General features: G+C 45.4%; 1 protein-coding gene across 1 annotated transcript; it reads right to left on the bottom strand.

Moving 5' to 3' along the window:
• Nucleotides 1-23,480: 23,480 nt before the first annotated feature.
• ADGRL1 (adhesion G protein-coupled receptor L1) lies at nt 23,481-110,953 on the bottom strand. The gene is made up of 23 exons (XM_030194713.1): nt 110,914-110,953; nt 105,904-106,117; nt 97,677-97,786; nt 79,866-79,880; nt 59,481-60,281; nt 58,182-58,523; nt 57,466-57,569; nt 50,714-50,899; nt 49,929-49,967; nt 46,918-47,101; nt 45,906-46,028; nt 44,740-44,945; nt 43,595-43,765; nt 37,105-37,314; nt 36,450-36,670; nt 36,015-36,081; nt 34,619-34,710; nt 31,286-31,454; nt 28,604-28,732; nt 28,274-28,370; nt 27,608-27,736; nt 26,328-26,345; nt 23,481-24,253 (listed from the first exon to the last, which is right to left on the bottom strand). Exons 1-23 carry the CDS (start codon nt 110,951-110,953, stop codon nt 23,481-23,483), a joined length of 4,440 nt encoding a protein of 1,479 aa, XP_030050573.1.
• Nucleotides 110,954-115,072: the final 4,119 nt, after the last annotated feature.

Below are 115,072 nucleotides of genomic sequence, written 5' to 3'. Positions count from 1 at the left end.
ATCTGCCTTGGGAAGCCTGATGTTATAAAGATTGGAAATCAATAAACTCTCATTGGGACACATGGAGGGGCATTTTCGACCGGGGACACCCATTTCTAAGGGCACCCATCTCCGAGGACGGAGTTGCAAAGGGGCGGGGCCGACCGTATTATCAAACGAGATGGGCATCCATCTTTCGTTTCGATAATACGGTTGGGGGTGCCCAAATCTCAACATTTAGGTCAACATTAAAGATGGTCGACCTAAATGCTGAGATTGCCGGATTTAGAGATGGGCGCCCTCGGTTTTCACCGATAATGGAAACCGATGGCGCCCATCTCAAAAACAAACAAATTCAAGGCATTTGGCCGTGGGAGGGGCCAGGATTCATAGTGCACTGGTCCCCCTCACATGCCAGGGCACCAACCGGGCACCCTAGGGGGCACTACAGTGGACTTTGCAAATTGGTCCCAGGTGCATAGCTCCCTTACTTTGGGTGCTGAGCCCCCCAACCCCCCCAAAACCCACTCCCCACAACTATACACCACTACCATAGCCCTAAGGGGTGAAGGGGGGGCACCTACATGTGGGTACGGTGGGTTTTGAAGGGCTCCCATTTCCACCACAAGTGTAACAGGTAGGGGAGGGATGGGCCTGGGTCCGCCTGCCTGAAGTCCACTGCACCCACTAAAACTGCTCCAGGGACCTGTATACTGCTGTGATGGACCTGAGTATGACATTTGAGGCTGGCATAGAGGCTGGCAAAAAAAGTTTTTAAAGTTGTTTTTTGGAGGGTGGGAGGGGGTTAGTGACCACTTGGGGGAGTCAGGGGAGGTGATCCCCGATTCCCTCCGGTGGTCATCTGGTCAGTTCGGGCACTTTTTTGGGACTTGGACCTGAAAAAAAAGGGACCAAATTCTCGCCAGGGATGCCCTTCCTTTTTCTATTATCGGCCAAGGGCGCCCATCTCTTAAGCACGCCCCGGCACGCTCCTGTCCCGCCTTCGCTACCCTTCCGACACGCCCCCGGGAACTTTGGTCATCCCCGTGACGGAAAGCAGTTGGCACCGGCCAAAATCGGCTTTCGATTATACTGATTTGGCTGGTTTCAGGAGATCGCTGGCCATCTCCCGATTTGTGTCGGAAAATGGCCGGCGATCTCTTTCGAAAATAAACTGGATGGAATCACATCTTCACCTCATCTCTTTTGTACAAATGGATTATTCTGTTTTAAGGACAAGTGGTTTTAATAAGTCAAAATAATAAAAATAAATATTTTCTTTAATCAGATCTCTTGTTTGTTTAAACATAACTAAATGGGCTATAAGCCCCTAATGCAGTCCATTGGTTTTCTTATATTTTTTTCCTTGTGATGACTTATCCTGTGCCAAAACTGGAAATACAGCGAGACAGAACAATAGAATTCAGTAACATTCAAAACTTATTAATTAACATTATAATTGTGTTCGCATTTGGGTAATAACTGAGAAAATGCTGTTGAAAATGACATGAAGAAGAAATAAATATATATCACAGAATTAGAAAATGGCACATTTAGACTGACTCTGGATTTCTACGTGAAGGTAGCTTTGCCCTTCTTATTGAATATTTCTCTTTTAAATAGTAATAATGAACAATATTAAGTGCATTTTTATAATACAGTGCAATCCGCTTAAGTGCAAGGGTCTGGGACCAAAGAAATACATGTAGTTAACTGGAGCGTGCACTTAACCGTTGTGACTCAAAGAAGCTTGACATTTGATAAACATATGTACAGTACTGTTTATTATACGTACAGTATACAGTCTGCGTTAACTGACGTTAGGCTTACTTGAAATAATCAGTCATAGTCCTCTGTACACTCTTGTGTCTGTGAGTTCCATAGACTACGTCTGCCAGATGGTAAAAACTGTCATAGCACTGACATCCAGTGGTCTCCAGATAGGCTCGCATGGTGTTGAGATTCTCCAGTGCTCTTGCAAAAGTGACAGGAGGTTGTTGAATTTCATCAGCATGTGCCTCGCTGCTCATTTCATCATCAGTTTCATCATCAGCCGTTGCCTGCATATAGGCGCATATCTCGACATCAGTGCTGTCGTCAGCTGTTTGTAGATCGTAATCAACAGCTACATAGTGATGAAACTCCTCTTTAGTAACACCGGCTGGGATGTCAATAACCTGTTCATCTGGCGCGTTTGCAACAGCTGCATCTGTTTCGTCCCTCTCCACATCCCTAACAAAGCTTGCCCTCTTGTAGCAGTTCACAGTGGTTGCCTGTGTAACATGATTCCAGACTTCTTTCTGCATATGTAGGGAATCCAACAGTGATAGATTATGAGCCAGGTCAACAGCACGTTTATCCTTGCCAGTCTGGTCATCCATAATGCTCATCAGACGACATAGCACAAGAGCCCGATAATGTTGTTTGAAATTGGCTATTATGCCCTGATCCATAGGTTGGATCAGAGAGGTAGTGTTTGGTGGCAGGAAGACTACCTTGACGTTATGCCAGCCTGACATCATCACTGTGTGCAGCACAATTATCACAAAGCAGCAAAATCTGACGCTTTTGTGCCCGCATTCTAGTGTCTAACTTCTTTAGCCACTGTCCCCAGTCATCCATGAATTTGCATTAGCCTCATATGACACAGGAAGTCGCTTAACATTCTTGAAGCAATGGGGCTGTTTGCTCTTTCCAATGACGAGTGGTTCCAACTTCTCACTCCCAGCCATATTGCAGCAAAGGAGGATTGTCAGTCGGTCCTTTGACGTTTTATTTCCTGTAGTTTCAGCTTGTTTGAATGCAAGTGTTCCATCAGGAATTGCTCGCCAGTAGAGGCTGTTTTCGTCAGCATTGAAAATGTCACGAGGTGCAAACTCGTTCAAGATGGTAGGAAAAACTGAAACAACCCAATTTTCAGCACCAAAGTCATCAGCGTCTTGTTTTTCACCATGCTGTTTCTTGAACTTTATGTTGTTCCTCTCTTTCCAACTGTCTAACAGTGGCTTTGAATTCAGTTAGTCCAAGACTTTCAGCTAGCTGATTAGCTTTCTCCATAAGCAGTAGACCACTGACAGGAAACTGTCTGCTCCTGACTTGAGAAAACCACTGAAGAAGAGCATCTTCTACATCCTTAGCTTTTCCCACCTGTTTACGTTTCCGGTGTGGATTTGTATTGTTTTGTCAGTCTTCCAGAAGCTGGTTTTGATTGGGATTGACACCATATTCTTTAGCAATAGATGCTTGACTTTGTTTATTTTCTAATTTTTTAAGAACTTCTATTCTTTCAGCCAGTGTTAAAGTCTTACAGTTGCGCGACGATGACTCCAGTGTACACTCTAACAACATTCTTTCGCTTATTCTGCCTGTGGCAGTTAACCAACGAGATTTCAAATTTACCGCCTCTTTGTCACGCGCCAATCAGCTTCCATATTCCGTGTGTGCGCTTATGCGAAGTCTTTCCTGCAGAGGAGCGGTCTTAAACCATGCATATAAGCGAATCTTGCACTTATCAGTGGTGCGCTAAACCGAAGTTTGTCCCCATAGAAATTGATGGTGCCAAAAACGGGACTGAAGTACGGCATGCAGTTAAACAGAGCATGCGCTTATCCGACGTGCACTTAAATGGAGTGCACTGTATACCACTACATTCCACAAAACAAAAGGAGCAAGTTCCCACAAACCATCTTTCTGTTTTGGTTTTGGCACATTAAAAAAAAAAAGATTTTAAATTCTCCCAGGTTTCAACCTAATTCATGTCTAATGTGGGAAACAAATGTCATAAGTCAAAAAAATAGAAACTCTGAATGTTGAGCATCTGATTTTCATTACATGATGTCTGTTTTAGTGCCCTTTACCAGGAAAAAAAATCTCTGCACGAATATAACACATGTTAGAGTGTCCCTATAACCAGCCCCTCCAAATGACACACTGATTATGATTTACAGCAAATTACTGATCTACCTATGAAAAGTTATTCCATTATTATACTTCCTCTGTGTACATCTGTATACTGTACAAGCTGGCATGTTTGAAAATATAAGTGAGATTAAATAAAAATGCTACCAACAATAAAGAACTACAATGTAGATGCAGCAGCTCATAGGTTTGTTTGCTTTGTTTTGAGTATTTGCAGAATGACGGCTGCGCAGGGAAGGGGAAACACAGTATCCTCTGCCACAGGTAGAGGACAGGGTTAAAAGATAATAAAATTTATAATTAAATGAAAGACAAAACAAAGCTAAAAGAAATGCAAATTAGGTTCTTTCAATAAAAAAAAGGGTAACACCTTCTTTTTGTTTTACTTCTAGGTATTTCCTTCCTTAAAGTGAACTAACAGGGTAACCACACTACTTTATCCTGGACAGGATTAAGGCACAGGCAAAGTGCCTAGAGAGCCAGGCCTTTCCACATCTGCCTGGTGCAGCTGCAGCTAATACAAGTCAAGAGGCACTCACTGCAGTTGTCCTGCTCAGCCCTTGGATGGAAGCACATCTGCTTGCATGCAAATGGAATTAAAAAAAAAAATCAGGACTGAATCAGCCTTTCCTTTCAGGAGGAAAGGTGAAAAGCTCAGATTTGGAATCCTGACTGCAGAAATGTGGCCACCAGGTAGCGCCAAACCTCCATGCATTCAAGGGCAGCACCTTTAAAAAAAAAAAAATTCCAACAAGAAATTATACAGGTGGGGTTGAAAATATCTTTCCGGGGGAGGGGGGGGGAATAATTCTCTGAAAACTTAACAGGGACAAGACTGAATTTAACATGGGTGGAGAACTGGGAGGGAAAAAAGACCACAAAGACATCAGGCAATACTTTTTCATGGAAAGGGTGATGAATGCCTCTAATTCATCCCCCTCCCCCAATGGTTGGGACACATATAGTAACAGAATTAAAAAAAAAAAGCGTGGGATAAAACACAAAGTATCCCTATGTAACAAGAGGATGGAATCAATGGAAAAGTTAAATGGCCATCACACTGTAAACAAGGTACAGATCATATGCATGCAGATTTATCTCAGGCATATTCATTGTGGGTATCCTGAAAATCTGACTGGCCAGGTGTAGCCCAAGGACTGAGTTAAGAACACCTGGTATAGAGGGATGCAACTTGCTCAGACTGGCAGATACAACCCAAAATAGAGTACAGAAGGATGCCGTAGCGTAGCCAGACCTCAGTTTTTGGGTGGGCCTGGGGGTGAACTGAGTGGGCACGACCCACACATTTCCTTTCTGTCTACTACTCCCTTCCCAGCAAAAAAAATGAATAGCTTGGCTGGCGGATATCCCTAGGCCCTACCCAATGAAGAATCCTCTCTGAATTACCCCTCTCCCCAAGCAGTCTCATCATTGCGGCAAGTCAGCAGTGCACTTCCAGCTGCCGACACTAGCACAGCCCCCTCTCCCCCCTCGCATGCTCAGTTCAACCAGCATCCCTCATGCACGCATGTGCGGGGTGCCAATTGAACTAAGCATGTGTGGGAAGGAAAAGTGCCAGAATCAGCAGCTGTAAATGTGGTGCTGACTGCTCCGGGGATGAGACTGCTGGAGGGGGAACACTCCAGAGAGGGCTCTTCAGCTGGGGGGCGTGGGGATCCCCACCAGCAACACTAATGATGTGTGCCGCCACTGGGTGGACCAGAAGCGAAACTGGGTGGGCCATCTAGCCCAGTATCCTGTTTTCCAAACAGTGGCCAAGCCAGGTCACAAGTACCTGGCAGAAACCCAAATCGTGGCAACATTCCAGAACCCTATTACACACAGACTCCAGTCTACTTTAAATATCAAAAAACTTTTATTGCACTATTGTGTCACTTGAAAACAATTGACACCACTACCAAACCACAACTCCAAACCAGAACCCCAAAGAGTAACAAGATTCTGGAATCCCCAAGAATAGCAAGATTCCATGTAGAACCCCAAAGAGTAGCAACATTCCATGCTACCAATCCCAGGGCGAGCAGTGGCTTCCCCCATGTCTATCTCAATAGTGGACTATGGACTTTTCCTCCAAGAATTTGTCCAAACCTTTTTTAAACCCAGATACACTAACTGCTGTTACCACATCTCCAGCAAAGAGTTCCAGTGCTTAACTATTCGTTGAGTGAAAAAATATTTCCTCCTACTTGTTTTAAAAGTATTTCCATGTAACTTCCTCAAGTGACCCCTAATCTTTGTACTTTTGGAATGAGTAAAAAATTGATTTACTTATACTCATTCTACACCACTCAGGATTTTGTAGACTTCAATCATCCGTCTCTTTTCCAAGCTGAAGAGCCCTAACCTCTTTAGCCTTTCCTCATACGAGAGGAGTTCCATCCCCTTTACCATTTTGGTTGCTCTTTTTTGAACCTTTTTCTAATTCCGCTATATATTTTTTGAGATACAGCAACGAGAATTGAACGAGGTCTGTGGTTTCATTTTATTATTCTGTACAAACCAGCAGAATGTGTGGGCACCGTCCATTGAATCCCCCCCCCCCCCCCTGCCCAGGCCACAAACACAAAAGCATTCATACCTCAAGGTGGAAAGAAAGCCAGGAGCCATGGTCTGCATGCTTTCCCACTTGTCTCTTTCCCTATGATTCTATCATCCTTTTCTCCCTTTTCCACCTTATACCTGTTCTCAGGAGCCAGAGCAGGTCAGAGAGGGCGTAAAGAAGAGCTCGAGAACACATGTTTTCCTGGATGTTATACAGTCCGTATACATTGCAATTTCCATTCTGTCCATCTCCTCCCAAAAGCAGTTAGAATAGAAGAATCATATGCTTGCTTTGGCAAAGCTTTAAAAACATATTTTTTTCAGAGTGTATTTGAAAACATCACATGATAAGGGGAAAGAAACTCAAACAGATATAAAGGATGTTCAATTTTTATAACACAGCATTATAATTTTTTGTTTCTGTATAAATGGCATCATATTTGTTTAGTTATTTCTTCAGTGTGGATGTTTCTGTTTTGTGTGTTCCTAATAAAAACTGGATTTCTTAGTTTTTTTTTTATTTTTTGTGTTTTAAATGTATATTTTTATAATGTAAAACATTTTGATTTGCTGATACAATAAGTGATGGTATAGTAAATAAATAAACGATTGGCGCCTCTCTCCATCTTTCCCTCATTCTCTCAACTTCCTCACCACCAGCGAAGGCTCCACACATGCCAAGATGGTGGAGAGTGAGAGACAGGGCAAGCACAGGGAAAATGATCTGAGGGATGAAGATATTACTGTTTTACTATCCCAAACCTCCGACTGTGTTCAAATTTTTGTCAGGGAGGGATGGAAATTTTTAGAAAACCCCTGTATTACCATGGTAACCCCAGAACATCTCTTCATCTCTGTCCTCAGACCTGTCTGACAAAATATTAAATGACTTTTTCACTCTGTCTGTACCTCCCTTTCCCCACCCCTTGTTCTCTGTGCAAGCTGCAGAATCATTTGTTAAAGCTTCCATCATTTAGCTGAAGAGTTGGAGTGGAGGCGGTGGGGGGGGGGGGGGGGGAGAGAATCCATGAATGTAGTTTGCTCAAAGACTGGTTGGGCCTGCATTACCCTCCGAACGATTTTCTGTCAGGCCAAGAATGGAGAAGTTGGGCAGTGGTGGAGACGGAAAACCACAACACAAAAACCGAGCTAGACAAGGCAGGCCAGATGGAGCCTCGAGGCGAACAGCACCCAGGGTTTCTTTTCCAAAATAGACAATTTCCCCTAAGGAAAAGGGGGATAGTGGTGCATTTCGGTCTGCTGGGATCCAGGAGGGTCTTGTAGTTCAATACTGCAGAAACAATATGGCAGAAAGAAGCACTTTGGGGTGAAGGGTCTGGCACTTTTGCATCTGCACACAATAAAGACAAAAAATGTAATGATTCAGAAGAAGGGAAGGATTACAAAACAGAAGAAATCGCTTTGGATAATATGATTATTGTTAATACTATTGGGTAAACAGAAGCTCAGGGAGATAGACTGACTCACCCTGGGAATTAGAGCTGAGGTACTGGGAAATAAAATGACCCACCCTAGGCTCACAGAGGGCCAGTGACAGAGCCGGGGATTAGATCTGAAGCACAGAGAGATAAGGCAACTCACCCCAAGGTCGCACACAGAGAGTTGGTGACAAAGCTGGGGATTAGAACTGAGGCAGAGAAAGACACTGACTCACCCCAAGATCATACAGAGTTGACGACAGAGCCAGGGATTAGAACTGAGGCACAGGGAGATAAACAGGCTTATTCTCAAAAGAGAAGGGCACCCATCTTTCGACACAAATCGGAAGACGGGCGTCCTTCTCCCAGGGTCGCCCAAATCAACATAATCGAAAGCCAATTTTGGGCGTCTTCAACTGCTTTCCATCGCAGGGACGACCAAAGTTCACAGGGGTGTGTCAGAAGCATAGCAAAGGCGGGACTGGGGCGTGCTTAACACATGGGTGTCCTCGGTCAGTAATGGAAAAAAGAAGGGCGTCCCTGATGAACACTTGGTCCTTTTTTTCTTGCGACCAAGCCTCAAAAGGTGCCCGAACTGACCAGATGACCACCGTAGGGAATCGGGGATGACCTCCCCTTACTCCCCCAGTGGTCACTAACCCCCTCCCACCCAAAAAAAAAACTTTAAAAATATTTTTTGCCAGCCTCAAATGTCATACCCAGCTCCCTGACAGCAGTATGCAGGTCCCTGGAGCAGTTTTAGTGGGTGCAGTGCACTTCAGACAGGCGGACCCAGGCCCATTCCCCCCCCCCCCCTGTTACACTTGTGGTGGTAAATGTGAGCCCTCCAAAACCCACCAGAAACCCACTGTACCCACATGTAGGTGCTCCCCTTCACCCATAAGGGCTATGGTAGTGTTGTACAGTTGGGGGGAGTGGGTTTTGGGGGGCTCAGCACCCAAGGTAAGGGAGCTATGCACCTGGGAGCAATTTCTGAAGTCCACTGCAGTGCCCCCTAGGGTGCCCGGTTGGTGTCCTGGCATTTGAGGGGGACCAGTGCACTACAAATGCTGGCTTCTTCCACAACCAAATGGCTTGCATTTGGTCGTTCCTGAGATGGGCGTCCTCGGTTTCCATTATCGGCGAAAACCGGGGACGACCATCTCTAAGGTCGACCTAAATGTTCAGATTTGGGCATCCCCGACCGTATTATCGAAACGAATGATGGACCCCCATCTTGTTTCGATAATACTGGTTTTCCTGCCCCTTCGCGAGGATGTCCTGCAAGGACGCCCTCAGGAAAACGTGGGTGCCCCGTTCGATTATGCCCCTCAAAGTGACTCACCCCAAGGTCACACACAGAGAGTCGGTGACAAAGATGGGGATTAGAACTGAGGCAGAGAAAGTACATAAGTATTGCCACACTGGGACAGACCAAAAGTCTGTCAAGCCCAGCATCTTGTTTCCAATCCAGGTCACAAATACCTGGCAAGATCCCAAAAAAGTACAAAACATTTTATGCTGCTTATCCCAGAAATAAGCAGTGGATTTTCCCCAAGTCCATTTTAATAATGGTCTATGGACTTTTCCTTTAGGAAGCCGCCCAAACCTTTTTAAAATCCCGCTAAGCTAACCGCCTTTACCACATTTTCTGGCAACGAATTCTAGAGTTTAATTACTCTTTGAGTGAAGAAACATTTTCTCTAAGTTGTTTTAAATTTACTACTTTGTAGCTTCATTGCATGCCCCCTAGTCTTAGTATTTTTGGAAAGAGTAAACAGACGCTTCACGTCTACCCTTTCCAGTCCACTCATTATTTTATAGACCTCTATCATATCTCCCCTCAGCCATCTTTTCTCCAAGCTGAAGATCCCCAGCCGCTTTAGCCTTTCCTCATAGAGAAGTCAACCCATTCCCTTTATCATTTTCGTCACCCTTCTCTGCACCTTTTCTAATTCCAGTATCCAGCTTATTTTCGAAAGAGAAAGACGCCCATATTTCGACCCAAATCAGGAGATGGGCGTCTTTCTCCCGTGGGCGAACAAATCGGTATAATCGAAAACCGATTTTGGTTGTCTTCAACTGCACTCTGTCGCAGGAACGAACAAAGTGGACAGGGGCGTGTCGGAGGCATGGTGAAGGCGGGACTGGAGCGTGGTTATCGGCCAAGGAGAGATGGGCGTCTTTATCTGATAATCGAAACAAGAAGGGCATTTTTTACGAGAATTTGGTCCGCTTTATTTGGACCCTTTTTTTCAGGTCCAAGTCCCAAAAAAGTGCCCCAGATGACCACCGGAGGGAATTGGGGATCACCTCCCCTGACTCCCCCAGTGGTCACTAACCCCCTCCCACCAAAAAAAACCCCACTTTACAAACTTTTTTTCCCAGCCTGTATGCCAGCCTCAAATGCCGTACCCACCTCCATGACAGCAGAATGTGTTCTATCCTCTGACAGCCTTTCCCTGGTTCTGATGTGGCTCTCTTGGGTGAGTGTGACACCTTTTCTGTTAAGGGCACTGCAGAGTCACATCAGCAATGCATTGTGGTGGGTGTAGGGTATTGGGCTCCGTGATTCCACTAGCTTGTGTTAAATGCTCACGATGTTGGTAGTTGGTAGGCTCTACTCCCATGGTGCTTTTCCCTCTGCTTACTGGGTGAGAGTGTGCCCTGTTTTGTTTCCGGTAGTCCATGAGGTAGTGGCCATTTTTGTAAGCCAGTTTTAGCTCCCTTTCATGTGTTACCCACGCTAGTGAAAGTGGGCATTGTACAGTATTCTGCCAGCTCTGACCTACTGCTAATCTCAGTACCAGGGAGACTCTTTGCCAGTGGGGCACAACCTCTGATCTGCAGTTAACTGTGAGTAAACAGGCTTATTCCAATAAAGGATGTTTTCGGAGACATTAGCCTTCAGGTGTCAACTGGTGTGCCAAGGTTCTACAGCAGCAACAAGTCCTAGAGGCCTGCGTGTATGCAGGTCCCTGGAGCACTTTTAGTGGGTACCGCAGTGCACTTCAGGCAGGCGGACCCAGGCCCATCCCCCCTACCTGTAACACTTGTGCTGGTAATTGGGAGGCCTCCAAAACCCACTGTATCCACATGTAGGTGCCCCCTTCACCCCTAAGAGCTATGGTAGTGTTGTACATTTGTGGGTAGTGGGTTTTGGGGGAGGGGGTTGGGGGCTCAGCACCCGTGGTAAGGGAGCTATGCATGTGGGAGCTGTTTCTGAAGTCCACCGCACTGACCTCTAGGGTGCCCAGTTGGTGTCCTGGCATGTCAGGGGGGCCAGTGTACTACGAATCCTGGACCCTCCCACGACCAAATGGCTCGGATTAGGACGTTTTTGAGCTGGCCGGTTTTAGTTTCCATTATCACTAAAAAAAAACAAACTGCCCAGCTCAGAAACGAACAAATCCATGGCATTTGGTCCATACAAACCGTATTTTTGAAACAAAAAAAGACGTCCTTTTTTTTCGAAAATACGGTCTGTCCCTCCTCTTCACGTACCCGTTTTCGGACATAGACGCCTATGGAGATAGGCGTTCGCGTTCGATTATGCTCCTCCATATCTTTTTTGAGATGCAGTGTCTAGAATTGAACACAATATTCGAGGTGACTCACCCCAAGGTCATACAGAGTTGACGCCAGAGCAAGGGATTAGAACTAAGGCACAGGGAGACGGTGACTCACCCTAAGGTCACACACAGAAAGTCAATGGCAGAACTGGGGATTGGAACTGAGGTACTGGGAAATAAAACAACCCACCCTGAGCTCACACATAGTCAGTGACAGAACCAGGGAATAGAACTGACACACAAGCAGATAGGGTGACTCATGAGAGGTCACACACAAGAGAGTCAGTGACAGTGCTGGTGATTAGGACTAATGGTTGCTCAGCTTTTGAGGTAGTTTGGAAAATGCCAGTTTGACAATCTTCCTGCTCCAAAAGCTGTAATGGGCTAAGTCTGAATCTAGCAGGCTCTTGCTCCCAGTGAGGAATACACCTCCTCCCCACTGAGCCTCACCTGAGCAACTCTCCACCAGTACCCATTAAGGATTTATCAGGAGCTGGAAGAACTTTGATGGGGCAAATGTCAGGACATTAAGAGAAAACAGAAAGCAGTCATCAGCCATGAAATATTAATTCAGCTCCCTCCCTCCTTCCCGTAAATGGAATCTTTCCACGTTAATGTTTAATGAGCAGGCGCAGGAGTGGCTGAACTACCGAGTGCACAGCTGGGGGTGTTTACAGCACACCAGAAATCCCGCCAAGAGCAGGCATTTTTAACAATTTCCATTTTTCAAATGCTTTGCCTGGTTTTTCCTTCCAGGCTTATCCCAGTCTCTTCATTTCCTCTCTTAAATTAATGCAGTTTTTTTAAATGATCTGGCCATGCTTTCGTATTCATGGATCACTGGTTATTTAACCCCTCTCCCCCCCCTCCCCCCCCCCCAGTTCCTGTACCTCTGGGTTATTTCTAGGGTTGGACTCCAGACATTTTCACTTTGTTTTTTGTCTGCTTTTTTCTTTTTTGGAAATGAATATCACTGATAGTCTATACAATGGGGGGAATTCTCTACAGATCAGCCAAAATTAGGAGTTGAGATTCTGCGTGCTAAGTGCGAATTTTATATCAGCATTCATCCACATTTACACTTCTCAGTTTAGGTGTGAGCGCTTAATGCTAGCTGAGTGACAAGTACAAATGCTTGAGTCTAACTGTTTTCTGTTAGGCATGTAACTGACAGCATTCAGTTATTTGTGTGTGTAAGCGGAAGCCGTGCCCCTGACCTGCCTCTACCCCTCTCAGGTCCACATCTCCTAGCAGTTGCTCATCAAAGGAAGGTTATAGAACAGCAAGTGCAATTATGCATATAAATGCAAATTAATGAGAAAAGCAACCAGGTCTTCGTTATTGCCAGCATCAATGATATGATCCCAACACAACTGTGTTTCAGGATAAACATAGGCCTTCATCAAGGGTCTCAAGAAAAATCTTCATAAAAGATGCCAGAAAATCCTAACGAACCACTGGTTCAAAATTCTTAGCACTCTAGTCTTCTGTTCCGATCAAATGCACTGCCAGCAATTTGCAATTTTCTGGCACCTTTTATGAAGGTTGAGACCCCTGATGCAGGCGTATCTTTATGCCGAAACACAGCTGTGTCGGGTCATATCACTGATGCTGGCAATACAGAAGACTTGGTTCCTTTTTCATTGTGGTCTCCACGTTTTGTTTCTTTTTTTTCTGGATTTGTTCCATTCGTGAAGGCTTTCCCTTCTTTGTGAACTGCAAATTAATGCCAATTAACATCAATTAGAAACAATTAGTGGTTATTAGTGCCAATTAGCTAATTTAACAATTAAGTGAGGTGCATACCTGGCAGTATTCTGTACCATACAACTCTGAGCACTTACCCTCAAACTCTATAAATGGTGTTCAAAATTGCATATGAAGATTTGAGCCTGTGCTCAATTTACATAAGTACATAAGTATTGCCATACTGGGACAAACCAAAGGTCCATTAAGCCCAGCATCCTGTTTCCAACAGTGACCAATCCAGGTCACAAGTACCTGGCAAGATCCCAAAACAGTGCAATACATTTTATGCTATTTATTCTAGAAATAACCAGTGGATTTTCCTCAAGTCCATTTTAATAACGGTCTATGGACTTTTCCTTTAGGAAGCCATTCAAACCTTTTTTAAACCCTGCTAATCTAACCACTTTTACTACATTCTCTGGCAATGAATTCCAAAGTTTAATTACACATTGAGTGAAGGAATATTTTCTATGATTCATTTTAAATTTACAACTTTGTAGCTTGATAGTATTTTTGGAAAAAGTAAACAAGCGATTCACGTCTACCTGTTCACTCATTATTTTATAGACATGCACAATGAGTAATAAGCCAATTAGCATTGATAATTGGTTGCTAACAATCCATTATTGGCAACAATTTGGACTTACACATGCATCTTACTGAGCGCTATTCAATAAAGATGTACGCTTAGATTTTTTAGCATGCAACTGAAAAGGGGGTATGGACTAGTGCGCCTAACTTACTCACCAGAATTTACACCTGGTTTCAGTTGCTTTAAATCCTCACACCTAGAAGTTGGGCTCAGATTACAATGCTGAACATGGTTCTATAAACTGTGCCCAACTCGGAGCACCGTTTCTCGAATACTCCTCAGTGCACATTTTTATTCAGTGCTCAAATTTAGTCCTGAACATAAACTTAGGTGTGCATGATTATAGAATTGGAGGGTTGTGTGTATAGACTCCCTCATTCCATAACAGGTCACCTAAATGAAGGTGCCAGTTGCACATGTAAGTTATTGACTAGTAGTTACCCATGAGAATTGCTGTCATTATCCACATAACTGCTAGTTGGGTGCTGGAAGACTGCAACCTAAGGAACTTCCTTTGGGCTTTGCCTGCTATCTCTAGAAGTTTTGTATATAGTTCATGAAGGATTTGTAGCTTCATGTTATATGCTGCAGTGGTCTCAAAGATGGTTGGTGGTTATATAGACTTGGTTCTCTCATTTGGCAGTAACAATACTGAAGAATTTCAGGCTGCATCAGTCCATATAATGGTTATGTCACTGGACTAGTTCAGTATCTCTACCTCCATCTGCTAGTAGGAGGACTCAACCCGTTGGTCTGGACTGGTGTAGCAGGACGCAAGGAAAGAAAAATAACAGGTATGAATACATTTCACTGTGTTTTTAAGACTGATTTCTTGCTATTATTGCATACAGCCTTTGGTCCTGGCTGCTGGAGGTTCTCCCTGTTCCACAGCCTGAATTTTACATCATTACCTGTTCTCACCTCTTATAAAATCAAGAAACATTCCAGGATATTTTCCTATAATCTCCAAAGCATCTCTTTGTGAGCTGGCACCTCTGATTGTGGCAGTGAGTCTCCAGTGGCCAGATATGCCCTCACACCTGCAGCACACCTGTCATATTTCATGGACAGCAAGTTTGCTGCCAGGTGGAGCCACAACAACATTCATTAGTCCCAGGTCCCCAAGGCACAGGGCAGATGAGATGGGAAATGAGTAGATGTCCCCGGTCACATCACTACATGGTCCAAGCTGTACCCCTACGCTGGCACTCTCAGCTGAGACAGGAAGAAGTAATTCTACAAGGAGGGTGAACACCTGCTGTACCCAGGGCTGGCTTAAGAAGCAAATTACGCAGTCACCTAGGGTGGCAGCTTCTGGGGAGGTTAGGAATGAGTAACTGTAAGCAAACAATAGATTCTGACAGCTAGAAAAATGCAAAAAAACAAAACAAAACCCATCAGCAAGCTTCAGGGAGGGTGAGAAGTTTGCACATAGTCTGTTCACCCAGGTAAATAGGGATGGGCAGCCAGAACATTTTTGTTTCCTGTGCTGTTTCTGAGAATGTACGTTTTATTCGTTTTTATTTGGCCATTTTCTCATCACAGGAGCAATGTTGTTGAGTTCTCACTCTTTTGAAAGAGGGCGCACGTGTTCCGAAAGACAGCGCATGCGCAGTGGTTCATGCATACGTGATAGTTCATGCATGCACAATGGGCGACTTCTTTGCAGAGAATGCACACAATTATTGGCAAATTATAAAGCTTGAAGTTTTGTGGGCTTTTTCCATTTGATATCGGCATGCAATCAAGGAGGAGGTGATGCAATGACATGGGATTTCCCATATCGAAACAAATGAATGCCCATCCGTACGAGTAAATAAATGTTGCAGTTTTGTCTGAGAGTTACCTGGGAGTGGGCACAAGGCTTGCCTGGGGCATCTTTTACCTTTGCACTGGCCCTTGCTTTATCCAGCCCTCAGGCTCTCAAGAAAAATGAGACCCTCACTGAACACAGCAGAGTGTGTTGTTCTTACAAAGCCATACAACCATGTTCCCCTCAGCTGCATCTCCTGTAGCCCCTGGGGGTGAGGGAAGAGTCCAAGGTCCCCAGCTGCTGTCTTCCATTGGTAACTCCTGTAGGATTTATCACCCACCCACCCCCGATCCCCTTCCCCCACCCACATAACATCCACAGTCCATGCCATGTGCCCATCCAGAAATCTAATTCCTCCCTTTAAAATCTGTGTTTAATTTCACTCCTATAACTTCAAGCCCACTCTCCTTTAAAATAAAAGAAACCCACATTTTAAAAGTCATTTGCAGGTTTTTCATTTTTTTTTTTCAAACTTGTATAGTTTATTTCATCTTTTAAGTTTAATCTTTGTAATGCACTCGACCCAGAATTGGTTTGGCATATCGAAAAGAATGAGAAAAAGAAAAAAAACATAACTTAGAAACATAAATTGTACAGCAGATCATTTGACAAAGACAATCAGTTAGTATGTATTTGTGCCTTTGTACATAGATAGATATATTCCTATTTATTCATATAGAAATATAGCTCTCTATATACAGTCACTTGTGTAGGACTTAGTGAAGTCAATTTCCCTTGTTCCCTTGCCCAAATTGGCTCTGAGGGTGGAGGGGCTAAGGGCAGGCATGGCATCTTCGTAAGGCACGGGATGTGTAACAGATGCCTTGTAGGCCTCAGTCTGTGGGTAGGATGTGACGAGGGAGTGAGGGAGGGAAGACAGGCTGCAGAGGGGTATGATGTCATTCTAGTATCTATCAAATGGGAAGGGTAGGGAGACCCTCACCATTTACACACTCACCCCCCTGCCCCCTCCCCCTATGGACCCACTCCTGATCCAACAGGCACCATGGTTACTCCAAAGCCAGTCTGTGCTTATGCCTCAAAACTACAGGTACACAGCCTTGTTTGGCATGGCTGGCTCTGAACACTCTTAGGCTGTAGAATTAGTGTGGGTAAAATGTGCACCTTTAATTCTGTGAGAGTTTGGGAAAGGGGTAGATATTCTCCCTTCTTTGAGGAGAGTCATGTTTTAGAAAAGGTAGGGACAGCCCCAGCATAGAAAGTTTGGAAGGTAGAGCTTCTTGTAGAGAAGATGATGGAAGACTGGGAAGTTTGAGATGGTCTGTTTTTGTGTCTCCTGCGGGTGCTCTGTGGACGATCGAAAGCCCAGCTGAATAGGTTCTGTAAGTGGTGTAGGGATCAGGGTGGGGGAAGGCACATCAAAGGGAACTGGGTCTTCACCTAGATAAAAAACAATATCTTTCCTGTCACTCAGCTCTGCTTCCTGGGGTCTGTGTAGCTCACCGAGTCAGGAACACTCCATAACAACCTTGTCCTGGTTAAATTGGGAGGTGTGGGTCTGGCGGCTTCTGGATATATTTAGGTTAGGGTGAAAGAGATACTCAGACACAAGAGGCGGTCATTTTATGACAGGCGCCCCTGGCAGGGAAGGCGCAAACATTGTGTCTTTTCTTATAAAATGACTTCACCGGAGAGTAGCTGTACATAGGCTCCAAGGCAGGAATAACTATCTGAGCTGGTAGCAATCGGCAGATATTCATGCATTGTATAAAATATGCATGCCTTAAGTGCTGATTCCTGGAAACACCAATTCTCCATCCCCGGGAATGTCTGTTTTTTTCCAAGCACAGGCACAGCAAACAGGAAGGACCTCTACGTAGACAGTATGATCAAGCTGAAGTAGAGGTTGGCCAACAGACACTCCAACACAGGAAGTAGTGTTTAAAAGACACTTTAGTTGCTGCTTGGACAAAGAGACCCGACGTGGTCCGTCTTTCGGCGCAATCAAATGCCTGCCTCAGGGGTCACAATAATTCTCACGAGGAAATCAAGCTACCCAAAAGGCTCAGTGCACCTTTAGGTAACGCTGGGTGTTTTTGCATTTCTCCTGCACTGGAGCCTTTTGGGTTGCTTGATTTCCTCGTGAGAATTATTGTGACCCCTGAGGCCAGTGTTTGATTGTGCTGAAACCGTTTCGGGTCCCTTTGTCCAAGCAGCAAATAAAGTGTCTTTTAAGCACTACTTCCTGTGTTGGAGTGTCTGTTGGCCAACCTCTATTTCAGTTTGATAGTATTTCCAAGCACCCATTTTTATGCACGGACGCCCCTTGGACAGTTTTGCTACAGCCCTATTTCACTTATAAAATTATCCCCTATATGGAAACCACAAATCTCATGGCAGAAGGGTCTATTGGGCCTGACTAGCCTCTGCCCATTTTAGTTCCGAGGCATTTGAGATAGACCCAGCTGGTCACTGTCTTCCCCTTCACTCCAGGCCTACCCCAGGCTTTTGTGATTTCTGTTACACTGTTTCCTCTCCATCCATTCCCTTGCTTGGAAGGCAGCTGTATGAAGCTATCGATGAAGAAATATTTTTGGATGTTTTCCCTCCCTCTCCCCTCTCAGACCCTCATATCTTGACCCTCTTGGTTCTAGAGCATTCTTTCTTCTAAACCAAGTTTTCTTCCCGTGTGGTGTTTCTATCTTTGAGAAATTTCAATGGCTCTCTGTTATTTTCTGCCCTTGCTCTACTTTGAGGGTATCAATATTTAGAGCTTTAAAACTCAGTAGTGGGCTTTTGGTCCAGACCCCCTCTACCTTTTCCAATACATAAATCTTCCCTAAGAAGGGAGAATATCTATATGAATTCCAGAGCTCTAATGTCAAAGTACTTCCTGTTCAGTGGTGGTGGAAGGAAATTGAAGGGGAAATGTTTAAGGTCACGAACATAATGACAGGAAATGGAATATATATTACACAAAATTTGTAAGTAGAGTTGAATAAATACCACTAGCAAGCATATGGTGATACATGCATATCCTTTATTGGAGATGAAGCCAATCACTGGTTATTAAAATCGTCCATGTTTCAGCTTACGCCCGCATCAGAAGTATGAATTCTCGTGCAGAAGAACATTCAACTCCTTTCTTCAAACGATTTGAAAGTGTAACAGAAGAACAGATACTCAGAAGAATTCATGTCCCTGATGCAGACATAAGCCGAAACATGACCTTGTTGGGCCATTCTAATATGTAGGGATTGACTTCCTTTCTGATAAAGGATACATCAGCGTACTCCTGCTAGTTGAGGTCTTCATCCAGCTCTGCTTTTGTGCACTTGAAGTTAATCCACCTTCCTTGGAGCACGCGTAACTTTGTGGGGAAGCTTTTGGGTTGGCTGCTTGATAATGGCAAATAGGCGCTGATGTTGCTTTTTGAACACAACCCTATATGCTTTTGTGCCTTCTCTGCTTAAAGTCCTGTTCAAAAATTACCCTCGTTTTTTATTGGTTTGGTGAAGGTTTGGGGGGGGGGGGGGGGGGAACCAGGGTCTGACGCCTGGCCCTTAGAAGAATACACCCATAAGAAGTTTTGTTTCAGTGTTATCAGCAAAACCCCAGGATCAGCATGCGGTTCTCACCCTGCCTTATTTTTTCAACCCCTGCTGGTCTCGCTCTGTCATGAGAAACATACCCTTCAATACTGAAAAAGAGGATCCTGTGGGTGCCAGAAATATTCAGTGTTGGTCAGGTGCAGCCTGACAATTAGGCCACCTGAGGTGAGGAGGCCTCAGGCGGCACTCTTCCAGGAGCAGCATAGCCCCCTTCCTTCCTCCACCCCATTCCCCAAGCTTACCTTCTTTTAAAATTGTTTTAAAAGGTGGCGGCGGCAGCGATTCCCTAATGCTGCTCTGCCGCCAGCACCCGCCTCTTCTCTTTACTGTGGCCCGCCTCTCTGATGTAACTTCCTGTTTCCTCAGAGGCGGCCGCAGTAGAGAAGAGGCCGGTGCCGGCAGCAGGGCAGTGTATGCAAATTGCTGCTGCCACCGGCTATTGGAAAATGGAGAAATGAGGTAAACTTGGGGAAGGGGTGGAAGAAGGAAGGGGGGAGATGCCAGAACTTGGCCCAGGTGGTATTGTGCACCTGCATAGCTGAGGGGGTGAATTTAGAACAACTCAAAAGCTGTCCTAACTCGGGCCACTTAGCTATGCTAGTGCGAGCACTAAACATTCTCAGCACCCGCATAACTTTTGTTTTCAGTTCCCGTAATCCTCTTCTGGCCCCTAAAAAAGCTTTCTCTTTCCCTCCCCCTCCCCCAACACCATGTAGAACACCCAGACCCCCACCTCCTACCCCCCTGTGGTCTAAGTAGGGCCCCTAGGCTTACCTTTGCTCCCTGGTGGTCCTGTGGGGCATTAGGGGGCAGGAGCGAAACCCCCTTGCTCTTGCCCCTTGCAGCTGGCTCTGCAAAATGGCTATCCTATACAGTGCAATTGACTTTTTGTGAACCAGAGCATGACAAGATAAGAAGAAAAGGTCAGGATGGGCGAGAATCCCAACCTGGCACAGAATTAAGTATTGGGAGAAATGGAGAAGGAGTAGCCTGAAGTGGGCTGAGACCTTGGTAAGCTGGGTTCAATTCACACTGCAGCTCCCTTGAGACCTTGGGCAAGTCACTTAACTCTCCATTGTCTCAGTTACAAAACTTAGATTGTGAGCCCACTAGGGACAGAGAAAGTACCTGTATACAATGTGTACAGCGCTGCATATGTCTAGTAGTGCTACAGAAGTGATTAGTAGTAGAACCTGTATTCTGAGACTTTGTGTCACCTATCAGCCTATGGATTGTCTATTCCAGTAGACTGTACCCAGCCTATATGGCATTTGGCCCTAAAATAGCCAATGGAGCAAGGGAGTTGGGCTATGACCGTATCTCTGTACACCCTCGATCCACTTCCTTCCAAGCCTTCAAACGCAGGTCATCCACTGCCACCAATTCCATCTGCATAGGATGCCCAGTGCACAAGTTCCATCATCGCTGTAGATTCAAATCCCTTTCACAGGGTAGGGGTGGGGGTGAGGGTGGGGTGGGGGGGGGAGCGGTGAGGGTTGTGTTTATTGGTGACCACAACAATCGAAAAACATGTCAACAGAACATGAATCAGACTATAACAACATAAGTCATCTCCCTCCTTTCCTGTCAATGACCCCCCCCCCCCCCCCCAACATTCTGAACACGTACAAACTATGCAACCAAGGTACAAATGGAAAGAGTATGTCTGTAGTGAAAAGTATCTTTGGGTCTTGCAGTAGTAATACCCACGATTCCACAGTGGCAGTGAGCATGAGAACGTGACCGCCTTTTGCTCTAATGTCAAAGTACTTCCTGTTCGGTGCTGGCGGAAGGAAGTTGAAGAGGAAATGTCAAAAGGTCACGGAAATGATGACAGGAAATGGAATATATTTTACACAAAAATTGTGCCAAAAATGAAGGGTTTTTTTTTGTTTGTTTGTTCATTTGTTGATTGTAAAAATCTGTTCCTACCTTTCCTCCTTTTTTTTCTGTAACATTATCTGCGTCCTGCTTGAACAATCTGGGGTGGGAGGGGGACAGACCATCCTAGATTTCTCTCACCTCCCCCCTTTTTAAATAGAGTGCTTATTTTTCTCTTTCTTGTATTTACAGTAGTCAAAATATCATTTTCAGCTCTTCCCTCCACCCAAGAAATGAAGTCCAGCTGTGGATCCCCTCTCACTCTTTTTCCAAGGGTAAGGAGGGGGGAAAACAGTAAAAGATGAACCTCCTTCCCCACAGTTGTGCTTGACAAAGGGATTTTTGTCTTTCTGAGAAAAAAGTGCAAATAAAAAACATCCATCTGGCCTTCTTGAAAACTTTGAACTTCACCCCTTTTCACCTTTGATCCGGAAAGGGTTTGGGCTGTGTCTGTCCTTCCCACCACCATCCCCGCTCTCTTTCTGAAAGCAGGTGGCTAACTATCTTGCATCTGGAGGGACAGGTCCACTTTTTTTTTTGGTTAAACAAAAGACCTTGTTTGTATGCTGTTCCCATCTTGTCACCCACTCCCCCCAAGCCCTCTAAATTAATAAAACGTACATCTGCTCCAGTCCGATGCATTTCATGGGAATTTAACAACATGACCCTGCTGGCACAAAATGGCTGATAAAATAGCCTGCTAGAAAAGTTGATCAGTTTCAAGAGTTTTGTCCCTGTCTTTTGTAAATGCAAAAGTGTTGTGGACGGTGGGGTAGGGTGGGAGAGACAAACACAGGCAGAGAACCCAGAGTCCACATTTTAAGCATAACACCTCCCTTTCTCCATTCAAAAAAATAGGAAAGGCATTCCCTTACATTCATTTCAGGAAGCATTGTAGGATGGAGGGAAGGCACCTGGTGTTTCACTCTCACATCTCTCCCTCATCTCCCATCCCCCACCATCTTCTTGTGGAGCAAAAGGGAAGTGTGAAGGTGGGACAGGCTGCCAGATAAGAGAGTCCTGGAAAAGTACTATATGGAAACTCCTTCCTCAAAAAAACAAAACAAAACAAAAAATCCTGCAAAACAAGATGGCCGCCATCTGCTGACAAGACTGGTTGATTCCGTAGACGCCACTTCTTCTTAGATGTTACTGTACAGATTATTTCTCCCCACATCTGCACAGGAAAGACTGTACCATTTTCTCACAGCAGGGGATATGATGCCCATGGACCTCCTCCCCATATGCCTCTCTCAGAATTAAGATGTTAAAAATCCTGCTCTTTCTCTCCATGAATTCTCACTGCTCTTTCTTGTCTTCCTGTTTCTGGTTTCCCAAACGCTACAAAGAATTCTTCTTTCTCTTTTAAATTTTTTTACTGTCACCACTTCCCTAACTGCTTCCTCCATTCTTATGGGTTTCTCCACTGGCCACCATCTCCTTTTGCTGCTCTCCCAGGTATCCTACTGGCTGCAGTTTCCCTCGATCGTTATCTGTAATCTGATATTCCATTGGATAATTTGTCATTTGTAATCTGATTTCCAGTTGGCCCCATTTGTTATTTGTAAACCAGATCTCCATTGACTGCTGTCTCCCTGTTTGTAATCTAATCTCCCATTGGCCATTGTTTCCATTTTCAGTTCTTTTCATCATTCCTTTTGGAATCCAATCTCCCATTGGCTATGGACAAATACTGGAAGGTGAATGCTTGGCCTGAATTTGACCGGCACAGACTTGTTCAAACATATATAATATTTTATATATATATATAATTTTTTTTTTTTTTGGCAACAATCATGGTGATGGAGCCATGCAAACTGCTTCCATCTTGCTCATTGAAGGCCCTGTCCTTCCGGAGTTTGACAGAACCATTCATGGCTTATATAATTGTATGGACTTTATATATATATATATATCATTCTGTTTCTGTTGAATTTCACTATTTTTGTGTTTTTTTATAGTATTTTTTTTTGTAAAAGAGGCTTGGTAAATCTCTCCTCCTTTTCCCCATTTCTGATGAGCAAAGCCTCTCACACACACTCTCCCACCATCTCTTTTCTCCCAACCTTTACTTTGATATTTCAGTTCATGTTCATTGTTAGTTTTAACTGTTCTTCACTGAAATCATAAGTTTCATGTGAGAGGCAGAGGCAGCAGATGGGAGGAGGTTGAATTGGAGAAAAGAAGGTAGACTCTCCTCCCTTCCCCCTACCATGCAGCACCTCTTACTCACCTCTCTTCTTCTCTCCACTTTCCTTCCTCTCCTGTCTCCCACCCTGCTTCTTGCCCTCTTCCCCTGCCCAAGCAACTCCACTCACCACAAAATTGAGGGAGAAGGTTGTGGAAGTGGATGGGGTAGGGGTAGGAAAGGGGTCCTCGAAGGCCCGCCATAGTGTTTCGGCTTCAAAGGCTGGTAACCAGTTGCATCTGACCTTCTCCCTCTGGCACAGTCCCTTCTGCTCCAGCTTGTACCATGTAGCCATCGTGACTTGGTCTCTGGTAGTAGGCCTGCAATTGGCCACGGGGAACTAGGCTGGGCCGGTTAGTATAGTAGATGTCTCCAAGAGCCGGTGGGCGAGGCAGCACCTCCCCCACCACCACCATGGCCTCGGGGCTGCTGTCAGGGTAGGGCGAGTCCCTCAGGTTAGACATGCTAGTGTACAAAGAGTCCCTGTTGGGGGAGGGGGCTTGGCCCTCTTCGCCCACCTCTCCCAGTTCTGCTGTGCAGCTCTCCGATTCCTCCATGTCACTCTGGTACAGGATGGACTGGGCCCTCTGCAGAAGCAGTGGCTCCTCCAGGGCTTTATACATGAGCTCAATCTCCAGGTTCTCCTCATGGGTCAGGGAAGGAGCATCAGGTACAATGGCGTCATCTTCACTGCTGCCGCCCCCTCCTGCTCCATTGGCACTAGCCGCCATGCTGGTCTCACCCCCATGACCTTTTGTGCCAGCGGCAGAGGTACTGCTGCCTGCGCCGCGAAGGTTGTTATGAACCAGTTCCGAGATGATCATCTTCTCGAAAGCGGCGGCATCAGTAAGATTGCGACGGCAGTCAGTCATCTTGGGCCCCTCGGCCGAGAAGTCACCACTGCGGAGGGAGTAGCTGTTGTTGAAGTTCCCGTTGAGGGGGAGGGTGTCCATGCCACAAGTGTCCCGGGCATTGTTCAGGGTGTGCTCTGGAAGACAACGAGGAGGTAAGAAAGAGAAAGAGAGAGAGACAGAGAAAGGAGAATTTAATCAAATGGCACAGTTGCCACACCTGCTAGTGTGACTCCCAGCTATCAGTGAGATGCAGGGTCATCAGGAAAAGTACCCAGTTATTCATGAACGGGGGCCTAAGGGCAGGATGCACACAACCTAGGACTCTGAAATCCTACTTCTGACACCAACTCTCTCCATGACTTGGAACGAGCCAATAAATACAATTCCTAGAGATTCCTTTTCTAAGCTTTTGAGGCAGGGCACCATAAACCCTACGACAATTATCTTGCAGAGAGCTATGCTCATTGCTGGCATTCCAGAAATATTAATAAGTGGATCATCAAACATGTTTCCCATAGCCAACCTCAGTCCCAAAGATCAGAACCTTACAATGATAGGACACTAGAATATTCTATAAGAAAACACCTTAACCTGTTGGAGCTGGGGGAGGTTTGTTTTAGATCAGAACCATGCCCAGAGGGATTAGGGAGCCACTGTGTCAGAACTTGATATAATTCAGGCTGTAAGGAGAGAGGAGGGAAGGCTGGTACCAGATCTGAACTGGTTTGGTAGGAATAGTTGGCTCTCAGTATTGCTAGGGATTAATTTATGCTCCAGCTTTCTCCACTCTGTCCTTCAGTTGTCTTTTCCCAGTCCTGGCATGGCTATTAAGCACTCCTGGCTTCTTTCATTTCCCCCTCTCCCCATCCTGGAGCCAGAAGTCCATTCTGCAGAGGTGTAAAAGGATTTGTTTATTTCCTGGTCAGGACTAGAGAATGACAGGGTGTGGGGGGCGGGGGGGGGGGGGGATTCACAATAATCATGGGGATTGGGATGGGGACAGAGCCCATGGGGATGGGGTGGGGATGGGGACAGAACCCACGGGGACGGGGCGGTGATGGGGACAAACTTTGTCCCCGTGTCACTTTCTACTTTGAAGCCTGTTAATGAACTGCACTGTTATTTATGTTTGAATGATGCAGACAACGATATTTTGATTTTATGGAAAAACAAGCAAACATGCTGGCCACAACTAGCAACATTTGCATGGGGATCCTGTACATCCTGCTACCAGCATATCTTCTGAGAAGACATCTTCTATTGCAGGAAGGACTGTGGAAGACAGCAGAGCTAGACTCAATCCTGAGATTGTTGATGACTTATTCATCCACAGATTTAAAAACCATAACAGTGCTTCATTGGGCTTATTTCTCCCCTCTAGGGCATACAGAGCAGGTTGTATTTTGTACACCTGGTGGATTAGGATTCCTTGGGGTAGTAGAAGTCAGCTATTGTTGGGGTTGGAAGGGTAAAGGGTGGTGGTGGTGGAGGGTTATTATAGGTTGCTCGTTGTTATAATAAAAAGATTTAAATATAAAATCATAATTGTTTGAGGCTTCTGCAGATGAGGATAGAGCCCATGGGGATGGGAACGGGGACAGAACCTACGGGGAGGGGACAGGGCAGGGATGGAAACAGAACCTGTGGGGATGGGGCGGGGACGGAGACAGAGCCCATGGGAACGGGGCAGGGACAAACTTTGTCCACATGTCATTCTTTAGCCAGGACCCACTGACCTTGGCCCCTCCAGAACCTGGTACATGTGCAACTCCAAAAGTGACCACCAGATGTCACCATTCTGTAAGGGCTCAAAGTTTGCAGCATTTCCAGCTCTGCTGGGCCCAGGAGTCAAACTCTGATAATCTGCTGTGGTAGCACTCATCACCACCAAGACAACAGGATGGGCTATCTTAGTTTATTAAAAGGGTCCCAGTCACTGTCATAGGGAAGATTCCTGCTCCCTAGACTGGCTGGTAAGGTTGTTGCTGTTGTTGTTGGTGGTGGGTTACAGTTAAAGCCCTAGGCCTGTTCTAGTCCCACATTAATACCTAGTGGCCATTCCAGTGGCCTCCATAGGAGCCTATCTGTCCTTCCACCCATTCCCTTCCCATTCTCTTCCCTCATCAACCCTTTCCCACCCCCCAGCCTAGTCAACCAGCAACAAAAGAAACATTTACTGCGAAAGCGAACTGGAAAGGAGTGACGTACTGGACTCTGGGAAGGTCCCTGCTGCAGGCGTGCAAGGAAGAAGAAAAAGAGGTGGGGGAGGGGAGAGAGAGAGAGAGAGAGAGAGAGAAGTTACGTTGTGTTGGAGAACAAAGAGAATACAGCTCGAACAGGCCAAACGCAGCCCCACTTCACCCGTGAAAAATCAAAGCCCTCCCCTCCCTCCCCCCCCCCCCACTTTTACCACAGCATCCACCCATGCATGCAACAACCACAATATCAGGTGTATGTCTATCTGCTCTGGGCATACATAGTTCTGAACAGGCAGATAGCAATTACATCTACCTGCAAATACTCACTGCATGGGGGGTAGGGGTGAAGGACTCTATAGTAGGGAGGATGAATTCCTTGTTAGAAAAAAGTGGGCAAGGAGAAAGCCTAAGGCTTGCTCAGAAGGAGGAGGGAATTTGTAAAGGGGTGTAAGTTGGGAGGAAGAAATCATGGGGCAAGATAACCAGCATGTAGTGGGAAATATGGTTGGTCTGCAATGGGGAGAAAGGTGAGCTTCAGGAGTAAGGATTATGCACCTGTGATGAGAGCAAGGGAGGTGGCATGAATATGGTGGAGGGAGACAGGGACTGCATGCAAAGGGGGGGGGGGGTGGAGGGGTAAAGGGATTTGGATTTAGCTCACGCCTGTCCCAGCAGTTCAAGGCCAGTTACCTGGCCTGTTCCCTCAAAGCTGAGTGGGAGTTCTCCACCTATAGTCCTGCCAGTGGGGGGGGGGGGGGGGGGGTGCTGTTTCACTATCACATTTTCAATAGCGAGGGACAGCCAAGCTCTCCAGGACTCCAGTGAACCTGCCTGACCCTAGCAATTGTAAACACAATATTGAAGCACTGCCACCCACTGGCAGCAATGCACTTGGAGGACTTCATCACAGCTTACTACTACTACTACTACTACTACTACTACTACTACTTATCATTTCTAAAGCGCAACTAGAGGGACCAGTAGACTGCAATCTAAGTTTGAGGCAAAGGAGGGTTAAGTGGTTTACCCAAAATCACAAGAAGAGGCAGTGGGATATGAATCCTGCTTTCCATGTTTCTCAACCTGCTTCTCTAACCAATTGTCTACTCCTAATGTTTAGAGGGTTAGAATGGAGGGAGAGGTGTTGAAAGAGATGGAGTTGAAGGAAGAGGGTGAGAGTGAGAGAATGGATGTGTGATTACAGAGGAGAGAAGGAAGAGGAGACAGAGTCAGAATGGAGGGGGAGGCATATAAACGAGGCACAGTGGAGGGAGAGGATGGATTTCTTACCTGGAGAGTTGAAGACTGGAGGTGAAGAGGGACTGAATCCCACAGACTCTGCAATCAGGGTGTTATAGGGACTGCTCCCACTTCGAGTCTGTAATACGGGGTTTGTTAGAAGGTGATTACCCATAGTTCCTAGAAAGGGTCATAAAGGGCAGATGACTACAGTGAGGCCTTCAGTGTAGTGAGAGTTGGGTGATGGTTGGTGAGGGATTGATGAATGTTACTGAGAGGCGGGTGTGATGGTCAGTGAAAAACTAATGGAGGTTAGTAAGAGGTAGATGATAGTCAATAAGAGATTGTTTGAGGTTATTGAGAGGCATATGATGGTCAGTGAAGGACTGATGGTCTTTTCTGAGAGGTTAGTGATGATTGCTGGAGGACTGATGAAGGTTAGTGAGGTGGGTGATGGTCAGCAAGGGATTGATAGAGGTTAGTGAGAGATAGATGATAGTCACTGACAATCTATTAGGATTATAGAGAGAGGCTTGTCAGTGGAGAATTTATGAAAGCTACTGAGAGGTGACGTTGGTCATTGAGGGCTTGATGGAAGTAGGATCAGTGAAATGATACTGTTATTGAGAGACGAATGGTGATTGTTGGAGAATTAATGCAGTATCCAGAAAAGGTGCCAAATGGAGATTTTTGGAGGTTAGAGAATGGTTTCCTCACCTCGGTTCAAAGTGGGAGTGCTGTTGATATCACCAGCCATGAAGGAAGACTCTGTTTGTTTTCGGACTGTGTCATTCCACATCCTTCTGATCCGACTCTTTAGGATCAAGAGAAGAGAACAGTGAGAGAAGAGAGGAATTAGAAATAAGAGAGGAGACACAGATCACATGACAGCTTTCTCACCTCTTCTGACAAGTACTCACAATGAAACCACAACATTCCTCATCTCATCCAGTCAAAACCAAGCATCAACCACCAGTCAAGATGCTCTGTTTTCATCTTCACAAGACTTTCTGATGGATGAAACATTCAATACACCCCACACCCTACCTGTGTCCCCGTGTAATAGCGGTTGTTACTTCTCATGGCAGATGTCTTCAGGGACCCATGTGCCCCTCCAGGTGGGCTTCGAACACAACAGTGGGAATGGCGCAAGCACTTGCTATACTCCTTGTGGACCTGGTGGAAACGGATGGGGAAGGAGAAGGAAGGGTTTGTAAAACTGGCCATAAGATGGTCAACCCTACCCCAGCCCTCAGGAGACTTAGTGTTGGAAAGCACCATGTTGAGATATTATTATAGGTTTATTACTTATAGCTCACTTTTACCCAAGGAAATGGTCCATTCAGTGCAAATAACCCCAAAATAAGGTCCTTACAAGTGTAGCCCCATATGCTGCCTTCAACACATGACATTTTAAAGTTTTCTTAAATGCCTAAGTGTCTTTCAAGAGTCTTATAGTCATTCCACTCTCTTGGTGTAACAATCGAAAATTCTACATCGAGTTTCTTCAAAGAAAAATGACTGCAGAACAGGAACAGAGAACATGATCGATGATACACCTGTACCAGCAATTTCAAATGATGTGAAGAAGAACGATACAGTGCTTGAAGAGCTAAGAGACATGACGGAAAGAGCAACAAATAGGGAGCTCTCACTCTTCTGCTTTCCACTATGTTGTGACGACCAAAAGGTCTGGCTATTCATAATTGTTTCTGATATCTAATGGGGCCTTCAGTGAGTAGATGTGTATCAGAACTAGGGACAATCTCATTGGCCTATCGCCAAAGACCCAAAGACAGGAGGCCCAATTTAGACAGCGGCAATCAGAATTTTGCTAACTGCTGCCAGCATTAAACCTGGAAATTTAATGCCAGGCCATGTCCAGGCACTGGAACTGAATTTCTGGAGCCAGCTAACACATAGCGGAAGTTTTGCAAGGCTGTTACTTGAGCTCTTGGCAGCCATTTTGAAGCGGCGCCAGGAGCAAGACAGTCTGCAGACACGCCAGGCAGGAAAGAGGGGGCTCTTTCATGCACCGAAGAGGTCACTAGACCACCAGGGCACCACACTAAGGTAAAGGAGGGGAGGGGAGGATAGAACGCCCGGCTGGCAAAACCTGCCTGGATGCCTGGCCATGTCCTCAAAAAGAGAACATGTCCAGGTAAAACCAGACGTATGGTAACCCTACCCTAACCGAGCCAGTTAGAGCCATTATTCAGCTTCTTTACCCAGTTAAGCACTACTAAATTTCAGCAGCCAGCCAGCTCAGCAGGGTTTAACAAGGCATAAGCCTCTCCTGTCCAGTTCAACCCCTTTAAATACTGACCCTCAAATGTTTTAAGGCAAAATAAATGGAAGCTTATTTGCTCAGTTGGGTAGAGGTGACTGGACAGGGAACATAAAATGTTTTACCTATAAGCTTCCCCTTGTGAGATCCTACTTTGAACGTTAGGCAAGGGATCCTCCTGCTGCTGGGAGCAGCCATTTTGTGCAAGTGGTGGCTGCCCTAGTGATACTAAGTTTGCTGTGTCACAAAATGGCTGCTCCCAGCAGCAGCAAGAGCCACAAATTTGAAATGAGTGCCAGAGAAGAGTATCTCTGAAACTTACCAGCCTTCCAGACATCTATATAGGGCAGTAAACCTTTTTTTTCCCGATTTGCCCTAAGAAGTGTCCTTTGAAAGCAAATTGTACCATGTGATGTGAAGCCATCTGTTAATTCTGGTTTTCTAATTTGCTGATATCAAGCCCTGGTTTTAATATGACACTCCAATCAAGAGGTATGCATTAATTTTGCAGATGGCATCCCTCTGCACACTTCAGGCCGACTGTTGGACTTTGGGGTGAGAAGACTTGCAGTTCTGTAAAAAGTTCTCCAGAGCATCTCTTCGTGGCGTGGAGAGGACCCTGCCGTATGCGGTGCTGCTGGGTTTCCATGGCAACCCCAATCTCCAGACCAGGCTGCCTGAAACCACTTTGAAATTTTGTTTTCTTTTCTTTCTTAACAGGCCTGTTTCAGAGAGAGGGGGAGATTATTGCAGCTTGTTAATTAGGCCACACCTGCCACTTGTTCAGGCTCTGGGATGTCCAGGCAACACCTGCAGGTGTTAATAATCGCTTTAGGGGAAAAGAAATCTGTTTTATCATATTCCTGCCAAGATTAAAGGGGCACTGGGGGGAACAACAGGAAGGGGAAGGTGTGAACAGGCACTGTGCCAGACCAGACGAGTGAACCCCCCCTCCTCATTTCTACACTCAATTAAAGTTTATACTGTAGAAGAACTGAAGTGTGTGTACATATAGAACTGCCTTTACCTCAGTTTGGCATCAAGGTAAAGAGTAGTAATAAAAAGTGAGAAAGCAGGGAGACATGGTGAATGGGCTGTGGAAAGAACATTGTGTTGAGGGAGAGGATAGAAGACTGCTGGGGTTGAGTTAGAGAAAGATTATGTTCAATTGATGATAGGGGAAAATTTGTTGAGGTGAGGATAGAGGGAGATGTGTTGGGGGGGGAGGATAGAGGGAGATGTGTTGGGGTGAGAATAAGGGAAGATGTGTTGGGGTGAGGATAGGGGAAGATGTGTTGGGGGCTGAAGTTGTTGGATGAGGTGAGCATAAGGATAAGGGAAGATGTGTTTGGGGGTTGAGGATAGGGGAAGATGTGTCGGGGGTTGAAGATAAGGGAAGACCTGTTGGAGTGAGGATAGAGTAGAAGAGGCTGAGCTCTTACCTTCTTCTGCAGGGCGCAGTGGAAGATGAATATGAACATCCCTTGGAAGGCGTTGAAGGTGGTGAACAAGTAGGCCATGACAATAGACTCCTTGTTGATGAAAAGGAGGCCAAAGGCCCAGGTAAGTCCAAGGAGGAAGAGAAGGGCAATAGCACCAAGGGCCCAGGACCTGTAACCCAAACACAGGAGAAATAACGTGCAAAGCCAGTGACGGAGAGGAAATCGGACTAACGATGAAGAGGGAGGTGGGGAAGACGAGAGGGACAAAAAGGGATATAAAAGTGACAGGGCAGAAAGAAGGTGAGAAAAGAGAAGGTTAGGGATGGAGTGTGTGGGAGAGAGAAGTGACAGGAGAAAGGGTGACAGTATGAGAGAAGGTAAGGAAAGGAAGAAAGGAGAAGGAGAGAATACAGGGGGAATGGAGGGAAACAGGAAAGGATTGGAAGGAGGGTGAGAGAATACAAGCCAGGCACAGCCAGGGACTGGCTGATGGAGAGATAGAGAATGCTGGGTGGGGGGGAATGAAGTTAGAAGAGATAGAATGCGGTGGGGGGGGGGGGGGGGACAGAAAAAGGAATTGGAGAGGGTGGATAAAGCAGGAGGCATGGTAGAAGGATGCCATGTTCTGACCTGGTTAATGAACAGCAAGGAAAAGTAAATTCTGTTCATAGCATGCAGACATGGCTGAGCTTCAGCACTTGAAGCATGAGGGAGCCAGGGACGGAAACACTTCACCAAACAGTGTCTAATCCCCTTTCCTTCCTCTTTAGTCCCATTCTAGGTTTTTCACCTTCATAACTGGCACCCAGTTCTCTCACGCCAACCATTCAGGATTCCTAGGAAATAACTCATTTCCCCTCCCCCCCACCATCTGCATCCTTCTCTCAACCTCTGTACACAGCGCAGCAGAGGCAGTGTAAGGCCCAGACATCCATCCACCAACATGCATACACATACACTTCCACACAGATATCCACACACACAGACATGCTCTAATCCGCATATGCATGTACACACATACATATACAAACATTTACATATATGAACATAAGAATAGCCATTGTCCATCTGGCCCAGTATTCTGTGTCCAACAGTGGCCGATCCAGGTCACAAGTACCTGGCAGAATCCCAATTAATAGAAACATTTCATGCTACCAATCCCAGGGACAAACAGTTGTTTCCCCATGTCTATCTCAATAGCAGACTATGGACTTTTCCTCCAGGAACTTGTCCAAACCTTTTTTAAACCCAGATACACTAACCGCTGTTACCTCATTCTCCGGCAATGAGTTCCAGAGCTTAACTATTTGTTGAGTGAAAAAAATATTTCCTCCTATTTGTTTTAAAAGTATTTCCATGTAACTTCATTGAATGTCCCCTGCTCTTTGTACTTTTTGAGAGTGAAAAATCGATTTACTTCTACTTGTTCTACATCACTCAGGATTTTCTAGACCTCACTCATATCTGCCCTCAGCCATCTCTTTTCCAAGCTGAACAGCCCTAACCTCTTTAGGCTTTCCTCATACAAGAGGAGTTCCAGCTCCTTTATCATTTTGGTGGCTCTTTGAACCTAATCTAATTCCGCTATATCTTTTTTGAGATACTTTGTCCCATTAAACCATTTTTGTCTCTGTGTTCCATAATTTTATTCTTTATAATAGTTTCCACTATTTTGCCTAGCATTGAAGTCAGGTTTACCAATCTGTAATTTCCCAGATCAACCCGGAACCCTTTTCACAAATTGGCATTACATTTGCCATCTCCTAATCTTCAGGTACTACAGACGATTTTAACGACAAGTTACAGATCACTAATAGCAGATCAGCAATTTTATGTTTGAGTTCTTTCAGTACGCTAGGGTGCATGTCATCCGATCCAGGTGACCTACTACTCTTTCTTGTCCACTTGGCTCAGTATGTCTTCCAGGTTCACTGAGATTCCTTTCAGTTCCTCCGTAGCGTCATCCTTAAAAACAGCTTTCGTTATGTGCACAGACTAAATGATTCTCTGCTGGATGTTTCCTGTTTTTATTCTGAAGAACACTTTTTAGATCTTGTCTGCAAAAAGACCCCTGAGGCAGGCTTTTTCAAGCCGAAACATGGTCCTGTGTCTGGTCTACTTTACCCTTCAATAAACTACATTCTTGAGAACTCACCTACTGTATGTTTGATTAAGTGTTGGGAAGACTTATCCATTTGCCTTACTGTTTCTATGGACTCTGTAAGGTTTCCTCTGCTCCAACATGTTGATGGTTTTCTCCTTTGTATGTTTTTACAGGCAGATCTCTTACATCTTCTTCCATAAAGATTGAAGCAAAGAATTCATTCAGTCTCCCCACTATGGCCGTGTCCTCCGAGTGCCCCTTTTGCTCCTTCATGATCCAACAGTCCCACAGATTCCCTCACAGACTTTAACAACTTTTTCAGGTTCATCAAAAGCAGACTGTGAGGTTTTACCTCTGTGGCAAGTTTCTCTTCATATTCTCTTTTAGCTTTGTTTATCAATACCTTGCATCTAACTTGCCAGTGCTTAGATTGCTTCTTATTTTCTTCATTCAGGTCCTCTTTCCGTTCTTTGAAGGGTGTTCTTTTAGCTCTAATAACCTCTTTCACTTCACCTTTTAACGATGCTGGCTGCCATTTGCTCTTCTTTCCACTTTTGTAAATATGTGGAATACATCTGGTCTGAGCTTCCAAGATGCTATTTTTAAATAACATCCATGCCTGATTTAAAGACTTTAACCTTTGCAGCCGATCCTTTTATTTTCTTTTTTAACCATTTTCCTCATTTTATTGTAGTCACCCTTTCAAAAATTAAATGCTGCTACAATAGATTTTGATTGTGACTTCACTCTAGATATTAGCTCATGCATACATACACAAACATAAACACACATATACAAGGCATATAAACACACACACATTCAGACATATGTACACACATGCACACACATATGTAAACACATACATGCACACAGACATATATACAAATGCATACATACTGTATACATCAACACAAACACACATATACACAGGCATACAGACACACAGAGGCATATACACACACGTAAAACCACACATAAATACATACAATAAATACATAAATGTATACATACATACTGTATACATCAACACAAACACACATATGCACAGGCATATAGACACATACACACTCCCACAGAGACATAACCCCACCACAGGACAGATACAGCACAGGATGCTGGGACTTGTAGTTTCCTGCTTTTATCAGAGAAACTGGAATTACGAGTTCCACAGACACTCTGCAGGTAAAAGCAAGACTGGACTCAGGCCAGTTGAAATGATTTGAACTCACTTGATGTTATCGAGACGGCTGGAGTCCGGCTTCAGCACCGACGTGTTCCGGATCATCTTGTGCAGAGTGATCATCAGAAATACCAAGTTAATCTGAAAAAAGGCAGGAAGTACAACTTCTGGCACAGAAGCAACTCATCTGTCAGAGCAGCCTTAGCTGCTGATGTTTCCTTCTCACCACCAAACTCCTGCTGTCCTTCTCTGGGAAGGGGCCATCTCCCTCCCTCTCACCACCCAGAGCTTCCACTATCCCATACTGGAAAGGAGCCATCTCCCTCTTTCTCTCTCCCCACCTCTTCAGCTATCGCACACTGGAAAGGGGCCATATCCTTCCCTCTCACCTCAAAAGCTGCTACTGACCTGCATTGGAAGGAGCTATCTCTCTCCGTCTTACCCCCAGGTGTCACACACTGAAAAGGGACCACCTCCCTCCCTCTCAGCCCCAGAAGTCCTAGTGTTCTGCACTTTGGAAAGGGGCCATTTCCCTCCTTCTCTCCCCCAGAACTGTGACTGTCCTGCACTGGAAAGGAGATGTTGCCCTCCCTCTCACCCCTAGAGCCCTCACTGTCCCATGCTGGGGAGACTCTGCCTCTTTAGCTTCTTTGCAGCTTTCTTTCTGGTAGTGGAGAGAGAATGAAAGCCACCGAATGGAGAGCCCCTGGCGCTGTGCATAATCACTGTCTCCCCGCTCAGTGGATGCAGTCAGAGAGAATCTCCCAGCACTTTGCACTCCATCGACCTGGCTAAGACTGCTCCTTATTTCAGTCCTACTTTCCGTAACAGATATACTGATTAAATCAGCCATTGATTTCTCATCGGGAGATGGAAGACAGCAGACAGGCTGGAGGAGCAGGCTTGGATAATGACTTCTGTGACACAAGCTGGCAAGATCATCAAGGGACTGCAGAGATTAGAAACACCAGTGCCAGCCACTCAAGGCTGGTTTGAAGGGAAAAGTGTCACTGGGGTATTGTGGGAGGGCTTGTGAACTGCCTCACAAAATCTAATTCACTCAGAGTCAAGGGGGATGAACAGAGCTGAGTGTGTGTGGGGGGTGTTCGGTAGTGGAATGCAGGACTGAGATGCACTGGCAGAGCTCTGTGGGAGGGGGGAGGGAAGAGGTCTCAGTAGTAGAATATATGACTGAGGTGCATCAGCAGAGCTGTATGTGTTTGTGTGCATGTGTGTGTGTGGGGGGGTCCCTCTGTAGTGAAATGTAGGACAGAGGTGTATCCACAGAGCTCCATCTATGTGTGTGAGGGTGTGTGTGTGTGTATCTCTGTACTAGAATACAAGAGCAAGTATCAGTTGAGCAGTGTGTGTGTCTGAAAGAAAGATGGGTCATTCTCAGTACCGAGCACCATGAGCCGTGATCTTCCAATTCACCCCACACTTACCAGGATGACAAGGGAAACTGGGCCGATGAAGCTCCAGATAAAGTAGTTATCCACCCGGAGCCAGCATCTGCCAAAGGGAAGGACAAGAGGGGGGGTCACTGGAAGTGTTACCAGTTCTTTCTTTGTTTAAGAAATCACTTTAGGAAGTGGTTTTGAGGGACAGCAGCAGAACAAACAGCAGGAGATTGAAAACAGAGGGCAACCCTTAATTTCATTATGGAGATTTCTAGGGATCTCTGGGAGTTCCTGCAGGATCTCACAGCACAGGAGACAATGTCCTCCACTATATCTAATGCAGATCTCTGAGACTTTCTACTGGATCTCATGGCACAAGAGATAGTGGCCTCAGACTGATGAAAACATAGTACATGTTGAATATTGGAGACCTGGAAGCTCCAACACTAGCAGAGTGGCCCAGCTGGAGCCCGTACTTACGCTTTTTCTGTGCCATAACCACGGTAGTCAATGGCAGCTGCAATCCCAACCACCAGCGCTGGGAAAAAATAGCCCCAGAGGTAATAGTATATCTTGCGGGAGTATTCGCTTTCAAAGACCTCCACCAGCATCAGGTAGAGGTGGACTCCCTCCAGACACATCCAGGAGAAGGCCGCCAGGAAGAAATAGTGCAATAAGCCAGCAAAGATAGGACAGGCGATCTGGGGAAGGCAGAGAGAGAGAGAGAGAGAGAGAGAGAGAGAGAGAGAGAGAGAGAGAGAAACAGAGAGAGAAAGAGAGAGAGAAAGAGAGAGGGAGAGGAAGACCAAGGGTTCAATCAAGGTCATGTTTGCCTGCAAATTACAGTTCATCAATAGGAACTAGCTGAACTGGTCTTGGTATTATTTTGTCCACCAATTTCTCTAGGAAAAGCAGAAAGACTGAGTTCCAGCATGCATTTGGGAGGGAAGGGTGACATCAGGATTGGCTGAACCCATCCCTGAGGCACGAGCTGCCAAGAGACCCCCATCCCAAGGACTTAAGATGTTTGTCATGCAGGTCAGATCAAAAGTCTATTAAATTGTCTATTGGAAGTGCTCTGCAAATCCAAAATGGGGAGCTCCCTTCCCTGCTGCTTGACTTCACCACTACTCACCTCATACTGTGTTTTATCGATTCCAACCAGGAAGAGGAGCTCAGCCACAAAGAGGTTGATACACAGGTTCTTATGGATGGTGTTGCGGTCTGTCTGGAGACCTCGCAGGAAGCAGAAGGTGGAGATGCAGATGGCCAAACAAACCAAGGATATCACAATGCCCACCCAGGTGATGACAGATAGAAGGAGTTCATTTATCCGACCCTGGTACTGGCGGAAGAGAGAGGGACCTAGTGTTAGAAAACCAGCACTATGCCAGCCTGCTCTAGGGTTTCCAATTCACCCTCCCTCACTGACCCACAGGGCAACAGGCTCCAGTCTGCAGTTTCTAATGGGGCTAAAATTAAGGACTGGGTTAGTCTCATGTTGATGTGAATTCTACAACTGTGCAACGCAAAGGAAAGGTTTTTTCTCCAATCCAGACAGGTACATCTGGTTCTGATTTAATTCCCATCACATGCAGTGGCATGTAAATGTGATCTACCTGGGGGAAACCACAAGATCTACCGAAAATCCAAACTACCTACAGAAACAGACTATGTATAAACACACGCAAACACAAATAGACACATACAGAAACACAGAAGCACGCTGCACAATTAGAGACCAATCTCATGTTTGCCTACATTGACAAAGTTTATTGAAAAAATCATCTTATGACAGTTAACTGAATTTTTGGAGAAAGTGAATGTTTTGGATTCTTTTCAGTATGATTATATGCGAAACCATAGTACTGAACCTGCCTTGCTGTCGACTATGGATGTGATGCAGACAGGGATTGGATCAGCGTTGTAATTATTTTTTAGTTTTGTTGGATGTTGCGACAGTGTTTGTTACGGTGAACTATGCGGTTTTACGGACTAGATTACAAGCTTGCGGAACGTGTTGGGAGGAGCCAAGTTCATTCATGGGGTGAGAAGGCCTTTGGCCCCTTTCTTGTATACTATTCATTTTCACATATCATTGTGCCATCGCTAATCTTTTTAAAGACTCGTGCCTGGTTTTACCACCTTCCTCTGCCAGATTTTACTATTCAACCTTGAATCATAACTACAAAGTCATTAAGACTCCTGAGGTACGCAATATTGCCGAAACACAGTGCCGTGTCAAGTCAACTTCAATAAAGGACCCATTTTTTACATTTCCTTCTCGTCTCCTTTGGACTTTGGAAGAGTCTTGTTGATCATGCTACTCCCTTGCTCCTGCATTTAAATCTTTAAGTGACAGATTGCGAGAATTTTGTGTTGGCGATCAATTTTCCAGTCTTAGGAAATTGCTAACTGGTGTACGGTGGGACTCTTCTTTATCAGCAGGTGTTGTTCAACATCTATTTGAGCCCATCATCTCAGAAATAGTGCAGTTCAAATGTGCGTTACTGTATCTATGTGGATGATGTTCAATTTTTTAATGAATTTGATACAAATTTAGGATCAGCGTTTACAAAATGCTTTTAGCGAGGCCGCAATTGGCTTTGGGATTATAAACTGGTGCTAAATGTTCAAAAGAAGTGGTGTTGATAGAAGAGTTTTCGGATGAGATGATGCCAGTGACAGTTCATCTAAAAGATCAGATGAATCGCATGTCCTGACAAGTTAGGTTGGATTCACCATTGATCTTAGCACCATATACCTACATTGATTGAGAGTTCTTTCTTTAAACTTAGAATGCAGAGTAAATGGAAATCTTCTTTACCAGCATCAGGCTTTCGTTCGATGGTTCAAAGCCTTGTTTTGAATGGTCTCAATTACTGTAACTCTTTGTATTTAGGGTTGTCTACCTCAAAAATACATGTGTGTTGCAGATGGTTCAGAATGTTGCAGCCCACTTGGTCACAGGTTGTTCACATTTTAAGCATGTTACACCTTGTCACGTATACACAGCAGGTAACTAGGTTTGTGAGCCCTTGGACCACTGCCGAGGAGCGGCAGCGGCAGGAGAATCATCCAAACACCAGACAAGGCAGACCGGAACTGGAACACAGTGGATCGGGGCGAGGCTTCACCTACACTTAGCTACCCTTCACCCAGAGTTAAGCTCCGGGCTGCAGGCAGCCGGCAGGACTTACCGGACAGGACAGGAAGGCCGGACTGCAGGACACAGCAGCAGGCAGACAGACAGCAAGAAACACTAGAAACACGCTGGGTTCCAGGGATACAGCAGGCAAACGAATAGTCCAGAAATAAGCCGGGTCAGGCAGGTGGCAAGCAGAAGAATAGTCCAGTAACAATCCGGGTCTAGGCAGGCGGCAAGCAGGAGAATAGTCCAGTAACAATCTGGGTCTAGGCAGGTGGCAAGCAGAAGAAAAGTCCAGTAGCCAAGCAGAGACAAAGTCACCAAAGAGTAAAAGCACAAAGGCACTGCAACAACTCACACCAAAGGAACACCTCTGAAGAACACTGTTGCAAGGCAACTAGGAACCTTACCAGGTGGTTAATAAAGGCAGGTCACAAGGGAGTTCACCAGGTATGGTTGCTGCTTGGTTCCAAAAAACTCCCAAAACAATCTGGAGAGCTGGAAGATCCGGACCAAACCAGCATACCTTCTGGAACACGGGAACCGGTAAACCATCAATTTGCAGCATTCCCCAGGTCTAAACCCTGGGGACCGAGGTGACTGCAAGCCAGGGACCTGGGCACAACCGTGACACACCTATTTTGCGTAACTTTCATTGACTTCCAGCTGAGGAGCAGATTTGTTTAAGGTCTTATAATTAATACACAAGGCATTAGAAAATCCTACTACTTTTTATCTGTCCTCTGTTCTGAATGTTTATATGCTGAATCGGCTACTCGGATCAGAGGGATCTTTTCATTTATACCAGAGTTGCAGAAGATACGGCTTGAGAAAACTCATGAGTGTTTTTTCTGCGGCAGGTCCAATGATGTGGAACTCATTGCTGATGTGTATTAAAATGACTACAGATATTATACAGTTCAAGAAACTTTTAAAGTACCATCTGCTTGTTCGAGCTTATCATATAATATAAATTTAAAGCCGTGGGTGTGGGTTTGGGTTACTGTTGTAGTGAGAAATGAGAGAAATTGGAGGAAAATGAGGCAGAAGGAATTATTGGATCTGTATTTTAATGTTTGCTTTGATTGGTTTTGATTATGTATTTTATTGATTATGAATGCTTATTGTACTCCACTTAGGTATAGACTGAATATAAGTTAATAAACTAAACACACGCATACACACGCATACACATATATACATACAAATATACATGCACACACACACACAAATATATACAAACATACTCAAACATACAGGCACATATACACACACACAAATATTCACATACACAAATGCACACATATACACACACAAATATACATATATATATACACACAAAAATGCACACATACACATACATACTCACATACAAACACACATGAACGTATAAATATACACACACATGCAAACACATACATACAAAAATACACACATACATTTGTGCACACAAATTCATGCACAAACACATGAACACACACATATGAACATGCATATGCACACACATAAACATGCATATACACACATACATGAACACACACATACAAACATGCATATGCACACACATGAACATGCATATACACACATACATGAACACACACACACATACATGAACACACGCACACACACACACACATACACACATACATGAACACACACACACACACACACTTAATCTACTGTTGGTTAACCAGGATAGGAAAAGCAGGCAGGTTTCCATGGGCTCTGCCCACTGATAGCAGATGACCTGACCATTCTCCTTTAGTATTTTACACTGCAGAGAACAAGTCAGGTCTCCTTTAACACTGCCCACTGCTAGCAAATGACCTGTAAGGTTTCTTCTAGTGTTTTGCACTCTGCAAGGATGACGACAGGTCTCCTTTAGCACTGCACACACTCAGCAGAGTCATGGGACTCCACAGACCATGCAGGGCAAGGGGCTGCAATTAGCAAGGTCAGTAATTATTTTGTCTTTTAGCAGAGAGCTTTAAATCTGCTCATTGACTGTCTGCCCTGCTGAGTCCTGAATTGGACAGAAACTGAAACCTCAGAAGTAAGCAGAGAATGGACACCCCTAATAAGAGCTCCTCTCACAGCCCCAAAACTGCCTCCCCCTGTCAGAAACTCAGCCCTCAGCCCCTGCATCCGAAATGACTGTGGAGTATCACACAGTGCAGGCAAAAAAGTTCATCCTAAGGTGTTTTTCTCTTTCTTCTATCTACCTCACTGTATCACACATTGTGAGGAACAACGATCATCCCCTGGCATTTCTCTCCCTTGTGTCTCACTGTATCACACACTGGAAGGTATAAAGACCATCCCCAGGCATTTCTATCCCTTCTGCCTCAATGTATCACAAAAGCATGTGGCAGTGAATAAAAACCCCCTTCCCAAGGGGGTTTCTGTCCCTTTGGATTGTGACTAATCCTAGACAGGGCCATTTATTTTCAACTGCTTCCACGAGCCACAGAGCTGTGATGAATTCTCTTGCTTAGAATGCCACAAGCTGCCCATAAATGATAGTATTCTATAATTTTTGTGGTTAACTGGACATCCCACCCACGTTCTGCCCATCATGTTTGATCATCTTCAAATTCCTCGCCATCATATGGAATAGCGTGTAGACAGGATTTTGCCATTGATCTGTGTGTGTGTCCTTGGTGCCTATTTGTTGGTATCCTCCTCAGAGGATCATCCCCGAATGGCGCCACGCCATGGAGATTACAGAACTTCAGATCCCAGCAATACTGCACAGTCGGCCACATCGTGCATTCCTTCTGGTCACTGGGTTAACCTGTTACACCCAGTTAATTATGCGATTATGCATGGGCATAATTTTCCATATAATTAATGAGAGCATGCATAATAGTGTGATTCTGCATAATATACCCCAGAAAAGTTTCCTGGTGGTCCAAGGGACCCCCAGACTTCCCACTGGACCCTCCCACTGGACACCTCCCTAACCTCCCCCCCTCGGGGCTTCTGCATAAGGATATTTCTGGCTTGGAGATCCTGGACTAGGGAGCAGGGTCAGCATTAGGGGGATGGAAACAGGGCAGTTGCTCTGGAATCCCATGCCAAAGGTGTCCCCAAACCTTCTTAGAGACACAGCTCATTAGATGTGCTTTGGGGCCCCTTCCAAATTTCTCTCATAGAACCCAGCATGTTTAACACCAGCACTGCCTAGAGAGCCTCCAATAATGGCAGAAGCCCCCTCCCCCACCTACAGTGGACCTGAATTATACCTGTCCTTGAAGGGGTCCAGGTGATATCCTTTTTTACTACTGCCATCTTTCAAAATGGTGGTGCCTGGCAGGGCCGCTGAGAGACTGGGCCGGGCCCGGGGCAAGGCCGTCCCCAGGGTCCCGCCCCCGCCACCGCTCCCCCCTCCACCCCCCCTGAGGTCGTCGCCGCTCCCCCCTCCCCCCGCCACCGGGCCCCCTGCATTGAAATCACAGAGCCTCTCACCTCTGTGTGAAAGCGCTGCAGGCAGCAGCAGATTGCCTCCCTTCGGGCCTCCTTCCCTCCGTGTCCCGCCCTCATCTGATGTAACTTCCGTGAGGGCGGGACAGGGAGGGAAGGAGGCCCGAAGAGAGGCGATCTGTTGCTGTCTGCAGCGCTTTCACACGCAGGTGAGAGGCGCTGTGATTTCAATGCAGGGGGCCCGGCCCAGTGGCAGACGGTCGACGACGGAGGGCGGGTGGGACTGTGGTGCTGGGCCCCCCTTGGAGGCCCGGGCCAGGGGAATTTTGTCCCCCCTGTCCCCCTCTTGGCGGCTATGGTGCCTGGCTCCTAGTGTGCATTGGAATGCACCACTATAGAATCAGGTGCCACCATTTTGAAAGGCAGTGGTGTTAGAGGCAGGAATGAAGATGTGAGTGGGTGGGGGCAGGAAGTCCAGGGGAGGTCCAGAAAGGAATTTGGGAGGGGGGATCAGGAGGCAGTGCAAAGGGCTACTTGGACCACTAATGTTTTTGTGGGGGAGGAGGAGGGGGCAGGAGAGGAGGTATGGAAGGCGTAAGGGAGCCACTGAACCACCATGGCTTTTTTGGGAGGGTCAAGGGTGGGGAGATGCAAAGGGGCCATTGTGGCTTTTTTTCAGGGGTTGAGTGAGGCAAAAAACTCAGCACACTTGTCCCAGGAATAGTGGCACCCCTGCTTCACACCATTACTATTATCTATACCCAAGGGAATTATACCTAATTTTGAAATTTTTGGCACATAATTTTAAAATATTTGGTGCGTAATTCCCTGGGGTGCACCCAGTAATCTCATCAATACGTGACACAACATTTTGTGGTTAGCAGCAGTTCCTCTGATTCACTTTGAAAAGTTATTATACCTTCTTCTACGAGACTTTATGGAAGGTAAACTGCTATAAAAGTGCCCCCTCCCCCACCTTGTGCCAACTGTCCCTGTATAAAGCCCCAGAGGCCAATCAGAAGCAAGATCCTGTCTCCCAAGGGGTTTTACTCACCATCTCTCGGTGAGTCATTAGCAGCGCAAAGTTCGTCAGGTGACTACAGGAGCAGGTCGTGTGGGTCTTATTGGTGTCCAAGAGTCGGCAGCCCTGGGTTGACCAGTAGCCCATCATGGTCCGCTCTGAGTAATTCCAAAAGGAACAGTTTGCATTGAAGTGGTTCTTGGTCTGGAGGGAAAAGGGGGGAAGAGAAGAAGACATGAAGAGATGAGAGGTAAGTTCAGATCCCACCTTTTCCACCAACCTTCTGCCTATGACATTAAGGCTCTCTTTGTGTGTGACCCCGGGGGGTGAGTCATTTTATCTCCCTGTGGCCCAGTTCTAATCCCCGACTCTGTCACTGACTCTCTGTGGGTGAACACTATCTCCTTGTGCCTCTGTTCTAATCCCCAGCTCTGCCACTGTGTGTGTGTGTGATCTCAGGAAGAGTCATATTATCTTCCTGTGCTTTCATTCGAATCCCTGATGTGACCTTATCACCAGTTGCTTTATCCCAATGCATCAGTTCTAATCCCCAGATCTGTCAGTGATTTGCTGTGCATGATCTGGTGGTTCTAGAAGGTGGAGAATTTTCTATGTATGAAATCCAGGGCCCCTAGCAGCAAGGTACTCCCATACACCATGTTGGAGTGAGTGGAGATGGAGTGGGATATCGCTAGCTTCTAAGGCGGTGCAACAGAAAAGGATAAGGTCCTCATGAAGAAGACTGAAAGAAAGCAAGTCAATAGAGTGGGAAGACACACTTGAGGAACCATAAGGCCTTTATTACAACCAGCATCTATAGCACACATCAAAAGGACCTGAAACGGACGTGTTTTGGCAAACAACGCCTGAGTCATGAGTCATTCACATCTACTCTGTAGAGAGTAAACGTGAATGACTCCTGACACACACATTGTTTGCAATAAGGTTGGTTGCAATAAAGGCCTTTTGGTTCCTCAAGGGAATCTCCAGCTTCTAAGCATTCATTATAAGTAAATAAGGTGTACCTAGCATCCTGTCATTCCCCTTCCAAACTCAGAAAAGGGGTGTTATTATCCCTAAGAAGATTAGTTAACTAGAGTTGACCCAATCTTATCTCTTAGTTAACTAGAGTTGACCCAATCTTACCTCTTAGTTAACTAGAGTTGACCCAATCTTACCTCTAGGTGAGGGAGGGTGAAGATGACAGGGTCCATGAGAAAGACACGGCTGGACTCTTTGTTGATGGAGGCTGCAATGACCTGGGAGTTGACCACGAGAGCTGGGCTGGGGGAGCCAGATTCCCCACCACTCTTCACCGTAGCATTCTCAGTGGACAGGAAGAGACCCAGATTGTTATAAAGAATAAAGACCACCTTCACTACACCTGTGGAAGAGAGTGAGGAGACCATGAGCAGTGTGACAATCCTAGTATGGATGGCTATGTAGATCTGTGAGCATGAAGCTAACACCAAAATGGAGGGACAAAAACATTCTGTGGGGGGGGGGGGGGGTGTAATTTTCATCAAGTACATGAGTATTTTTATATCTCTGTAAATTTGTTAAAATGTATGTGCAGTTTGCATTTACTATATCTGCTGTTGGAGTGAAGAGGGGGAACATAGACGCATACTACTGAAATATTCAAAATATGCATGGAGTTGTCTCCCCCACTCGGAACATTTAAACAGTGGCAATTTTTATATAGAAGATCTAGCCACCTAATTCAGTGTTTAAGAAGCTAAATCTCTTTTAAAATACATCCTCTGTATGAGCCCCAAGATGGAGAGATACAGAGATTTCGGAGCACAAAGCCAACCCAGAGTTTTGTGTCCACAAAGCCAACCTAAAGATGGAGGGACACAGATGGATGGGAGCACAAAGCCAATCCCAAGATGGACCGACCCAGAAGCACAGAAACTCATAGCCAACCCTAAGAAGGAGGAACATAGAGGTATAGAAGCAAAAAGCCAACCCTAAGCTGGAGGACATTACTACTACTACTACTACTATTTAGCATTTCTATAGCGCTACAAGGCGTACGCAGCGCTGCACAAACATAGAAGAAATACAGTCCCTGCTCAAAGAGCTTACAATCTAATAGACAAAAAATAAATAAAGTAAGCAAATCAAATCAATTAATGTGAACGGGAAGGAAGAGAGGAGGGTAGGTGGAGGCGAGTGGTTACAAGTGGTTACGAGTCAAAAGCAATGTTAAAGAGGTGGACACAAAAGCATAGTAGCATATAAGCACATAGGAAACCCTAAGAAGGAGGGATATAGAGGCATAGAAGCCAACCCCAGGATGAAAGGACACAAAAGCTTGGGAACAGTTTCGGAGACTTACCATTGCGACTGTTCTGTTTGATGGTGCTGGCAGATAATTGGATGGAGCTCTCGCTCAGGTTTTCCTGTGGGAACACCAGCTCCTGTACCTGTCCCTCAGTGTTTAGTACAGTCACCTCCAGCACTGTGGGCAACAGAACAGAGGGGAAACTCTTGAGGCAGAGCATGGATATGAAGTTACCCCTTCTCTACACAGTGAATCCCTCCCCCCTGCACCCCCCCACACAAGATTATTAACTAGCTTTAAGACAGACTAAGCCATTCTTGATGATCTTTCACTGCATGCACGGAGATGTAGTTCCTGCATTGGGCTCTGATGAAGATTCACTCTTTCTGTTTTTTTGTTGTTACATTTGTACTCCGTGCTTTCCCACTCAGGGCAGGCTCAATGCGGCTTACATGGGGCAATGGAGGGTTAAGTGACTTGCCCAGAGTCACAAGGAGCTGCCTGTGCCTGAAGTGGGAATCGAACTCACTTCCTCAGTTCCCCAGGACCAAAGTCCACCACCCTAACCACTAGGCCACTCCTCCACTCTTTAGTTGTCTGTGCTGTATTCATGCATTAATTGTATCACTATGATGGCAGCATGGGATTCTAATGAAGATCTGCTCTTCAGCTGTCTGTGCTGTCTTCATACTTTAGTTGTATCAATATGATGGTTGCAAGGAGCTCTGATGAAGATCCATCCTTCAGCTGTTGTGTTGTATTCACAGTTATGTATACCTGTGCAATGTTTCCACAGTGGAGAACACAAACATAACTCACCCCCTTACCAGTTTACCTATATTCACAACATAGAGGCAGGAGAAGGAGATGTTTTAACCTTTAACCCTAAGTATGGGATCATCACATTCAGATTTAACATGTTCCTGCTTAAAGGCGAAAGGTCAGATTTGCACCTGAAACGATGCCTGTACTTTTGGCTGATGGGTGGATATAATGCACAGGGGCTATGGGTCCTGACTTGATTGGGAAACCCTCCGTACCTGAAGGCATGTGGCTAGTCACTTACCTACGTTAGGTTTTGCAGTGATGAAGCGGGCTGGCTCCTTCACGTTGTCGGCCAATAGGAAGGCACCCTCTTCCAAAATATCTAGCAGCATGGTGGCTGTGTGCACCTGCTCTGTGGCATTCATGTCCTTCCAGGACTCCAGTGCTTCTGGCCTCAGGAGGTTATCCACCGTTTCCACCACGGCCTGGGAGGGCACAAGGGAGCAGTCAGGGGACACCACAATAGAGAGATTCCCCCAATCCTTCCCAATCATCATCTTACACATTTCTTCCAATGTACCTCAATCCCACCGTGCGGCCCCCTCCCTGCTATTTCAGCAGAGACCCACACCCCCAGTTTGGCCAATGAACTCTGCGATAACAACTCAGCAGCCCTCCCAAAAATGCTGAATATTTCTCCATGAGTTACCACAAACATTTTTCACCTAACTCTCCCTTAACCTTTGCAGTTAACATACATTTAGGTGCAAAACCTTAACGCACTTCAGTAAAAAGTAGTGGTGTGTTGTGAGAAATTCTAGGAAATTCTTTTTCAACTTTCTTAATGTGTGATTTTGCTTAAACTTATATCTGTACACATATACATGGGTGTGATGTAGGGATGATTCAGTCCTGACCTAAATAGACTTCAAAGTCTATTAAATCAGCAGGAGCCAGGCTGCTCGGGATCAGGGAGTGTGGCAAGATTCTAAGGTCAGGAGCAGGGCTGACTCTGCTACTAAGTAGACTAAGTGTTCACCTAGGGCAATCACAGTTAGGGGGTGGCAGCGGGACAGGAGTGCATTATTGCATCTTCCCCCTTTTGTCTTCCTCCTGCCACTGCTGCCACTGCCTCTGTTGAAGCTGAAGAGGATTCAGCACTGGCACGGGGCCTTGAAACACAGGACCGTGGCTCAAGTGCTGTTGCATCCTGCTCCATCCCTTCTGAGAGTAAATAAAGGGAGATGGGAAATGCTGGACTATTGGGGGTAGGTGAGGGGAGATGGGAGATTCTGGACAATTGGGGGTTTGGGAAGCATAGATGCAAGATGCTGAACTCTTGGAGGGCTAGGGAAGGGGAGTTGAGAGATTCTGGACAGTTGGGGGATTGGGAAGGAAAGATGTGAGATGCTGGAATGTTTGAAGTAGGGAAGGGGAGATGGTAGATGCTGGAATATTGGGGGTAGAGAAGGAGAAATGGGATATTCTGGACTACGGTGGGTAGGGAAGGTGAGATGGGATATGCTGGACTATGAGGGGTAGGGAAGGTGAGATGAGAGATGCTGGACTATGGGGAAGTAGGGAAGGGGAGATGGGAGATGTTTGACTGTTGGGAGGTAGGGAACAGGAGATGAGGCAACAGGGACGTGTGGTATAAGACCATGAGCTGCACCTGGGGTAGTGGGGGCAGAGACACACGAATGAAGGTTCACCTAGAGTGTTTGATACCCTTAGGCCAGCCCTGGTCAGGAGAGTTTAACAGAGGAATTCACAGTCTGAACCAAGAATATTGTATGCATGTAACTAATCCATAGAAATAGCTGGTGAATGGAAGGGAAGAGGCTCTGCAGCCCCAAGGAGCCCCTGTTTGATTGACAGGAATTCATTTGTACAGCTGCAGATATGCTTTACTGTATAAATGTCTGTATAGCAGCAAATAGTGCCCACAGTTAGATGCCAGAAAGAACTTTGCTAGACTAGGATTCCATAGAGGGTGCTCCTGCAGAGAATTCTTTATAGAATACTTGTTTGGAGTGGATTTCATGCCCAGCTTTAGCCATCAGCATTTATGCCTGCTGAAACCTGGTGTAAGTGCTGGTGCCTGATTTTCGGCAGTTGGGCGCACAAGTGACATTACTCTAGAACATTGAGTCTAACTTCCAGGAATGCCCCTCCCATGGCCATGCCCCTATTGACTTATGCACTAGAAAAGTTAGGCACAGGTGTTATAGAATAGTGACTAGGGCAGATGTGTGCACAAATGCAAAGTGTTGCCAATTAACTCCAATTATTGATCGTTAATGTCTTGTTAACTTATTGATTTGCTCAACGGTGGGTGACCTATATAGGAGGGTCTGTTCTTATAGGTTGAAGAACTGGGGGGGAGGGAGAAGGTTTCAGTGTTTGTCAATGCCATTTTATATCATGTTTTCTGGTGTTATGCAGAATTTTTAAGACAAGCATTACATAACATGTAATTCTAGAAATTCTAGAGACTTCCTAGTTCTCCACTTTCCAAAGTGTAACAAGATACGATACAAACAAATCCACAATGCTGGTTTCTCCTACCAATGTACTAAAAGATGGAATTCCCTTCCCAAACGATTAAGTCATATAAATGACTGTCTTACATTTCGTAAACTATTAAAAGCATACTTGGTAGGTTTATCTCTCAATGCCGAAGATAATTAATTCACTGGATAATCTTAAGATTTTTCATTCTTGTTAGTTCTACTATGCTATTCTCATTAATTGCATTGTACTATCACGAGCTTTGAATGTATATTTAATGTAATGTATTCTGAACTTGATGTCAATTAGTTTAATGTTTTATGCCAGCCACATTGAACCTGATCTTGCTCGGGACAATGTGGGATGCAAATGTCCTAAATAAATAAATAATGTGATAAATTAATGGCCCGATATTAATGGTCTGATGTTTCAATGAATATCTTTACAAACGGCCTCTCTGGGGTGGTACGGAAGTGGAGTGAGAGTGGAACCCAGGGATTTCCAGTTAGCGATGGTTTAGTCTACTAACTGTCTAGATAACTGTCTAGATGAAGTTAGGACAGCAGAAAGATTGCCTTAAGTTTAACTGGTTAATATCGCCGGATTACTTTAACTATTGTAGTTGGCGCTTAAAGAAAAATGCTGACCACCGTGGCTGAGTATCAACTTGTAAAATAAGTATACATCAGGACTGTTTTTCTTTGCACGGTGCCGTGTACACATGGAGATGTAGGCATGGATGATGTATGTACCAGTTCCAGTGGATTCACTGTTCTCGCCTTCACCCAACTCTTTCCTTACCTTGACAAAGTCCTTACAGGTTCTCTCTCGCTTGTGCATCTAAGGATGGGAAAAAGGAGAGAGAAGATGAGACACAAGGGAGCTACAGTCACCTATACCAACAGTTCTCCTCTTCTCCCTCATCACTGGAGGTGCCCCAGACCCCTCAACCCTCCTAAATCAGCCCATGGACCTTCAGCTTCTGAAGATCAAATTTCACAGAACATACCGGACCGACTTCACGGTCAGTTTCCTATGCTCCAGTCTGTGTCTCCTGAAGGGGGAGCTGGTGTTCCACCATCAATGGTGGATCAGCCCCTCTTCTAGGGTGACCAGATGGCACCTGATTCCTGTACACAGGATGGAGGAGCTGGTTCTGACATATTTATTTATTTATTGGGATTTAACAACCACCTTTATGAAGAGATTCACCCAAGGCGGTGTTCAGCAGGTATAGTTTAACATAAAACTTACAATTTTGTTAACAGCATAACAATATTAAAATAACCAAGAGTAAACTAAATACAGTAAATGAGGTACACATGAAAACAATTTACCTCCCCCCTCCCCATTTCCTTCCTCTGATGAGCTCAATTTCTCACCCAGGGAGGAGCAAAGCCCTAGAAGGTATAACGTGGAAGGAAGAGCTATAGAGACAGAATCGGAGGGCAGTCAAAGACCACAAGATCCATCCAATTTCTTTTCTGTTACACTGCTAGAGAACCCAGCTGTTTTCCTCTGTGCCCATCCCCCAGTTTCCACAACTCTGTTGCTGTCCATACCTTTCCCTTGGAGCAAAGACTTGCCTTGTTGTAGTTCTTCCCAGCAGACTCCCGCTCAATGGGCCGTAGGGTCTGCAGTTGGGCATCTAGGATGTCCAGTAGTTGTTCCATCAACTTCACAGAGGAGCTAACATCCCCAGCATAGATGGGGTTGCGAGTGTGCCGAGCAAGCTCACTGGCGATGTTTGCCGCATTCTCACCACTCTTGATCTGAGAGCCAATGAAGAACATGAGATAAGAAGCCAGTTCATTTCTGATATACATAATGTCCAGAAAAAAAACGGGACCCCTTACATTATTTCAAAACATTTAGTATGACCTTTGAAATTCATAATTTGTGTTCAAAGTGTCCTCCTTCAATCTTGACACATTCACAAAGTCTTTGATGCCACTGAGCTGTTGGCTCGAAACTGCACCGTGTTTCGGCAGTGAGCCTGCTTCAGGAGTCTTCATATGGTAAATGTAAAGCCATGAAAAGGTAAATATGCACTGATGAGAGGAACTATGGTCTTGAGAAAGACCTTTGTGGAAAATAGAAAGTGCGCGTCAAAGAGCAGTCTCGAATTTTAGGCAGACGGTTTTGCTGCAGTAGAACTTTTTGGGTTATCTGTGAAAATGTCGGGGGGGGGGGGGGGGGTCCTGTTTTTTCCAGACACTATGTAGTAGGCATATACACATACACATGCAAAGACGCACACATGGATTTGGGAGGAGAAATTATGTTGTGGTAACAGAACTGGAGATGTTACGGGGCTTGAGGTCATCACAACTCTGTCAACTCATATTATCTCCCTGTGCCTCAGTCCTAAACCCCGGTTCTGCCAATGGTTGTGTGTAAGTGACTCGCATTGGGGTAAATTTCTCTACAGTTTGTCCATGATGCTGTGTGTAAGCGCAAATTTTATATTAGCAATCAAGCACTTAATTGCCGCTACAGAATACTAGGGTGAGTCAGCATTTACATGCCAAAATTTAGGAGCGGCCACTTATGCCAGGTTAACGGCTGCTAAATGTCTGTGATTAAATATTGCAGTTGTGCACGTAACCGACATGATTCTAGAAGCTTAGCGCATAAATGTTTGGCGCACCCTTGACCCACCCAGGCCCCTCCCACATGCGTGCCCACTTGCAGTTACACAATGTCGATTTTGAGCACTCAGAGATTGATATTCAAAGTGATTTAATCAGTCAGAAATGGCCAGTTTGGGGCCATCTGCTCATTTTCAGCGGCACTTAACTGGTTAGCGCCAAACTGAGAACAGGCTATTTTGAGGGTGTTCTGGGGCGGAGTCAGCACTTGGCTGGTTAAGTGCTGATATTTAGAACTTAACCGGCCAGGTTAACCACATAAAAGTCAGTCTTATCTCTTTAGCCACTTAAGTGCTGAAAATCGCAGTTAACTGGCCATGCGTTAGCCGGCTCCAGAAACCCAGAAATTCAATACCAGAGCCCGAACGTGACGTGTGGCATTAAATTTCTGGGTTGATCGCCTCTGACTGAATATCAGGCCCTACGTTTCTAGAATAGCGACGAAGAGCAGTTACAAACATTACTGCAAATTAGTGCCAATTAGTATCAATTAAGTCCAATTGCTTCCAATGAGCCACCCAATTAGCACCTAATTAACAAGTGAGCTAAGCACACAACTCCCAGTATTCTGTAATCTATGTACAATTTTGCATGGTTAGCTCTGAAATGTGCATGCAAGATGATAGGATTAGGGCTGATTGGGGGTAATTTTCAAAGTCTGCACTGGGCACTTTTTACTTCAAAGAGATATGCTAGCTACTATTTCTCTTTTTCAGGGAGAGTAAGGTTGTTGCATGCTGGTGACAAATCAATTTTACATTTTCCATCAGCAAGAGGTATTAAATATAGTCGATTTGCTAGAGCACAACTATCTTATCAAGCCGCCCTGATGCGGAATTCTTTGACCTTGGATATTAGAGCACAGAAGCATTATATAAGTTTTCGTAAGAAATTGAAGACATATTTGTTTGGCAAATTTCTTCCAGATTATGAGGTTGCATAGGTATTTTATGTATCTGTTTTGAATTCTATTTCCAACCAGTTTTGGCATTCTGTGGAATATAAGAATAAATATCGCATTATATTGCACAGTAAATTACTTTTGTATTTTCACTTTGAACATTCAAATAACCATCGATAAACAGGATGAATCAGCCACACCAGTGGGTTATGTGATCTGATGGTGCAGTGATGGAACTTGTTGGAGGATGTGGTGAAAGAAGTTAGCATAGCTGAGTTGAAAAAAGTTTGGGAGAAGTTCCTGGAGAACAAGTCAATAGACTGTTATTCACGTAAACCTCAGAAAGCCACTACTTATCCCTGAGATCAGCTGCATGGAATCTTGCTGCTCTTTGGTATTCTAGATTCTTGCTGCTCTTTGGGTTTCTAGAATCTCGGTACTCTTTGGGATTCTAGAATCTTACTGCTCTTTTGGATTCTGGAATCTTTCCACTCTTTGGGTTCCTGGAATCTTGCCGCTCTTTGGGATCTTGGAATCGTGCTGCTCTTTGGGTTTCTAGAATCTTGCTGCTCTTTGGGATTCTGGAATCTTGCCGTCTTTGGGATTCTAGAATCTTGGGAGAATTCTATATATGGCGCCAAATGCTGGGTGCTACTTCTGCACTAAATGTTTGGTGCAGAAAAGCATTCTAACAGCTGCAAGGCACCAAAACAGAGCAGAAATGGTAGATCTGTGCAAGAATACACTTATGCGCCCATTATAGAATAGTGTCTAAGTATTTCAACATGGATCTGCAAAGGAGGTGTGGCCACAGAAGGGGTATGGGTAGGTCAGAGGTGTTCCTTTAAAATGTTATAATATGATGTGCATCTGCGCCCAACTTGCATGCTGGGATTTACACCCAAAGTTGAGCACAGATCCCAGCGTTAAAAACTATTCTATAAAGGGTGCCAATCCCAGAATGCCCTTTATAAAACACTGTTCAGTGCTGATTTTTTTTTTTGCACCAAATTTTGAGCGTGAAGGTCAGCCACCAAGATGGAGGAACAGAAAACACTATGGACATAGCAGGGAACAGTCAAAGGAGTAGTGCAGGAAAATGACTCTTCCAAAGCCATGAGAGAGCTGAAATAGTCATACGCAGGATTTAATTGGATATTTTTATTGCGATATGTTCAATTGGATATTTTTATTACTATATTTTGCTCCATGCATATTTTAATGTACATTGTATTTTTTAACGAACCCTTAGGCTCCTGAGGCACAACCAGCACCCCAACATGGCTCCATAGTAACATAGTAGATGATGGCAGAAAAAGACCTGCACGGTCCATCTAGTCTGCCCAACAAGATAACTCATATGTGCTACTTTTTGCGTATACCCTACTTTGATTTGTACCTGTGCTCTTCAGGGCACAGACCGTATAAGTCTGCCCAGCACTATCCCCGCCTCCCAACCACCAGCCCCGCCTCCCAACCACCGTCTCTGGCACAGACCGTATAAGTCTGCCCAGCACTATCCCTGCCTCCCAACCACCAGTCCTGCCTCCCACCACCGGCTCTGGCACAGACCGTATAAGTCTGCCCAGCACTATCCCCGCCTCCCAACCACCAGCCCCACCTCCCGATCTCAACTAAGCTCCTGAGGATCCATTCCTTCTGCACAGGATTCCTTTATGCTTATCCCCGCTTTAGCTCCAGCCTTAAGAATCTGTTGACAGTGATAGCAGTCAAACTTCCAAAATTATTGAGAGTGTTAAACCCAAAATAAAGGGCTTCTCTCTGGACACAGTCAAGGAGTTAGTCAAGCATCCACAGAGCTGGCTCCTACGATGTCGAGTCTATGAGTTGAATAAATCCTGTGTATGAGTATTTCGGCTCCCTTGTGTCTTTGGAAGAGTCATTTTCCTGCCCAACTCCTTTGACTATTCACCAAATTTTGAGTGTCTTTTACTGAATCCAGCTCTAACTGTTGGGGATGTCCTTAACAATTTCCCATTCAGTGAACACAGGGAAAAATGTTTAACATACATTAACTGCATGGCAGATAAAGTGATGCAGTGAGCTGCAACTCTTGAAGAGGTGTAAACCGATCTCCGTTGTCTGTTGCCTTGCGGTTCTGTATGATGGTCTCACAATTACATGCGTAACTTAACGTTCTCAAGACAAATCCCTCCTGTCAGTACCCTTCTCCACCACCGCCAACTCCAGGCTCCGCCCTTTCTGCCTCGCCTCACCCCATGCCTGGAATAAACTCCCTGAGCCCATACGCCAGGCCCCCTCACTGCCCATCTTCAAAGCCTTGCTCAAAGCCCACCTCTTCAATGTCGCCTTCGGCACCTAACCATCATACCTCTATTCAGGAAACCTGGACTGCCCCTACTTGACATTTTGCCCTTTAGATTTAAGCTCCTTGGAGCAGGGACTGTCCTTTATGTCAATTTATGTTAATCTGTACAGCGCTGCATAACCCTAGTAGCGCTTTAGAAATGTTAAGTAGTAGTAGTAGTAGTAACTTAGATGTCAGTTCAAATTAAATTTGAGCTCTTGAGCTTGCACGGATATCACCACAAATAGTTGCCCTCCTGCTAGTATCTCAATTTCTGTTCACTGAACAGACCAGACATGAAAGCAACTCTCTTATCCCTGCATGATTTTTTTTTTTTTTGCAACATCATTTGTGCTTTTCACCTCCCTGACTCCTCACAAGTCTCATTAACACATTTCCTTAATGAGATGGACAAAAACAATAGTCCTACTGGAGGAGACAATATCAACAGTTTCCCAGACAAAAGAAGCAAATGTCTAAACAACGGTTCAACAAGCTGTAACAAAAGGAACAGCAGACAACAGCTTTCAGCACTGGGCCTAGCCAAACAATTGGCATCTATTTTTACTTCAGAACTCAAGCATAGGCAATCCTATAACCCAGCAGCAGCTTGTCCTGCCTGTGGGTGGGCGTTGAACATCTTTCTACAAGGAATGAACACAGATTGCTATGGACAACCGGGTCTTGAGAACAAAAGCATGGTCAACATTTGAAGTTCCCGGCTGTTCCACACAATCACCCTTTACTGTAATCCCAAACTCAGGACTGGCAAAGTGGCCTACTTCATTGTTTTCTCAACAAATGGACAGTGGACATAGTCTCTGCGTCCTACTTAAATAGAGGAGTTTAGTTGAGGTATTTCCTTATCTAGAAGAGATCAGGAGGCCTGAAGTCCATTCGGGATTTGACCAAAAAATTCAGAATACCCTCTAGTGATCATTCTTCCCTCATTGGACCTGCAGGATGGTAACGCATATACTCATTCGGTCAAGCCACTGAAAATTCTTGTGCTTCAGGATAAATGCCACTCACTAGAAGTCCAAAGTGGAGGCAATCAGATTTCGCCAATACCTGAAGAGCCAAGCAACAGTGACAGCACATCTCCAGGGGAATATGGAATACAAATATTCCCTGATCTTAATGACTGTTTGCTGGTTGCCAAGCAATGAAGCACACTTAAAGCTCTGGAAATTCAATAGGGATGAACATTTCCTCTGTCATTTCCTGTCATTGGCAAACAAAAATGGGCAGGGTTTTGTTTTGATAACCGTTTTGGCAACAATAGTTCCCCACTCACGCAATCCTATTACCGCAAGACCAGGATGCTATATTGGATATGACTGCAGCCGTGGACAGGAGCCAATGGGCATCACTGCTGCCCCAATGGATCCTCACTAGACAATCAAGGATTCAGGTGGGGGGGGGGGGGGGCACAAAGAAAGTTGGGGGAAGCTGTCTGCTCTTGGTGCAGATGGGAGCCCAGAAAAGTTTTCGTGTTGTCGTCAGTGATGACAAAAAGGAGGGAGAACCCCCAAACAAACCGAACATAACATGAAATTAATATTTTCTGGTTGCCTATTCCTCATACACACTAGAGAGATTATCGTTTCTCTGAAATTACCCCAAGTCCAGCCTCATGCCAACCACATTCTTATCCTTCATGGGAGAACAACTGGAACTGAGAAGGAAAAATCATTGCTGCTGCAGGACAGGATACAAGATCTCCATTGTCCAACTTTCATTACTGAAAATTATATTTGGATTTAATTTTTTTCAATAAAGTTTCTTGGACAAAAACAAAAACAAAAAACAACCCAACATCAGCTTGACTAAAAGTGAGAGAGGTAGGAGATATCTGCAAAGCTGCACCATGGTCTTCTCCACATCTTGCTATTGTCTTGACAATACATTTAGGATAGACAGTATTTGCATCAAAAAGCGTTAAAGAACCTGTTTGCAGAATTACTTAAATTCTCTAAAAATAAAAAACAACAATATCCGAAAAGTTGATTTCCTTAGAACTACTAATTGTCGAGGATCAATATCAAAATTATTTTCTTGCAAGGCAGTTTAAAGTCTCCAAAGTATCTGCATGTGATCCATGACAATCATCAGTGGGGGGAGAGGGAGGGGGTCTCCACCTGTGTGGCTGATTAATCTTGCTTGTTGATGAAGAAAGGAAAGTGTATACCTGTAAAGGGGGAGGGGGGGTCCATAGAAGGCAGACACACAGTTCTGCCCACCTACTGAGATACTACTGCAGGGTACAGTTAAATTCAGCAATCCCTGTGCATGCTCAGAAACTTTAAAGCTAAATCTGATTTCTGAGAGAGCTATGACGTCAAGTGACATCACCTCTACTTGTGTGTCTGATTTATCCTGCTGTCGCCCGAGAACCCCCATTACAGATCATGAACCTCTGCTGATAAGACAGGGATGGAGGTGGAGGGGAAATACCTTCTGAGCTACCTGGTTCACCCAGGGTGAAGTACAATTACTGAGGTCCGGTCCTCTCGGGTTCCATACACCCAGCACAGGAAGACACTGGAAAGATGCGATGCCTACAGGAAGGAAGAGATGCAAGGGAGTGTGGGGAAAGGTGGTAGTGCAGAGAGTGAGAGAGGAGGAAAGGAGGAGTGGATATAGGAGGGAAGGATGAAGGAGAAGGAAAAACATCCAAAGGGTAAAGAATGAGGTAAAGGGGAAAGGACACAAGATTTCAATCAGATTACTGAATCTCTGAACATGGCCATCCTACATTCACCAGTGCTACGAGAATATTTCAGAATTTGGAATCTGAGTGGCTCTCAGTTTGGAGGAAAATTCTGTAGGCCCTGCAAGAATAAACATCCCTTTAGTCAAGACTTGAGTATAGAGTTTCCCCCAGGGTTTGCTTCCTCAGGCCCACCTGCACCATTTTCAGGTTGGAGGTATGTTGGTGTAGGATGCCTGCAGGTTGAATCTGAAACACTAGGCTATGCCCACCTCTTCCCCTTCCCCTCCCTACATTCTTATCTTATCAATGAAACTGAATCAAACTCAAAACAGTATTCAGATATGAAAGCCTCTTGTTTAATTAAAAGGTTTCATAGATAAGTCAGACCCTGTATGGATTGGTTTCTCCACAAGTATACCCTGCTTTGTTGTGTGATTATTCAACTTCAATCCCTTACCTCTGGTTCCCTTGGGGCATGGTCTCTCCACTAGCATGCCTTGCTGGGTAGCTGGCCATTGCACCTTTCTCTCCTCCTTTGCTTCACAGAAGAGCTCGGGGGATATGTGCTGATTGGAGGAGGGGGGCTTCCGAGTGCTAGGGAGGGAGGCAGTGATGGGGTGGATGTCAGGTCCCATCTGGTTAATGGCACCGATGGGGTGAGTGGTGAGGGGGGCTCTGCGGACAGTGGTGGAGGCAGTTGGAGATGTGGTGCTGGTGGTAGTGGTGGTAGTGGTGGTGGTGGTGGCTGCTGTGGGCTTTGCCGTGGAGGTTGTGCTGAGAGGTGTGGAAGTGGCTGGACCTGAAGGAAAACAAAAGTATACAAATCAATCAGACTTTAGAAACATGTATCAGTGGCTTGTAAAGAAAGATGTTGGCATGTTAAGGTTTCATTTGCATGAGAGGGGCACTGTATCTTGGCAAAATGCTTTGATATATGGCTTGTATGAAGGGCTCTATGTAGAGATCCCTAGAAATGTTCCTGTGTCATAGAAATTTAGATATGATTATTTTCTTGACCAGTGTTCCCTGTCTAGTGGAATTTTGCTAATGCAGGGCACCAGGAGTGTCCAGCTGAATTACAGCAACATCTCAAGGCTTCCAAGGGAGCCCTGCCTTAACTAGAAATCCCATAAAAAAAAGCAGATCAAGTCTCATAGACCCAGGGATGGTTTTATTCCAATAGCTGTACTGTCTTTTCAGACTCATCCTGTGGTTACCAGCTCGTGATATTGAAAGGGCAGGACTGCTTTATGGTCACTGCTAGGACACCAGCCCCACACAATCATGCAGTTGTATATGTGTGTGCTGTGCATGTGCATGCGCATGCGCGCGCGCGTGCGTGTGTGTGTGTGTGTGTGTATGTGTGTGTGGAGTGGAGCTGTCTCAGGGGACATGGAATCATTTGGATGACCCTTGGCATGAACCAGAGGTGGACAGATGGTGGAGGGTCTATGGATCCTCTGGAGGAGGTCATTAAAAGGCAGCTCTCACCAATGACTGAAGCTCAGAATATTGCATTACTGACCTCTGGACATTAGGGACTGGGCATATCCAGTAGGAGCTACCTCACCTTTTTAGGTGTCATTCTTACCTCTAGACACTAAGGACACTGAATGGCCAATACAAGTCACATCACTTCCAAGTACAGTTCTGAGATTTGAATGAAAGGGTAGATCATTGAATGTTGATGCTCCCCAAAATCCCCCCCCCCCCCCCATAACTGGCACATTAAAAACAAAGGAAGATTACACAATACCTGTGCTGGGGTCTGGAGGACCAAACTCCAGAGCATAACGCACAACAAACAAATTGTTCCAGACATAGAGCTGGTTGTCTCGGGGGTTGTAGTCCACAGATGAAACGTACTGGTAGGGGTTAGGAAAGACCAAAGACACTGGTTCCTCCCTGTTGACATTTGTGTTAAAGGCATAGTCCACTCGGTTGCCCGCTGCTTCACTGTCATCATCCACATAGACAGAGCGTACCACATACAGCACACCACAGGCCATGAAGGCATTAGATGCTGTACGCTTGTCATAGCCAGTCTCCCAGGTGCCCTCAAAGCGTAGCGTGTAGGGGTTGAGCTGGCTCACCACCAGGCGCCCATTGTTAGCCTCTGTGGCATAGATCACCCAGAGTCCATTCTCATCTACTGCCAGGTCAATGTCTGTCTTGCCGCCCCAGCGGTAGGGTGAAGTGTCATGGTAGTTGGCAGTGGAGATGATGGCCTCACCACTCTTAATCCGTGTGCGTAGGTCATATTTGACAATGTTGCGTGTCCGTTCCTTGTTGTAGAAGACTGCCCCATCATAGACAACAAAGCCTGTCCCATCTACTCGGTTAGGTAGACGGTAGGTGGTGGTATGGCGCCCACCTACATAGTCCTCCCAGGAGGCATACTCTGTCAAAGTATCTGTCCGATATGGAATCCAGGGCATGACGTAGATGCGGTCCCCTGCTTGCAAGGGGTCCTTGCACCAGGCCCCTGACTGATGGTCTGACTCGTGTGTAGATGTGGCTTCCAGGACTTTCTGCAGTGTGCCTGGGCAAACAAATACTGGCGGTAGGCACCCCCAAAGGAAAAGAAAAATAAATTAAAAGGAAAAATAAGAAAAAAATGTAAAAAAAAAAAAAATAGAGAGAAAAAAGAAAGAATACTTTGTGATAATATAGGGTTAGTGTAGAATGTCCATCATCTGCAAGCTGCTACCATGATACCTTGCACACTCCCAATACTGTTATTGGCAAAAGAAGGTCTGTGAGGGAAGATGTAGGGGGTAGAGTTTGGAGGAGGGACATGGGAGAATGGTTGAAAATGAAGATTAAGTGCCAAACTCTTAGGATTTGCTCTCCCTTTCCAACCTCTCCCTCAAACCAGCACACCCATTCTATGCTGCCTCTCTTCACCTCTCAAGGAAGAACTGATAAGAGAAGGCACAACCCAACCTGCAGCCATCATGCTCCATCAAGGCCGCCTCTGACCAAAAGGTTCTGTCTCTTCCTGCCTAGCAACACATTTACTTCAGGAGTTTAAGATGGGAGATGGGAGGAGGTTCAGAAGACAGGCAGGACATGGCAGGAAGGTGATTTGCAGGACTGATGATCTTAGAGAAATGCTTTTTTCCCCTTCTCCCCATGCAACCCTCTTGGTCAGCCACTTTCACATTTCTCCTCATAGTCTTAGAGGTGAAGGGTGGGGAGGGGGCAAGGTAAGGGCATCCTAATTCAACAGGAATGTGCATGTCACTGAATGTATAATACATCCATTAAATTCACTGGGCCACAACTTGCAAGAAAGATGTCTACAGGAGAGCTGCTGAGAAGCTACTGAAAAATTTGTAACTCTTTCCTCCTCATCTCTCTGTGTTTTCCTTTATAACAGGGGCAGTTAGCAGGAGATCTGCAAGCTGTCTTGGTTTTGACAGTAAGCACAGCCTAGGGAAATTCACTGACCTCTTGAGCTGGAACTATGAAAGTCTACCATGGCGGCTCAGAAAACCAAATCCAGCCATGCCCTGGATGGAGGAGGTGGGTTGTCTCACAATGCAAAGGAGGCTTTTATGTAATCATTTTCTTGTTTTCCCAACTGGTCCCAGAGAATCAACTAATTGGGGCTGCGAGATGTAACTATGTTGTAAACCTATCATGTGTTCTTCTTGCTCTAAACCCTGGAAATCCACGATTGGTTGAGAAATGATGGACAGGCCTTGAACCTTCCTCAGAAAACCCAGGAGTTCTACGGCTGTCCTACTTCTTGGGCTATGTTTTTAAGATGAGGCAGTTAGGTATCCAAGATCATTTTAACAGCACATTTTGGATCTCTGGATTCAAGGCCCAAGCATCAGAGTGTGCATGGACAGTTTGGTGAGAAGTAGAGACCTTTTAGCTAGAAGCAATGATCTTCAAGATGTCTAAAACTGCCCACATAGTAACATAGAAGATGATGGCAGATAAAGAACAGCAAAACCACCGAGGTGGAAAAGAACAACGATATCCCACGGGTAATCTTAAGAGCATAGGAGGAGTGGGAACAGAACCAGGCTCTTCAAAGAACAGCCAATGTCTCCAGAGTCTCTGGTGGATGGCGTTCTGGTCTTGAAAAAGACCCTTGGTGCACAGAGACACTGGCATCTAGCAGCCACATTTTCCACTGTGCACCAAGGGTCTTTTTCAAGACCAGAACATCATCCACCAGAGACTCTATCCCAAAAAGTTTTGTTTACTAACTCTTGGAAATAAAGTACCGAGACTCCTGAAGAAGGAACTTCTTGTGCCGAAACTGGGTAACTTGTAGAGTCTTCCTTTAACAAACTTGAACTTCAAACATTGGACGTCTTCGGTCTATTCTTTCAAGAGCCTGGTTCTGTTCCGGCAGATAAAGAACCAAATGATCTGTCCAACCTGCCCAGTAAGATGGTTAGATGTACTATGCTGGGACACCATGCTAGCTAAGGCATACAGCAGGCTAGCTGGCCTGCACTTCTAAACCTTTGATGCCTGTAAAAATAAAGTCCCATTCTTTGGCTATAATTGTGATCCTACTCTAGTGTGTGCCTTGGAAAATGTTCTGCCAGCACATCTTCCTGCATGCTACGGCATTGCCACTGCAGTAAATGGGTAGGCAGCGGCCTAGAGGTTAGACTAATGGGCTGAAAACCAGGATTCACCTCCCACTTCTACTACTGACATGTTGTAATCACCTCGGGTAAGTCTCTTTGTCTCCCATCGTTATCACCACTGCATAGCACTGTGATATCGAGAAGCATTATCAAAACAATAAGTAATTTTATTATTAGAGACTTTCCAAAAAAGTGGCAGTTGATGGGACGGGATGTAGAAGGAGGAGTTTAATTACGCTATGTTTGAAGGGAGGGTGCTTTTCTTTTAGCCTGGGAGGTCACTCCTACCACTGCTGTGATTCTCATAACTAGCCGGGGATTCCCCTTATTTGAATAGATTGACCCTCCCACTATTCCTAATCTGGTCATTGCAGAAATGGTTGAGAAGTTGGGAGCCATGCTCCAGAGCTCCTCTCAGACTCTCTATCATGGACTCTCAATCCAGCCATCAGATGCTGTATTTGACAAGGACTATAACGTTTTTGCTGCCGCTCACCCAGAGGTTATGAATGCTGGCTCTGTACCATCCCTGCAGTTCCTGCTAACACATGGTATTGGTGACCTAGCTCAGAGCCTTCTAAATGGCAGTGCACAGAGCTACTGATGGACTGGACTGGACCTACACTTTTGTTTTGGTAAACGTTGAAGTGTTGTTATTGTTGACTTTGGTTAAGAGAAGACATTGCTATCCACCCATGGCTGACAGATAGGATATCTTCTGGAGATCTGGATGGATTTTGAGAGGCTCAAAGTGCTGGAGGAGACTCCAGCAAATTGGGGAGATGCAGGAATAGAAAATATTGGCCTCTACAGGGCCTAGAAAGAGAATAGTTTCCAGCTGGGACTCCATCAAGTATTTTACTTTCCATAATGGAAAGGTTAACTTAAGTCCTCCCCTGTCTTTAGCTCTGTGCACTGGGGTGAGATGTGAGGATTGAAGGGGCTGGTAGAGAAAATTACACTAAGGAGAAAGTTACTTGTAGCTTTAAATTCCAGCTGTTGACTTGTCTTTCCTATATCTAATTGATCTAAGCTACCAATATCCACCAAAAGTGACTGGTGGGGAGAAGGGACAGAAGTTTGGTTAGATAAAGAAAAGAACTTCATGAGTTAATCCATACTATATTGGTTACCCATGTTATGTGCAGACCAGAAATATGAGTGGGGCATAGGATAACCAGATGAGTCAGATCCACAGGTTTTCAAAGGGGCTCCTTAGCAGAATTGGCCAACCCTCTAGGTCACAAGTAGCACACAGGATCAGATTTTGAACTACACCTCTACATCTGTGATGGGCACAAAAGTACAACTAAGTCAACCTGTTGGCCATCTCAACTAGGGAGTTCATAGGTCTCCAGGTGCTGCTTAATTCACTTTCAACATGCTGCTTCTTCCCAGACTTGAGCAGGTAGAGAGAGGCTGACACTTTTGCTTGCAGCTGAGACTCAGACCCTACTGAGTTGGCCATTCCTTTCTATTCACCATTTGCCATGCGATCCCACACAAAACATTTAAACTGAGAATATAAACTCCTCTGGGCAAGAGACATTGCATTCGTCTGAACCATTTTGTACAGCATGGTTTACACTGATGATACCAGAGGCCTAAGGATAGATACGTTAATGTATTTATGAAATTCTTAGCTAATCTCCCCCCCCCCCCCCCCACCTCCTTGGCTTCTGGTCAGGATAGAGACAGCAGCTCACTGAGTTATTTTGATTGTACCCTCTTTTTACCCAATAATCAAATCTTTGGTCACTCACACAGGAAATGGTGGAGGGCTTTACACATAGGCCTTTGAAGACGCTCCTTCAAATGAACCCTGTACTAGGCAAGAGAAGATATGGATGCTTTTAAGGGAGTACTGGCAATCCTACCCAAGGAGACAGATCATATTGGAGTGTCTTATTGCTTAAATCGGGCAATCACAGGTGCAGGAACAGCGCCGGGAGACGAGGTGCTTAAAGAAAATATCTATAAACAGAGTGTACATTTCAGGATTAAACAGAGTAGGGGTGAAGGGGAGGGGAACAGGGGAAGGAGGAAAGGAGGCATGGTGGTATGTGGGAACAAGGGTAGGGGTAGGAGATGGCCGATGAATCCTGAAAATACAAGTAGTGGCCACAAGCTCCTCTGATGGTCGTCGCCACCCCCTCTTATTGCTAAAGCAGAGGGAAAAATAGTCATAGTTAGGGTTACAAAGGGAGACTCTTCTGGGATGGGGAAAAGCTGCAGTGTGGTTAATCCCCCTCCCCCCAAACATGGCAAATGATATCACAGGGTGCTGAGTCTGGTAGATTCTAGTGTAGGAGCTGATTCAGGAGTTTGCTTTGATTGGAGTGTCAGGTTGAAATTAGGAGAGGGTTGGGAAGGTGCTTTTTTTTTTCATATGTTGAATACATAATTGGTAGCAGTTCTATGCATGTAGGGAAGGGAATATGGGAAAGGGTGTGTGATTCCGTTTTCTTCATGCCGCCTCACCTTCCAAGTGAAAACACATGTTCTGGAAGACAAGTTGGTTAAAAAGTTACGGCCATAGTTTTGGTTTTGGCCAAAACTGAGAGTGTGTTTTCAGTGGAAGACAAAAATGTGTGTTTTGGCCTGTTTGTCTCCCTCTCCACCTCCCCTCCGAACAGGAGTTGCATTTCTGCCTACTTGTATGTGCCCCTTATCAGGCCTATCTTACAGTCCCTGGTGGTCTAGGGATGTAGTCAGGGCAGGAGGGAAATGCCCCAGTCACTTTTGTTCATGCTGTGTCTGCTCTCAAAATGGCTGCCAAGACCTCTAGTGGCAACCTCATGAGATTGTTGCAAGAGATCTCGGCAGCCATTTTGAGAGTAGAGCTGACATGGGCATGAGAGACTGGGACTCCTGCTCTGACTACACCACTAGACCTCACCACCAGCCATTGTAAGGTTGTCGGGGGGGGGGGGGGGCTACTCTTTGAATTCTTTTGAGTGTGTGTAATGCGATTGCAAGTAATGCAGTTATGATCTTGCATAGTAGTTTATATGGTAAATAGAGTGCTCCAAATAAATGTTTTTGATTCAAAAATTTAGCAGGAATTTAAGTTTGTAAATTTGGGATGATAAGCTGCTTAGGAATTAACCTCTCTGTGGAAATATGACATCAGCTGTCACGCCAAATGTGGTGTAAAATCAGCCGTTGTAAATGCACTGCGGCTTTAACTTTCAGTTTGCATTAGCTGAGGTCCATGCGTGCAGAGGCTATTTTTCTTGGAGGTAAAATATGGTCTTTCTTTCATTATTTAAATTATTATATATATTCTGGCTTGGATACTATTTGGGTGATTCTACAGAACTTGCAGGCTTTACTGGAAATGGTGAAGTTGCAGCGTTTTAATCAAACTTGTGGCTTGCAGAAGCTGGATTGTATGACAAAGGAACTTGCAGTGACTGTCAAGCACAAGTACTGGTCAGCTTATAGTGTTAGCCGGGAAATGATATTACGATGAAACAAAGTTTATATATTAGAAAATAATTTGAGAAATGTATTGCTCTTGATTGCAATTTTTCAGAGCTTATAGTCTTTACATGCAGTAACGTCAGTGGGCTTTTTTTAAATTCTGGATTGTGCATCAGGCATAGTGTAGACTAGTGTCTGGAATCCTTTAATCTATTTTCGTAAGAATCTATTTCATCCTTGTCCTTAATCAGTTTTATAACTAAATACAAAAAAGGAAACACCTCAGTGCTACTTTCTCATGTTACTTGTGCACAGTTTTGATAAACGTGAAAAGCTGGTGATCATGAATGTTTTTACATGTTCTCACAAAGGTCCTGTCTCGGAGGATACTTAACTACATCTGCATTGACTTGGGAACCCACATGTGCCAGACCTGTTGAGAACTCTTTATTAAAATGGCAGTTCCTGCCAACTGCAACTCTGACCATCCCCGGTGGTCCCCGTTGGTTCACATTTACAGAACCCAACTTTAATTTTCAGTTTTGGCCGAAACTAGGCAACGTTTCAGCTATAGGTTTCGGTTTTGGCGAAAAGTATTTAGACAGTTTCGGTCGGCCTCTACACCACATATTGACGCCTGTTCTTCTGTGCCTAAATTAATTTTTGCATGGCTGACATTTAGTTGCCGATGTCTGCTGCAGTGGTGTAGCCATGGGTGGGCTCAGGTGGGCAGGGGCTCACCCAGTTTCGGTTCAGGCCCACTCAGAAGCAACACACATGCAGGGCCGCCGAGTGGGGGGGGGGGGGGGGCAAGATTTTCCCGGGCCCGGCCTCCAAGGGGTCCTGGTGCCAACAAGGCTTCCTGTGGCAGGCACATAGGCAAAAGGTTCTGCTCCCTGGGTCTGTCCCTCTCCTACTCCTGTGTGCCAGGACCTGGGTTATTGCATTAACGCAGCTCTACCACCACCTCCTGTCTGAAGTACTTCCTGTTTCCACATAGGCGGGAGGGGTTGCGGCAGTAAGAAGGTTTTGTGAAGGCAGAGCTGTGTTAATGCGATAACCCGGGTTCAGGCACACAGAAGAAGGAGAGAGACAGACCGAGGGAGAAAGCTGATGCAGTGACTGGAGGGGCAGTGGTGGTGGCTTGGGGGGGGGGGGGCGGCAATGATGGTGGTGATGGTGGTGGCCTGGTGGGGGCAGCAGCGGTGGCCTGGATTGGGGGGGCAGCTCTGCCTTGGGCCCAGCTTAGTCTCTTGGTAGCCCTGCACACATGGTCAGTGTAGCTGGCAAGGATCCCAAAGCCCCACCAGCTGAAGAGTCCTCTCCGTAGCCCCCCCCCCCCAAACTGTCTCAGATCTGGGGCACTCAGCAGCACGCTTCCAGCTTTGGATGCCAATGGTCCCAGAGCACATGCTCAGTCCACACACATGAACACATGCAGGGGGCTGTCAGCATCAGCAGCTGAAATTGCACTGCCAACTGCCCTTGGTTTGAGACAGTTTGGGGGGGGGGGGCTCCAAGCCCACCCACAAAATTGAGCTCTGCATACGCTACTGGTGTGCTGACACTTCTGTTTTCTTTTCGACGTGCTCACAAGAAATTGCGCATACAGCGAAACCTTTCTGTCCGTGTGTCTACATATCCCCCCTCCCCATTAGCAGCAAGTTTTCCATGCATAAAATTGGAATACATTTAATACTACACTTGCAGTAGAATTCAGACATCCACACATGGCTCTACTGCAAGACTTTCTGCATCGGTCCCTTAGTCTATGAAGTGCAAAAAGGGGGGTGGGGGGAGGTTACCCATCATTGTTAGTACAGGGTAATCTGCAGGAGGAGATTTCATTCAGAGTTAGTGCAGGGGGGTGTTGCATGGAAGAGTCATCATTAAGTGTTAAGATGGGGGAGGATGGATCATCATTCTGGATTAGCTCAAGACACGCTAGGGGGTGGGGCTATTCACCAGCCAGTGTTAGCACAGGGTGTGTGGGAGGGTCCTCATTCATTGTAAGTGGAGGACACGATTAGATATGATATTTAAAGATATGAATGCTAGTTGTGACGCTGTTGGCCCATGAAAGAGGCTGCTGCGTTACCTGGGGCTAGGTATTTGGAGGTACAGTTTGGATTTTCAGACTGTACCATTGTTCTGCCCCTCTTGTACCCTCTCTAGGCCTCTGATGGTAAAGGAAGAATACTCAGCATCCTGTGGTACCCCGTGAGGAGGGTTATTCCATGGAGCAACAGGCTACAGAGGGAAAAAAAACACAACATTAGGTAACCCAAGAGGGCAGATGTCCATTTCCGACCCAGGGGCTGTTCTGAAGCCCATGACCTGCTGAGAGAAGTTGAGCATGGAAAGAAAAGTTAAGCCTGTGGAGAGAAAGCAGCAGAAGACCTGACTTCACTCACAGAAGTGGAGAAGCTGATGGCAGCTAAGGGACTGGGAGCCTCTGTCAGTTTCTGCCCCCTTTCATCTCTGGCTGTCCCTTCTCTTCTTGGCCTCCAGGGGAGCCCTTGACTAGTCACACAGCCTCACTTCTTCCTGTACGTTGACTGATTGAACTATCAACTGATGTGACCATATGGATCTGTTGATTGTTCTATGCATGCAAAAGACATAGGATGTGTTTATGGGTTGTTTTGACCCTTGATGAGTTAGTGTGTGTAGTATGAATTTAAAGATAGCTCTATGTTATATTTGCACATTCTGTGTATCACGTATTGGCATGTGCCTGCATTTGTCTGGCATGTTATTATTTATTGCATTTGTTCCCCACATTATCCCACCTTTTTGCAGGCTCAATGTGGCTTACAGAGTGTTGTTATGATGCTTCTGGCCAATAACTTAAGTATATGCTAGTGCATTACTGGCATGTTATTGCATATGTGGCCTATAATGATGATTAGATATGGTAATTAGTTAATGGCTGGCAACTTGCTGCATACTTGGCTTATAATGTTATTAGTTACATATACAGTGTGTTAGTGCATGGCTGATATGCTGCTCAGTACATAGCTTATGTTATTAGTTACATATGTTATGTTTTAGAGAGCACGTCAGCCATGCACTAAGTACATAGCTTATAATGTCATTAGTTCCATATACTAAGCTGCTCATTTTCAAAGTACATGGACTTACAAAGTTACGTGGAGGGGCATAATCAAAAGGGACATCCTCGCAAAACATCCCGATGGAGGGGCGGGGAAACCTGTATTATCAAAACAAGATGGACGTCCATATTTCATTTCGATAATACGGTCAAGGATGTCCAAATCTTGAAATTTTGGTCGTCCTTAGAGATGGTCATCCGTAGACTTGGTCGTTTCTGTTTTTCGGCGATAATGGAAACCAAGGACGTCCATCTCAGAAATGACCAAATGCAAGCCCTTTGGTCGCAGGAGCAGCCAGCATTTGTAGTGCACTGGTCCCCCTGACATGCCAGGACACCAACCGGGCACCCTAGGAGGCACTGCAGTGGACTTCCTTGTGTGCTGAACCCCCCAACCCCCCCCAAAAACCCACTGCCCATGTCTGTACACCACTACTATAGCTCTTACAGGTGAAGGGGGGCACCTAGATGTGGGTACAGTGGGTTTGTGATGGGTTTTGGAGGGCTCGCTGTTTCCTCAACAAATGTAACAGGTAGTGGGGGATGGGCCTGGGTCCACCTGCCTGAAGTGCACTGCACCCACTAAAACTGCTCCAGGGACCTGCATACTGCTGTGATGAACCTGAGTATGACATTTGAGGCTGGCATAGAGGCTGGCAAAAAATATTTTTAAGATTTTTTTTTTTGGGTGGGAGGGGATTAGTGACCACTGGGGGAGTAACAGGAGGTCATCCCCAATTCCCTCCGGTGGTCATCTGGTCATTTTGGGTATCTTTTTGTACCTTGGTCTTGAGAAAAACACGACCAGGTAAAGTTGTCCAAGTGCTCGTCAGGGACGTCCTTTTTTTTCATTATGGGTCGAGGAAATCCATGTGTTAGGCACGCCCAAGACCCGCCTTCGCTATGCGTCCGATATGCCCCCTTGAACTTTGGCCGTCCCTGCGACGGAAAGCAGTTGGGGACGTCCAAAATCAGCTTTCGATTATACTGATTTGGACGACCCTGTGAGAAGGACACCCCTCTTCCGATTTGTGTCGAAAGATGGGCATCCTTCTCTTTCGAAAATGAGCCCGATAGTAACCTTCGTAACTTTGTAAGTCTATGTGATTTGAAAATGAGCCCCTATTTGTTTGTGCATGGCTGACATACTGCCGTGAATGTAGCTTATACTGCTATTAGTTACATACAGTATATATTACATAGTATATATAACTATGTGTTAGTTCATGGCTGATGTGTTGCTGTGTATGTAACTTACAATATTATTAGTTACATATACTATGTGTTAGCGCTTGGCTGATTTACTGTTTCATATGTAGCTTATAATGTTATTAGATACATATTCTTTGTCTTAGACCTTGGCTGACATCCTGCTGTATATATAGTTTATAATGCTATTAGGGAAAGGGGATGGGATTTGATATATCACCTTTCTGTGGTTACAATTAAAGCAGTTTACATATTATATACAGGTACTTATTTGTACCTGGGGCAATGGAGGGTTAAGTGACTTGCCCAGAGTCACAAGGGAATTGAACCCAGTTCCCAGGATCAAAGTCCACTGCACTAACCCCTAGGCTACTCCTCCACTCCTTTCTCTTTGGGATTCCGGAATCTTGCTATTATTTGGGATTCTACATGGAATGTTGCTACTCTTTGACATTATGCCTGGAATCTTGTTAATGGGACTTGATACACTGTCTTTCTCAGCTTTTGCAACTACATTCAAAGCAGTTTACATAGTATATACAGGTACTTATTTGTACCTGGGGCAATGGAGGGTTAAATGATTTGCCCAGAGTCTAAAGAAGCTGCAATGGGAATCAACCCAGTTCCCCAGGATCAAAGTCCACTGTGCTACTCCTTCAAGCCACATTACTACTACTACTACTATTTAACATTTTTAAAGCGCTATCAGGGTTACGCAGCGCTTTACAATCTAACAAAGAAAGACAGTCCCTTCATATACTATGTGTTACATACGTAGTTTATAATGTTACTAGCTGTTAAGCCCGTTAAAACGGGCGAGATTTCCAGCAACCCTCCTCGCCGCCGCTCCCTCCCCCCTCTGTGCTGGGCCCCCTGCACTGACCTGACAGCACCTCTCACCTCTGTGTGAAAGTGCTGCAGGAAGCAGCAGATCGCTCTGCTGCTGCCTGCAGCACTTCCACATGGAGGTGAGAGGCGCTGTCAGGTCAGTGCAGGGGGCCTGATACAGAGGGGGGACGGGACTGGTGGCGGGGATGGGGGGCGGGTGGAGGTTGGTGTGCATGATGTTCGTTTCCAGGCGGCAGCGTCCGACAGTCTGACTCCGTTTCCCTCTCTGTTCTGCCCTCTGATGTCATCACGTTTTGACGCGAGGGCGGGACAGAAAGGGAAGTCTCTACTGCGCATTTGCAGGTGAGTCGGTCACTTGCCATTTATATGTTTGATTAGTTACATATACCTACAAGTTATATAGAGCAGCTTTTAAACTAAAATGGGGGAAGCCAACCCAGGAGCGCATTGTTCTGTGTGTATCATTGAAGGAATCCCAATAGTGAGGTTTCAATAATGGTGAAAGAAAGCCAGGGGCGTTTAATGGGAGAACAGAGTAAAGGATGCAAATTCAAAGCAGCTTATAGATGCAAAGAAAATGCACAATTTGAAGTATCTGTATACAAATGCTAGAAGCCTAAAAAATAAGATGGGAGAATTGGAGTATATAGCACTAAATGACGAGATAGATGTAATAGGCATCTCAGAGACCTGGTGGAAGGAGGACAATCAATGGGACACTGTGTTATCAGGGTATACATTATATCACAATGATAAAGTGGATCAAATTGGAGGGAGGATTGCGCTATATGTTAAAGAGGGAACTGAGTCAAGCATCATCCTCTACTACTTCTTGGTTCCTGCTGGACTTACATAGAGGCTTGTTTGCCTGCTTTACCCAAAGATCTACCTGTACCAGAAATGGTCTTCAAGGGTGACAATGTGGAGAACAAAAATAAATCTTGGTGAAACTGGAAGATGTACTGAGCCAAATCAACAAATTAAAGAGTAGTAAATCACCTGGACTGGATGGCATGCACCCCAGGGTAGAGAAAGAACTCAAACAAAATTGATGAGCTGTTGTTAGTGATCCGTAACCTGTCATTAAAATTGTCTGAAGTACTTGAAGATTGAAGGGTGGCCAATGTAATGCAATTTTTAAAAATGGTTTCAGGTGAGAGCCAGAAAATTGCAGATTGGTAAAGCCTGACTTCAGTGCTGGGCAAAATAGTGCAAACTATTATAAAGAATACAATTATGGAACACATAGAAATACATGGTTTAATAGGACAGAGTCATCATGGGTTCAGTCAAGGGAAGTCTTGCCTCACCAATTTGCTTCATTTCTTTGAAGGTATAAATAAACATGTGGATAAAGGTGAGCCAGTCAATGTAGTATACCTAGATTTTCAGAAAGCTTTTGACAACGTTCCTCATGAGAGACTCCTGACAAAATTAAAAATTAGTGTCCTTCTGTGGATTAGGAATTGGTTATTGGACAGAAAACAGAGGGTAGGGTTAAATGGTCATTTTTCTCTATGGAGGAGAGTGGATAGTGGAGTGCCCCAAGGATCTATACTGGGACCGGTGCTATTAAACATATTTATAAATGATCTGAAAATCGGAACAACAATGAGGTGATTAAATTTGCTGATGACACAAAACTATTGAAAGTTGTCAAAACACACAGGGATTGTGAAAAATTGCAGGAAGACTGAGTATCCAAATGGCAGATAAAATTTAATGTGGACAAATGCAAGGTGATGCACATTGGAAAGAATAATCTGAATCATAGTTACCAGATGCTAGAGTCCACCTTAGGAGTCAGCACTCAAGAAAAAGATCAAGGTGTCATTGTAGACAATGCACTGAAATGTGCCCAGTTAATGGTGGTGGCCAAAAAAGCAAACAGGTTGCTAGGAATTATTAGGAAAGGGATGGAAAATAAGACCGAGAATACAATAATGCCTCAGTATTGCTCCATGGTGCAACCTCACTTTAAGTATTGTGTTCAATTCTGGTCACAATATCTCAAAAAAAGATATAGAAGAATTCAAAAAGGTTCAAAAAAGAGCAACCAAAATGGTAACAGGGATGAAACTCCTCCCATATGAGGAAAGGCTAAAGAGGTTAAGGAGCTTGGAAAGAGATGACTGGGGGGGGGGGGGGGGGGGGGGGGATATGAGTGAGGTCTACAAAATCCTGAGTGATGTAGAATGAGTAGAAGTGAATTGATTTTTCATGCTTTCAAAAAATACAAAGTCTAGGGGACACTCAATGAAATTACATGAAAATATTTTTAAACCAAATAGGAGAAAATATTTTTCACTCAAAGAATAATTAAGCTTTGGAACTCTGCCAGAGGATGGTTTAACAGCATTTAATGCGCCTGGGTTTTAAAAAGGTTTGGACAAGTTTCTAGGTTTAAAAAAAGGTTTGGACAAGTTCATGGAGGAAAAGTCCATAGTGTGCTATTCAGGTAGACATGGGAAGGCCATTGCTTACCCTGGGATTGGTAGCATGGAATGTTGCTACTATTTGAATTTCTGTCAGGTACTTGTGACCTGGATTGGCCATTATTGGAAACAGGATACTGAGCTAGATGGACCATTGGTCTGACCCAGTATGGCTATTCTTATGTTGTTATAGTTACATATGTTATGTGTTACATATGCAGCTTATAATGTTCTTAGTTACATATACTATGTATTAGTTCATGATTGACATGATGCAGCAAACATGGTCTATAATGTTATTAGTTATACAGTTTGTGTGTTAGTGAATGGCTTGTGTGTTGCTATGTAAATGGCCTACAATGTTATTAGTTACAAATGCTATGTGTTAGTGTGTGTTTGACATGTTGCTACATACTTTACCTATAATCCTAACTATATATGTGTTAGTCCATGGCTGGCATGTTTCTTTGTATGTGGTCTATAATGTTAGATATGCTATATGTTAGAGCACAGCTGATGTGCTGAAGCATACGTGACCTATAATGATATTCACATATGCTGTGTGTTAGCGCATGGCCACTGTATTGATGGATTGTGGCCCTATAATATTATTTAAATATGCTACTTGTTAGTTCATGCTTATAATATTGGTAATATAAACTATGTGTTAGTGCATGGCTGGCATATGTAGGCCTACAATGTTATCAGTCTTAGTGCAGGAGGAAGTACTAAGGAGGAGTGACGGAGATCCTTTTCTCATAGATCAGGTACCTTCACCACCCATCTATTCAAGAAACATGCCATGTGCTGATTGACAGCTCTTGGCACCACTTCCATATTAATGCCCAGAATCCCTTTGCATGGGATGGGATCTAAGTGCTTCCTGTAACTTAGGACATCAGTCAGCACAGACCAGTTGGAGCAAGGGAGTCCCTTCTTCTGAGCACTGCAAGGTATTCATCTTAAATCCCAGTGTTTGGTTTTCGCGTGACTCTATTTGTCTCGACAGTGTCGCAATGCGGCATTTAGCCACAGCGCCACAAAACATTCATTCCTGGGGGGTATTATTGCTAGTCTCCGGAGAGGCTCAGAAACTCCAAGAAGAGAGAAGAATGTTCTAGTTATTATTCACCAATAGAAATGCGGTAACAGGGTGGTAAAGTGACTTGCCCAAGGTCAACAGGGAGTCAATGTCAAAGATGTCTCTTACGATGTATTACGGAAGTTAATAAGCACTGTGAGGGAATCTCTTAAGACAGTGATATGTATCATCTCAAACTCTTTGGGCGAGAGGTCTATAAATGAACCAATATGCTTCTCCCAAACTCTCACCATCGCTTCCTTGTAATTCCTCTGGCAGGATGGGATTGTGGATGGAGCGAAGAAGCAAGGATATGGCTGCCAAGCACTTTTCTACTAATTCATCTCTCACCATGCGACTTCTAGGCAAGTCACTTTCACCTCTATTTGGATGAAACATAGCCAATAAGCCCTGTGAGGAAGGGAAAGGGGACTTGTAGCCATGCATTCTAGTTTTCACAGCCTGAGGCCTTCCTGCATCCCTTGCAGGTTTTCACTAGGCGGGGTAACACTAGCATTGATGTTATCACCAGAAGAAGGAAGCAGCCCTGGAATCCTTTGCAACACTTTTGAGGGAAAAGAAAAAGGTTTTGAAATGGAAAGGACAGTGAAACCACCTGGTGAAAGGAATGAGAGCCCTGTTCTGGAAACAAAGGAGAGTGACACCTTGCTGTGAAATGGTATAAGGGTTGGGAAGAGCACAGTACAGATCATCACCTCATTATCTGTGCATCCCCTGCCCTCACCTCTTCCCTAGTCTACCAACCACACCCATACTTGTAATACTGAAAAGGGGCTGATGTACCAAAGAAGTGCATGCTATATTGATAACATTAGAAAGATAACACTTTACTGGCTTCATCTTGGCCTGTAGAAGCTGTGTTGATTTGCACTGAAGTATGAGAGACGAGATGGTGCGACCCTCCACCCTTGTACAGAGCTTCTGTTAATGAAAACCCAAGAAAGAGATTGTGTTAAACCAGGACCTGTCTCACAGCATGCACGGATAGCTGAGAAAGCCCTGAGGGCTCTGGCACTGATCAACAGCTACCAACAGCTTGCAGTTGCTGAAAATGCCAGAGGAGACTCCAGCAAAACGCAGAGAGCACAGGAGTGAAAACACCTGAGGACACTGGCAAAATGTAAAGCACAGGGGATGAAAATGGCGGGTGGGGAGTGGGTAAGGTCAGGGGCATGCTTCTTTCTTGCAATAACAGACAGAATGTAATCATGACCGCAGCTTTGCAGAATTAACATAGTAGGAACAAAAAATCTTTTTATATAGATACACAGTGACATGTGTGAAACAAGTTAGTAAGCTGAAAAATTCTTAATGTCCATGTAGGTTGATAACATATATATTTTTGAAAAGCAGAAGTTCATTATGTCATATTATTGGGACAGAGTTATTTTTTAAGAGGGGTGGAGGGGAGTTGGTTTCATCATAAGCCAAAATATATATATTTTTAAAAATTTACCAAATGAAGAATAAAAAATAAAACAAAAGGATTTTTTTTGTTGTTGTTGCTTTTGAAGAAAAAAAAACAGGAGAAAGAGAGAAAAATAAAATCTGTTGGAATTAAAAAAGGCAAGCAGGAACAACAACGAAAAGAAGGGGCAGGAGAGAAGATCCGGTTTCAAATCAAACAGGTGACAAAAGAAGAGAAATTATTCTAAGGAGGCAGCGAGTGAGGTAGGCCGAGGTTGGTACCCAGTTAGTTGGTTGCTATGGAAACATGGAAGAGAAGAAGGAAATCTATAAATCAGGTTTGGGAATGGCAGATTCAACACATCGAGGCACCTATGAGACAAATGACAAAGCAGGTTTTTACATATATGTCTGTGCGTGTGTATATATATACATATATGTACATATCTATATATCTATATATATATAGTAGATCAACATGTTCCCCCTCCCCCTATAAAGGAAAAGGGGAAAACACCCCCACCCCCCCACCAAAAAGAATAAATTATAGATAGAAATTTAAAGGCCACCCAGGAAAGAGGGGTGGAGTAACTCCGGAACAATGGATACCCATTTCCACTGCCTTATTCCACTGCTCCCCACACACCCCCTCTTCTTTGGAGAGGTGTGGGGTAAAGGGGAAGTGGCAATTATAAAAACAAATGAAATAAAAAAACAAGGCAGAAAGAGAAAAATACATGTAAGCCAACAACAGTTTCAGGATTTAACTCTTGTTTGCTACAATTGCATACGGGGTTTGTTTTGATAGATTTTTTTTTCTTTTAGAAAATTTGGAATGTTTTGGCCCAGGAAATAAAAGAAAGGAGGTTTTCTTTTTTCATTTTTTTTTGTGGTGGTGGTGGTGGTGGTGAGGAGAAAAGGGTTGAAGAAGGGGAGGAGAGTGATTACTAGTTAGAAGAGGGTGGAAAAAAAGGTGAAAGCGAAAAGGAAGGGGATTGGTGTTGGTGGTGGTGGTGGTGGGGGATGTGGGTTGAGAGACAGAGAGATAGGGAGGTTTATGAGTACATGTCACTTCAGGCAGGTTCATCCGGTCCTGCATTTTAACCTGTTGCATGCTGGGAGTTTTAGATTAGACCCTCCCCCAGGAAAATCTGGATTCAATAGGCAGTAGAGCCAAGGCTTAATTAGTCTACGCTGAGGCGATATGGAGACAGTTGATAACCCATGCAGAGCAACAGCCCCGTTCAATTCTGGGTTTACCAAAAGGCTTGCATGGATTTGTAGTTCTGATTTTGGGAAGGTGGAACCTGTGTTGAGAGGATTAACCTGTCCTCGACAACACGGAACCAGTTGGCTTCCATGAGTGAGGGCACTGTCTCACCTTAAGGGCTGAGCTTACACCATTTCCTGGGGGAAGGAGCATAAAGCCTGCCTTAAGGGAGCTGTGCCATCTGTAGTCAACATTTCAGATGGCCACACACAACAAAACATAGGCCTGCCTTTCACCAGCTTCTTAAATTATAGCTTCCCCCTCCCCAACACCACCCCTGGCATCCATGTTTGGAATGATGTTGTCACCAGCAAGGGATGTCACAGCTCATAGGCCACTTTCCCTTTGAGGGGTAAGGAAGGAGGTGAGGCCAAATGAACCTCACAGCTTAGCTAGAAAACCAGATGTCTCTTGGCCACTGGCTTAACTGGGAAAGTTTGGGGCTGGGTATGAATTTAACCAGGGGGAGGGAAGAAATTTGCTTGGTGTTTTCAGGGACATATAATGCTTGTAATTGCCATGAGGGTCCAAAGAGAGGTGCTGCCTCTTAATATCTATATATACTACTACTACTACTACTTAACATTTCTAAAGCGCTACTAGGGTTACGCAGCGCTGTACAATTTAACATGGAAGGACAGTCCCTGCTCAAGGAGCTTACAATCTAGGGATGTTGGGAATTCTCCATACATCCCATGGATAGGGTTTATAATGATTCCATTTTGCCAAAAACAGGCTGAACCACTGCTGGTTTTATCCTCACCCCTGCAGCAAGATACAGATCCTTCATCTTCCAAGGGAAAATCAAAACTGCAGATCTGTGAGCGCAGCAGGGGAAAACCAGAACTGTATCAGCTTGTTCCGTTCACTTGTGGGGTGAGAAGGCAGTTGAGGGAAATCTGAAATACATCTCCACACATGCACTGGGTGTAGGGGGGGGGGGGCGGCCTGGTGATTTGTTAATCAGAAAAATGATTCACCCTGTCTTGGGTGAGCCATCTGCTAACCCTACTCGCCAGATAGGAAGGGGGTTGTTCAGCTGGCACAGCTGAAGAGAAATAGCTTAAAAATATTTAAAAAAAAAAACTGGAAAGAATTTCAGAAAGAAGTGACTGAGCTGCAAGAGGATTCAAATTTGTAATTAATTACATTTTTGCTCAGTGATCTCAGGCTGTGGAATAGAACCTTCTTCAAGCAGGCACGACATTTTGGTTAAATAGTTAGGGGTCAATTTTCAAAAGGATTTAAGGACCCCCTCACACACAGCCAGCATCCATGTATATGCTCTCTGTATTCAACCCATATAGAACCTGGGGTTAGAACTGGGGTGGAGCAGAAGAGCAGCCATAAATTATCTTTTATTTGAGATAGCTGCAATATGGATAGTCTACTAAGACGCATTAGTGTTTTTAATGCACCTACAATTAGCGCACACCCTAACCATGTAGGCATCTATAGGGATATTGTAGGCGTGTACACAGTTACGTGTACATGGCTAACGTGCATTAAAATGCTAACACGCCTATAACGCGGCTCAGTAAACAGGGTCCTATGTGTTTACTTTAGGTGTTCATGCTGGTCCAAGGCTAAAATAAACGTATATGCTATCTAAATAGTGGTGCTATGCCACTAGTGGTGGGCGGTCAGTGGTGCTGCTACCTATCCATTCAGCGACACTGAATATATGTATTGTTTTAAACCCAGTGACCGGTGTAAAAAAAAAAAAAGAAAAAAATACCCACACACCATTCTGACCTCCGTCTTTGAAAATTGAACCTTAAATTTCTAGAACACTAAAGGACGGAGATGGTCATGCTTAGCGGTTAGAGCAGCAGGTTAAAGAGCCGGGGAAGTTTGGGTTCAAATCCCACAGTGGCTCCGTGTGATCTTGAGCAAGTGGCTTAACCCTCCATTGCCTCAGATTCAAACTTAGGGCCCAATTTTCAGGCAGTGGCAGTCGACAATTTCAAAGCCACTGATGGCCATAGGCTGGCTTGGAAGCCAATATTCAATAAGAGGCCCAGTCCAGGCATCGGTATTGAAGATCCAGGTCGTGCCTGGCTGCCAGAAGTCACGTTGCTACCAGCGATATTATGATCACTACTTGGATAAAGTTAAGACAGCCTTTTTCTGTCCTAACTTTACCTGGGGATTTATTTGGTTAGCAGATTTTTAAACCATTGACCAGGTAACACCCAGCCCTGCCCATTCACCCTGGACTGCCCTAGCGCTCACCAGAAAGGGCCGGGGTGGTCTGCCTTGATTTCGGCAGCAATATCTGATTATGTGTAGCTGAAGATCTGAGTATGAGCCAACTGGGACTACTTTACCAGGTACCAACCTCTCCTTCCCGATTAAGGGCCGCTGAATATCGGACTGTGAGCCCTCCAGGAACAGAAAAATATCTACTGTGCTTGAAGGTAACTCACCTTGAGCTACAACTGAAAAACAAGAGCTAAACCCAAAGATTCCTTATCACCCTCTCTCCACCCCATGGCTCACCTGAATTTCAGAAACACGCCCCCACCACCATGAGGATGCGAGAGAGGGAGGGGTGGGGGTGAGGGTAAAAGAAAAGGAGAGGTGTGTGGTGGAGGAGGGGGGGGTTCACATTTAATGTGGGGCACAGAAAACAAGGCACAGGTTAGGACAGAAGTGGGGTGGGCAGTGTTTAAATGTGATTTAGATTTAACTTATATGGTTTTTTACCTTTCTGTTCCACTTCTATTTAAGCATCGGAAGAGAGAGAGAAAAAATTGATTGAAAAAAAAGTGCAAGGAAAAAAAAGAGATTAAGAAGGTTATTGTGTTTCACTTCTCTTTCCTCTTCAAAACCTTTTTTTCTTAATGTTTATGTTGTTTCTCCTCACGTTTTAATCCCCTCGACTCAAAAACCAAACCTTTTGCTTTCAATCTCTAGGCGAGGTTTAAAAATTACACCAATTTTCTTTTCTTAAAATAAAGCTTAAATTTTCAAAGATGTCTCTCCTAAAACAAAGAAATGAAATAAAACCCCTCAAAACAATTCGCAGGCAGAGAATATTCACAGGACATGAAAAGACTTTGCAGCAGAGGCAGAAATGAAACAGGACAGTGCAGAGAGATTTCAGAGGAAAGGAGGAAATAGATTTGGGATAAAAGAATGGGATCTCCATAGGGGCTGTATCACACCCTCTCCTTCCTAGTCCTTCCCTGACCCTAACCTCTCCCTCCTAGCCATCCCCTAACCCAACCTCTTCTGTTCCATGGCTATTCTCTAGTCTCTTCCTCTCAGTCACCGTCTAACCTTAAACTCAATTCTAACCCTGATCTCTCCTTCCCATAATCCTAAACTTAATTTTTTTCTCGCACCCATGCCTTAACATTAACCTAGTTCTCTTCATTCAATAGTCCTTATCTAACTGCAATTCAAACCCTGCCCTTTAACCTTTCCCTCAAAGGCAGTTGATATGGGTTACTTTGATCCAACATGGCCGCCTTTCCTGATAGGGAGGCTAGAGGGGTCTCATAGCTAGCTAGAAAACTAGATAGCTTTGGATCATTGTCTTATCTGGAAAGTTTGAGGCTGGGTCTTAAGACTAATTTCACCCTTAATACTAATTTTCCCCCTCCCCTTTAGTGATTCTCTTCCTCACTCCCAATCTTTGAGGGCTGTCAACAGGCCAAGTTTTCAGGATAATCCTACTAAATATACATAAAAGAAATTTACATACAATTGAAGTAGTAGGCATGTAAATCTCTCTCAGAGATGTCCTGAAAACCTGGCTCATTGGTGGCTTTTGAGAACTGAAAGTGAAGACCAAGGCACTAATCTATCTGCCTTTTCAGACTAGACAGTATTAAAGTTTAATTATTTGCTCTGATTTATACATCTCTTCTGTCAACCATCTCTTAAATTTGTAACTTTATTCACCCATTATGCTTTTCACTGCTGGAATGCATGCTGGTCTGGAAGCCATCAAGTTACCAAAATAACCATTGCATTATCAAAATTTCCCAAGTCTTCCACTTGTCACAAATGTTCTACAAAATTTGCCAAAAGTCACAAGGGTCAGAATTCAGGGTCAAGGAAGATGAGTTGTCAGAATTTGACAAGAGCTCAAAGAAAATTCAGCAAATTACTCCAATGTAGCTAAGAATCACCAGATTTCAGGGGGGCCAGAGTGTGCCAGGAGTTAGTCAAATTTGAGAAGTCAATGCAATTTGCCAAGAAGTTTGCTGGGAATAGACATCATTCGCCAAGTCTCTGAAATTCATGAACAATTCCTGTAATGGCATCTATAAGAATCATGAAACTAGCTGGGGGGGGGGGGGGGGGGGGAGGAGGGAGGGACGGTCTGAATCAATCATTTCTCCTGAAACTCACCCACTACCTGGATGCTTCATCACAGTTTCTTGGACTTGCCAGAAGACAGTGACATTCATGGATTCACTAAGGTTTTTCATGAGTTGCTGGAGATTCTAGACTTTCCAGTATTCTCAGAGGATATTGAAATCCACCCAGGGGTGACTTGCTTTATCTCAAAATTACTAGGAACCCACCAATGAATGACAAAACTCTACAAAATTTAAGCCCTTCAGCTGGATTTCTGTATAAAAAGCAGAACCCCACGTCTACTTGGGAAGAAACAGAAGTGGATCAGCCTTTCGCCTGGTAATGTTGAATGCTGAAGCCAAACATCATATAATCAAACGAGCAGGAAAGAGGTGCTTCACTGAGGAGCAGTTCTATAACTGGATGCTGAAGTTAGATGCCTATGCCCCATCCATTCTTCGCATACGTGTATATCCCGTTGAGTTTATATGCTACACAAATTGTATGCCTTTATTATAGAACAGCTCTGAACATTCAGCTAACACGAGCACAAATATTCACCCGCGTATCTGCTACTAATCTATACGGCTGATATTCAAAATGATTTCACCGGCTGGAAATAGCTGTCAACCGGTTAAATCTCTTGTTCACAGTTATCTAGTCATTTTCAGCGGCACTTAACTGGTTGTCCCTGCTAAAAATGACCGGCTAGCACCTATCTCAAAGGCAGCTAACTTATGGTCATTCTAGAGGTGGAGTCGGGTTCAGTGTTGATATTCAGCCCCTCACCGCATAAGTAAACCGCTTAAATCAGGCCACATAAATAACAGTTCTATCTTTAAGCAGTTTGGCTTATGAGGTCAAGGGCTGAAAATTGAATATTGTGTTAGCTGGCTCAAAAATCCCAGATTTCAATGCGGAAGCCCAGCAGGACCCAGCATTGAATATCTTGGAATAACGCCATTGCGGGCAGCAACAGGCTCACCGTCACTGGCTGAATATTGGGGGTTATTATTTTGGAGCACAAATGGCACTTGCATTTCGACACTAACCAGCTGATAAGCAGCCCATGGAAGGCGACTGGCTAAGTCCCGTGATTGGTGCTGAGCCCAGATAGTCAATCCAGGCCACTTCCGTTGACCAGCACTGAATATCCACGGTTTTATTTTCAGCTGCTTTTAAACGTACTGGCCAAGTTAATATTCAGTTCGGTACCAGAACGCAACGCACTGAGTGTGAATTCTAGAACGGCATCTGGGCACCTGGATTCCATTACAGAATAATGGTGTAAGTTGGGCATCACTTATGCCATGTCTATACCTAAATGAAGAATTTTAGCGCACAAGCGATTCTAACTGTTTGACACGCCCTTGCCCTGCCCATTCACCTCCCGTTATCCCCCAGATTCTATAGATGGTGCCCAGATTTGTACACGTGCATATGAATTGAATAATGAGCCCTTAACTAGTAATAATTGGGCAATAGCTACCAATTACTGGTATTAATTGGCACTCATTGAAATCTGCGCATATATCTGGCTGCATGCTATTCTTTAAGGCATGGCGTCTAATTGTACCAGTGTGGCCATGGGCGTGTCAGGAGCATTCCGAAAAGTTGCACGCATAGTACTAGAATATGGCCTCAGCATGTCTAACTTGAGCGCCAACATTTATACAAGGTTTCAGCCAACGCAAGTCTAGTGCCTAAAGTTAGGCGTGGGAATCGACGCTAAACGCTATTTTATAAAGGGTGCATGGCTCTTCTACAATAGCATTTAAGCCTATTTTTTTTGTCACTCATTTTTGACCACCAGTTATACAATTCCTCTCTCTGCAACTTGGTCACCCACATAATAGAACATCATACTTAGGTGTGCCAGCTTACATTTGCCATTGATCTACCAAAAATTTGGAGCATCAATGATAGACAGTCCTTAAATCATTAAAAGACTGAAACACAGAACAGAAGACTTTACATTGTACAGATATTCTACTGGAAGCCAACGTAGAGACTTCCAATATCAACGGGTTCAAGCATCAAGCCCAGAACCCCTTCTGCTGCCAACATCTGGCAGATGTAAAGATGTGGACTCTCCTCTACAAGAACCTAGCTTGGAACTGGACCTGGTACAGGAAGTAGGGATTACAGATACCAGCACTGTGAAAGAGTGGGCCAACTGGGTGGAAATTCTGTAGGTTTTGCTGTGGTTGAAGGACACGTCTTGTCCATGATGCTTTCTACCATAGGGGAGAGAGAAATTTAATTACAAGTAAAACAGGTTGTGGTTCCCAAGATGGTTTATTTGGGAAAAAAAAATCTGAGTAACCTTAAGAAAAAGCCTTCAGTTCAAGGGATGGCTACATCCAAAGTCCACCTGATTATCTAGAGCTAAACAGAAGGGTTGAGTTAGGGAAGTCACGCAGTACCAAACTTACGCAAGATACATTGGGGATTTGCAGAAGCCTGGAAAATATGAAGAATTCCAGGACATAACTCAAGAGTGAGAAATTTCCCAGTGGTTAGTACCATATCAGACACCGAGTGATTAAAAAATATATTGTTTGATTGTCCTTAAGAATCATTTCCACCAACACCAAAAATTATTACCTTCTGTAAAAAGAAGAATGCGATCAGGAGGTAGAAAATTCAATGCCAGATCTTTTTAAGGAGCTGGAAATATCTGTATTTTAAGTTTAAAAGAAAAGAGAATTTTACTTGTGATATTTGATTCAGACGGGCTGAGTACTAAAGCTGTTTTCTTTTCTTTTTTTTCTTTTTAAAGAAAATTAACGTGTTCATTCTGGACTTAGAAGTTCATACATGTCCTGATGTCTTGAGATTTATTCAGACTAGTTACAACAATGTTTTGAAATTGAAATATGCTGTGGTAGTCTTGGAAGCTGAATTTAAATTATATTATTATATTCTCCTGTAAATGAAAAAAGAATGATATGCTGCAGGAAACCACATGCTGGTTGATATTCAAAACTATTTAACTGGTCAGATATGGCCACTAACTGGTTAAATCGCTTGTTGAGGGTTATCTGCTAATTTACAGCAGCATTAAACTAGTCATTGCCTCTGAAAATTAGCAGTTACCCCTTAAATGAAAACCAGCTATTTTGGGGGCATTTCAGGGATGGAGTCAGCACTTAACCAGCTAGAGTAACCGCATAAATGGGACTGCGCACAACACAGCCCTATCTTTAGGGAAAATGGGACTTGATATACCACCTTTCTGTGGTTTTTGCAACTACATTCAAAGTACATAAGTACATAAGTACATAAGTAGTGCCATACTGGGAAAGACCAAAGGTCCATCTAGCCCAGCATCCTGTCACCGACAGTGGCCAATCCAGGTCAAGGGCACCTGGCACGCTCCCCAAACGTAAAAACATTCCAGACAAGTTATACCTAAAAATGAGGAATTTTTCCAGTCCATTTAATAGCGGTCTATGGACTTGTCCTTTAGGAATCTATCTAACCCCTTTTTAAACTCCGTCAAGCTAACCGCCCGTACCACGTTCTCCGGCAATGAATTCCAGAGTCTAATTACACGTTGGGTGAAGAAAATTTTCTCCGATTCGTTTTAAATTTACCACACTGTAGCTTCAACTCATGCCCTCTAGTCCTAGTATTTTTGGATAGCGTGAACAGTCGCTTCACATCCACCCGATCCATTCCACTCATTATTTTATACACTTCTATCATATCTCCCCTCAGCCGTCTCTTCTCCAAGCTGAAAAGCCCTAGCCTTCTCAGCCTCTCTTCATAGGAAAGTCGTCCCATCCCCACTATCATTTTCGTCGCCCTTCGCTGTACCTTTTCCAATTCTACTATATCTTTTTTGAGATACGGAGACCAGTACTGAACACAATACTCCAGGTGCGGTCGCACCATGGAGCGATACAACGGCATTATAACATCCGCACACCTGGACTCCATACCCTTCCTAATAACACCCAACATTCTATTCGCTTTCCTAGCCGCAGCAGCACACTGAGCAGAAGGTTTCAGCGTATCATCGACGACGACACCCAGATCCCTTTCTTGATCCGTAACTCCTAACGCGGAACCTTGCAAGACGTAGCTATAATTCGGGTTCCTCTTACCCACATGCATCACTTTGCACTTGTCACATTGAACTTCATCTGCCACTTGCACGCCCATTCTCCCAGTCTCGCAAGGTCCTCCTGTAATCGTTCACATTCCTCCTGCGTCTTGACGACCCTGAATAATTTTGTGTCATCGGCGAATTTAATTACCTCACTAGTTATTCCCATCTCTAGGTCATTTATAAATACATTAAAAAGCAACGGACCCAGCACAGACCCCTGCGGGACCCCACTAACTACCCTCCTCCACTGAGAATACTGGCCACGCAATCCTACTCTCTGCTTCCTATCTTTCAACCAGTTCTTAATCCATAATAATACCCTACCTCCGATTCCATGACTCTGCAATTTCTTCAGGAGTCTTTCGTGCGGCACTTTGTCAAACGCCTTCTGAAAATCCAGATATACAATATCAACCGGCTCCCCATTGTCCACATGTTGCTTACCCCCTCAAAAAAATGCATTAGATTGGTGAGGCAAGACTTCCTTCACTAATCCGTGCTGACGTTGTCCTGCATCAGTCCATGTTTTTGTATATGCTCTGCAGTTTATTCTAATAATAGCCCCACCATCTTGCCCCGGCACCGACCGTCAGACTCACCGGTCTATAATTTCCCGGATCTCCTCTGGAACCTTTCTTAAAAATCGGAGTAACATTGGCTACCCTCCAGTCTTCCGGTATTACACTCGATTTTAGGGACAGATTGCATATTTCTAACAGTAGCTCCGCAAGTTCATTTTTTAGTTCTATTAATACTCTGGGATGAATGGTGCAATGGAGGGTTACAAGGAGGTGCAGTGGGAATCAACCCAGTTCCTCAGGATCAAAGTCTGCTACACTAACCACTAGGCTACTCCTCCACGCCTTCCTCTTTGGGATTCCGGAATCTTGCTGTTCCTTGGGATTCTACATGGAATGTTGCTACTCTTTGAGATTGTGCCTGGAATCTTGTTAATGGGACTTGATACACTGTCTTTCTCTGCTTTTGCAACTACATTCAAAGCGGTTTACATAGTATATGCAGGTACTTATTTGTACCTGGGCCAACGGAGGGTTAAGTGACTTGCCCAGAGTCACAAGGAGCTGCAGTGGGAATCAACCCAGTTCCCCAGGATCAAAGTCTGCTGCCCATGGCCGGTTCAGTACTGCATATCGATTTAACTGGCTATGTATTAGCTGGCTACGTTTGAACAGAATATTCAATGCCGAAACCGACATGGCCTGGATCTGAATATCCAGGAATACGCTGATGACAGTCAGCAAAACACTCACCGGCTGAAAGTTTATCCCCTAAATGTTTTGAAGGTACTGACCAAATGTCTACATAGCTTCAAAAAAGAAGAGGAAGCTTCACTGTTGAAATGATAGAAAGTAAGCTTTCAATTTTCTCTATTGACGATTAACAGTAATTTCAGGTGTCTTCAGTTTATGGACTGATGGATCTCAGAGCACTGAAATGAAGACCTCTTTGAATTAGTGTTTAGAAAGACTCTGAAATGTCTTTAAGACTTTGCACTGTCATGTTTATTCCTGAAAATTCTGAATTCTGAAAAGAAAATCACTCGTCAATCCTGGCTGGGCTGTGGGGTCACACCGGTTGGGAACCAACAATTATATAGTTTTGCTAGGTTAGCAACATTAAAAAAATGTTAATGTTCTTTTTCTTATGTCTCTGGGCCTTCTCTCTTTGCTCCCTCTGTTTCACCTCTTCCCTCATCTCTTAATCTCGCTGAACTTCTTTGCTATCTACAAGCTCTCTCTCTATCCTTCCTCCCTTCTTTTCCATTGCTGTCTGCCTACCTCATCCAACCTCTCCTCAGATCTTCCCTGTCTTTCTCCCCCACCCACAACTACCATCTGCCATCTTATTCCCACTCCCCATAATCTTTAATTTCATTACATTTTTTTAGTAGTTTTTCATAGCAGGAGGTCGCGTTACCCAAAAGAAACTGAGCTCTGGCGAGTGTCAACCAAGAGAAAGCTTCATCGTACTACCCGATGACACGGGAGTCATGCATCTCATGGAGAAACGGGGTCTTGGGAAGGATCAGGGGAGGAAAAGGTCAGCGGTGACATGGGCATTTGGCAGTAGCAAGTTGATGGGAAGTCAACGTGGAGGTAACTTCATAAAGTAGACACTACCATTTGCATATTGATTGCACGTGGAAATAATTAGAACACTAACACATATGTTCATAAATGTTAAACCCCCACCTCCAGTGTATTCACGCAAGTCTTACATAGCGCATATTTTACAGGTGTGTGTATACACAGTTGAAGCTTGGATGAAGCATGGGCAGGACTCGTACTTATAAGTTTCGTGTGTGTATCACTGGCGCTTAGACACAAACACACCAGCTCTTTGGTTGATGTAAGAAAAATGGACACCTAAGAGCCCTTACGAAATAAGTTCCTACCAGGTACCCTCTGAGCATCTCATTATAGACTCATCTCCTGTGTGTCTTGTGTCCAAAGCCAATGGGACATCCTATGGGAATGCCTAGGGAAAATGCTAGGGTTGTAAGTAGGGATGACACCTCACCCAGGTCGACTTACAGAGGAAATCCAGAACCGTGCATCCATTCATGCACCAGGGACCCAACAAAGCCTGGCTCAGGCTCTGCCTGGTGACGCCTGTAAAATGTTCCTGCCTCCCCCAGCCTTAATAGGATTGAATGTCAGGGTCGAGTGGGTGAGGGCTCTAGTGTGCCTGTTACAGTATTTTTAGGCTGCTGAAGGATATGCAAATGGAAGGAGGATGCTGGCCAATCAGGATGCTGTGCCCCCCCTCAGCCCAGTGACAGCTGTTCACATCTAAGATTAATCACTGGCTTGTAAAGTGAAATCCTTCACCGCCTGCCACTCCGTCCAGATGGCTGGTAAAAAGAAAAAATATATATTAAACTCCAGCAAGATGATTGCAGACAGGAGCTGGCAGCCATTTCTGCTTCTCTGCCATTTTGCCACCCGACCATCGCATACTCCGATTCTCTGCTCCTACCACTCTCCTTACCTCCCCCTTCTCCCCCTTCTTCCCAGTCTTCATTACCACATTTCCCCATCCTTATTTCTCCTGTTTTCATACCTCCACTTCTCCTCTCCCCTTTCCAACACCTCTACTTTTCCCCTCTTTGCCAAACTGGTGTCCTGCCAACACCTATTTGCAAAGAGGGACATCCAGGGATAGATCCTAAAATTGCAGGTATGCTAGGGCCAGCTTTTTGTTTTTTTTGGAACAAAACAAAAATAATTGACATTTTCAATTTATTTTTCTTTCATTTCATTTTCAAAAAATTAAAGTAAAACAGTAAATTTCATTTCAAACCAAATGAACATCCACCCTCTATTGATACTGTATGGAGAACCGTCAGTACCAGGGGTGCATACCTGTTAGTAATGGGGGGAGGGGAAGAAAACAGGCTGAGTTTCCAGGCTATCCACCATAATTACTCATGAGATTTATCTACATAGACTGGGTCTATGAACCAGGTTAACCTACATGGCTTGGTGACCAAGAGAACCTGATATGACTCTGAACTCCAAAAGCTGAATTGAAAGTCACTATTCTACACGATGAGAAAGGCATTCAGTGGTCTCTGCATGGGTAGTTGGTCTTTAATTTCAGTTCCAGTAGACAACTATATAAAATGCCTTCACGATGGACATCACAGTCAAAGTCAATGAGGACAGGCTGTTCCAGTACTGGTTTTACATCCTGCCCCAGTGCAACTATGGCTTGTAGCTCCAATTAGAGAATGACACAGAGATAAACTTTGTCCCCATCCCCGCGGGTTCTGTCTCTGTCCCCACCCCGTCACCACAGGCCCCATCTCCATCCCTGTCCCATCCCCACAGGCCTTATCTGCGTCCCCGCCCCATCCCCGCAGGTTCTGTCCCCATCTCATCCCATCCCCATGGGCTCTGTTCTCATCTGCAGAAGCCTCGAACACTTAAGATTTTATATTTAAATCTTTTTATTAAAGTATAAAAAGGAACAATATGCTGTGCAACTGTTGTTTATAAATCACAAATAGAAAATAATAATGAGCAACTGTAATAAGCCTCCTCACCACCACCCTCTACCCTTCCAACCTCAACAATAGCTGATTTCTACTACCCCAAGGAATCCTAATCCACCCTGTTAAAATATCCAGGGGTACAAAATACAACCCATTCTGTATGCCCTAGAGGGGAGAAATATGCCCTATGAAGCACTGTTAAGATTTTTAAATCTGTGGATGAATAAGAAGTCATCAACAATCTCAGGATTCAGTCTACCCCTCCTGTCTTCCACAGTCCCTCCTGCAATAGAAGTTGTCTTCTCAGAAGATGTGCTGGTAGCAGGATGTACAGGATCCCCCATGCAAATTTTGCTAGTTGTGGCCAGCATGTTTGCTTGTTTTTCCAAAAAAATCAAAATATTGCTGTGTGCATCACTCAAACATAAATAACAGCCCAGTTCATTAACAGGCTTCAAAGTAGAAAGTGACACAGGGACAGAGTTTGTCCCCGTCCTCACGGGCTCTGTCCCCATCCCCGCCCTGTCCGATCTGTCCCCATCCCCACCCCATCCCCATGGAATCTGTCCCTGTCCCCATCCCCACAGTTACTGTGGGTCCCCTTCCCCGTGTCATTCTCTAGCTCCAATTTCTCAATGCATCAATGGGTAAACCCAGGGCTGGTTCAGCTTGTCCTCAATGATCTGGAACCACTTGATAACTGCACCAAGACACTAATTAGATACCGTTTCATTTCAGACACCTTCAAAAAAAATTTTAACTTGTCCAGACTGTCTACACATGGTCCCAACCTAAGCAGGAGGCAGGTCTTCTTAAAAAACCCAATTTTCCCAGTACCAGCTCTGGACACATATTTAAAGGAAAAAAAAATGGAGATCCCATCAAAACTAAATGAAAAGGGGAGGTGGAAATAAAGAGAGTTTATTGACTCACAGAAAGAGGGAGTAGGAGAGAGAGAGAGAGAGGAAGAAAAAAGAAGCAAGAACAGGGTTGAGCAAGATTTTTCTTTAAATTATACAGTGATTATTTTCAAATTAAAAAAGAAATAAGAAAAAAAAAGCATTTTCCACATTAAATTGGTCCCTGGGAAGGAAAAGGGTTGTTAGTTCTGGCAGAGGCAGCTGGAAAGAAAAGTTAAAGTGTTTCGAGGCAGTGCACAGGCATGGAACAGACGGCGGCTCCAATCCCACTAAGCTCTGCTTCAGGTTTTCCTCTCTCAGCTTCTGTTGCCCTGACCTTCCCCACCATTAGATGCTGACACAGCTCGACTGCAAGGGTGCCCGGGGGGGGGGGGGGGGGGCGGGGGATAGGGGGGTTTAGGATAGGAGGTTGAGTTTAGGTGAAGCTAAGGCTGAAGTGGGGGGAAGGGGAGTTCATCAGTCCACCAGAGTCAACACAGACTGATCCAGTTCCTGGTTTTATCTTCATCCCCAATCCTTGCATGCATGGAAATCCAGTTCCTGCTTTTCTTAAGAGAAATAAGAGCTTTCACCCCATGAATGCTGCAATAGGAAATGGAACCTGCCTTTACCCATCCCCAGAGAGACCAAGACCATTTAAGAGGGCAGGATTTTGACAGGGCTTGGAGGTCTAGTCTCTCACAAAATCTGGACCCTCTCATCTCATGCCATCCCACTCCCTCCATGCTTTTTAAGTGTGGGGATAAGGTGCAGTCAGCGTTCTTAGGTGCCCCCCACCCTTCATCGAGAATTGAAGAAACCACTTCTGGCTTTCACTTAGTGGTGGTGGTAGATGGGGGGGGGGGGGGATAGGTGTAGTTTCCTGCTTTCCTTACAGTCTCCGGGATCTCAGTTTCCCAGTACACAATGCCAACAAAACCAGGCCTGGATCAACCAGTCTTGGTAGGGTAGGGGAGGAGGGAGGGAAGATTTGGCACCTGCTCCATCACACATGCTTCCCTGGTTACAAACTTGTGTCCTGGCAAGCTGCTCACTCTATTGAGTAATTATGCTTTCACAAGTGCTAGTGTTAACCTAAGCACAAGTAGGTGCAAGGGCTGAGAGGAAGCTCTGGGGGTGAATTATCTCCAAGATAATACTAATCCTCCTTTTATTTTACTGCTGTCTCTCATCTAGGAGGTCAGGCTGGGGCCGAGATGGGGTCAAACTATTAAGGGAGGAGTGCTTCTCATATACCCAGTACCCGCTGTGTACCATTCTGCTTCTCACTGCCCTTATTCTCTGCCCTCATTTCTCTTTTTTCCCCCCATTTAGCTCAAATATATTTATTATTTGACTTTTTTTTTGGGGGGGGGGGGAGAGAAGGGATCAACAAAAACAGATTCTAGATTAACTGTGTCATTCCCCTAAAGCTCTCTTTAGTTCTTTATGCTGTGCTCATTCTTTGGGTGTCTCAATGTGCCTTTGTCTTCTCCCCCGAGGTCTCTGTCCAGCTGGTGGAGTGTCCCAGGGTGCTGCTGTCTTCTCCTTGAGGTCCTTCTTTAGTAGTTTCTGCTGTATTCATCTTAGAGACATTGTATCCTCTGCCCTGAAGTCTCTCTGCAACTGTTTGTGCTGTACTCATGCTATGGGTGGCGCTGTCTCCTCTTTTGTGTGCTGTGTTCATCTTTTGGGTATCTCAGGGTGTTTGTGTTTTCTCCTCCAAGGTCTCTCTTCAGCTGTATTTGCTACATTCATTGTCTAAGGTGCTGCTGTCTCTTCTCCTTAGGATTCCTTTCAGCTTTTCATGCTGTATTTTTTATTTTGTTACATTTGTACCCCGCGCTTTCCCACTCATGGCAGGCTCAATGCGGCTTACATGGGGCAATGGAGGGTATTTCATACTTTGGATGTCTCAGGGTGCCTCAGTTTCCTCCTATGAAGTATACCTTCAGCTACCTATACTACGCTCATGCTATGGGTATAACTGTCTCCTCTCCTGAGGTTTCTCTGTGCTGGATGTATCCAGATGCCTGGGTCTCTTCCTTGGAGGTCTCTCGTCATCAGTTTGTGCTGTATTCACGCTAGTGGTGTTGATGTCTCTTTCCAGGTGTCCATGCTGTATTCAGTGCTTTGGCTGTCTAAAGTGCCACTGTCTGCTCCTCTGGGTCTCTCTTTAAGCCCTCTTTATAATTGGGGGACGTCTCTGGTTGGTGCTGTCTCCTCCCATGAAGACCCTAGGTCTCAACTCTTCGATCTTTAGCCAATGGAGAACTTGTGTTCTAAAACGGAAAAGGAGGGGGAATGGCTACGAGTTGGATGCATCGGTTCATTTCAAGAACAGCCATTCTTACAATTCAGTTCTCATTTAAGCTTGTGGGAGAGGGAGAGGGGAGGAGGGCTGCTAGAAGATCACAAGAGCTCCTTGGTTAGGGTGATCGGCTGATCAGGGGCAGGATGAGTCTGTCCTGGTTGGTTTTAGCCATCTGCCTCTGTGGCCTTGCAGCTTACTGCACCTCTGAGCAGGGCAGGGTTACGATTTTGGCACCTATAGGCAAGACCAAATAGCAGATCTCAGAAGGCGGGGCATGGAGGGGGAGTCTCGGGGCTGCCAAAGACTGGACAGCTAGTACGAGGAGCAGAGGAAGCAGGGCCGTGCCAACACAATAAGCGTGGTAAGCGCCGCAGGGGGCGCCTGCCTTCAAGGGTGCCGTGCCGTCGAGCTGTATTTTAAAAAAAAACCTTACTCCTCCGCTCCATCCCCGATTCCCCAGCGCTTTAAATTTACCTCGCTCCGCTTCCGACATCTGCGCAGCGTCAGTGAAAGCGCTGCCTGTCTGAGGTCTCTCCACCAGCCTTCCCTTCACTCGTTTGTTCACGCTGTGTCCCGCCCTCAAGGAAATGACATCAGAAGAAGGCGGGACACAGAGGGAACGAACGAACGAACGAACGAAGGGAAGGCTGGTGGAGAGACGTCAGACAGGCAGCGCTTTCACTGATGCTGCACAGACACCGGAGCCGGAGGCGGAGAGAGGTAAATTTAAAGCGCCGGGGAATCAGGGATGGAGTGGAGGAGGCTCAGGCCAAACCCAGCCATTTCCTCCATCGCGCCCTAGATGGCAGCTTGGGGGAGCAGTGCTCGGCTCTCTTTGGCACCGCCCAGCTCTTCACGTGCCTTGGAGCCAGGCAGGTCCGGGGGGGGGGGGGGGGGCATGCACGCGTGCACCAACTGATGGTCTACAGGGGGCGCCAGAGACCCTAGGCACAGCCCTGAGAGGAAGGCCTTAATTCATTCTTGTGTCTGAGAGAAATCAGAACCACGAGTCCGTAGGTGCAATTAGGAGTAAAACCAGGACTGGCCAAGCCCACCCCTGATGGCCTGAAGCTGCCTGGTAAGCTGAGGTCATAGTCCAATTCTGGGTTTGCAGGAGGCCTTTTAACTCATTAGCCCTTCTATAAAACAATGCCATAGGACCCCTGGGTTAGCCTGAAAGTTCAGTGTGTCCCTGAATGGAGCAAACCAACCCTTCCTGATAGAATTTCCCAGATAAGAACAGGCAGTGGAATCTCTGTCCCTTCTGGAATGGACTTGGGGTATTTAGCTGCCACCCACACCCTCTAAACATACCTTTTAGGTTCAAAAGCACTCTACTGCCCCCTAAGGCCTGACCATGAATAAACAGTGACAGTTACGGGCCCAAGGTGTACCTATTTATCTGGGGAGCAGGTCCAGCTCCCTGGATAAACACTTACTAGGATCAATCAATTATCTCCCGACTACCCTGTCACTGTCCAGGTAGTGCCGTGTGGTCCATGAGCAGAGTTACGGCAGAGGCGGGTTACCGGGTTAGAGGTCATATTCAGTTCATTAAGTGGATTACTATCTCCATAAAATTAGGACAGCAGAAAGAATGTCTGAGCTTTATCTGGGTAGTTTTTTTGGTACCGGTCTGAATATTGCTGGACCTGGGTAAGTACTGGTGGCCATTTTATACCTGGACTTTCAGCACTGGTATCCGTCTGTGACCCAGCATTGAACATCCAGGTATAAAAACCTGTGGTGGCTGGTGTTTAAAAAACGTTGACTGCCATGGACTAACACTACCTCCTCTATATTTTTTAAAACTAGACCATCCCAGAATCTTTATTCCTCAGAGAGAGAATAAGGAAGGGGAGGAACTGGGGAAAGAGAGAAGAGAAACAGAGAAAAAGGGAGGGAAGGAAAAAGGGGACAACATGGCACCTGAATCGCTGACACCACACTCAGACCCCTTCATTGACTTGCTATGTTTTCGCTTCACCCCTCGGTCCTGGAGAATCAATTAAGAAATGGGCAGATGGAGCATGGTGAAGGCACCCACTGGCAGCCATGAGCAGAGACTTCATCCCCTTCAAGGAAAATGCCAGAAAACCCCAAACTATGGAGCATTTAGCTACCCTGGTCACTCCCAACACCACATCTTTCATTGCTACATGCTGTCTACACCCCATCAACAACCCCCACCACCATCTTCACCACCACCAAAAATCTCCGAAGAAAAACACAGAAGTTAATGCATTCTACAGCACAGAACCCTGCCAGGACAGAAGACACCATCACATACTGATGACGTCATGGTTTCTATCATCCAATGAAAAGCAATGGAGAAACACAATGATGTCATCAAACGTGTAACAGGTTGTTCTTCTTGAGTCTTGCAACAGCGTTACCTTTGGAGATCAAAGTATAGATCATTGTTTAGGCTCATAATGAACAATTCCATCTTTTTACTCATTTGCCTATCACATTCCTGGCTTGCTCCTTGTGGCGGCCATCTTGTCCATCATATTTTCTTCCCATAATCCCTTACTGGGCATGAGCAATTAAGGCCAGGGATAAGTCAGAACAATTTTCCAGACAACTTAGCCCAACTAGAGAAGCATTTCCCAAATCTGTATTTTTGGAAGTCAAGATGGTACCAATATTTATCAAGAATCAGACAGGTAACTTTTGAGAGATCTGCAAGTTGAGGATCAAGTTGAGTCCTTTTTAGGTCTCTGCTTTCTGTTTGCAGATGACAAAATAAGAAGTGGGTGGTGTAACCTATATCCTAAATATTTTAATGGTTTTTAGCCCCAGTCCTTACATTTTCCTTTGTCCTTGGCCCAAACCCAGATCTTTTCCCCTGTTCCAAGGCCCTAACCCTTTCCTTTATTTCCCGTTTCAAAACTCTAGCACTAACCCTGATCTTTTTACCTTCATCTTTAACCTTAATTCAGAATGCTAATTCTCACCTGTAGTCTTTAACTCAAAAAGTAGCTGTTCTTACAAGTTACTCTAAGCCTTAATCCTTATCCGGGCTCCAGGGTTGCAACCCTAGGCCTTCCTGTAGGAGCCAACTTTTCAGAATGGTTGAGAGTACTAAACCCATCATAAATTACTCCTCCTTGGTGAAAGCATCTGCTCAATGTTGGGGGTGCTTAAGCACCTATACGCCTTCCTAAAGTTTGGAAAGAGGAGGTTAGGAATTTGAATTTCATCTTTGGACAAAATGGCTCCTCCTAAGAACAGCCAGGAGTGTGATGCAGAAAAAAAAATTTAAAACAAAGAAGTAGAAAACTTGAATTACTGAAAAACGGGAATTTTTTTCAGGTCTGAAATAAACAGTGGGGCAGAGAAAGAGAGGAAAATAATTCCCTTCCGTTCTGAACCTGCTTTTTCATCTCTTCCAGGGTGGGGTGGAGGAGTAGAGGGGGTTATGGTTCCTGCATTTTACCCCTTCACCACCCCTTGAGTCAAGCAGGTTATACGAGGTGAGATCAATGGGTCTGCCCGCTGATTTCCAGCCCTGAACTTGTTAAGACATTACATCCACGTTGGAAACAATTCACATTTCTCAGAGGTGTGTAGGGGAAGGGCAATTGTGGTCCATCCTGGCCTTCTGTGCTTGAAGAAGCTGCAAGGAAAAGGGTGAGGGGGTAGGAGGGAAAGTTAAAGATTAATGAGACGGGATTTCCACAGCTCCACCTGTGAGGAGAAATCAATAAGGGTGGGGGGAGTTATCCAAGGAGGAGCTTCTTCCACTGCCCTCCCCGCTACCAACCATTCATCTCACCAACCCATTAATTTCCACCATGGTGTGACCTTCAAATATTTACATATTCCATGCTGTATCTTTGGGCTACATGATGCTGGGTTCATAAGTAGTAGAAGAAGAGACCCTCAAAGCTCACCCAAGTCATGTTTCCACGAAAAACCTTCCCAGATATGCAAATACATTTCTTGCACATTCATGGCAGAAATTCTGAAAACCAGACATGTTTGAGCTCCCCGAGGACTGGATTTGGGGACACCTGCACTACAACAATGGTTCTAAAACTTACACTGGGGCAGCATCAGTCCATCAGGCTTTCAGGAGATCTGTCATAAAATTCATGAGATAAATTTGCATGAAATGGAGGTAATGTATGAAACTCTACCTCATGCATATTCATTGTTGATATCATGGAAACCTGTACTAGGAGTCACTGTACTAGGAGAAGATCTTGCATAATGGAATAAGAAAAGGGTACAAGCCGGAAAGGACTGAGGAATGGGATGGAGTGAGGGTTGGTTAGGGTAGCATAAGGGTAAAATGGATTTGAACTGAAGAGGAGGATAGGATAAGAGATGGCAAGGATAGGATGGAAGGGTTGACTGGGACTAGGGGATAAAAAGTGGGAGGAATGGACACGAACTGCTCATGAGAGAGTTTGAAATGCATAGGATACAGGAAGGGTTGGACGGGATTGAATGATGGGACAGAATAAGAATAAGAGGATGGAATGGAGTGAGGGTTGAAAGGGATTAGAGGATGGAATACAGTGAGTTGGATAGGTCTGGGATATGGTGAAGGTGGATGGGTTTGGAGAAGGGGATATGGTGAAATTTGGATAGGTCTTGAGAATGGATTTAGAACAGGCATGTACAGAGCCAGAGAAAGGAAACTGACAGTGGCAGAGAGCATTGGAAGGTAGGTTAGGGTTAGGATAAATGTCTAGAACTGTAAGTAGTGGCTCTCAGTGTTTAAAGGGCTCCCTGGAAAACAGGACTGGGGTTACACTTGGGGCTCTCCTCTCCTCTTTGTGGATTTGATGCTTTAATTCTTTTTTACATGCATTGTTAAGAAAAGCCAAAGGAAGAAGGAACTCACTGTAGGGTACGCAGTCATATTGGACCTCCAGGTATTTGTAAGTGCCGGGACACGGGTCTGGAAAGGCATCAGAGCCGGCCACTACCACACACTGGGTTCGGTTATTACACCTGGAAGGCAGAAAACAGGGAACCACCAGTTACAGAAGAGCAAGCTACCAAAATCCAACCACAGGATGTCCACCTCTAGCCATCACCTCACAAGGAGCTCGAAGCTGGTAGAGACAACTGTGACCAGGTCCTTTGGCCAGTAGAAAAGCTGCTGGCAGGTGACTGGTGTCAAAGATCATTAGAGAAGTTTGACAGGGTCTAGGCTTCTACAGATGTGAAGGGAAATGGGTAGACAGTGCCATGACGAGCAGTCTGAGATGGACACTTAAGAAAATCTTCCAGATGTGAATATGACACCTTCCTATATCACTATATTATCTTGCCTACGACATGTGATCTGTTTTTTATTGCATTTATGGACTTCAAACATTTATGTTGACTTAATGCTTTGCCTACATGAAAATTACTTCTTCTTTTTTTCCCTATATCTGGGTTTACAGGTGCATCTTATATTGTACAAAAACCTGACCACATTTTGGAAAAAAAAAAAAAAAAAAAAAAGGCTTTCCGCCAAGCAGACATGGTACATTTTCAAAAGGTAGAAGCTAGACGGCATCCCTCTACAGACCCTCTACAGACACCCCCCCCCCTCCCCTTCTGCTAGGCTATATCTTACAGGATGATTTTCAGAAGTCATTTTCCACATATGGCTAAAAATAGCCCTCCGTCAAAGCAGCAAAAACAAGTGATGGCCTGCAACGCATGAGCCGTTAGCGGCATGTAGGAAAGGCGTTGCCAGGGGTGTGCTGACAGAAGCCAGAGGGTGGTGGTTAATGGAATTCGCTCGGATGAAGGAAAGGTGAGCAGTGGAGTGCCTCAGGGATCGGTGCTGGGGCCGATTCTGTTCAATATATTTGTGAGTGACGTTGCCGAAGGGTTAGAAGGTAAAGTTTGCCTTTTTGCGGATGATACTAAGATTTGTAACAGAGTGGACACCCTGGAGGGAGTGGAAAACATGAAAAAGGATCTGCAGAAGGTCTAAGGTTTGATAATTAAAATTCAATGCGAAGAAATGCAAAGTGATGCACTTAGGGAGTAGAAATTCGCGTGTGACGTATGTGTTAGGCGGTGAGAGTCTGATATGTACAGACGGGGAGAGGGATCTTGGGGTGGTAGTATCTGAGGATCTGAAGGCGACGAAACAGTGTGACAAGGCGATGGCTGTAGCCAGAAGACTGCTAGGCTCTATAGAGAGAGGTGTGACCAGCAGAAGAAAGGAGGTGTTGATGCCCCTGTACAAGTCATTGGTGAGGCCACACCTGGACTATTGTGTTCAGTTTTGGAGGCCATATCTTGCTAAGGATGTAAAAAGAATTGAAGCGGTGCAAAGAAAAGCTACAAAAATGGTATGGGATTTGTGTTACAAGACATATGAGGAGAGGATTGATGACCTGAACATGTATACCCTGGAGGAAAGGAGAAACAGGGGTGATATGATACAGACGTTCAAATATTTGAAAGGTATTAATCTGCAAACAAATCTTTTCTGGAGATGGGAAGGCAGTAGAACTAGAGGACATAAAATGAGATTGAAGGGGGGCAGACTCAAGAAAAATGTCAGGAAGTATTTTTTCACAGAGAGAGTGGTGGATACTTAGAATGCCCTCCCGCGGGAGGTGGTGGAGATGAAAATGGTAACGGAATTCAAAAATGCGTGGGATAAACATAAGGGAATCCTGTTCAGAAGGAGTGGATCCTCAGAAGCTTAGCGGAGATTGGGTGGCAGAGCCAGTGGTAGGAAGCATGGCCATTGGTTGGGTGGCGGGGCTAGTGCCGGGCAGACTTCTACAGTCTGTGCCCTGAAAATGGCAGAGACAAATCAAGGTCAGGTATACATATAAAGTAGCACATATGAGTTTATCTTGTTGGGCAGACAGGTCTTTCTCTGCCATCATCTACTATGTTACTGTATGTGTTGAGGTTGGGAAGGAAAATAAAGCTGGTCCTTTTAGAAAGCTTGAGCCTAGACATGGCAGTGGACCTGTGTGAATGGCGCAATACGTCAAGTAGCGATTTTGGGAAAGGCACTGCTTACATGAGCTGGCGGCATGCTGTTTTCAAAGGGGCGTGTTCTGGGCGAGCTTTGAAGCGTGAATGTACTTGCTGCTCAGGAAAGGAAATACACGACTACTTCATCAAGTTGAGATGCCGGTACTTAGACCGGCATCTCAAGTGTATTTAATGGCTTGTTTGGACCTGGGGTTTGAAGGAGCGACCAAGGGGAAAATTGCGTTTATTCTTTCGTCATTATAAAGCCAGCTCAAAAATGCAACGTATAGTGCATGATATTCAACCCACAGCAATCAGCAATTTTTATAAATACAGACTGCTGGGCTTGATTTTTACCCAGACATTCATCGTTGGCCGCACTGAATCTTGACGTCAGCAGCTTGTGGAGGTTATCTGGGTATCATCAATTTTAAGTGCTGGTATTCGGATAGGTTCAAGGCAAATTAGGGCTGTTGGAGTCGATATTCAGTGAGATTTAACGGGGTTAAAAGGCTCCCACTGGGTTAAATCTTGCTGTCCAGATCCCATGTCAACATTCATGTACACTTAATTAGATATTATTGCACTGAATAACTAACTGCAGGTGAATATCATCACCGAACGTCAAGGAGCTCTCTAGTTAACTGCTGGTGAATATCAGCGTCGACCGACATGGCGTTTTCTAGTTAACTACAGCTGAATATCAATGTCGACCGACAAGGCATTTTCTAGTTAACTACACCTGAATATCAACGTCGACCGACATGGCGTTTTCTAGTTAACTACAGCTGAATATCAATGTCGACCGACATGACGTTTTCTAGTTAACTACACCTGAATATCAACATCGACCGACATGGCGTTTTCTAGTTAACTGCAGCTGAATATCAGCATTGATCAACATGGCGTTTTCTAGTTAACTACAGCTGAATATCAACGTCGACCGACATGCCGTTTTCTAGTTAACTGCAGCTGAATATCAGCATGGAAGCCGGACAGTGGGATTTAACCGAGTGGAGTCTTCTTACCAAGCTAAATCTCACTGAATGCTGACCCCTTAGAGCTGAGTAGTTTTGCCTGAAAACCCAGTTTTCACATCAAAAGTATGTAGGTAGCTTGTGTTTGTGCATAAACTCATGGGCGTGTCACAAAGCAATTTTCAAACAGTTGGTTGACAGGGCTTGTTCTTTACAGGCTGAGATCTGATCTCAGCCCCCCCCCCCCCCCCCCCCCAGGCAGCTTTTCATACATCCATTAGACTTGCTACCAGTGCCTGTCATCTCCCATACCACGGCATTATCACCAGGCAGTGACTCTCACACACCTGGAAACAGCGGTGGACCCAGGCGCATTGTTCAGCAAACAAACAGGAGCCTTAGGCTCGTGGCATACCTGTGCGATCTAATAATATGCAGGCCAGGCCATGCTGGGCACCCCCCTGGGACCAAGCTGAAGCCTGATGACATCAGAGGGCTTGTTTGGCTGGCGCCATGAGGCCTTAACAGCTCTCGTTCCCCCCTCCCCTCACAGTGTTGCATCATCCACCTTTCGAGAGCAGGTGGCGGAGAGTTAACTAAAGACATACCTGAAGTGTGGGGCTTGGTCCCCACGGGCCTTTCTTAAAGAGGCAGCACAGCAGAGAATTGCTCTGCTGCAATTTAATTAACCTCTGTGCACCCCTCATTTCTTTAAGAGAGGACTGAGCCCCCCCCCCCACCTCCTGCCCTAACACACTGTACCTGGATGCTTTCTGCACACCCAAATTGAAAACATGTGTGCATTTTCCTTAACTACAGCCCCCCACCACCACCACCACCAGCTCTTCAACTGCTCCCAACCTGTGTTTGTCTGCTGTCTTTCCCGGAGACTGGTGGGCACGGGTAGGAGGGGGCGCCTGCGATCCTATTACGGGAACTCCACGAGCGCTTTACTGGAAAGGGGAATGTGCTTCCTGATGGACAAATCACCATGGATTAGCACACAGTGCTCACAGCACAAGCTGGAGAGGGCCCAGCCCAGTGGCTGCGTTTTCCAGTGCGCCGGGAGGGCAGCGGGGCTGCCAGCTCCCCCCCCCCCCCCCACCAAATAGCACTTATCGAGCTGTTGGTGTGCTCTGTCTTCATGGCTGCTGAGTGCCTGCGAGCACCTGCTGAGAGTGTATCGATCCACTAAATAACCCCCCCCCCCCCCCAATCCCCAGGCTAAGGTCTCTGCAGCTTGTCTCTGGTCTCTTTCTCTTTCTGTCTGTGGCATTTACCTGTCATTTCCTGTGCTTAGTAGAAATGATCTTACTGTCAAGGCTATGGCTGAGGACAAAATCTTAACCCCCCACCCCCACCCCACCCCAGAAGCTCTCTACTCCCTTTCTCTTCACATTTGTCATAAACATTAGAATCAGTGCTGTTTCCTCAGTGTCTCTTCCTCTTTCTTGTTTCATTCGGTCTTTCTCCCCTCTTGCCTTGCAGTCGGTCTCCGCGTCTCTCTTTTTCCCTACTACCTCAGGTATCTTCCCCACACTCTTTCCATCTCTCCACTTCTTTCAAAAGCTCCCTCCCCATCTCCTATCCTCTTCCGTATTTCTCCCCCTCTGTCCAGTTCTCTCTATTTAGGGCTGATTTGTCTGTTTCGTTTCACATATTAAAAAAAAACAAACAAACAACTCTTTTGTAGGATCGCTAGAACTCTGACATGCACAATGTGATTTTTTTAAAGCCTTCCCTCATAGGTTTATGTACATATGATCCATTTTGCTTGCTTGCTAAAATATTTAAGGCACCCAAGCCAACCGAATGTGCGCCAACATGTACTTTGTTGTGATTGCCCTTGGTTTGGCTTATTTATTTATTAGGATTAATTTACCACCTTTTTGAAGGAATTCACTCAAGGCAGTGTACAGTAAAAACAAATCAAACAAAAGCACTAGACAATTACTGCAGTAAAAATATTCAAATTACAATACAAAGTATGGCTTGGAGGGGCATAATCGAACGGAGCGCCCAAGTTTTCATGAGGGCGTCCCCGCAGGATGGCCCCATGATGGGGCGGGGGAACCGCTATTATTGAAACAAGATGGACGCCCATCTTTCGTTTCGATAATACGGTCGGGAACGCCCAAATCTCAACATTAAGGTCAACCTTAGAGATGGTCGTCCCCAGTTTTTGGCGATAATGGAAACCGAGGATGCCCATCTCAAAAATGACCAAATCCAAGCCCTTTGGTTGTGGGAGGAGCCAGCATTTGTAGTGCACTGGCCACCTTCACATGCCAGGACACCAACCGGGAACCCTAGGGGGCACTGCAGTGGACTTCACAAATTGCTCCCAGGTGCATAGCTCCCTTACCTTGTGTGCTGAGCCCCCCTCAAAACCCACTCCCCACAACTGTACGCCACTACCATAGCCCTAAGGGGTGAAGGGGGGCACCTACATGTGGGTTTCGGGTGGGTTTTGAAGGGCTCACATTTACCAGCACAAGTGTAACAGGTAGGGGGGGATGGGCCTTGGTCCGCCTGCCTGAAGTGCACTGCACCCACTAAAACTGCTCCAGGGACCTGCATACTGCTGTGATGGAGCTGGGTATGACATTTGAGGCTGGGGGAGTAAGGGGAGGTCATCCCCGATTCCCTCCGGTGGTCATCTGGTCAGTTTGGGCACCTTTTTGAGACTTGGTCATGAAAAAAAATGGACCAAGTCGACCAAATGCTCATCAGGGACGCCCTTCTTTTTTCCATTATCAGCCGAGGATGCCCATCTCTTAAGCACACCCCAGTCCGCCTTCGCTATGCCTCTGACACGCCCCCGTGAACTTTGGTCGTCCCCATGATGGACTGCAGTTGAGGGAACCCAAAATCGACTTTCGATTATGCCGATTTGGGCGACCCTAAGAGAAGGATGCCCATCTCCCGATTTGTGTCGGAAGCTGGGCGCCCTTCTCTTTCGAAAATGCCCCTGCTGGTATACTACTTACAATGTCAACACAATTTGTAATGGAACATTTTAACTGACAGTGTAGGGTATATGCAAGGATGGAACATATAGATAGGTAAGAGAGTTAGAAAATAAGGTGACTAATTTAAAGAAAGTTGCACATGAGGTCAGAGAAGTGATTAAATATTATTTCAGTTAGGGTAGGAGTGGATAAACATGTCGTGTTGTGGCATGTGTACAGTTGTTCTATCTTCTTTCCTATCAAGATAACGTAGTTCTTTTCTTTACTATTTTGTTTTAATTTGTAAACTGCTCAGTTCTGCGAGTCAGCTTGGACTGTATATCAAAGAAACATAGAAACATGAGGGCAGATAAGGGTCAAATGGTCTATCCAGTCTGCCCATCCTCATTAACCATTAACTACTCCTTTTCTTAAGGGATCCCACGTGCCCGTCCCACACTTTCTTAAATTCTGACACAGTCCTTGTCTCCACAGCCTCCACCGGGAGGCCATTCCACGCATCCACCACCCTTTCGGTGAAAGATTCCTCCTAAGTCTATTTCCTCTTAACTTCATCCTATGCCCCCTCATTCCAGAGTTTTCCTTCATTTGAAAAAGGCTCAACTCCTGTATATTGACGCCACTGAGGTATTTCAACGTCTCTATCATATCCCCTCTCTTTCACCTCTCTTCCAGCGTGTACACGTTGAGGTTCCTAAGCCTATCCCTATCTGTTTTACGGCAGAGACCGCTTACTAATTTTGTAGCCACCCTCTTATTTTATTTATTTTATTTTAGTTACATTTGTACCCCACACTTTCCCACTCATGGCAGGCTCAATGCAGCAGGCAATGAAGGGTTAAGTGACTTGCCCAGAGTCACAAGGAGCTGCCTGTGCTGGAAATTGAACTCAGTTTCTCAGTTCCCCAGGACCAAAGTCCACCACCCTAACCACTAGGCCACTCCTCCACTCCTCCTTGACCTCTATAAACTATAAGTAGTGTGCATTGCTAAGCAAAATACCTGTGACACCCCCGTGCTCCACCCACGTTAAGACCCCCTGCAGCTGTGCGCTCAAAATTCAGTGCCAGAAAGGGCGTTGGCACAGAATCGTGGTTAGCGCTGGGTTTCCATGTCTAACTTTAGGTGCTAGACTTACGTCTGCTGAAAGCTGGAGTAAACACTGGTGCTCATGCTAGGGCTATATTTTATAACTGCACACGCAACTTTTCAGAATGACCCCCAGTATGTCCCCTTTTGAGTTACCCACCGTGCCTTGCAGAATAACGCACAGCCAGATGTGCAGAAAAATCCTAAATGGTGCCAATTGACGTCACCCCATTATTGATAGTTAAAGGCTTGTTACTCAATTAATTTGCATGGATGTCATATATACAGTCTGGGAGTAGGGTAACTCCTATGCACTGTTTCTACGATACAGCCTACAGTGCATTAACTGTCATTGATTTATTTTATTTAGATTTTGCTCACACCTTTTTCAGTAGTAGCTTAAGGTGAGTTACATTCAGGTACTCTGGATATTTCTCTGTTCCAGGAGGGCTCACAATCTAAGTTTGTACCTGAGGCAATGAAGGGTTAAGTGACTTGCCCAAGATCACAAGGAGCAGCAGTGGGATTTGAACCAGCCACCTCTGGATTGCAAGACCAGTGCTCTAACCACTAGGCCACTCCTCTCCACCAGAGAGAAATTGACACTAATCCCCTGCAGAAATTGTAAATATTGTATCAATCTGTCTAAATTCAATTGCCCTTTACAAATTGCCTTTCTTCCTTTATAAACATTTTATGCATGTATACTTGTATATGGATGTGAAAAAACCTTTCTACAATTACCCCTCTTGAGGGCAGTTTCCAAAAGTAATTTCCACTGGTCAATGGCTCTTTATCTGGTTATTTGAAAAGAGTTCCCCCTCTCTAACACTTCTTTGAATCTGTGCAGCTGTTGGGGCTTATTATTTTACTTAACAGCTGTTCATTTCTGCTCCCACAAGAAGCTTCTGCCCTAGGTCGCTGCCTAGTTTACAGAATGGGTAAGCCAGCCCTGACAGTGTGGATAGAAGGTACTGGGCAGATTGAAAGAGGGTTGTCTCCTCCTGTGTTCTGAAGGACCAGGCCACCAGTAGGAACAGAGACCACATAGGACTAGGGGAGAAGGGGCGGCGCTCTCTTGGGTTCTTACCTCTGTGACATGATCTTAAAGGCATCTGGAAGATAACATTGCACATTTTCCATCTGGAAGGGATCTGCATCGCATATTTTGTCATCCGTACGCCCGTAGTTGGCATTTTCTACCATGATGACATCACTGCCCGGGCAACGCAGCTCAATGGGGTAGCCCTCACATGCCAACTCCCGCCGCATCAGTCCAAATGGAAGAGCAGCACGGCTGAGACCTAGAAGAATGGCGAGGGAAAGGCTTAAACAGCAAACCAAGGAAGATTATCTTAAAGGGATGGGGAATCATCAGAGACAAACAAATTGGTTTTTCCACCACTTTAGCAAAAAAGCATTCAAAGAGCGCCCTTAAGCTGTCTGATCACATCTGAGGTATTAGAACACACCATGGGCTTCACATGCCACTTTCCCTCAGCAGTAGCAAACTGTGTAAAAAAAAAAAGTTACTTTAAGGTGCAGATCTCATCTGGGAGTCACAAGGTAGCTACACACAGAGAGGCCTCATCTGAAGGACTCAGTGGTGGTTGGGGGAGGGTTGGTTTTATTTCTACACAGAAGACTTTTATCACTGGAAGGAATGCTTTAATGATGGATTTTAGACCATTAGGGCTTGAGAAGGGTCATTCTGGCCAGGCAGCAAAGGCAGGGGAGAGAGAGAGAGAGAGAGAGAGAGAAAGACATGGAGACACAGAAGGTGGGTGTCGATGTAAGTCCAGCAGCTTCAAATGAAGACAGATGTCTTCAAAGGAATAAAAATGTTCTATCCATTTAAAAATTGCTGTCAATCTGTTTTCAGCTCAGGAACCAGGAGGCCGGAATGAGCCATCGCATGTCTGATGCAGAGAGAGATTTTGGGACCAGAAGCTGAGTGGAGGCTTGATCAGCTCTCAGGAAGGAGGGAGAGAAGGCTTTGAAAGGGGTGAGAATGAACCAAAAGCCTTTAAAATTAAAAGGAAAAAAAAAAGCACTCGACACCGGGGAGAGCTCAGTGTGCAGCTGATTAAAAAGAAAAAAATTTTCAAAGAGGGTTTAGAAAATATATTTCCTTTAGAACATAAAAGGAAGAAAGTGTAGCAAAAGAAATCCAATCTTGTTGGATAGGGTAATACTATTCTGTAGTTCTTTAAAACAGTAATAATGCTCTTTGGACAGGGCTATAAAGTGCAGAAAACATTTTGGCTGGGGAGCCATGGATCTGGGAATGATGCAAAATGCAGGACGTGGCCAATAAAAACCACGTCACCTTCTCAGCTGAACATCTGACCTCTGGATACTAGGGGCTGGACATGGCCTGTAGGAGCCACATCACCTTCTCACCCTCTGGGCACTACGGGCAGGACATGACCTGTAGGAGCCACATCACCTTCTTAGTTGTAGTTCTGACCTCTGGACACTAGGGGCAGAACATGGCCTGTAGGAGCCATATCACCTTCTTAGTTGCAATTCTAACCTGTAGACACTAGTGGCAGAGCATAGCCTGTAGGAGCCACATCACCTTCTTAGTTGCAGTTCTGATCTCTTGACACTAGGGGTAGAGCATGGCCTGTAGGAGCCACAACACCTTCTTAGTTGCAGTTCTGACCTCTGGACACTAGGGGCAGAACATGGCCTGTAGGAGCCATATCACCTTCTTAGTTGCAATTCTGACCTCTGGACACTAGGGGCAGAACATGGCCTGTAGGAGCCACATCACCTTCTTAGTTGTAGTTCTGACCTCTGGACACTAGGGACAGAACATGGCCTGTAAGAGCCACATCACCTTCTTAGTTGCAGTTCTGATCTCTTGACACTAGGGGTAGAGCATGGCCTGTAGGAGCCACAACACCTTCTTAGTTGTAGTTCTGACCTCTGGACACTAGGGGCAGAACATGGCCTGTAGGAGCCACATCATCTTCTTAGTTGCAGTTCTGATCTCTTGTCACTAGGGGTAGAGCATGGCCTGTAGGAGCCACAACACCTTCTTAGTTGCAATTCTGACCTCTACACACCAGTGGCAGAGCATGGCCTGTAGGAGCCACATCACCTTCTTAGTTGTAGTTCTGACCTCTGGACACTAGGGACAGAACATGGCCTGTAGGAGCCACATCACCTTCTTAGTTGCAGTTCTGACCTCTGGACACTAGGGACAGAACATGGCCTGTAGGAGCCACATCACCTTCTTAGTTGCAGTTCTGATCTCTTGACACTAGGGGTAGAGCATGGCCTGTAGGAGCCACAACACCTTCTTAGTTGTAGTTCTGACCTCTGGACACTAGGGGCAGAACATGGCCTGTAGGAGCCACATCACCTTCTTAGTTGCAGTTCTGATCTCTTGTCACTAGGGGTAGAGCATGGCCTGTAGGAGCCACAACACCTTCTTAGTTGCAGTTCTGATCTCTTGACACTAGGGGTAGAGCATGGCCTGTAGGAGCCACATCACCTTCTTAGTTGTAGTTCTGACCTCTGGACACTAGGGACAGAACATGGCCTGTAGGAGCCACATCACCTTCTTAGTTGCAGTTCTGATCTCTTGACACTAGGGGTAGAGCATGGCCTGTAGGAGCCACAACACCTTCTTAGTTGTAGTTCTGACCTCTGGACACTAGGGGCAGAACATGGCCTGTAGGAGCCACATCACCTTCTTAGTTGCAGTTCTGATCTCTTGTCACTAGGGGTAGAGCATGGCCTGTAGGAGCCACAACACCTTCTTAGTTGCAGTTCTGATCTCTTGACACTAGGGGTAGAGCATGGCCTGTAGGAGCCACAACACCTTCTTAGTTGTAGTTCTGACCTCTGGACACTAGGGGCAGAACATGGCCTGTAGGAGCCACATCACCTTCTTAGTTGCAGTTCTGATCTCTTGTCACTAGGGGTAGAGCATGGCCTGTAGGAGCCACAACACCTTCTTAGTTGTAGTTCTGACCTCTGGACACTAGGGGCAGAACATGGCCTGTAGGAGCCACATCACCTTCTTAGTTGCAGTTCTGATCTCTTGTCACTAGGGGTAGAGCATGGCCTGTAGGAGCCACAACACCTTCTTAGTTGTAGTTCTGACCTCTGGACACTAGGGGCAGAACATGGCCTGTAGGAGCCACATCACCTTCTTAGTTGCAGTTCTGATCTCTTGACACTAGGGGTAGAGCATGGCCTGTAGGAGCCACAACACCTTCTTAGTTGTAGTTCTGACCTCTGGACACTAGGGGCAGAACATGGCCTGTAGGAGCCACATCACCTTCTTAGTTGCAGTTCTGATCTCTTGTCACTAGGGGTAGAGCATGGCCTGTAGGAGCCACAACACCTTCTTAGTTGCAATTCTGACCTCTACACACCAGTGGCAGAGCATGGCCTGTAGGAGCCACATCACCTTCTTAGTTGTAGTTCTGACCTCTGGACACTAGGGACAGAACATGGCCTGTAGGAGCCACATCACCTTCTTAGTTGCAGTTCTGATCTCTTGACACTAGGGGTAGAGCATGGCCTGTAGGAGCCACATCACCTTCTTAGTTGCAGTTCTGATCTCTTGACACTAGGGGTAGAGCATGGCCTGTAGGAGCCACAACACCTTCTTAGTTGCAGTTCTGATCTCTTGACACTAGGGGTAGAGCATGGCCTGTAGGAGCCACATCACCTTCTTAGTTGTAGTTCTGACCTCTGGACACTAGGGACAGAACATGGCCTGTAGGAGCCACATCACCTTCTTAGTTGCAGTTCTGATCTCTTGACACTAGGGGTAGAGCATGGCCTGTAGGAGCCACAACACCTTCTTAGTTGTAGTTCTGACCTCTGGACACTAGGGGCAGAACATGGCCTGTAGGAGCCACATCACCTTCTTAGTTGCAGTTCTGATCTCTTGACACTAGGGGTAGAGCATGGCCTGTAGGAGCCACATCACCTTCTTAGTTGCAGTTCTGATCTCTTGACACTAGGGGTAGAGCATGGCCTGTAGGAGCCACAACACCTTCTTAGTTGTAGTTCTGACCTCTGGACACTAGGGGCAGAACATGGCCTGTAGGAGCCACATCACCTTCTTAGTTGCAGTTCTGATCTCTTGTCACTAGGGGTAGAGCATGGCCTGTAGGAGCCACAACACCTTCTTAGTTGTAGTTCTGACCTCTGGACACTAGGGGCAGAACATGGCCTGTAGGAGCCACATCACCTTCTTAGTTGCAGTTCTGATCTCTTGTCACTAGGGGTAGAGCATGGCCTGTAGGAGCCACAACACCTTCTTAGTTGCAGTTCTGATCTCTTGACACTAGGGGTAGAGCATGGCCTGTAGGAGCCACAACACCTTCTTAGTTGTAGTTCTGACCTCTGGACACTAGGGGCAGAACATGGCCTGTAGGAGCCACATCACCTTCTTAGTTGCAGTTCTGATCTCTTGTCACTAGGGGTAGAGCATGGCCTGTAGGAGCCACAACACCTTCTTAGTTGTAGTTCTGACCTCTGGACACTAGGGGCAGAACATGGCCTGTAGGAGCCACATCACCTTCTTAGTTGCAGTTCTGATCTCTTGTCACTAGGGGTAGAGCATCGCCTGTAGGAGCCACAACACCTTCTTAGTTGCAGTTCTGATCTCTTGACACTAGGGGTAGAGCATGGCCTGTAGGAGCCACAACACCTTCTTAGTTGCAATTCTGACCTCTACACACCAGTGGCAGAGCATGGCCTGTAGGAGCCACATCACCTTCTTAGTTGTAGTTCTGACCTCTGGACACTAGAGGCAGAACATGGCCTGTAGGAGCCATATCACCTTCTTAGTTGTAGTTCTGACCTCTGGACACTAGGGGCAGAACATGGCCTGTAGGAGCCATATCACCTTCTTAGTTGCAATTCTGACCTCTAGACACCAGTGGCAGAGCATGGCCTGTAGGAGCCACATCACCTTCTTAGTTGTAGTTCTGACCACTGGACACTAGGGGCAGAACATGGCCTGTAGGAGCCACATCACCTTCTTAGTTGTAGTTCTGACCTCTGGACACTAGGGACAGAACATGGCCTGTAGGAGCCACATCACCTTCTTAGTTGTAGTTCTGACCTCTGGACACTAGGGGCAGAGCATGGCCTGTAGGAGCCATATTGACTTCTTAGTTGCAGTTCTGATCTCTGGATACTAGGGGATGGACACGTCCTGTAGGAGCCACATCACCTTCTTAGTTGCAGTTCTGATCTCTGAACACTAGGGGCAGTGCATAGTCTGTAGAAGCCATGTCACCTTCACAATTGCTGTTTTGTCTCTGTGAGTCCTAAAGAAGACAACTTGGAGTCTGATAGATTCTGAAAAAGAGAGAGGCAGAAGAACTGCCTCCATGTCCTTCCTTACCCTCGCCCCCCACCCCTACCCCCATACACCTCACTAAAGAGACATTCTTTCTTCCTTCAGATTCAAAGCTAAAATGACATTGAAATGAAAATCTAATATATTTCTTTCCCTGCACACCCTGGACCCAAGGGATAGGACATAGGAGACCCTTTGACTGTAAAGCTTAGAGTTTTGGAAGGTGAAAAGAAAAGGGGGGGGGGGGGGAGGGAAGAAAACATTATATGTACAATAAGAGCAGCTGGAAAGAACTCAGTGTAAAGATATTTCCTTTTGTTGGGGGATCTCAATGGTTCTGGAAGCTTTGTGTTAGAGGAAGAAAGGGGAGCTGATGCCATTATCCTCTCCCCACTGCCCTCTTGCTCAATAAATGAAATGAAATACATTATTAATGTTTAATTCTTATTGTGTGGTGCCCCCCTATTAGGAAGGCAGAAGGTGCCCCTCGCTGGTCCGGTATTGCCGTCATCTCTGGACCATTGAGGCTCGCAGGGATGGAGGTAGGGGCTGGACGAAAGGTTCTCTCATCCAAATATTCACAAAACCCTCGTGACAGAAAAGAAACATATAGCCCGATGCTGTAGAGGAGGAGAAAGTACAGTGGGAAGAGGTGCAGGGGAAGAAATGGACAGTGTAAGTGGGGGAGAAAGGAAGGAAAAGAGGAAGGGAAAGAGAGCAGGAAGATAAGGACCATTTGGTCTACCCGGTTGCTTCTGTCTATGTCACTTTAGTTGAGGTCTTCTTCCAGTTTCCAACCGTGCAAAAGCTTGACTTGCCTGTTGGAGATCATACCTTAGACAAACCAGGGGCGTAGCCACAGGTGGGCCTGGGTGGGCCCAGGCCCACCCACTTTCCCTCCAGGCCCGTTCACGTCACTCGCTCGCTGCCTTTTCTCCGGCGTCCGGCTGCAATGGAAATTCTTGTCTTCCCCGCCAGCGCTGCCTCGGTCCCTGCATTTTCTTTGATCGTCGCCGGCAGCACTGCCATTCACACAGGCAGCTCCGCCCCCCTCTGCCGCGTCCATCCGGCCCTCTCTGATGCACTTCCTGTTTACTTAGGAGGGCCGGATAGACGCGGCAGAGGGGAGCAGAGCTGCCTGTGTGAATGGCAGCGCTGCCGGCCACGATCGAAGGAAAGAATGCAGGGACCGAAGCTAGAAGAAAATCGCTGCTGCCAGCTGACTCAGAAGGGGCCAAGAGAGGAGCTGGGAGTTCAGTTGTTTGGTGACTAGCGAGTGGGAAAGCCGGTGATGCTGCATATGGGGGAGGGGGGGGTTGTAGAGAAGATAAAATTGTTGGGCTGCTTGGGCATGGGAGTGGAGGGGAGGGAAAGAAAAAGAGATGCTACACAGGGGGTGTAGGAGTGAGGGAAATTATTAGGGAGGGGAGGGAGAGATGCAGGGGGGTGTAGGAGAGGGAGACATGCATGGGAGAGTAGAAGAAAGGGGATCATTATTGGGATATGGGGGGAGAGAGAGGAATAATTGCTGGATGTAGGGTAGGGTGGGGAGGGAAGGAGGGGTGAATGACAAAAGAAAGAGAAATGTTGGACCTGGGAGGGAGGGGAGGAAAAGGTACTGCACAGGGGAGAGAGGTATGAAGGAGAAATGTTACATGGTGGTGGGAGAGATGCTGCAAGGGGGAAACAAATGTTAGACTTGGGATGCAAGGGTGAGAGAGAAGAGGAACAGAGGGAACAATGTTGAACATGAGGGCGGAGGAGGGGGAAGAAGGAGGGAGATGTAGGATCCAGGGGTAGAAGACAGTGAGGGAGAAATGCTGGAATGTGGGTGGGAGGGAAGAGGGGGAGAAATGCTTGCCCCTGGGGAAGGGGCAAGAGGAAAGAGAGAAAGGACAGGAAGATGCTAGGAGGGGATAGAGGGTGGAGAGAGGAGAAAGAGGGAGCAGATGCTGGGCTAGAAGGGTTGGAAGGAGGCAGACACTGGGATGGTGGAACCATGTGGAAGGCCAAGGGGGTGGTAAGGAAATGAACGAGAGGATGATAGTGATTACGGGGAGTAGATTGAAGATGGAAGGCTGGAGAAGGAGTGAGATGGGGAATAGGAGAGCTAGTGGGTGAAAGAAGGAGATGGAAATCAGATAGGTATCTGAAAAGTAAAAAGGAAAAGGATTAGAAGATGAAATTTGAGTGGACAGAGAGCAGGAAAGAAAGAAAAAAGATAGGAAAGAGCTAAAATGAAACAAACATCAATATGTCAGTGTAGTGAGGGAATGGAATGAGAGTGGAGAAAAGACAAATGAATAGCAGCTGCTTGAAGGAGAATTAACAGAAAGACAGGAAAGTGGAAAAGAGAAACTTGAACCAACATAATGGAAAAATAAAATGACCAGACAACAAAGGTAGAAAAGACATTTTATTTTGAATTTATTAACTGAAATTTGTTAGCCTGAGAAATGTGCATAGCGGATATCATTTTATTGTGTTCAGTAGAAAAAAGAAATACATTTCTGATTTTATTTCTCCACTGTAACATGCTGAGGTTCTGAGTTCAATTTTTGTCTACATATTTTTATTTCTAATTTGTGATCCCTTGTTCTGTATTTGGTGAGAGTCTGGGCCCTAGCATGTCTAACACTAGTCCTGACCCTTGCTGTAGCTGGTGGGGATCCCCAACCTACATCAGTTGAGGACCTCCTCTAAAAGCAGCCAAAACTCCCTTCTACTAAGCTTGGCAGATGGCGGCAACATCCTTGAGCCACCGATAACTAAGCATGCATGGAGTGCCAGCATCGGTGTCTCAAATCATTGTTGCTACTGCTGCCTGCCAAGCTTGGTAGGGATTTGTGGCTGTCTTCGGAGGAAGTTTTCAGCTGACAGAGCTTGGGGATCTTTATGAGCTAAAGTATATTTTGAATTGGGAGATGCCGGGGGAGATGTGGAGAGTGCAGGGAGGAAGGGGGCAGGGACAGAGAGAAAATTTTGTGCCCACCCACTTTGGGCTCAGGCCCACCCAAAATTGGCTGTCTGGCTACGCCACTGAGACAAACTAGGGACGGGCAGCCGGAACATTTTCATTTTGTATTGTTTCTCATGTGGTTTATGGGAGATTTCATTTCGTTTTTCTTAGTATACCCCCTTTACTGGTGGGCAGACCAAGGTGGTGCACAAAAACTAAAAATTGCAAAAATACGAAGGATAGAAAGGAACTGCAATATCAAATAGGAAAAAGATACAAATACATACAAGAGAGAAAGTAGAAAGCAAGAAATAGAGTTACAGAAAACATAGAAAGGTAAGGCAGAATTCCCCGTGAATCACAGAAAATAAATTCTTAGTCTGTGCAAAAGGCGCATTCGAAAAGCCAAGTTTTGTGGTCAACATTGAACTGTTTTAATTCATTTTTGTTTGGCCCTTGTGCCATTCTGTGGAAGGAAGGTGCTCTGTTTCCCAAAGAGGATGCAGTCTTTTCCTCACTGTTTCCACATGCTGCTCACTATTATTGGAGAATGATAAAACACAAAATGTGTTTCCTGCTCGTTGTAACAATGTACAATATAGGAAATGTCATCCTTGCAAACGAGAGCCCACCCCAAGCCAACCCAAGCCAACCCAAGCCAACCCAAGTTAATTGTCACTCTTCCATTCTGGGTGCATGAAGACAATAGTCTCCCATGACTAAAGCAACTTCCAGTCCTTTCATTTCTTTTCCACCATCCCTCTCCAGCCACTGCATCTGTCCCAGGCAAGACCTGAGTTGTGTCAGGCATTTTGGTTTCCCCTCATCTTCTCGGTAAAGTAGGATGTTTTCACTAAACCTCTCTTCCACAAAACACTTCGAGCTTAGGCTTCTTGTTCTGTGGGGGGGGGGGGGGGGGGGGGGGGAATGCACATTTGCTAGCATGCATCTGGTTTGTTA

Source organism: Microcaecilia unicolor, chromosome 3 (assembly GCF_901765095.1).
Source record: "Microcaecilia unicolor chromosome 3, aMicUni1.1, whole genome shotgun sequence".
Classification (NCBI taxonomy): Eukaryota; Metazoa; Chordata; class Amphibia; order Gymnophiona; family Siphonopidae; genus Microcaecilia; species Microcaecilia unicolor.
This window is presented reverse-complemented; position numbering and strand designations above follow the sequence as displayed.

Excerpts from the sequence above, each read along its gene's own strand:
- ADGRL1 (XM_030194713.1), bottom strand. The coding sequence starts at position 110,953 with ATGGCTCCTACAGGCCATGCTCTGCCCCTAGTGTCCAGAG. Across the intron at positions 46,029-46,917 it reads CACTGCAAAACCTAACGTAG|TGCTGGAGGTGACTGTACTA; the intron begins GTAAGTGACTAG and ends TGTTGCCCACAG. Across the intron at positions 43,766-44,739 it reads TCACCCTCCCTCACCTAGAG|ACCAAGAACCACTTCAATGC; the intron begins GTAAGATTGGGT and ends TTTTCCCTCCAG.